Source organism: Pectinophora gossypiella, chromosome 26 (genome assembly GCF_024362695.1).
Source record: "Pectinophora gossypiella chromosome 26, ilPecGoss1.1, whole genome shotgun sequence".
Taxonomy (NCBI): Eukaryota; Metazoa; Arthropoda; class Insecta; order Lepidoptera; family Gelechiidae; genus Pectinophora; species Pectinophora gossypiella.
The window spans coordinates 1,662,015-1,806,193 of NC_065429.1; the positions used below are offsets into that span (position 1 = coordinate 1,662,015).

The 144,179-nt window shown below is 38.9% G+C and overlaps 7 protein-coding genes across 8 annotated transcripts; 3 read left to right on the forward strand and 4 right to left on the reverse strand.

The window, feature by feature from the left end:
* Positions 1-2,392: 2,392 nt before the first annotated feature.
* On the reverse strand, positions 2,393-24,416 carry LOC126378289 (homeobox protein invected-like). Its single transcript, XM_050026481.1, has 4 exons — positions 24,018-24,416; positions 4,236-5,316; positions 2,959-3,036; positions 2,393-2,403 (listed from the first exon to the last, which is right to left on the reverse strand). Exons 2-4 carry the CDS (start codon positions 5,296-5,298, stop codon positions 2,393-2,395), a joined length of 1,152 nt encoding a protein of 383 aa, XP_049882438.1. The 5' UTR covers positions 5,299-5,316; positions 24,018-24,416.
* Positions 24,417-34,106: 9,690 nt separating this feature from the next.
* On the forward strand, positions 34,107-42,254 carry LOC126378468 (aldo-keto reductase AKR2E4-like). 2 transcript variants are annotated; one of them, XM_050026850.1, is made up of 8 exons: positions 34,107-34,172; positions 36,484-36,567; positions 37,230-37,412; positions 38,065-38,181; positions 39,180-39,347; positions 39,741-39,944; positions 40,285-40,467; positions 42,053-42,254. In XM_050026850.1, the coding sequence occupies exons 1-8, from the start codon at positions 34,164-34,166 to the stop codon at positions 42,122-42,124; spliced, it is 1,020 nt and encodes a 339-aa protein (XP_049882807.1). In that variant the 5' UTR covers positions 34,107-34,163; the 3' UTR covers positions 42,125-42,254. The 2 variants fall into 2 exon arrangements, with proteins under 2 accessions (XP_049882807.1, XP_049882806.1); XM_050026849.1 differs by lacking the exon at positions 34,107-34,172 and adding an exon at positions 35,096-35,149.
* Positions 42,255-50,063: 7,809 nt separating this feature from the next.
* LOC126378568 (aldo-keto reductase AKR2E4-like) lies at positions 50,064-64,339 on the forward strand. The gene is made up of 9 exons (XM_050027009.1): positions 50,064-50,217; positions 50,944-51,045; positions 52,534-52,604; positions 54,323-54,422; positions 55,381-55,491; positions 56,230-56,400; positions 61,683-61,880; positions 63,658-63,766; positions 64,162-64,339. Exons 1-9 carry the CDS (start codon positions 50,170-50,172, stop codon positions 64,278-64,280), a joined length of 1,029 nt encoding a protein of 342 aa, XP_049882966.1. The 5' UTR covers positions 50,064-50,169; the 3' UTR covers positions 64,281-64,339.
* A 734-nt stretch (positions 64,340-65,073) lies between these two features.
* LOC126378520 (protein obstructor-E-like) lies at positions 65,074-78,846 on the reverse strand. Its single transcript, XM_050026936.1, has 6 exons — positions 78,724-78,846; positions 69,241-69,350; positions 68,287-68,400; positions 67,067-67,187; positions 66,359-66,476; positions 65,074-65,657 (listed from the first exon to the last, which is right to left on the reverse strand). The coding sequence occupies exons 1-6, from the start codon at positions 78,728-78,730 to the stop codon at positions 65,486-65,488; spliced, it is 642 nt and encodes a 213-aa protein (XP_049882893.1). The 5' UTR covers positions 78,731-78,846; the 3' UTR covers positions 65,074-65,485.
* On the forward strand, positions 71,535-73,998 carry LOC126378456 (uncharacterized). Its single transcript, XM_050026830.1, has 2 exons — positions 71,535-72,706; positions 73,893-73,998. The coding sequence occupies exons 1-2, from the start codon at positions 71,629-71,631 to the stop codon at positions 73,958-73,960; spliced, it is 1,146 nt and encodes a 381-aa protein (XP_049882787.1). The 5' UTR covers positions 71,535-71,628; the 3' UTR covers positions 73,961-73,998.
* A 20,544-nt stretch (positions 78,847-99,390) lies between the features above and the next one.
* On the reverse strand, positions 99,391-112,528 carry LOC126378374 (uncharacterized). The gene is made up of 11 exons (XM_050026682.1): positions 111,997-112,528; positions 110,716-111,849; positions 110,124-110,306; positions 109,470-109,541; positions 108,649-108,747; positions 107,243-107,335; positions 106,091-106,189; positions 104,586-104,734; positions 103,172-103,277; positions 101,772-101,879; positions 99,391-100,691 (listed from the first exon to the last, which is right to left on the reverse strand). The coding sequence occupies exons 2-11, from the start codon at positions 111,826-111,828 to the stop codon at positions 100,626-100,628; spliced, it is 2,088 nt and encodes a 695-aa protein (XP_049882639.1). The 5' UTR covers positions 111,829-111,849; positions 111,997-112,528; the 3' UTR covers positions 99,391-100,625.
* A 7,340-nt stretch (positions 112,529-119,868) lies between these two features.
* Positions 119,869-135,100, reverse strand: LOC126378290 (uncharacterized). Its single transcript, XM_050026482.1, has 13 exons — positions 135,022-135,100; positions 134,658-134,763; positions 134,166-134,251; positions 133,638-133,783; positions 130,945-131,077; positions 128,886-129,012; positions 127,176-127,243; positions 126,623-126,749; positions 126,415-126,530; positions 124,770-124,961; positions 124,289-124,419; positions 123,174-123,303; positions 119,869-119,927 (listed from the first exon to the last, which is right to left on the reverse strand). The coding sequence occupies exons 1-13, from the start codon at positions 135,098-135,100 to the stop codon at positions 119,869-119,871; spliced, it is 1,500 nt and encodes a 499-aa protein (XP_049882439.1).
* Positions 135,101-144,179: the final 9,079 nt, after the last annotated feature.

Genomic DNA, 144,179 nt, shown 5'->3' on the forward strand with positions numbered 1-144,179 from the left:
CACGAATCGGAGCCTAAGTCTACATAATTTAAACTTATGCGTTGCTCGGTACGTTTCGTAACACAATAATTAATGATGTAAAACAAAAGACGACTACTATCGGTACATGAAAGAAATACGCTAGCTTTGATGTGCCGGCGTGCGTGTATGTATGTCTTATGACGTATGTATGTATGTATGAGTGTGTGTGGGTTGCTATTTGAGTGTACGCAAATCGCTTATGCTTTTGATGTCTTTGAAATGATCTGAAATGTTGTGTAAGAAACCTACATCAATAGGTATAATTTAAAGTAGGTAAATAAAAATAGAAGTAGGCGAGGTATACAGGGTGTTAGTGATATCGTAACAAATACTGAGAGGGATGATTCAGACCGTGATTCTGAGTTGATATCAAGTGAAATTTCCGTTCAGAAAATTCATGATTTTAAAGAATAAAGAATTAAATAAATTTATTGCCAGTAACAATTTACATTTGCTATATAAACTAGGTAATTATGAATATTGCAAATACGGGCAAAAGGAAATGGCTCAGCTGGTGCTGTGACGGAGCCATGCCATGGCGCCATCCAGCGCTGGTTTTCAGTCATTTCCTCTTCCTGGGATATTGTGCGGAGGTAATTGTCAACGAGGGCTAGAGGACATTAGATAGAATTATACAGTAGCTTTAGGTAGAAAAAAGAAACAATAAAAAGTCAATCAAATAAAATTATAAGTAAAATAAAAAAAAAACAAAAAAAAATAAAATAAAAATAATAATAATATAATATTTGTAGTAAATTATAAGTAATTTGTAAGTGGTAGTAGTAGTCTCTTGAGTGAGTTGAGTATTTTATTTTAATCATTTTCCATTCCATACTTTTGCGACGGTAAATTCCACTTGATATCAACTCAGAATCATATTCTGAATGATCCCTGAAACTTTTCGTTACGATGCCTTGTATATCACGGCTATCTTCTTCTATCGTGTGGGTTGTGAGGCGGATGACCAACCTCATCAACCCTGGTGTCAGGGTTATTATTGAGCCGCCAAAGGCCCCTGACGTGACTCATGTAACGTCTACGTACTTACATCAGTAAGTAGTAACCGGGGCCAACGGCTTAACGCGCCTTCCGAAGCACGGATCATCTTACTTACGGCTATTTTATATGTGAGATATATACAAGGACCCGTGATAGACCAGTTGGAAGAACGCTCAAACACTTTGAGGTTGCAGGTTCGAAACCCAGCCCATGCCAATAATTTCGAACCTAAGCCGAGGTTCGCGCCCAACTGGGCACCCTCAGGCCTGTTGTCTTAAACGTTGTACCGGGTGAGAGCCCTCAGCGCTCCCCATTTGTCCGGCCAAGTAGTAAAAATGCGGCAAATATTCATTAAGTTAGCAAGCAAAGGTTCATTAAACATACGTTATAGATTCATACATAACTACAGTATATTCCTTATTTGGAAGTAACAAGTATACTAGTCTTCAGTGAACCAACTTTCATAGCATTCACCACATGGCCGGACAAATGGGTCAACCAATCCATAAATAACCGTTAGGCTAGTTTCCAACTATTCAAATCGGTTACTTTTTACTAAACGTCAAAACACGACATTACTATCGGATTTGTATGAAAAGGCACACTGTGACGTCATAGAAAAACGTGATAAAATGTCGGACTTAAAATCCATAAATAAGTTAAATAGAAAAAAGAAAATGTTTTTCGTTAGTTTTAGATCTGTTTTTATTGAGTAAGTAATCAGAATTTCATAATTTATTACAATTACTACCTAGTACGGTCACGAGCATTAATATGTATATATACACTTTGGTACCATGTCACATTAACTTTTTTGACAAATTGAACTGTAAGTCTCACTAAATGTCAAATATGTTAGTGCGATAGAGTCCTGAAGTGGGTACATTATATTGCTCATGACTGTACACGACCCAATTCAATATTGCATTTGCCTCGAATCGCACCTTTTGCCCAGACAAGTGACACGAAAATCTTCCAAATATCGATACTTCCTCATCACTGCCCCCTCTAAACACAATATGTTTCCCTCTCGAGAGGGCTGAGAGGCCGGGAGGGCACAGAGTGTAAATATTTATGAGACGTTTTGCTTTCACGGTTAATGATTACTAATTCGATTACTAGGGTGACTGTTTGTTTTGAGATGTTTCCCTCAATCAGCGCTTATCGCTATCGACCCACTAGGGTCGATTAATTCTTTCAAATATTTTTCCTCTCAGACCAATCGGGCGCCCTCAGGCCTGTTGTCTTAAACATTGTACCGGGTGAGTACCTTAAGCGCTCCCCATTTGTCCAAAAGTGAAATGGTTCCGTGCTTCGGAGGGCACGTTAATCGAACCCTGATCTCCAGCTCGTGAGCCCAACGCTGTAACCACTAGACAGAGGCTGTTAACAAGGATGTAACAAAGCTTATAGTAATAATTTGATAATCGCCCCCAAAGGGCTTACTTATCACCCCAACTGTGTTTACCGCCCCCAAGCAGCCAGGGGGCGGTATGGATTTATTATTATTAACTCCGGTTATGTTTTGCGGTTGATAAGATTACGCTTTCACCCCAAGTGGGGTGGATAGAGCTTGTTTATTGAATGGCAAATTTTACACCATTACGTAAGGATTATGATAGGGTGGGGTTAGTGATTGTAGAAGTTTTTTTTGTTTGGTTTTGTTCTTAACCTTAGACGCAAAACGACAGGGTGTTATAAGTTTGACGTGTCTGTGTAAATGTGTATGTGTCTGTCTGTGGCATCGTAGCTCCCAAACGGATGATCCGATTTTAAAGCGGCTTTTTTTGTTTGAAAGGTATATCAGTCGAGAGTGTTCTTAGCTGTGTTTGGTGGAAATCGGTACAGTGAGAAAGCGTTCTACCAATTGGACCACCACGGCTTCAGTGGGACGATCCAACTAGTAAAAGAAGAATAATTATAAATATAAGCACTCACCAGAACTGGGTCGGTCACTGTACCTGGTACAGTACACCCACGCCGGCCACACCATGGGACCCTCGCCTGATGTCGCTCCTGAAGACAAAACAAATCATACATTACTTAAGCTGACTTAAGCTGACGGGGTGGGAATTGGTCAAGAACTACCTCCTCGCGGTCCACCCTGGGCAACGGCTTAGCCGGCTAAACGTTCTCGACTGAAATGGCTCACCGGACTGTTCCTTGCGAATCTCCCGGTGCTTTATCCTGCGATTTCATCATGGATCCCCAAAACAGTCCTTTTCAGGACTCAACCACAAACAGCCCTTTTCAGGGCTCCCCCAGTAATATCTGTCCTACTCGAGTACCTAAAACGAGAACTGTTGGACCTGTCACACGAATCCTCCAAATAAACGTGGAAGGATTATCTGCAGCTAAATGTGAATATCTGGCCAGGCTAGCTTATAGCCGAGCTGCATTGTGTGACGGATGCAGCAGAGACTTGGTTAAGGGAGCTTAAGCTGGATATTTGATCCAAGCAGGATATTTGTCTGCCATACGCAATAATAATAATAACTTAAGCTGACGACTAAGACACGGCGAATTTATTAAAAACATAGCAAGATAGAAGGAAAGGAAGGGGAAGACCAAGAAGAGTTTCTTCTTCTCCTTCTAATACTTTTATCTCCTGTTCGGATGTAGGTCTGGAATAACAAATTTCCACTCATCGCAATCTTTTGCAGCCACTCTCTCTCTCTATTTAAGAGCTGCGCTCTTGTCGGTGGAGTAACCGCCATTCCTCTCTTCTTCCCGCCAAAACCTTCACCTCCCGATACGACACGACCTGCACCGTCTCTTTTATTTGTTTCATTAATGTTATCCTAGGTCTACCCCTTCCTCTCTTCCCTTCAATTTTTCCTTTTATAATGTTTAAACAAACAAAACATTATAGAAGGAAAAATTGCAGCCACTGCAGCTTCAAAATTCAAGGTCCGGTTTTTACAGAAACGACTGCCTATCTGACCTTCCAACCCGTGAAGGGATAACCAGCCCAATACAGGTTAGGTCTCAGACAAAACCAAAGGTGGTTAGCTAAGAAGAGCCCACGTGGAACAGATTAAAGAGAAGGCGAACGTTTTGTCTTATAAGGAAGTCAAAGAATTGGCTTTTGATAGACAAGAATGGAGAAAGCTACACCGACAAGAGCGTGGCTCTTAAATTGATGATTGGGGTAGTTAAAGGTACATCCATTGCAAGATGAACACTGATTATGATGATGAAAATAAAATGCTCACCTGGCGTGGACCCGGAGTTACTGCTACTATCATCCCCTTTCGACAAGTCTATCGCCCCTCCTTTCTCCGACAACTTTTCTGGCTCTCTGACTTCAATCTCCGGCTTTGAAGCCACATCCTTCACCGGGGATTTGACTTCAAACTGCCTCGACTTCAACGTCTTCCTCTTATTCAAAGGATCCGTTATCCGCCGCCCAAAATCAGCTTTTAATATATTATCTATGCTAAATTTCAGACAATTCTGATTCATAAAGTCTCTAGCTTCATCAGGGGACTTTGGAGTCAAGTAATTTAGTCTTCTGTTTTCGTCTGTCCTTGTGTTTCTTAGCTCCTGAGTCTGGGATTTCATTCGCATTCCGAAATTCAAGCCGAAAGGTTGGGGATTCAAATTCAAATTGTTCTGAGGGATTGGAAGTCGGGTGGGTAAGTTCATATTTGACTTCAAATCTTGATTGACTAATGGGTTTTGGAAAAGCAGTGGTTGGTTTAGGAACATGAGTGGATTTGGGGTTATGGGACTTGGGCGGAGTAATAACGGTTGATTAATGGTTAGGTTTTGACTAAGCTGTGAGATTGCGTTGAGGTGCGTTTGTATGTGTTTGAAGGAGGTCAACCCTTGACTTGATTCGGGCGGTTGGTCATTGTTATTTTCATATATAGACTCGTTGATTGGCGCTTCGTTGCCGACTGAGAGAACAGTGTCATCGCTGCAGCATGAGTTATCGTCATCAACGGAAATTTCCGCTCGATAATCATTAGTGTCTTCATGCTCTTCGAGATTAGGACTCGAACTGGAGTTTCTAGTACTTTCTAGATTCTCCTCGAAGTTTGGAGTGTTCTGTAGAAGCTTCTCAGTCGAGAAGACATTCTCCGGACTGTTGCTGTCCCTTTCCTTCTTCAAGACATTGTGTATGGAGAAAGAGGTGTGTTGCCGTTCCTCTGTCTTCTCGTCCTGGTATTCTGGGCTGGTGGTGTCCCTTGTGTTGGGGGAATAAGGTTCATCATCGCTCTGCTCCTGTATCTTGATGTTGTCTTGCAAGTGAACGGAGGATACCGCCGCCATGTTGACAGGTTACGCCATCTGGTGGGCAAAGAAATAATCAATGAATACTTTTGTTGTTACATGAGCCATGTCAGGGGCCGCGAGGTCCAGTATTTGAGCGTTGAGTGACATGTCACAAAAACCATCCTAGTTTGGTTAGGACATTACAGGCTGATCACCTGACTGTCCGAAAGTAAGATGGCCGGTGCTTCGGAAGGCATGTTAAGCTGTCGGTCCCGGTTACTACTTACTGATGTAAGTATGTAGTCGTTGCATGAGTCCTGTCAATAACCCTGACACCAGGATTGATGATGTTGGTCAGCCACCTGACAATCCTATAGAAGAAGGAGTAGATAGGATATTTAGTAGCCGTGGTAATCCAGTAATTAGGTTGGGCGTAGGGCTGGTAGAGGAAGACCTAGAAGGACGTACATTGACCAAATTGGAGATGTTCTTAGAAAAGGTTCAGCAAGATCTACTCTGAACCTTCGCGCGTGAATGAATGTGGCGGAAGCAAGAGAAGTGTGTCAGGATCGAAGCAAATGGAATTCCATAGTCTCTGCTTGCCCCGGCACCGGGTCCTTCAGCGCTCCCCATTTGTCCGGCCAAGTAGTTAATGCCATCTGCGGCAAATCTACAATACGTCACGTCAAAATAAAAAAAAGCTTGCCCCGGCGGCAAATGGGTGTGAGTTTATGTATGTATGTAAACTAATTGGGGAAAAGACTTATTGCTAAGTATCTTCTAGGCAACCTTCTCAAATTCTGATTTCTGACTCTGCCCACCCCAGCAGGGAGATCTTGCGCACATGTATTTATCCTAATGTCTAACATGAAAAGAAAAAAAGACAAAACAAAAAAGCTTAAAACACCTAAGAAATTGCGCGGTCGTGATACCAAAATAAAAGAAGTAACAATTTAGATACATTTTGCACTTTGAATACTTAACTAACTTAGTACACCTCCCACAGTCTTTATTCTCAAAGAAATAAACCCTAAAACCGACTATTTCACTCTAAAACATAACTTTGCTACACCTCCACGAAAACAAACATAAACTTGCGGTCGCAAGAGTAAATGTTCTCTATATTTATTACTAAAGTTACATTTTTGTGATGGCAAATAAAACTTTGTTGCGGGGAACAAAAACCAAGTTGCATTTGCGGTTGGGCAAGTTAAAGTTTAGTACTAATAATGCGAAGGTTGTCTGATATTGGCAGTAAAAGTAAAGTTGTTAAGCAAAATATTCTGTTGTTGGTTGCAATCGAGTCGACGTGTGTGGTCCGCGAGCTGTTCGCATAGTAAGATGCTCTACTTCGCTTTTTATTTTTCGCATGGAAGAATTTAGAATATGCGAAACGGACTTTTTCTTGGTTTCCAATCGTCTAAGGATCAATAGAAGGACATAGTTTCGGTTTAAAGAGATCGATTTAAATATTTTCAAATTCTGCATTGGCTTCCTAAATAACATGTCATGACTTAAGTAATTGCGAGTTTTAAAATAAAAACTTAGGTTGTCTTATTAACCGACCGAGAAATGGTGTCCTCTCTAATTTGATGGGATATTCTTCTATTTCTCTTTTGTTTGAAATTATGTATTTCCTGTTATTCAATTCAATATTCTTTATTTGCATACTATGATGGTGTACAAGTTTGTAAGTTACATAATATATGAGTTTCACATCATAGACCCTTTCGGGAACAACAAAATAGAAGTTTAAAAGAGAGAAGGAAGCTTTTCAAATGGTAGTTTCTGTTTATGTACTTAATAAAATATTTGTTTTGTTATGTTATTAAAACAAATTCCTGATGTAACTTTTATTTTATTTAATGTTTTATCACGCAGGGTGTTAGTGGCACCGTTACAAATTCTGAGGGGGATGATTCAGACTCAGAATCATCACCTCAATAATAACCCTGACACCAGGGTTGATGAGTTTTTTTCTCTCTATAGTATTATATTGAGTACGTATTATTATATAAAGTGCATTTATATGCTAAGTAGTTTTACAGCCAGTTACATAATACGTAATTTAATTTTTGACGTTCAAAAAGCGCTATTTTTAAGATTTTTTTTTTCTTTTTTTGATAGTGGTTGCATTGGTGCAAGTCCGGTACCGGTGCTCGAAGCGGCGCTCCCCGTTTGAGAAGCAAGCCGGTGAACCACAGGGCCACAGTGAATAAGAAATTATATTTAAATAGAGCACCATCACGTGCATATTGGGTTTATGTGACCAGTTTTGTAGGCGGTTGTCCTGCGGTAGATATAATTAGCACGCCGTGTGCTTGATCTACAATACTTGATTACTTTACTTACTGTCTCAGCCAATAACTTTACTTTAAAACTATTAATTATATTCTTCTTCTATCGTGTGGGTTGTGAGGTGAATTACCAACCTCATCAACCCTGGTATCAGGGTTACTATTGAGCCGCCAAAGGCCCCTGACATGGCTCATATAACGACTATTTACTTACATCAGTAAGTAACAACCGGGACCAACGTCTTAACGTGCCTTCTGAAGCACGGATCATCGTACTTTCGGACAATCAGGTGATCAGTCTGTAATGTGCTAACCAAACTAGGGACCACAAAGTAATTTTTGTGATATGTCACCGGGAATCAAACCCGGGACCTCCGGATCGTGAACCCAGCGCTCAACCACTGGACCACGGAGGTCGTTATTAATTATATCAAAGACCGATTTCTTAATAGCAGATAGAATTTATTCATTTAAAATTTTGCCATTTCATTTTTCTTGCACATGTCAAATCTTCAGGTTAGGTAAGCGGATTCTGTGAAAAACGGGATAACGCTAGGGAAGTGATGATGAGTGATTTATTGCAGATTTGCCGTAAATGGCACGAACTACTTGGCCGGATAAATGGGGGCGCTGAGGGCTCTCACTCGGTATTTTTTTAAAAGTGAATTTTGTCCTTTTTAATCCCTCAACGTACGACGCCAGAGTGCGAATAGTATAAAAAAGGAAAGAAAGGAGGAAGGCAGGAGGTGATGAAAGGTGATGACGATGAATGATGAAACCTAAGTGCCCAATCTCGGAGCAGACTCCGAACCCCAAAAGCTTTTTGGCACGAAGCGAAAACAGATAAGTACGCAATGGTGCTAATTCCTGCAGACCTACTTAATTTTATTTTAAGTTACACCTGTCCTTTTCTTATCCCTTGAAACAGAAAGGGACGGGTAATCGACAGACATAAAATTTATGGAACACACGTCAATTTTAAGCAGAAATCTAAAACAACCGTCTAAAAATTTCACATCGGCCAATAACCCGACAGGGTTAAGTAGACAGCACGTCAAACGGATTACATACCAGCGAGATGCCTATGTTATTCGCCCGGGTTATTCATTCGTTTTAAAATTAACTTGTTGACAATCATCCGTCCCTTTCCTTTTCGACGGATAAGAAAATGACGGATATAACTTAAAATAAAATTAGGCGGTGTTTGCAGGAATCGGGACCATTGTTTATTGAATATTCCGATATAATAACACTACCGCGAATGTTTTCCGACTAACTTAATGCGATCACTAACCACAAAACACCACTTCGTATTAATTATTTAGATTATTCAATGAAGAAAGCATCCATGTCATTCCTGTTCCCGCCAAAAAGCCCATAAGAATTGTTTGCAGTTGGTATTTTCTCTACATTGTTTATGGGCAGCTGCACTTTTCAATAAAGTGTTAATTGATATAAAAAAAGTTGGGAAACGAAATGCCTACTACAATAATTAAAATATAAATTGTCTTACGTCCTTATAACGGTTTTATACAGGGTGTATACACCGACTGAGACCCGCTTTGTGCGGCCAAGTAGTTAGGTAAATCTACAATACGTCACGTCACGTCAAAAAAAAACCTGAGACCCGCGGGACTTTATAGAGCGGGGGGGGAGATGATTCCATGCAAATAAATTGATTTGATTTGATTTGTGCTTCGGAGGGCACGTTAAGCTATTAGCCGTAAAAACACCTCCATTAACCCGCAGTGGAGCAGCGTGGTGGAGTATGCTCCATACCCCCTCCGATTGAAGGTGTTAGTGAAACCGTACTGAATACTAAGGGGGATGATTGCTCATGATTCTGAGTTAATATCAAGTGGACATAATGATGTGGAAATTTTTATAATACGGTCGGCGACGATTGAATATGCTCATTTTGTGCATACATTGGTCATATCGGCTATGCTTCCGCAACTGGGCACCCTCAGACCTGTTGTCTTAAACGTTGTACCGCGTGAGAGCCTTCAGCGCTCCCCATTTGTCCGGCCAAGTAGTTAATGCCATCTGCGGCAAATTTACAAAAAGTCACGTCAAAAAAAAAGCTATGCTTCCGCGACATCTTTCTTTATTAACAAGTCTGTGTTTTAAACACACCCTGTAGACTGTCGATATGTCGATAAGGTTGCATTACGGCGACCAAATGTGTCGGTGTGGAGTTAATGTGAATTTAGTTTCCATAATGATGTCGGAAAAAGACTTAAATGGTGTCCGACGAAAGATAGCACGTGTTGAGAATTGTGACGCTGTGTTCCGCAGAAAATTAGGAACTTTCCAGGCTACATTCTTCAAAAACAATATAGATGGCGCTGTACAGATGTTACTTCGGATAACCTTCAAATTTCATGGATAACAGACATCATCACCAGCCCATTAACGTCCCCACTGCTGGGGCACGGGCCTTCCCTATGGATGGATAGGGAGATCGGGCCTTAAACCACCACGCGGGCCCAGTGCGGATTGGTGGTTATTAACGACTGCTAATGCAGCCGGGACCAACGGCTTAACGTGCCTTCCGAAGCACGGAGGAGCTCGAGATGATTTTTTTTTATGGTCACCCATCCTAAGACCGGCCTTTGCGAAAGTTGCTTAACTTCAACAATCGCAGACCGAGAGCGTTTACCGCTACGCCACCGAGCTCCGCAGAAAATTAAGAACTTTCCAGACTACGTTTCTCAAAAACAATATAGATGGCGCTGTACAGATGTTACTTTGGATAACCTTCAAATTTCATGGATAACAGACATAATATGCATCTTTCATCTTTGTTTTTGAGTATGAATGATGACCCTTTTTATTACACCAGGCACAATTACCCCTGTTCTATTTGCTAGGCCGAGTATCCCCCCGCGCTTCCCCGCCCTGTCTCGCCCGTCCACTCGGTAGGTGTGATCAAGCTATTACTCCTTAGTAGCTTACGGCTGCTTCTTTAAGACTAAAGTAAGACTCAGAGGGGGTGAGGTCTGCGCCCGATACAAATTGGTGCGGGGGGGGGGGGGGGAGTTACCGTTCTATACGTAGTATTATTCTTTATTCTAGATGATTCTAGTTAAGCAATCCGTCCCTTTCCGTTTAGGCGGATAAGACAATGGTGCTAATTCCTGTAAACACCATCTAATTTTGTTTTAAGTTATACCTTACATTTTCTTATCCGCCGAAAAGGAAAGGGACACATAATCGACAGCCATAAAATTTATGAAACACATGTCAATTTCAAGCACAAATCTAAAATAACCCTATAAATTTTTTGCATTGGCTAATAACCCGTCAGAATTAAGATGACAGCACGCGTCAAACGGTTTGCATACCAGCGAGATACCTTCTTGATTCGCCCGGGTTATTCATTCATTTACTCATTCTTCCTAAAATTAAGAGCTGTCAATCATCTGTCCCTTTCCTTTTCGGCGGATAAGAAAATGACAGGTATAACTTAAAGTAAAATTAGGAGGTGTCTGCAGGAATCGGGGCCAATGACAAGGGTTTTTAGGTTATCTAAATGGCTTATTATTTATTTTTTTGTTGTATTTATCCGTACTTGTATTTGTCAGGCAAAGAGAACATAACCCATACAGCAAAGTCATTATGTATAAAATTTCTCGTATAATTTGTTGGGTTATTAAAGGTTTAGAAACCCAAACGGACCCCCAATCAATAAAAGCGCGCGAAAGAAAACGTCATGTTGACAGTTTATTTTTTAAAAGGTGTTTTCCGGTGCACCGGTTGGCATACGTGTTAATGTGCTAGAACGCACTTCTGTTACTTTATAAGGAACTAGTGCGCGGTAATAGTTCCCAGAAGTAGCAGTGGAAGTAATTAATATATAGAGTAGAAACTTGAGGTCTATATTTGTCTTATTGCTCGGGTTTTTATGTTTGGTAGTGGATGGTTTGAATGTGTTAGCCGTTAGAGTGTAAATTAAGAGGATGTACAGGAATCATTGGTGTACCGGTTAAAATGCAGCTTGATTACTGCGACATATCTTTCGTCCCTTTCACACAAGACGATGTACGGTCACGAGCATTAATATGGTCCCATCCCACTTTGGTACCATGTCACATTAACTTTTTTGACAAATTGAACTGTAAGTCTCACTAAATGTCAAATACGTTAGTGCGACAGAGTCCTAAAGCGGGTACACAATATTGCTCATGATTGTACTATACTGTCCTGCTGTCATTCTAATCACAGCCTCCGTGTTCAGTGGTTGAGCGTTAGGCTTACGATCCGGAGGTCCTGGGTTCGCATCACAGTGGGGACAAATCACTTTATGATAGTTTGGTTAGGACATTACAGGCTGAACATCTGACTGTCGTGAAATCGTTACATGAGCCATGTCAGGGGTATTTGCTGGCTCAATAATAACCCTGACACCAGGGTTGATGAGGTTGGTAATCCACCTCACAACCCACACGATAGAAGATTTAATCATGCTACGATTTAAGGGGTACTTATAAGGTTATACCTGAGGGGTTAAAAGCGCTCCCCAATTGTCCGGCCTAGTAGTTAATGCCTGCGGCAAATCTACAATAAGTCAATTCAAAAGAAGACAAAGGAAAGGAGGAGCGTAGCCGTTGTGGCCTCTCTCTTACACTTATAGCAAACCCAGTCCGTTTGAAGTGAATAATTTAGTTTTTCTTAACATTTCTGTCTTCGTAATAAACATATCATTGCTACAGCAACACCACCAACACCAACACCATGCATAAGAATAATGAATTCGCAGTATTACTAAATACTGCGAATTCATTAAATATGCTGTATGATGCATGGTGTTGATTACCATCGCGGGCCAGTTGCTTTGGGGCTGGTAAGTGAGCGACGAGTCGAGAGGTAATGGGAGCGGTTAGTTTACCAACCTCCTATCGTGTGGGTTGTGAGGTGGTTTGTGGATGACCACCCTCTTCAACCCTAGTGTCAGGGTCATTAATGAGTCGATATTAATATCGGCAACAGATTGACGCTTGAAATATTCACAGAATATCCTCCTAAGACCGAATGTTCTTTATAAATCCAAACCCCATTGTTTAACTATTGTGTCTGGAAATCTCGGTCTTAAGAGGATACATAATATAACATAAACTGCCTATATACGTCCCACTGCTGGGCACAGGCCTCCCCTCAATCAACCGGAGGGGGTATGGAGCATACTCCACCACGCTGCTCCAGTGCGGGTTGGTGGAGGTGTTTTTACGGCCAATAGCCGGGACCAACGGCTTAACGTGCCCTCCGAAGCACGGAATCATCTTACTTTTTCCGACAATCAGGTGACTCAAGCCTGAAAAGTCCTTACCAAACAAAGGACAGTCTCACACAGTTATTTCGACAATGTCCCCATCGGGAATCGAACCCGTACCTCCAGATCGTGAGCGTAACGCTCTAACCACTAGACCACGGAGGCTGTTGCTTAAGAGGATATTTCGATTAAGTATATTAAATACACTTTAAAAGTTAAATTATAATTAAATTAATATTTAATAGAAAGCACCCATTATATACGTAATGGTACGGAATACTTCGTGCGCGAGTCCAACTTGTACATAGCCGGTTTTTTTTTTACATAAAACGATTCGCTAGCCCCCGCTATGTTTTTATTATGTGTTTTGTTTGATTGTAAGTTGTGTGTTACTCCGTGTTTTAAATTATATATTTGTTATTTGTTTTGTATTTGTTACTGTGGTGTCCCTTTATAATAAACGTTTCTTTCTTTCTTTCTATCGCGTCCGCTCAACGGCCCGCTCACTTCCTAGCCGCACACACTACAAGAACTATCTATACAATGATTTTCCACGTACTTATCGGTACTGGTAATGATGTGATGACTTATTGCAGTCATTGTGCAGAGTAATCTATCAATCATTGCTACTTAAACATATTTACATACATAATTGTTTTGTATGGGTGGTATTGTGCAAAGTATGTTGGTAGTAGGTACTAAATACATACAGGGTGTTAGTGACATCGTAACGAAACTTTGAGGGATGACTCAGACCATGATTATATTAAACGTTTATAATAAAATTCCAGAGAAAATTAAATCTGAGGCAACCGATAAACTTTTTAAATGCCAGCTAAAATTTTTGTTACAAAATAAATGCTACTATTCGAGGAGCTCGGTGGCGCAGCGGTTAACGCGCTCGGTCTGCGATTGTTGAAGTAAAGCAACTTTCGCAAAGGTCGGTCATAGGATGGGTGACCACATAAAAAAAGTTTTCATCTCGAGCTCCTCCGTGCTTCGGAAGGCACGTTAAGCCGTTGGTCCCGGCTGCATTAGCAGTCGTTAATAACCATCAATCCGCACTGGGCCCGCGTGATGGTTTAAGGCCCGATCTCCCTATCCATCCATAGGGAAGGCCCGTGCCCCAGCAGTGGGGACGTTAAAGGGCTGATGATGATGATGAAATGCTACTATTCAGTTAAAGAATTTTTGACAGACACACTGAGTTAAATATCTGATATTTTATTTGTAATGTAGTTATATATAACATGTTATTTTATAATTATCTCGAAGTGATATGTCCCCACCGGGATTCGAACCCGGAGCCGGATCTTGAGCCCAACGCTCAACCGCTGGACCACGGAGGCCGTTAACGCCATATAAAAGACATTTTTATTGTTTTGGTTTTCCCCGAAGGGTAAGGCAAAGGGAACTATACCCATACAGCCATGTCTTACGTATTTTTTTCTTGATGATGAATGAAATGATGAAAGGTGATGATGATGAAACCTAAGCCCCACCCTCGGAGTAGACTCCTACTCCGAACCCCAAACGAATTAACTCAAAAGTCCGCATAAACTTTCGAGTTATGAAGCGGCTTCTTGCCATGAAGCGAAAATAGGCAGATACACTTTGTTTATTGAATACTCCTAAATATAATAACACTCGCGAATATCTTCCGACTAACTTAATGCGATCATTAACCACAAAACACCACTTCGTATTAATTATTTAGATTATTCAATGAAGAAAGCAACTGTCCCGTTCCCGTTTCCCGCCAAAAAGCCCTTGATTTTTTGCCATATAAAAGACAATCGAACATTACAATTGTAGTAATGTTCGATAGGCTGATCTGTCTGTTGCTGATAATTGTTCTTTTTTTTAAGTTTTTGTATTATTTTTTAAAGATCTGGCTGGAAATCGGCATCAGCCGACACGACATCAGCCGAGCTAGTTAAGTACCCTTTTAGTTTTAAGTCTTACATTTCAAATATATGTTCAAATTTTAATATTAAGTAGTTAATGTAACGTCTTAAACCTAAATAAAGATTTTATCCATCTATCTAATATCATTATACATCAATAGTAATAAGGCGAAGTGAAATTATTTACAAAATCAACATTAATCGGCTAGTTCCTAACTAGTCAAATCAGTTACTTTTTACTAAACGTCAAAGCACGAAATTACTATGGAATTTGTACGAAAAAGCACAGAAAACAATTATAGAAAAACGTGATAAAATGTCGAACTTATTACGTTTTTCTTGATTAAAATACATAAATAAGTTAAATACAAAAAATAAATGTTTTTCGTTAGTTCTAGATCTGTCTTTATTTAGTAATCAGAACTTTATAATTTGTCTTGAATCTAGTACACAACCCAAGAATTTTATAATTTATCTTGAACCTAGTACTTATTATTAAAAATACTCGTGCTCTAAAATAATATTAAATAATATTTACAATAAATACATCTATTTCCACGCTTACATCAAAATGTAAAAATGATTTTGGACGGTTATAAACTATACGAATATAAGACGCCCAATCGATTATTAATGGGTTAATAGAAAATATACGCTATTAAAAATATTGCTTGCCAATTTCTAGTTCTAAATTCAAATTCAAATAATTTATTTGAAAAAATAGAATACTATAGTTGTTAGCAATATGACTTATGCTTTGTTAGTATTATTAAATTATATATTATTAAATTATAAATAATATACTTACTAAACATAGGTAACTCTATTTTCTAAAATGAAATATTTGAATTTTAAATTTATATTAAAAATCGGCAAATCAAAATTCATCCGCATCAATTTTCAGTTTTCTTGGGATGTATAATCTATTTCAGAACAGACGGGGTCAAAATTTGTTTATCGAATTCTTTTGATGACGTCATCCGAATTTTTACAAGCCCGTGTAGGACTATTGCAGAGAATTATAATATTATTATTTTCAGGTCGATTCTTAAAGCGATAAATAATAATTATCGAAGTAAGTTAGACGGAATGAACTCGATTAAAGTACATAAACCCGCATCTATATCTTAAATCTAATAACAAAGACACACAGACAAAATCACATTAATCCATAGACTATACAATACAAGATCACGAGGTACTTTATCATACACGGATCGACGCAATAAATTTAATTCGTGCGGTACGGAATTGGTACTATAAAGAACCTTCGCGCGCCACCTAGTGGTATTTATTAGAAGTTACGAGAGATCATTCGATATTTTGAAAGTTTGAATTGGGAAGTTATTTATTATAATCTGTGTTCAAATTGTTTATTGAAGTTACGAATCTTTGCACAATATACATAACTGTTAAATATTATAGGTTTTTTTTGATATAGGTAATTTGCCTAACTTATTTGACAGAATTTAACTTAAAAATACATTGAACGCAAAATGACGTTTAAGTTTTAAGGATTTTTTATTTTACGCATTTTTCCAATTTAGATGATTTTTCAACGCAAGATTACATTGATTTTAATTTTCTATGTCTAGCTGTAGTAGCATAAATCATAACAGGACATTTCGTCGCTTACGTAATTTTGCCTCTCCATTGACGATTTAATTATGAATATCTATTGTTACTTATTATTTAAAATAACAAAAGATTACATTGAGCTCTATAGAATTAACTTGTAATAAATTACAACAAAATCAACTGAATAAATACTTATGTATAATTAAATATAAACGTAACAAACCATATAGTTTTAAACAACAGAGTTTGTTTAAACAATTTAACACAAAAAGGGACATTAATTACTTTGTTTCCATAGATTCTAACATGATTAATTATTAAAAAAAAACATCTGTTTAAATGAATTGTTTATCAATGACAGTCGACTGTATTTTATAATTATAGTTTTATAATCGAATTTAAAAGGTCAATACAATTTCACAATACAATAAATATATAAGTAAACCATATCAGACGTCAAAAAGCCCTCCAGAAAGCAAACCCTGCCCGACCGTACCCGTTAAAACTTCAATAAATGAGTTATTAATTTATCGAATTTTATTTTAAGTTATATCAGAAATCAGAATCATTTATTCAACGTAATTATCATGGATAAACTTGTTGAAGGTCAATGTAACATTTTAATTTACGTCATTTCGCAAGGTGTTATGGCTGAGGAGAAGAAATCACAAGAAACTGCAACAGCAACACATCTTTTAAAAACCAAGTTATAGAGGAATATTATACATAAAACAACTTATTTAACTTTATCTAAATAAATCTCTTAATAAGATTATAAGATAATTTATAATATCGTATCCACGAGAAACTAGTAATAACTTAATCACAATTATTCATCAATTACGTACATTGCTTGCCTTACCTATTAAGTAGATAAAGTAAATACTTCTTTTACAAATCAAATACAGGGTATTAGAGACATCGTAACTGATACTGAGATGATTCAGACCAAGATTCTGAGTTAATATCAAGTGGAATTTTCCGTCGCAAAATTCATGAAAACTTTATTCATTTTCAGGTCCATACCTTTGCAACGGAAAACTCAACTTGATATCAACTCAGAATCGCAATTTGAATCATCCCTCAAAGTTTAAGTTTAAGCTTAAGTTCGTTACGATGTCACTACCACTGTATATATATATATATATATAGTATCAGATTCAGAACCAGTATCTTAAATATCTTAAACACTTAAACGCCTAGTTGAACGTAACGAAGTTAAGTATGTTTCTGATTATAAGTTTTGATTTTATTTTTATTTTATAAGTAAGTACATATAATAAAAACTATTTGACATCATACTTAAATATCAAATTGACCTTTAACAAGTTTAAACATGATAATTATAAATATAATTTATTTATATTTATAGCAAACAAAAATATATAACCGACCTAAATGTTTATTATTTTTATCAATTTATATATTATTTGAGGCCTGTACCCAGCAGTGGGAGGAATAATAGACTGTTTATATTGTTTCCATATTATTATGTTGTTATTTTTATTATTTTTGTATGTTATTATTTTAATAAATATGTTAGTTATTTTTTTAATCAGCAATAATTATAGCTTAAATACAAAAAGCCTTTTTGAATGTTAATTTAATCTAATTTTGCTATTGATTATTTAATTAATATTTTATTTAATAAAATTACTCTTAAATATAAAGTCCTATTAAATATTAACTTACTTACATAATATAAACTCTTATGTTTTAAGTCTGTTAACGAACCAGGAAGGATCAAGAATCTAACCTGAACCGGCGTGCGTGTATGAAGCGATTGATAAATGTGAAGGAAGCAAGAGAAATGTGTCAGGATGGAAGCAAATGTAATCCCATAGTCTCTGCTTACCCCGGTGGGAAATAGGCGTGAGTTTATGTATGTATGTATGTTACTACACCAATGTATAATGCCTTTGGGGACTTTTTGATACTTCTAACGCCATCTATCGCATAAGCGTTCAACTATTTATTAACTTTTCGATTTTTGAAACGATTATGGATAGTTCTTCGAACACCGGAAGTCAAAATCATTACCTTAAACGCAAAAAAAAATGCTAGAATCATTTGTATTTTTGCAAATATCCAGTTGGAACTTATGTATGTCGCGAAATTACGTAAGTTCCAACTGGATATTTGCGAAAATACCAATGATTCTAGGATATTTTTACGATATTGACTTTCGGTGTTCGAAGATTTACACTCAAAATGAAATCAATTTAATAGGTTTATTAATCAATATAATAACGGCCTCTGTGGTCCAGTGGTTGAGCTTTAGGCTCACGATCCGGAGGCCCCGGGTTCGAATCCCGGTGGGGTAATATCACCAAAATTACTTTGTGATCCCTAGTTTGGTAAGGCCATTACAAGCTGATCACCTGATAGTCCGAAAGTAAGGTGATCCGTGCTTCGGAAGGCACGTTAAGCCGTTGGTCCCGGTTACTACTTACTGATGTAAGTAAGTAATCGTTACATGAGTCATGTCAGGGGCCTTTGGCGGCTCAATAGTAACCCTCGACCCACACGAGAGAAGAAGAAGAAGAAACGTTATATAAACTCACGCCTATTTCCCACCGGGGGAAGCAGAGACTATGGAATATATGCAGGGTCCGCTAACCTAACCTGAAGTTGGCGTTCTCGGGAAGGTTCCCAACATTCCTATTTGTTACCAGTTATTATATTGACCGTCTTCTTATCGTGTGGGTTGTGAGGTGGAATACCAGCCTCATCAACCCTGGTGTCAGGGCTACTATTGAGCCGCCAAATGCCCCTGACATGACTCATGTAACGATTACTTACTTACATCAGTAAGTAGTAACCGGGACCAACGGCTTAACGTGCCTTCCGAAGCACGGATCACCTTACTTTCGGACAATCAGGTGATCAGCCTGTAATGTCCTAACCAAACTAGGGATCACAAAGTAATTTTGATGATATTACCCCACCGGGATTCGAACCCGGGACCTCCGGATCGTGAGCCTAAAGCTCAACCACTGGACCGCGGAGGTCGTTATCGTATAATTATAACGTGTTATGTATGGAAGCTTGGTCGCGTCGATGTCTTTTGTATGGCGTTTGTTTTAAATTATTTCCATCCACCATATTACTTTTAAACAAAGAAAATTGACTGCATTAAGTTAATTAAGTATTTAATTAGGCATAAGTGAGTTTTGCCATTTTCGCGCATATTATCTACAGTCATGTGCCGTTCTAGGGAATGTTTCCAAAGTAGATAGATAGATAGAATCTTTATTTAGCTTTAAGTAGGAATGTTCCCGTTGTTAAAACTCTAATAGTACGGGCACTGGCTGCTTTGGTCTCATCTGCCTAAAGTTTAAGCTTCCGTACATACCTACATTACATAAACTCACGCCGATTTCCCACCGAGGTAAGCAGAGACTATGGAACAAACGTTATCCCGGTTTTCACAGGGTTACCTACCCTAAAGATTTGACAGGTCCGGTTTTTACAGAAGCGACTGCCTGTCTGACCTTTCAACCCGCGAAGAGAAAACCAGCCCAATACAGGTTAGGTCACATACCTCCGAACATGCAGTTCTCAACGTGGGTTTCCTCACGATGTTTTCCTACACTGAGCACGTGATAATCATTTATAACCCTAACATGAATTCGAAAACAAATTCGACAAGTACACTTCCTACTGCTGGGCACAGGCCTCCCCTCAATCAACCGGAGGGGGTATGGAGCATACTCCACCACGCTGCTCCACTGCGGGTTGGTGGAGATGTTTGGGCTAGTAGCCCGGAACCATCGGCTTATCGTCATCGGTTGGTCGGAAATGAAATATATTTATTGTGGATCATAGGTACAGTATAGGCGTTCATATCAATTATAAATTGTTTCATCCAGCTATATCCCGCCATATAGGTATACATTGGCCCCGATTCCTGCAGACACCGCCTAATTTTATTTTAAGTTATATCCGTCAGTTTCATATCCGTCGAAAAGGAAAGGGACGGATGATTCACAGCTCTTAATTTTAGGAAGAATGAGTAAATGAATGAATAACCCGAGCGAATCAAAAAGGTACGTCACTGGTATGCAATCCGTTTGACATGCTGTCTACTAACTGTGTCGGGTTATTGGCCAATGTAAAATTTTTAGACGGTTGTTTTAGATTTGTGCTTAAAATTGACGTGTGTTCCATAAATTTTATGCTTGTCGATTACCCGTCCCTTTCCTTTTCGGCGGATAAGAAAATGACAGATATAACTTAAAATAAAATTAGATGGTATTTACAGGAATTAGCACCAATGTTAGGTCTTATAAATCTAAAGTCATGCTCGTAAACACATCATCATCATCAGCCCATTAACGTCCCCACTGCTGGGGCACGGGCCTTCCCTATGGATGGATAGGGAGATCGGGCCTTAAACCACCACGCGGGCCCAGTGCGGTTTGGTGGTTATTAACGACTGCTAATGCAGCCGGGACCAACGGCTTAACGTGCCTTCCGAACCACGGAGGAGCTTGAGCTGAAAACTTTTTTTGTGGTCACCCATCGTATGACCGGCCTTTGCGAATGTTGCTTAACTTCAACAATCGCAGACCGAGCGCGTTTACCGCTGCGCCACCGAGCTCGTAAACACATTATACACATAAACATTATTAGCATTACAATATTCATAATGTCAAATACAATAATAATACAATCAAATTGTCACCACATATACATCGTCGGTTTGATCAGTTAAATAAAAATAATCGGTAAATAGTCCAATGGTGTAGATTGAACTTAGAAAATAGAACAGCACAATTTGTTAGTATTAGATTACAAGACACAGGTTGTAAGTCTGCGGGACAAGGGATGGACGTAAGACCAGGCACAAAAAAAATGTATACCTACATTGATTTAAAAGACGTGTTATTTACATTACGAATGCCACACAGAAATTCGCGATTTCATAAGTGCCTACTAGCAAATTACGTACTTCTCCCGACCCGCAAGGCCCATTACTGTATGTACTGGCCTTAATAATTATAGTAGCATTTAGTATATTGAAATTATCGTCTAAGAATGATTTCTTTATTAACTTTAACCCCCTCCAAAGGTTATCTGTAAGATATCGCTTCGGTGATAAGTCATTTAACATATAACATAAGCTCGCGGCTATATCCCAATTGGGGTAGTCAGAGGTACCCCAGAGGACAAACCATGATAAAATGAGGCATAGGAAAAAAAATATTTTCTTTCCTTCTTTCTTTCTTTTATTAAGTTGAGGTGATTAGACATTTGATGCGTTTTAATGAGAGATTTTCCAGGCTACGTTCACCAAAAACAATATAGATGGCGTTGAGCAGTTTTATGGTGATAATTACCTATTTTCTCATTACTCGGGTAGTAATAATTCCAAAATACAATGTAATGGCAGAAGCATATATAAAAATAATTGTTGCTTGATATTTGAATCACATTATGTATAGAATTACGTTGCTAGCTATAGCTTCTCTTTATTTTGTTCAGAATAATAATGGGTGGAAGATGTAATTGTGCCTGGGTGTAATAATATATATATATATATATATATATATATTTGCTTATTATTTTTGTGGAGCAGCATGGTGGAGTATGCCCCATACCCCCTCCGGTTGATTGAGAGGAGGCCTGTGCCCAGCTGTGGGACGTATATATAGGCTATTTATGTATGTTTATGTTATTATTTTTTATACTTTTTTATTCTTTTTTAGTTTCGTATATACCTAATTAATCGTAAGAACAAATGTGCTTAGACTTAGGAGACTTAGGAGCTCAGTTTTTGTTTAATTGTTTTTGATAATAAATCGGCTACAGCTGAAAATTGCCATAATCTAGCTACAGCTAAGCTATGGCATTTGCTGAGCTGCAGCCGTTTCGGCATCACTACATAGTATAAAACAAAGTCGCCTTTTCTGTCCCTATACCCCTATGTACGCTTACATCATTAAAACTACGCAACTGATTTTGATGCGGATTTTTTTAATAGATAGAGTGATTCAAGAGAAAGGTTTATATATATATATATAATAACATCAATTAAATAGTGGAGAAATACGGTTATTTTTGATGTTTTTAATGTGATGTCGTACATAATTTCATTTTTTCCTCAGCTTTGCACCCGAGCGAAGCCGCGGGTCGCTATTTCTTCATTTATTTTGAACTTAGTACAGGACCCAATTGTGCTGTTACCTTTCTTGTATAAGTTTTTTTATGATGTATCTTATATGTAATTGAGGAAAGCACGTATTAAAAAGAAATATACCCGAGAAAAACATATTATAATTACCTAAATATTACCTACCTACCTTACCTATTATAACCTACGGGGTATAAAGAAAAACCCTTGCCCAGAGATACGGGTGAAGACCTCAACGGTTGCAGAGGCGGAGATGGGAGCCAACGGTACGGCAATGCAGGACGGAAAGGGTGAGTCACAGGGACTGTAACCTGGAACCTGACAGAGGGCAGCAGTAACTGTCAGCACTATTCAGAGGCGGAGGACAGGAGTCCTAGTACGGCTTTGAAATAGACTACTCTGGGCGCCATCCCACTCGCGTCATACAGAGAGATACACGGAAAGCAAGAGGGAAACCACTGCCCTATTTTTCCCTAAAGAACACATGGGATGGTTTTTCCATCAGACTGAAGTTCGGAAAAGTCGCTTCCGTAAGTACGGTTTCTGTAATATGTCGTTCAACAATTGGTGTGTCAAGTTGGTGTGTCGGTCAACGACCTCGTAAGTGTGGCGTGACGGAAAATGAAGTACACAGTTTAATTACTTCAGTTCAATAATCAGGGTAATAAGTAATTTCTTTTACTCTTAGCATAGATACTTATTGGCCCCGATTCCTGCAGACACCTCCTAATTTTATTTTAGGTTATATCCGTCATTTTCGTATCCGTCGAAAAGGAAAGGGACGGATGATTCACAGCTCTTAATTTTAGGAAGAATGAGTAAATGAATGAATAACCCGGGCGAATCAAAAGGTACGTCGCTGGTATGCATTCCGTTTGACGTGCTGTCTACTTAACTGTGTCGGGTTATTGACGGGTGTAAAATTTTTAGACGGTTGGTTTAGATTTGTGCTTAAAATTGACGTGTGTTCCATAAATTTTATGCTTGTCGATTACCCGTCCCTTTCCTTTTCGGCGGATAAGAAAATGACAGATATAACTTAAAATAAAATTAGATGGTATTTACAGGAATTAGCACCATTGGCCCCGATTCCTGCAGACACCTCCTAATTTTATTTTAAGTTATACCCGTCATTTTCTTATCCGCCAAAAAGGAAAGGGACGGATGATTGACAACTGTTAATTTTAAAATGAATAAATAACAAGGGCGAATAAAATAGGCATCTCGCTGGTATGCAACCCGTTTGACGTGTGCTGTCGATTTAATTCTGTCGGGTTATTGACCAATATATAAATTTGGGCGGGTTTTTAAAATTCCTGCCTAAAATTGACGTGTGTTCCATAAATTTTATGCCTGTCGATTATCCGTCCCTTTCCTTTTGGGCGGATAAGAAAATGACGGGTATAACTTAAAATAAAATTAGATGGAGTGTACAGAAATCAACACCATTACTTAACTTTATTTTAGAGATGTCCCACTGCTAGGTTGAAAGAGCCCAAATCAGTATTATAAGAAACTTATAATAAAAAGACAAAAAACCTTGACGTTATAAAAAATCCTAAAACAAAATTAAATAAATAACATACCTCATCACGCGATCCAGATGAAAATCCCAAAAGGCACAGCCATTATTAAAAAAAAAACAACTTTTTCAACAAACAACAATAGTCCTTACATTATAACACGCACTGCACACACTGAATCGAAATTAAAAATAAGAACTGTCAAATGTGATCTGTCAAAAAGCGCGCGAATGGATTCGCGTCAAAATCGAATTTGGACTAATTATTATTATTTTTAATTAAATTAATTAGTTTCCTTGGAGAAGGTATTTTATGAGGCAACGTTCCGGAATCGACTGTCAAAAACGTCAGCTGTCAAATTCGCGAGGCAAAGAGGTCGGATCAATTTATATTTTTGAGCACAATTTCATGAATTGGTTGAAAAAACTTTTTTGTTATCGAGATAAGTCCGCGAACCGCGAACGCCCGTACCGACTGGCGAATGGGGCCGGCCCCCCCCACTTTGGGGCCTTGCGGGGCGGGGCCTCAATTTGCCCCCACGAGGGCGGGGCCTAGCTTGGCCTTTTTTCTGCGCCTATTTATACGAATTTTTATTTCTCTTTTATTATTTTTCGTCGAGCGTTTTATTATATTGTAATGTTTGTTTGTTTGATTTAAATAAAGTGTTGTTGGCTGTGTTCGTATTGACGGGTGATGATTCCGTCGACTTAATTGACCGAACGGTTTTGAACGCGACGTTTGGTTGACTTTTTTTTTTAAAGTCCGCTGGAAGTTTGGTTGAAGTCATTGTCGAATGGAATTTAAAAAATGTACCTCGTTAAATATAGCTTGTTTAGAATGACAAGGTCAGAAATATGCTACTACAGTCTGGAAAGAAAAAGACATACCTAATGGCGCCTTATTATCTAGCTAGTACGGAAAATACAATGTACCTGGGTCGTTCTTCTTTTTTATCGACAATGATCTGTCCTTCGTTCTGCTTCTGATAAGATATGTTTTAGAATTTTATTTCATGTTTTGATTGTCCAAAAATATAGTTATCTTATTATACTCAAAATACAAGCAAAATACTAATCGGTTCCTCAATTAGTTATTAACGTAGCTTGATCGTTTTTCACAAAATTCTGTGACAGAGTGGTAAATTGAAATGCTGTCTCCGATGAAAAGGGCCACTCTGTCACAATATTTTTTGGAATGCGCCTGCAAAGAAAAGTATGTTACCAAGATAAAGAGAACCACGAAATAGTCCTCTACAGACACATATTTATATGATGTTTTAAAATAATTATTGCCGTTATAATTTTAAAGATGTTAAATCCGATAAATCGAGAAAATGTCTTTTTATTGTCGATAAAAAATAAGAACGACCCACCTACCACTTTTAAAGCGAATAAATGAATTATGATTTAAACAACTTACATAGGTATTGAAACCAAAATATGACCGAAAGGAAATAAAACCGGGTGACCGCCATCAGCGCTCCCCATTTGTCCGGCCAAGTAGCTAATGCAATTTGCGGCAAACCTACAATAAGTCACGTCAAAAAAAAAGATAACAAACATGACTTGCTTAATAAAAAAAATGAACTATTGGCTATCAAATTCGCTACATTCTTTAATTTGCTACCCCCTGAGGGAGAGGGCGTGAACTGCGAAAAAATAAAAGCAAATAGGTCAGAAATATGATACTACAGTCTAGAGAACATACATACATACATAAACTCACGCCCGTAATCCCTAAAGGGGTGGGCAGAGCCACAAGTAATCAAAGACAACTTGCAGCCACTGTTGATACGATGTCGTAAGCTGGATATGATGAACCTTATGGTGATAAGGGATCAGCCTATCGCCCATAACATTAGTCCATCATGTTAGAGGACACAATCCCTCTGTCGGTTTTTACGACATGCCCGGGAAGACAAGCAGCTGAACGTGCAAAAATAATAAAAATAGAAATTAAAATCAAAATCAATAATTTATGTAAGTACTTTCCTCTGGTGGAGTATTTTTCTGTTTTTTTTTTTTTTGTTGTAGTGTTGCCTGGCTGTAACTTTTCATACCTTTTGTTGTTCCGTTAATTATTATTTTTTAAACAAATTCTACATACTTACATGTTAATTACATAAGTTGTGCACGTCTGTAATTGGTGCAAGTACTAGTACTAGCCTTAAGAAAGTTTTATTAATTGTTGTGTGTTTGTACTGTTGATGTGGCTAATAAAAAAAAATAAAAAATAAAATAAAAAAAAGTATTGGATTACCAGCCAAATAGGTAGGCTAAATAAACGTACAGTGAATGCCAATCCGCAAAAACAATACATATTGCGTTGTACAGATTTAACATGATACCTATTTTGTCATTTAGTTATGTTTATTCATTCATCAGGCCTCATACATCTTATTCAGATGATTTCTAGGGATTAGGAATAGATCTCGATATGAATATGACATGGAAATCACATATACAAAGATTAAAAAACAAGCTGTCGTCTTTCACCTACGCGCTCTACCAACTGAAACGCGCATCGGACTTCAACACGGCGCTTGCAGCATATTACGCGTATGCGCATTCAAGATTGTCGTATGGCATCATAATATGGGGTAACTCCTGTGATGTACAAGACATATTTATAATACAAAAGAAATATGTACGAATCCTAGTTAACATTGAACAAACAGTATCTTGCAGATCTTATTTTATAAAACACAAAATATTGACCCTTACTTCTATCTACATACTCGAGTCATGCAAATTTATTAGAAATAACCCAGACTTATACACACCAATGGATAGTAGTAAAAAAAGAAATGATCGCAACAAATATAAATTGATAAAACCGGCAACAAGTATGAAACTAGTATCTAATAGTCCCCATCACATGCTAATAAAAATATACAACCATCTACCGAATAAAATAAAAAGTACTGAAAAAGTTAATTTATTCTCTAATAGTCTAAAAACATTCCTTATTAGTAAATGTTATTATAATATTACAGAATTTTTTAATGATGATATAAATAAATATATATAGTAGGTTATTAATTTAAGTGTAAAGTTCCTAAAGAGTAGATTTAAGATATGTTAGTTATAGATTCCTTTTATATTGTTATTATTTTTAAGTAATCGGCAACTAGTTGCCCCTATTGTTTGCTGTGCCCTAGCAGGGCGTCACATGTACGCATATTTATTACAACACCTTGTATAACTTGTGACTTGCAATAAACTTATATTCTATTCTATTCTAGGATGCATCGCATCGCATGTTTATAATTATAATTTAACTTCTCAATTCAGCTTCACAGCACAGCAAAATGTACTTAATTTTCCAAATTAAGTAGGTACCTACCTATATCGTTGCAGTATACTTTTGCCCGGCCAAGTAGTTAATGCCATTTGCGGCAAAACTACAAGTCGCGTCAAAAAAAGAACGAAACAAAATATTGTTCTCCATTCAAAATTATTTAACTAGTACGGAAAATACACTGTACCTACCACTTTTAAAGCGAATAAATGAATTATGATTTAAACTACTTACATAGGTATTGAAACCAAAAGATGACTGAACGAAAAAAAAAACGAGTGACAACCATCAGCGCTCCCCATTTGTCCGGCCAAGTAGCTAATGCCATTTGCGGCAAACCTACAATACCTAAGTCACGTCAAAAAAAAGATAACAAACATGACTTGCTTAATAAAACAAAATACACGATTGGCTATCAAATTCGCTACATTCTTTAATTTGCTACCCCCTGAGGGAGAGGGCGTGAACTGCGAAAAAATAAAAGAAGCCCTCCAAAAGAGGGCGATTTTTAATTAGTCACCTTTTTTAAACGTATTTTAAGATGGATGCCTCGTTTGCATGAGTTAGTAGCTATTATCTTAAACAAAAAAAGTCAAAAATATTTATTTTTCAAAATTGGTTTACACGGTTAGCGCTTTATTTAAATACTTATAGATACCACCTACAATTTTTCTTTTTAATAAATGGCTCAAGTAATTATAGTTTTTTTTAAACGTAATATTGGACTTTTTCAGCTACTCGTTCCCGGACATGTCGTAAAATCCGACAGAGGTCCTTTCTAACATGATGGACTAATGTTATGGGCCCTTGTCACCATAAGGTTCATCATATCCATCTTACACTTCGTATCAACAGTGGCTGGAAGTTGTTTTTCATTACTTATGACTCCCACTCATTAAAAATTACGTGTGTGAATTCTTGTAGGTAAGTATGTAGGTAGGTACAGTCATGAGCAATATAATGTACCCACTTTAGGACTCTGTCGCACTAACATATTTGACATTTAGTGAGACTTACAGTTCAATTTGTCAAAAAAGTTAATTTGACATGGTACCAAAGTTTATACATACATATTAATGCTCGTGACCGTATTCGCTCTTATTATAAAGTAAAATTTGATTTGTCATACTTTTTAATTGGCCAACAAGAATTTAAGCTATGTAATGATATAAATTATGTTAGCTGTAACAAACAAAGCAAGTAAGTATGCAGAAACAATCAAAAAAATAAAAAATGGTCGAGTCTACTGTGTTAATGCTTGTGACCGTAAGTACGTAACATAAACAGCCTATGTACAGTCACGAGTACTAATATGTATACACTTTGAAACCATGTCACATTAACTTTTTTGGCAAATTAAACCGTAAGTCTCATTAAATGTCAAATATGATAGTGCGACAGGGTTCTAAAGTGGGTACATGATATTGCTCATAACTGTACGTCTCACAGCTAGATACAAACCTTTATTCAGCCTGCAGTTATGGAGCATACTCCACCACACTGCTCCAGTGCGAGTCGCTAGATGTGCCAGTAACAGCGACTAACGGCAAGTTACTATCACCGTCTAAACAGGCCGGCCGGCCATTACCAGAAAAAGGGGGGAAAAATAAGTCTTTTTCTCGTAAAACAAACTCGTCGGCACTTAGTGAGACTTAGCCGTAACTTAGTGAGTTTTAATTAAATGTTTTTTTTACAAGTCACTCCTGCAAGAGGCTGGAGGAATAAAGATAAATTGTTCTGAAGGTGGTGTTCTGTTACGGCGAAGAACAAATGCTGAGTTCATTATGCTATAGTTTTACCACCACGGAACTATAGAATAAGGAATAATACTGCGTATATAGAACGGCAACTCTCCGCTCCCCACCAGTGGCTGAGCTAGGTTTACCTCACCCCCTCTCGAACATAGTTTAGACTTGAATCGGATGGTGTCAGACGTCACACACACAGATGCGCGTGTACGATAACGTCAATGTGTAGTGTCTGTGTAAAACGAGGTGTTTTGTATGAAGTGTCCGGGGTGTAGCGGAATAGAAGAAAGTGGATGGAAAGGCCCTAACGCGCATTTTGTATGAGAACCGCTGTCGCCGGTTCAACCCCACTCTCTTTTACTACTACTCCTGCAAACAGATAACTACGATAGCTCTACTGCTTCTCAATTTCCATAACCACTTTAATAATAATAATAATAATAAAAGTTTATTTCGGACTTATAAAAAAAACATCCATATTTGTTAGTAATATTACAAACTTAAATCTAGTATTAGTAACAAATAAGTAATCGAGGCCGGTTGGACCCCCGATGGCGGCAGACTATATTTGTTTGACTGCGTGCAGTCGTATCCATCGGGCCAGCAACCGTGAGTCCCACCGGTCCACCAGCGCGCGCAGGATGACGTGACTTTACCGGCAATGTATATTTTATGTGATAGGCTACAATTTTGTCGGTCATCACTAATTTAAGAGCCACGCTCTTGTCGGTGTAGCATCCTCCATGCTACAGAGAAAAATAGAACAGTGGTTTCCCTCTTGCCTTCCGCCCCACGGTACTCTGTCTGACGCAAGTGGGATGGCGCCCAGAGTAGTCTACTTCAAAGCCGTAATAGGACTCCTGTCCTCCGCCTCTGAATAGTACTGACAGTTACTGCTGCCCTCTGTCAGGTTGCAGGTTACAGTCCCTGTGACTTGCCCCTTCCGTCCTGCATTACTGTACCGATGGCTTCCACCTCCGCCTCAGCAACCGTTGAGGTCTTCACCAGTATCCCCGGGCAAGTGTTCTGCGGATTTAAAGATAATTTTATCATTAGTTTTTTAAAATATTGCATACAAAAGTAATTTTTAAATTATTCTTTCTTGTACTTTGATCTTATCTGTGCGTATTACAGGTTATTCTGTTACTAGTCCATCAAGAAATTCTAGAAGAAATGTTTATAAAAAATAGTTACAAAGTAATTGGTACTGATGGATGTCTAATTAGTAATTATAATCAATTCTCTCCAATCTTAATACATTGCACCTGAAATTCTGAATCGGTATAGACAACCGCAATGTCGGATGTAGATTATGTCAGGGGCTGGTTGCAAAAATAATAAAAAAAGAAATCAAAATCAAATCAAAAATCAATCATTTATTTGGTTTCTTCTGTAGTATTGGCCTTCCAGCCAAATAGATAGGTACTTAGTGAATGCCAATCCCCAAAAACAATATAGATGGCGTTGTACAGATTTAAAGTGATAATTACCTATTTTCTCATTACTGGGGTACATAATTGTTCAAAAATATAAGCTAATGGCAGAGGCATATATAAAAATAATTGTTGCTTGATATTTAGATCAGATTATGTAAAGAATTATGTTGCTACCTATATTGCTTCTCTTTATTTTGATCAGAATAATAATGGGTGGATGATGTGTTGTGCCTGGGTCATGACAAATCATTTATACCCAGAAAGAAAGATATTTTATGTCTGTTTTTTTTTAAATTTCCGTGTACAATACAATACAAATATACTTTATTGCACACAACATACAATTAACAAGTTTTACACAAAACATACACGAAAGATACAGTACTTACAATCTGGCGGCCTTATTCAACAATCAACAATTTATTATCAATAAAATAAAAATGGATTTTATATTTATGCTCAGTAATACCTTTTGCTCTGATTAATTTGTCACTAGTGCGTGTAAAAGTAAAGATAAATTATAAAATGCTAATCTAGAAATAGAATCTAGTCTAAGATCATCAAAAATCAATCTCATTTTACTTTTCGACTTATTTTCGAATTTCATCGACTCGCAAAGAAGAAGAATGAGTACGACGTTTGACCGCTTTTATTGATGACGTCACAGGACAGTATTTCCATACAAACTCCAAAGAAAACTTTCGTTTTGACGTTTCGTCAAAAAGTATCTCATTTGACTAGGTTGGCAAGTAGCTTATTAACAGGGTTGATGAGGTTGGTAATCCACCTCATAACCCACACGATGGAAGAAGACAGTGAACTTTATTACTTAATAATAATTGTTACTAATTGTAATCAACAGTACAGGTACTTTCTTACCTAATGCTTTAATTTGTCGTTTCACTAGAACAAGTAGATAGGTCATCTGCTTCTATGCTGTTCTGGGAGCAAATAAAAAACATAGAACACGTTCAGCTGCTTGTCTTCCCGGGCATGTCGTAAAAACCGACGGGATTGTGTCCTCTAACATGATGGACTAATGTTATGGGCGATAGGCTGATCCCTTATCACCATAAGGTTCATCATATCCAGCTTACGACATCGTATCAACAGTGGCTGCAAGTTGTCTTTGATTACTTGCGGCTCTGCCCACCCCATTAGGGATTACGGGCGTGAGTTTATGTATGTATGTATGTAAGTAGATAGGTCATCATCATCATCAGCCCATTAACGTACCCACTGCTGGGGCACGGGCCTTCCCTATGGATGGATAAGATCGGGCCTTAAACCATCACGCGGGCCCAGTGCGGATTGATGGTTGTTAACGACTGCCAATGCAGCCGGGACCAACGGCTTAACGTGCCTTCCGAAGCACGGAGGAGCTCGAGATGAAAACTTTCTTTTTGTGGTCACCCATCCTATGACCGGCCTTTGCGAAAGTTGCTTAACTTCAACAATCGCAGACCGAGCGCGTTTACCGCTGCGCCACCGAGCTCCTCAGTAGATAGGTACGTACGTAAATATAAAACTATAAACCATAGTTAAGAATGATAAATCTCTTTGCAAATGGCTCCGCGATCTACAAGCTCAAATAACCCCATCTAATGCAATAATTACAGCTCATTATTTACTTCTTACAAAACCCCGCAAAAAACCAACATGAAAAAGCCGCGAGCAAGAAACACCGACTAATAAAGATCGTATATCAATAAAAATCTGGGTGAGTTAATTTTTTCATCAGTGTTGCAAATTGTGCATGCTAGCGCCATCTGTTGTCAAGTAGACTACACTATTATGCATTCCGCCCTCTATTGTGGAATAGCGGTACTATTCTGATATAAAGCTGAGTATGAAGGGACAATAGTTCGATAAATAACTACTAGATGGCGCTTGTTTATTAGCGACATCTATCGGGAAAAACTTATACTAAATAAGTAAGTTACGGTCTCGTAAAATAATTTTGATTAATCATGCAAGTAGCAATTATATGTCTAATAACTTGTAAATTAAATCGTTTTACTAAGTTTAAATATTCTGCAATCATATCCGTTGTCCTCGCAAAAAGATTTTATGCAAAATGTATCTTCTTTATAATTAATAAGTAAATAAGTAACTAGATAGTGTTGGCAATTTCAAAAAAGGAACGTCACGTCACTTTTTAAGAGAAAAACGTTTTGGCGGGTGTTCCGTCTGCGACTACGAGGAAAGAAAAACAAGTGAAGACGATTATTGTCGAGAGAAGCAAAAACTGAAAGACTATTTGTTGTATTCTTTAGTATAATATTTCTTATTACAATTTGTAGTAATAATATTTGGTTTCCGTAATAAGAGTGATATTTGTGGTACTTCATTTTACTGATTAAAACTGGGTATATTACTAATATTTACGTTTTATTGTAGAGTTTGCTAACAATAGAAATAGCGCAATATATCAGGAGTAAGTGTAATAAATATCAATTTAATAACTGTGTAGGTATAATGATGGTATGAAAGTGAAATAATCATATTTACAGAAGCCGGTAGTGTACAGACCGCGCCGCGCATAATCAAAATAGACCGAATATATTTATCAACATCGTCATAGAGAAGACAAGACACGCAGACTGGCCTGGGTTGGTTTTTTAATTACCTACTTATCGTAGTTACAAAGTGGATAGCCGTGACACAGTTATCTGTGGCTATAATTTGCAGATGATTAGCCTAGTAAATTACTATGTATAATTCAGTGGACACAGAGTAAGCCGTAATAATTAAAAGACAAAATGAATCTGTACAGTCATGAGCAATATAATGTACCCACTTTAGGACTCTGTCGCACTAACGTATTTGACATTTAGTGAGACTTACAGTTCAATTTGTCAAAAAAGTTAATGTGACATGGTACCAAAGTGTATACATATTAATAATGCTCGTGACCGTACACCTAATCAGACGTTTCGAAAAAAGTATGTCGTTAATGTGACGGATTGACAATCTCACATCACATAAACAAAATCTACGACCAGAGTTCTCGAATGTCATCGTAAAATCATCCTTTCTCTTTTAGTCTTAGCGGCATCCTTTTCTGACGCATAGCAGCGTCCTTGTCATTATTTTAGAGAATAGTCAAGAGGTTCCAACTTAGATTATTGACCATAGAGTATGAAATAAGGAGCGGGAAAAGCAAGAAGAGCAGATTCTAAAATGATCGAAGTATGATGAAGTGGAAAAGTGAAAGTAAAGAAATATAATGTAGTGTTCGTGTAGTGTTCAAGTGACGGACGCGTGAAGTGCCAAATAAAGTAGAGTGACGGTGACATAGTTATACTGTGTAGCTCTATACGAGTGCTGTACAGTCATGAGCAATATCATGTACCCACTTTAGAACCCTGTCGCACTATCATATTTGACATTTAATGAGACTTACGGTTTCATTTGTCAAAAAAGTTAATGTTTCAAAGTGTATACATATTAGTGCTCGTGACCGTACTGTGTGTGTAGAGAATAAATTCTTTCTTCTATATTCTAGTTTCTTTTCAATCCCGAAACCCCCTGCCATAACATTAATAACATTAATAGCGACTGCGTGCGGTGCAATGCAGACCCTCTGATGGCCTCACAGACCCCGAGTAGGCACAATACCAATCCCAGACCAGTCTGTATTTCGAACAATCTATGAGTCAGTGTAATTCCACGTCGAGTCGCGAGCAGTTAGGTTAGTTGCCGGCTGCGAGGCGAACAATACTATGGCCAAGGTTAGTGCTGTTTTATAAAATAAACTAAATTGCTTAGTATGTATTAAGTTGCTATTTTAATAATATAAATTATTTCCCCCTCTGGACGTTGCTTTAGCCTATTTTGGCTATAAGCCGCTAAGGAGTAGGAGGATTGTCCGAGGTGTGCCACAATAATATTCCAATAACTTGTGGCTCTGGCCACCCCTATAGCCGATTGGGCGAGTTGTTTTGTCTGTCTTTCTTACCATAACATAAGAAATACTTTACTGCACAAACAGGAAAAAACAAAATACAAAACAAAAGAGAAATAGAATGAGTACAATAGGCGGCCTTATTGCTAAGTAGCTTTCTTCTGTTATTTATTCTCATTCACTCCCGCAGAGTTCAAATCTGCGACTTCTTATGACAAAAACCAACCATACCTATCCGTACTCTTTTTTAATTATCTTATTAATTTTTAAAAATATACTTAAATCTTCCAAAGAGAATGTAATCATGAAATCTTCTTTACTGTCATTTCTGTCAGTAGGTCCCGATTTAAATTATTACTCCAAAAAATAATAATTAATTATTAGGTATTTATTATTGATTGAGACAGAGGTGCAGGTCCTAATTATTTAAGTGTACCTAGAGTTAATAAAGAGTTAAAAGTTATAGCTTAATAATGGCTCCAAAACGACAGAATAGTGTGAAACCAGCGCCTCCAGTCGAAACAGGGGCCCCAGAGGGCACTCTCATGCCTGTAGATAAGTTAAAGGTTCGTTTTTTTATTTATTACGTGACTTCTCTCTGAAGGTTGATGGTAGGGCTGGCAGAGGAAGACCCTAGAAGGTCCTACATTGACCAAATTGGAGATGTCCTTCGAAAAGGTTTAGTACGATCTACTCTGAACCGGCATGCGTGTATGAAGATATTGATGAATGTGGAGGAAGCAAGAGAAGTGAGGATCGAAGCAAATGGAATTCCATAGTCTCTGCTTACGGTGGGAAATAGGCGTGAGTTTATGTAATGAACACTTTATTGTACCAGCCTGACGAGAAAGCCTACGCCATAATAGACTACGAGCTGACCTGAAAGGGTTTGGGCCAAGAAGAACGGCCTGGCCAGGTCGATCGTAGGTTCTCTTTCTGTTCTTTCGTGTTGGAGACAGGATCAGGGTTATTATTTATTCTTCTATCGTGTATGTTGTGAGGTGAATTGCCAACCTCATCATCCCTGCTGTTAGGGTTATTATTGAGCTGCCAAAGGCCCCTGACATGGCTCATGTAATGACTACTTAACATCGGTAAGTAGTAACCGGGACCAACGGCTTAACGTGCCTTCCAAAGCACGGAAATCCAATGGTTGAGCGTTAAGCTCACGATCTGGAGGCCCCGGGTTCGAATCCCGGTGAGGACATATCACAAAAATCACTTTGTGATCCCCAGTTTGGTTAGGACATTACAGGCTGATCACCTGATTGTCCGAAAGGAAGATGACCCGGTTACTACTCACTGATGTAAGTATCTAGTGGTTACATGAGCCATGTCAGGGGCCTTTGGCGGTTGGTACTCCACCTCACAACCAACACGATAAGAAGAAGATTACCAACGTGAGTGTAATGTAAGCTGTTTGCCTCACAATTTTACTTTGCACCCCCGCGGATATTACATAATATGGACGTAATGTATGATATTTAAACAGTCTCGTATCACAAACGTAAACACCACTGATTTCGGAGCCACTCAACATTATTTTGACAACGATAATGTTATGATAACAGATACTGCTGTGTCACACACAAAAATAGAAAAAGAAATATGGGTATATCTCACATCATCAGCCTAGCGTTATCCCGTAGTCACAGGGTCCGCTTACTTAACTTGAAGATTAGGCAAGTTTCCAACTACTTAGTCAAATAAGTTACTTTTTACTAAACGTCAAAACACGAAATTGCTATGGAATTTGGATGAAAAAGCACGAAAAACATGATAAAACGTCGTACTTATTAATACGTTTTATGAATAAATTAAATAGAAAAATGAAAAAGCTTTTCGTTAGTTTTAGATCTGTCTTTATTTAGTAATCAGAATTTCATAATTTAACTTCAGCTTAGTATACACGATCCAAATATTATCACGTGCTCAGTGGTGAAGAAAAACATCGTGTGGAAACGTACATTTCCGAGAAATGTGTTTCGGTATTATGTGACCTAACCTGTGTTGGACTGGTTTTCCCTTCGCAGGAGGGAACTAGATGGAAGGTCAGACGGCCAGTCGCTTCTGTAAGACACTGGACCTGTCAAATGGGTCGTGTACTGGGTTCAAGAAAAATTATAAATTTATTTCAGGTACAGATCCCGACTACAACCCTCAACAATGGGAAGACAATCCCAGTGCTGGGATACGGCACGTGGCTGGGACTCGATGACAAGGTATAATAAATAGTCTCTTCTTCTATCGTGTGGGTTGTGAGGTGGAGTACCAACCTCATCAACCCTGGTGTCAGGGTTACTATTGAGCCGCCCTGACGTGACTCATGTAACGACTACTTACTTACATCAGTAAGTAGTAACCGGGACCAACGGCTTAACATGCCTTCTGAAGCACGGATCATCTTACTTTTGGACAATCAGGCGATCAGCCTATAATGTCCTAACCAAACTAGGGATCACAAAGTGATTTTTTGTGATATGTCCCCACCGGGAATCGAACCCGAGACCTCCACCACGGAGCAGGACTCGACCACGGAGGTTGTAGTAATGGGGAGTGTCTGGGTGCGGCGAAGCAATTCATCTAAGAAAGCAATATTGCTGTTTGACATTTGTTTGCATTGCGCACTTACTTTCATATGCGCAAATATCACCCCCCCCCCCCCCCCTCCCTGTTCTCTTCATCCTTTTTTTTCTGACGTGACTTATTGTAGATATGCCGCAGATGGCATTAACTACAAATGGGGAGCGCTGAAGGCTATATACAACGTTTAAGACAACAGGCCTGAGGGTGCCCAGTTGGGCGCGAACCTCGGTTCAGGGCGTCGTCTGAGAGGAAAAATATTTGAAAGAATTAATCGTCCCTAGTGGCTCTTTATCCACAGTTCAACTTTCCCTACGAGGATATCCCTAAGCTGGTGGAGACGTTGTCGTACGCCATCGACACTGGATACCGCCACATCGACACCGCACACCTTTACAGGGTGGAGCCGGAGATAGGAGAGACCATCGCGAAGAAAATACAGGAAGGAGTTTGCAAGAGGGAAGACTTGTTTATCACGACGAAGGTTAGTAACCTTTTTTACATACTTACATAACATAAACAGCCTATATACGTCCCACTGCTGGGCACAGGCCACCCAATCAACCGGAGGGGGTATGGAGCATACTCCACCACGCTGCTCCACTGCGGGTTGGTGGAGGTGTTTTTACGGCTAATAGCCGGGACCCACGGCTTAACGTGCCCTTCGAAGCACGGAATCCTCTTACTTTTTCGAACAATCAGTTGATTCAAGCCTGAAGAGTCCTTACCAAACAAAGGATAGTCTCACAAAGTGATTTCGACAATGTCCCCATCAGGAATCGAACCCGGAGCTCCAGATCGTGAACCTAACGCTCTAACCACTAGACCACGGAGACACTCATACAATATAAAATTATCACCGATATCAAAAACATAAACAAGCGGCAAAGAAAGAGGGTAGACAGATATGTCTGCCCGTAGAAAATTATGGATCTACCTACTCCACTCCAATCTCATCAGTCATCCCGTGATCATGGCACTTGCAACAGTGTCGAAATATCGGGAGTCTCATATCCCCATTTAAACGCGGTAAGAACCCGTTATTATGTGTTTTAATTATGATAATAACCGCGTAAACTTAAAACAATGTATAAAATTATTGATTGTAATATTTGTAATGCAACTCGTGTCCCCAGGTGTGGCATCAATTCCACAAACCAACCGACGTGGAGGTGTCGGTCCGCGCCTCGCTGCGGCGCCTGCGCATGGATTACGTCGACCAGCTCCTCATGCACTGGCCTATGTCTATCACGGTAAGCACACCCTTACCTTTCATTATATTACTTTTGTTGACGTGACTTATTGTCGATTTGCCGCAAATGGCATTAACTACTTGGCCGGACAAATGGGGAGCGCTTGGGAGCAGTTCGTGCCCCTTTACTGGACTTGCACCAATGAGTTATTAACTTACCTTAAGTGCAGTTTTCACTAACACAGTTGGCTCGACCATTATAGACGGCGATACGGCTCACCTATCACGTTGGTCTAACAGAAAGCTCGGTGAGGCGTGGGTACTTAGTTCATCTTGCGATGGACGTACCGATTTAGTACACCAGTGATGATATAGTCGTGATATTATAGTTTTGCGATCGTTGTTCGATATTCCCGGAAATGCAAAAATAAAACATTAATCATTTCCATATCAAGCAGATGATTCCGTACTTTAGAGGCACGTTAAGCCGTTGGTCCTGGCTATTGACCGTAAAACACCTCCAACAAACCGCAGTGAAGCAACGTGGTGGAGTATGCTCCATACCCTGTGGCGGACCCAACTAGTTGGCCAGCTAGTTCCGCCCACATGCAACAGATGGCGCCACATTCAATAATGCAGTCCTGAAACGCGATATTGAAGTTTACACAGCCAGACGCATATATACAACTTCCAACATGACACTGTTGGATCGTCGATTCCTAGTCACAGTACCAACTTGTGGCTAGCGGGGTACTACTCTGTTCGGTACCACGAAAAACATCCTTTGACGGCAGCACATCTTTGCAGCCAAACCGCCTCCGGTTGATTGAGGCTTGTACTACTGTACAGTCATGAGCAATAAATGTACCCACTTTAGGACTCTGTCGCACTAATATATTTGACATTTAGTGAGACTTACAGTTCAATTTGTCAAAAACGTTAATGTGACATGGTACCAAAGTGTATACATATTCATGCTCGTGACCGTACCCAGCAGCAGGACGTTTATGTTCTTAGGCTGTTTATATTGTTGTTTATTCTATACCCTCGGTCTTCTAGGAAGAAGGAGTAGACGAGAAGATAGACTACCTGGAGACCTGGAAAGGGTTCGAGGCGGTGCTGGAGTTGGGGCTGGCGCGGTCCATTGGAGTGTCCAATTTCAACGTGGAGCAAATGAAGCGGCTGCTGGAGAATAGCAAGGTGCCACCCGCCGCCAACCAGGTGGAGGTAAGAGACCCACTGTGTGACTCACTGTCACATGCCATTTGACACGCGGCCATTATTTGACACATCGCCACTATTTGACACACGATTACTATTTGACACACGGCCACTATTTGACACACTATTACTATTTGACACTTGGCCACTTTTGACACATAGCCACTACTTGACACACAGCCACTATTTGACAGACGGCAACTATTCGATATACGGCCACAACGTGACACATAAATTTGACACATATACACTATTAGACACATACTTAGACATGGACTTTACTTGAAACAAGGCCACTTTTTGACACATAGCTAGTATTTGACACATAGCCACTATATGACACACGGCGAACACATAGCTACTACTTAGAGCGTCTGATAACCCTTAAAAACATTCCAGATAAACCTGAACCTCGGCCAAAAGGACCTGGTGGACTACTGCAAGTCCCAGAACATCGCAGTGGTGGCGTACTCCCCATTCGGGACCATGGTGCCCAGCCGCAACGCTCCTGACAGCCCCGAACCCAAGATGGACAATCCTGTCTTGTTGGACATCGCCAAGAAGCATGGGAAGACTGTCACACAGGTCACCTTGAGATATCTGGTGAGTTGCGGCGGACCCAACCAAAGGTCATGGGTAGCCACTGCAATTTTACCTAATTCTAAACGAAGATAGGCTGACTACTACCTGGTGACCCTAGTCATGGGAGTCATAACCACCCCCCGGGCCCTGGGGAACAGATTGGCGCTACGGAGATAGGCTGTCTGTTACCTACCTGATGACCCCCTCTGACACAAAAGCTGGTCCCGGTCTTGTTGGCGACGTTAGATGGAGGGAGGGCGATGGCGTAAATGGCGTGATAGATAGCCCAGATAGATATGCAGTATGACCAAAGCTTTAGTCGCCCAAATCCTACAATAAAAACTCCTCAATTTGATTCCAGCACCAGCGAGGCATCATCAGTATTCCCAAGACGGTGACCAAGTCCCGCGTGGTGGAGAACGCTTCAATCTTCGACTTCCAACTGGACGCGGCTGACTGCGAGCTGATCAGCAAGTTTGACAACGGCTACCGCACCGTCAGGCCTGTCTTCTGGCAAGACTACCAGGGGTATCCGTTTGATAAGGTGGGTTCGTTGGTCATTTCAAATTCAAATTCAAAAATATCTTTATTCAGTTGGTAACATAGTTACACTTTGAATCGTCAATTTTTACATAACGAACGTCTCATCCGCCTAAAACTACTGCAGCTTCTCACAACCTGTATAGCCGGGGAAAGGAAGCTGTAAGAAAAACCTCGGCACAGGGCCCTAGACGTTCTTTAAAAAAATAAAAATACTTAAACATAAAATATTGGTATACAATTGAGTAATTTAGCTGCCTAATATCTTCTCAAACAGTTAATCCCATGCATTCATATCTGCTAAATAATCCCTAACTTTATAATAACCTTTTTTGCAAAGTTTATGTTTAACTACTGTCTTAAAACAGTTGAAAGGCCAATTCTGAATGTCAATGGGTATCTTATTGTAAAAACGTATACATTGCCCCTTAAAAGATTTAGAAATCTTATGTAATCGACTGACTTGTAAAGCACCCGCAGACCAGAACTGATCCATGCAAATCCCCTAGACACTCCACCTACTGCTCCCTCGATCTATAATAAGAACATCTAGTAAGAAAGAAAGTTTTTTTTTTATTTTAGGACACCACAGACACGGATTCAGCCGTGGTAGCCCAGTTGAAACAACGCTTGCCTCTCACTTTGAGGTCGCAGGTTCGAATCCAGCACAGGCCTAAACCAATGATTGTCGAATTTGTTTTCGAATTCATATTTGGATCATAAATGATTATCACGTGCTCAGCGGTGAAGGAAAACCCACATTAAATTACATACCTCCGAAATACATTTTCGGAGGTCCCGGGTTCGACTCCCGGTGGGGACATATCACAAAAATTACTTTGTGGTCCCTAGTTTGGTTAGAACATTACTGGCTGATCACCAGATTGTCCGAAAGTAAGATGATCCGTGCTTCGGAAGGCACGTTAAGCCGTTGGTCCCGGTTACTACTTACTGGTGTAAATAAGTAGTAGTTACATGAGCCATGTCAGGGTCCTTTGGCAGCTCAATAATAACCGTGACACCAGGGGTGATGAGGTTGGTACTCCACCTCACAACCCACACGATAAAAGAAGAATATTAATACAATATTATTATTATTTTTTTGTTTATTAAATTTGTATGTTTGTTAATGGCGTCCAATATGGAAATAAATGTTTTCTTTCTTTCTTTATTTATTTTGCTAACCACCTGAGCAACAAGTTCCTCTCGCTGTATTAGGTATCTACATAAACTGCCTATATACGTCCCACTGCTGGGCACAGGCCTCCCCTCAATCAACCGGAGGGGGTATGGAGCATACTCCACGCTGCTCCAATGCGGGTTGGTGGAGGTGTTTTTACGGCTAATAGCCGGGACCAACGGCTTAACGTGCCCTCCGAAGCACGGAATCATCTTACTTTTTCGGACAATCAGGTGATTCAAGCCTGAAAAGTCCTTACCAAACAAAGGACAGTCTCACAAAGTGATTCCGACAATGTCCCCATCGGGAATCGAACCCGGACCTCCAGATCGTGAGCCTAATGCTCTAACCACTAGACCACGGAGGTTGTTATTAGGTATCTAATGTTTCTTTATTTTTCTTGTCGAAGGTTGACAACAAGATGGCGATCCCGCCGGCTCTGCTCAAGTGGAAAAATGGCGCCAAACAGGACATTGATTAAGTCACAATGTTAATTATAATGCTATTGTTGTTATATTTATTTAACAAGCGAAAGAACATTCTTTTAACATGAAATGTCTTTGAAAATGAAATGTCTTTATTAATTAAAACAAAGTTACAATATTATTTTACATGACGATGACTCCTTTTAGACTACAAAGTCTGTGTTAGGATGCATCGCTCTTCATTTCCAGTTAGATCTAATAATCTGAGTGGCATAGTTTTATTTTTACATTTTATTTACAAAGTGTATTTTTATCTTATCTAATTCCTCTAGTCTCAGTAGTACGGTTGTTTTGTCCGGTCACGTACTACTGAGCCCTTTTTAGTCTCATTAGTACGGTTATGACGTCAAACCGAACTGTTGAGCCTATAGCTGTAGTTCGGTTAGTGGTGGGCAAAACCTGGTGTGACCACGAGTCCGAAGGGCTTTAAATAACAGCCGGCATTCGGGCAAAGCTCACTCTGCAGTGAACGTTGGCATATCTATGTACATTGGTATACGAACTTGTCTTTTTTTTTTGCTCTGGCAACCCTACGGTTAAGTTGTAAACAGATTAGCTCTCGTAGTTTTTAATTATTTAAATTAATTTATCGTATATAAATTCATAAAAAACCAATTTCGTCATAATATTCTTATCATATTTTAACAATATTGTATAAATTTGTGTGGTTATAAGTGCTATAAGGCGTTTAAATTGTGATAAGTGTCTTTGTGTCAGTTAAACCGTTACAAACTCAAAAGTGCGAATCTTTTCGGAATCTATAGTGCATTCTAAATACTTATTAAAGAATAACGATTATCAAAATTGTAAGTAACTACACTCTTTCTTTGGTGGCTTCTCACTGAAACGTTTACTTTTCTTTTTGTTGCTTTAAAACACTATGAGTACTATGTCTTCTATGACTACACGCAGTGTGGCAGCTCGTAAGCTAGAAGATCAATTAAAGCTGGCTTTACTAGAACTTAAGAATTCTAAAGCGTTATGTGAGCAGCTACTATCAGAGAGAGAGGATAGCGAGAAGGAGGTATTAGTCATACTAGAACAAAATAAACAATTAAAGAGTGAGATGGCGGCTTTACATCAGCGTTTAAATGATGTGGAAGACCAAAATGACCAGCTACAAAGAACGGTGCATGTGTTTGACCGGAGCTGCGATGAGTTTGAGACCGCCCTCAAGCGCACCGTTGTTCTGGAACGCGAGCTGCGCGACGCGCATAAACAAATATCGGACTTTGAACTCGCGGATAGTACTTTTAAAACGTCTCAGACACAATCGCTGTTTGACGAGCTGATCATAGACTCACCTGACTTGGTCCCTGCCGCCACCCCATCTCACGAGGTGTTGTGTTCAAAGAGTAACCTCACTTGTGACTCACCACAAGCATCAACTTCACACCATCACTTGTTTAATACGGGGCAACATCTATTGAACGAAATTAATACTTGTACCGTAACGTTAGAAAACCAAACAAAAAAATATGAGTGTGAAATTGATCAGCTCCAGGCACAGATAAAAAAACTGACAAAATCCTTAGAATATATGACACTGGACTACGAAGTAGCTCAGAAAACTATTCGAAAGCACGAGCTGGCCGCTGATAAGATAGTGAGTTTGAGTTTTCACAACGCGGAACGCTTCGATTCACTAATTAATCGTCAGTATAGATGCAAGCATTCATCCTCGCAGACTGAGCGGCTTGCTCGTGTTTCCGAATCCTCCCCTCTGTCCGCGCCTGCGCCGGCCCATCAGCTGGTACCGGCGCCGCAGGACTTGCTCCTCACACCTATTGATAATGACAATAATACGTCCTTCTCGTCGGCGACCGGGCAGGCGGCGCCCGCGCCGGTAAACAAAGCGCAAAATATTATTATGTTTAGTGACGAAATTGGCAAATCAATGGGTTTACAACTTAGCCATTTCTTGAGGCGGGCAGTAATTAATAATTGTATGCCGGGTGCCTCCTATTTAGACATTTTAAAAAGAATAATTTCATATCAATTCTCACAAAATAGTACAATCATAATCTTGGCCGGTAGGAGAGGTAACGCGAACAAAGAACTACTTACTCATTATATTTCCTTACTTAACAGCCTACCGAATGTAGCACAAGTGATTTTGTTTGCATTGCCTTTCAGCCAAAGTCAGCTAAAAACCGAAAATAAGTTTAGACATGATCTAAACCTGACGTTGCATACTTTAGTATGCGATTATTATAATAAGTTTCAGTTTATTGATACGAATTCCTATGTTAGGAATTTTTATTTGACCAAAGATAGATATTACTATCTATCTAACTTTTACAAAAGACAAATAGCGAAGTCGCTATCCTTTTTTTTTACAATAGAATCAGCCAATTCGTTGGCTTTTAACGCGTCTGCTCCTATTGAGCAGCCTATTTTTATTTCTGACATTTGTAATTTAAATTAAATTTAATGACAACAGAGAAAAACTTTGGCTGTAGTAAGTTAAATGAGGACATATTAAATATAAAATGCAATAAGAAAAATACAAATGTAATCAACCTGGTACACCAAAACATACAAGGAATATTGGGCAAGGAACTTGAAATTGAACTTTTTTTAAACAGTAATTGTGTTGATATTATGTGCGTAACTGAACATTGGCTAAAAAAACATGAGTTCGTTTGCTTCAATAATCACCAGGTTGCCAGCTCGTACAGCAGGGAGACGGCTATCCGTGGCGGTTCATTAATATTAGTACGTAATTGTTTAAAATATAAGGAACGAACGGATATTGTAAGTCTCTCAGTTGAGCGAACTGTTGAGCTAGCCTGTATTGAACTCAGCCGGCTTATTGTATTGAGCGTATACAGACCCCCCGCTTCATCTTATGATCTATTTGAGAAAGTTATTGATGAAGCTTTATGCAAATTATGTAATAAAAGCAAACATGTTATCGTCTGCGGTGATTTCAATATTGATATTCTGGAAAATTGCTCATTAAGTACTACATTCAAATCTTTATTTCTGTGTTATAATCTTGTAAATCTTTTTTCAGAACCAACCCGAATCACGTCACAGTCCGCGAAATGTATCGATAATATTTTTAGTAACTTAGAACCTTGTGATAAATTAATAATTAATAAATTAAAGTCAGATCACTGTGGTCAACAAATATCTTTCAACTTATTTATTGACCGCTCTCTGAAAAAGGATGTTACATGCAATCCCATATCAAGTAGTCGTTTAGAACAATTCAAAGATAATATGTCAAACAAATTACCAGAACTTCCTTACTGTGATGACCCAAATTTGTTATATAACTCCCTATTTAATCTAACAAAATCGGAAGTTAGTAAAGTATTTAAGGCAAAAACAATTAAGAAAGCAGACACACCAATTTTTAGTGACTGGGCGACGGTAGGAATTTATAAGAGTAGAAACAGGTTGTATGAACTTTATGAAGAAAGAACATACAATCATAGCGTAGCTTTTCACGACTATGTAAAACGGTATTCAAAAGTTTTCAAACGTGTTTGCGTTACCGCGAAGGCAATGTTTGTTAGCAGTAAAATTAAAGGTAGCTCAGATATTATTAAAATGACTTGGAAAGTTATAAATAGCGAAAATGGGAAAGTCAAAGCACGCGATCTCGAGTATCAATTACAAATTGACGGTAAACTACTCACAAATGATAAGCAAGTTGCTGAAGCTTTTGAAAAATTCTTTACTGACATTCCATTTTCGACTACCAAGGACTTGAAGTCATCTCCTGCACTCGCTCAATCACTTGTAAAGGAGCACATAGATACGTCCAAAGTAGATAAACTAACATTTACACACGTGAGTCCTAGGGACGTCTTAAGAGCTTTTAAATCTTTAGAAATGAAAAAGACTGCAGATCTTCATGGTCTCTCTGTTAAAGTCATTAACTCTGTGATTGATTGCATAGCTCCCTATCTATCATGTATATTTAATAAATGTGTAGACAATGGTGTGTTTCCAGATTTAATGAAGCACAGTAAAGTCATTCCATTGTTTAAAGCTGGTAGTACTTCTGACCCTACTAATTTTAGACCAATATCTATACTACCCACGCTTAGTAAAATATTTGAAAAAATTTTATTACTGCAATTACTTCAACATTTCAATTTAAACAATTTAATGTCTAATAAACAATTTGGTTTCACAAAGGGTCGCTCAACAACCGATGCTGGTGTTGAGTTAATAAATCATGTTTTTCAGGCTTGGGAGGAGTCCAAAGATGCTATTGGTGTCTTTTGTGACCTTTCCAAAGCCTTCGATTGCGTTTGTCATGATATATTGATCGCGAAACTTCGTCACTATGGAATAACAGATAATGCCATCGCTCTTTTGGAGTCGTACCTTAGTGGCCGCGTTCAGAGGGTTGATGTGCATGGCTCCAGATCGTGTGGATCTAACGTCACTATAGGCGTCCCGCAGGGCTCAATTCTAGGTCCATTTCTATTCCTAGTTTACATAAACGACCTACCTAGTCTTGTAAAACATGAAGTGGTGCTGTTTGCAGATGATACCTCCTTACTTTTTAAAGTAAAGAGACGACAAGATTCCTTTGACGATGTAAACAACGCCATTTCAGAGGTAGTGGATTGGTTTACTGTAAACAACCTGCTACTTAATGAAAATAAAACAAAATATGTTTATTTTACGTTATCGAATGTTAGTAGGCCGCTCGATTCTATTATTGTAAAAAATAAGGAATTGGACCTCACGGATACTGCTGTATTTTTGGGAATTACTTTGGACGCTAAGTTGCAATGGAGTCCTCATATTGATAAGTTGTCCAAAAGGCTCAGCTCAGCAGCATTCGCGGTCAAAAAAATTCGTTTAATAACCGATGTAGAAACCGCGCGATTAGTTTATTTTGCCTACTTCCACAGTCTAATGTCGTACGGCATCTTGCTGTGGGGTCATGCTGCAGATGTGAACAGCATTTTTGTTCTGCAAAAGCGGGCCATTCGGGCGATTTACAAATTGGGACCCAAGATGTCACTTAGAAATAAATTTAAAGAAATTAATATTTTAACTATGGCATCACAATATATCTTTGAAAACTTAATATATGTAAAAAAACATATAGGATTATTTGCAAAAAATAGCGATCGGCACATTGTTAATACCCGGAATAAAAATAAACTTGCTTTACAAGTCAGTCGATTACATAAGATTACTAAATCTTTTAAGGGGCAATGTATACGTTTTTACAATAAGATTCCCATTGACATTCAGAATTTGCCTTTCAACTGCTTTAAGAAAGTAGTTAAACAAAAACTTTACAAAAAAGGTTATTATAAAGTTAGTGATTATTTAGAAGATATGAATGCATGGGATTAACTGTCTGAGAACTGATATTAGGCAGCTAAATTACTCAATTGTATATCAATATTTTATGTTTATTTTTATTTTTTTTAAAAGAACGTCTAGGGCCCTGTGCCGAGGTTTTTCTTGCAGCTTCTTTTCCCCGGCTATACAGGTTGTGAGAAGCTGCAGTAGTTTTAGGCGGATGAGACGTTCGTTATGTAAAAATTGACGATTCAAAGTGTAACTATGTTACCTACTGAATAAAGATATTTTTGAATTTGAATTTGAATTTGTTAAACCTAATCTTATTTACATAAAATTGCATCGTATATAGCATCTTAATATGAGTAGAAGAGATGAAATGAATGAAGAAGGGAAGTTAGGCAGAAGAACAGGTTCTAATTTTTTCACAAAGAAAATGATTTTGGTTCCGATTTTTACTATTAAATATGAGTATCGAAGTAGTACTGAGGTACTGAAGTTAAGTACAAGAAGTAAGTTATGTTATGTTTTTTTACAAAGAAAATTATTTTCGTTCAATATTATTTACTATTTAATAAAAAATATTTCGCTTTCTAATACTTTTTGTGATTTTTATATAACCTCCTTAACCGGACTACTGATACCAAAAAAGTCACATAAGTTCGGTTTGACGTCATAACCGTACTAATGAGACTTTTTTGGTATCAGTAGTTCGGGGCCGGACAAAACAACCGTACTACTGAGACTAGAGGATCTAATTACTACTGTGTGTGTGTGTGTGTGTGTGTGTGTGTGTGTGTGTGTGTGTGTGTGTGTGTGTGTGTGTGTGTGTGTGTGTGTGTGTGTCTGAGAGAGAGCGTGTGTGTGTGTGTGTGTGAGCGTGTGAGTGTGTGTGCCTGCGTGTGTTTAATCCATCACCTACTATTATTGAAGTAACATAAGAGGACAGAAACGGGGGCCATGTAATCACAGGATTATAAACGCCCACATATCCACACCTTAAAACACCTGCTTATGGTAGAACGACCGATCGCAAGTAGAACGAAATTGGAAAAAAAAATATTTATTTAATAAATTACAATATAATTTGTTGATTTGTTTTATTTATTTTTTTATCAGAGCGTTTAAAAAGACGGGCAATGGGCCGGGTTGTTCATTAATTCGTTCGTTCATTTTAAAATCAACAGTTGTCATTTATCCGTTCCTTTCCTTTTTGGCGGATAAAAAATTACAGAGTACATAATTTAAAATAAGAAGGTGTCTGCAGGGCATTCTGTAGATAATTGTGTTCAAGTCTATTAATAAGTTTCCAAGGTGAACAAGATTGTCGATATATAAAAACTTTACTAACAACTAGGTACTTATATCGACGTGGTGTTAAGGCCACAATGAACGACTTTACAGGCTACATTCACCCAAATGAATATAGATGGCGTTGTTCAGCTTTAAAGTGATAATTACCTATTTTCTCATAACTCGGGTACAAAATTATTCCAAAACACAATGTAATGGCTGAAGCATTAAGTATAATAAAAATATAATTTGTTGATATTTGGATCACATTAAGCCGCTGGATGCGGGCAGCTCAGGACCGATCGTCGTGGAGATCCTTGGGGGAGGCCTATGCCCAGCAGTGGGCGTCATACGGCTGATGATGAATGAATGAAAATGTATAGAATTATGTTGCTACCTATATTGCTTCTCTTTATTTTGATCAGAATAATAATGGGTGGAAGATGTAATTGTGCCTTGGTGTAATAGCAAGGGTCGTCGTTTATAAATACCCAAAAACAAAAATAAAAAATGCATTAAAATATGTCTGTTATCCATGAAAATAGAAGGTTAAACGAAGGAAAATCTGTGCTTATTTCTTTCAATTCATTTCATTCTGGGCGGAAACTGAGACCACAATAACCTAATTTGAAACTAGCTTGTTTATTGCGAGGTTTTGTTAGCAAAAATCCTATATCCGAATATTATTTTTCAAAATGGCGCTTACAAGTCTCTATAAGGCGACGAAATATGTACGGTCATGAGTACTAATATGTATCCCAACAAAAACATTTTCATGTAAAATGTTGCCAGCACGAGATCATATCGATCAATGTCAAAAAGTCATCAGATCTCATGTAGCGCCAAGTTTCTAACTCTACACGTCCTAATTATACAAACTATAACCGGCATAGAACCCATACTAATATAAATGCGAAAGTGTATGTGTGTCTATCTGTTTGTTTGTTTGTCCGTCTTTCACAGCAAAACGGGGCAACGAATTGACGTGATTCTTTAAGTGGATATAGCTGAAGTGATGGAGAGTGAAATAGGCATTTTTTTTCTCTTTCTAACCCCCCACTTCCCTAAAACGCGGGGTGGAAGTTTTTACGGAACATTCCGCAATGTTTAAGGTAGAAAGCTAAAAATTGGTTTGCGGACTATTTGTGACTAACAAAAAATCGTGCATATTTTTTTTTTGTGGAAATCTGCCCTCATCCCCTTCAAAGAGAGGGTGAAATTTAATATGGGACTTATCACAGTTTTCAAGGTAGGAAGGTAAAATTTGTACATTAAGGAAGGGAAACTGTGTTGCCCCAAATTTGACGCGAGCGAAGCCGCGGGCGAAAACTAGTAAGAAATAACACTACGTAACCGGTTAGTCGACTTATCTACAGTTAAATCGACAACACAACAAAATGTTCTAAGTGAGTAGGTGAGTACAATAAAGTTGTTTCATTCCGTGTTTACAAGTTGAATTAATATGTTGTTCATAAAAAGTTTGTTTTTGACTGCTTCATTTGTTTGTGTGGTAAGTCATATTCATTTTTGATTCAAATTACTGGGGGGTTAAAAAGGTGACATTAAAATAAAATAAATGTCAAATCGCAACATTGCTTTTTAGATGAATTGCTTCAATGTGGCCTTTTTAACCCCTGTTTGCAGTATTTTATCTAAAACAGATGACCAAGTGAACATCGTATCACCCTTTTCTATATTTTATCACAGTTTAAACCTTCATTTTAAGACTAAAGTTAGCCAAATCGGTTCAGCCATTGAGTCTTAGCAAGACTAACAAACACTGATTCAGTTTTATACATACAGGATGTTAGTGACATCGTAACGAAAACTTTGAGGGATGATTCAGACCATGATTCTGAGTTGATATCTAATTGGAATTTTCCATCGTAAAAGTATGGAACTGAAAATAAAAGAAAACACAAAATTTTTCGTGAATTTTCTGCCAGAAAATTCTACTTGATATCAACTCAGAATAATGGTCTGAATCATCCCCCAAGGTTTTCGTTACGGTGTCACTAACACCCTTACATACCCGTATGGCTACCTGTACGTACTTGTACAGTCATAAGCAATATAATGTACCCACTTTAGGACTCTGTCGCACTAACATATTTGTCATTTAATGAGACTTACAGTTCAATTTGTCAAAAAAGTTAATGTGACATGGTACCAAAGTGTAAACATAATATTAATGCTCGTGACCGTACGGGGTGTAAGTGGAATGTGCTTTTTTCAGCTGTGTGAGAATAAAGATGGTGGCAAAGCTCCAAGGTTACCCTTAAATGATGGAAACTCCATACCAGCCTTAGGTCTGGGCACCTTCTTGGGATTTGACGAGGTAGGTTTATATAATGGCCCCGATTCCTGCAGACACCTCCTAATTTTACTTTAAGTTATACCTGTCATTTTCTTATCCGCCGAAAAGGTAACGGACGGGTAATCGACAAGCATAAAATTTATGGAACACACGTCAATTTTAAGCACAAATCTTGACAGATATAACTTAAAATAAAATTAGATGGTTTTAAGTTTACGGAAGAGAGAGTTTCGGGGGTCTCATATCCCTGCTTTAAACGCGGTAAGAACCCGTTATTATGTGTTTTAATTAAAATTAGATGTTGTATAAAGGAATTAGCACCAATATCTTATAATATTATTATAATAAGGCACCTCCTGTCGCCACTTTTATATTACCGTGTCCTTGCAGGGCGTCACACATGTACCATCTTACTATGTTTGGGACATACAATAAATGAATATGTTTTAAAAAAGTCGCAACTTTAATAGTTGAAGTTACGCCCGCCATCTTTGATCTTTGTATTATTCTCGTCACCTTATGGCCGCCTGGAAGAAGTCGCTTTAGGCGATAAGGCATCCAGATGCCATCCTTCTTAGTTAAGTAAGTCTTGTTTTGTCTTTCCTTTTCATTTTGGTGCAAAGTATAAGTGAATGGAGTGACTAAATTGAATTTGAATTCACTGGCACAGTTGTGTCGACCATTATAGACGGCGATACGGCTCACCTATTGTTGGTCTAACAGAAAGATCGATGAGGCGTGGGTACTTAGTTCATCTTGCAATGAATGTACCTCTGACTACCCCATTAGGATATACACGTGAGCTTATGAATCAACAAAACCTTCACTAACTCGCGCAGAAGCAGCGTGGTGGAGTATACTCCATGTGGTATTATCTAAGTTTTTTACAGAAGCGACTGCCTGTCTGACCTTCCAACCCGCGAAGGGTACTTGGTTCAACTTGCGATGGATGTACCTCGGACATAGAATAAGGAATAATACTACGTATAGATCGCCAACTCTCCACTCCCCACCAGGAGCTAGGTTTACCTCACCCCCCTCGGATATAGTTCAGATTGGAATCGTATGGCGTCAGACATCACACACACAGACGCGCGTGTACGATAATGTCAATGTGTGGTGTCTGTGTAAAACGAGGTTGTTTGTATGAAGTGTCCGGGGTGTGGCTCGTATCATCATCAGCCCATTAACGTCCCCATTGCTGGGGCACGGGCCTTCCCTACGGATGGATAGGGAGATCGGGCCTTAAACCATCACGCGGGCCCAGTGCGGATTGGTGGTTATTAACGACTGCTAATGCAGCCGGGACCAACGGCTTAACGTGCCTTCCGAAGCACGGAGGAACTCGAGATGAAAACTTTTTTTTTGTGGTCACCCATCCTATGACCGGCCTTTGCGAAAGTTGCTTTACTTCAACAATCGCAGACCGAGCGCGTTTACCGCTGCGCCACCGATCTCCTTAACTCTCTCGGCTCATATACTGAGCTTATATAATGTTATTTCTTCCAGCATGGTCAGAAAGAAGTTAAAGATGGTGAGGTGGAGCTTCCAGTGACATTAGCACTCAATGCTGGATACAGGTAAAGTAGCTACTTAAGTGTGGAGTATCACCACAAACTATGGCTCACCTTTTGTGCTGTCCTAAGTGCCCTAACACCTGCACTATTGAAGACCTGTACGAAGCCACTGACAATGCCGTAAGCGTGGCCAATTATTGGTCAGCAAAAATTTAGCTTCGATCGCCATCGACTCGCAAAGAAGAAGAAGTACTATTGTCATTAATATAAAAAAAAATACAATATATAATAGAACTTTTGTTTAATAATAAAGTGAAAAGACAAACGGCCTCCGTGATCTAGTGGTTAGAGCCTTAGGCTCACGATCTGGAGGTCCGCGTTCGATTCCCGATGGGGACATTGTCGAAATCACTTTGTGAAATTGTCCTATATTTAAGGACTTTTCAGGCTTGAATCACCTGATTGTCCGAAAAAGTAAGATGATTCCGTGCTTCGGAGGGCACGTTAAGCCGTTGGTCCCGGCAATTAGCCGTACACACCTCCACCAACCCGCATTGGAGCAGCGTGGCGGAGTATGCGGCATACCCCCTCCGGTTGATTGCGGGGAGGCCTGTGCCCAGCAGTGGGACGTATTAGGCTGTTTATGTTATGTTATGTATGGGGTAACCATTACGCGGAAACTCTGGCTGGATAATCACTTTGATGTTTCTGTTATATTTTTACATAACAGTAAGGCTGCCTGTCCATTTAAGCGGAGCGGTAAAAGGGATAAATATTAACCAATAGGATTAACCAATCTCTGTCCACTGCAGCTGAGCCTAACGCTCTAACCACTAGACCACGGAGGCTGTTAAGATAGATATTGCATAATTTTTGAAAAACTTTAATAATAAAATCGGACTTCCACCAATAAAATAATATAAGTACGGCTATATACAGGGTGTTAGTGACATTTATTGTTAGTGACATTTAATATCAAGTGGAATTTTCCATCGTAAAAGTATACGATTGAAAAAAAAAAGACATGAATTTTGCGACGGGAAATTCCAGTTGATATCAACTCGGAATCATGGTCGGTGCTGCAGTGGACAGAGATTGCTCTGTCCACTGCAGCTGAGCGGAGTTTTTATGCAATCCTATTGGTTAATATTTATCCGTTTCACCGCTCCGCAAGCTCGCTCCGCTTCAATAGACAGGCAGCCTAAAACCCCTGTTGCAATATATATAGCCACTCCTCGTCAGCTAACTATTAAGACCCATATATTATATATATTATTATATATATTATTATTATATATTGATGTTATTGTTTTGTTTATGTGTGTGATGTGTGTGTTTATTCTATTCTATGCTTTAAGAAACCACGTGTTATAATCAATCAATAATACTTTATTGCACAACAACATTATACAAAGGACAAAAACATACGAATAAAACATAAGCACAATAGGCGGCCTTATAAATTATCTATAATCCTTTATTTTTGACGTGACTTGTAGATTTTCCGCATATGGCATTAACTACTTGGCCGGACCAATGAAGGCTCTCACCCGGTACAACGTTTAAGACAACAGGCCTGATGGTGCCCAGTTGGGCGCGAACCTCTGCTTAGGGCGTCGTCGTGTGAGAGGAAAAATATTTGAAAGAATTACCGACCCTAGTGGGTCGATAGCGATAAGCGCTGAATGAGGGAAACCTACCTTTGATCCAAACACAAGCCGGGATTTGAACATATCGATTCGAAGCTATCATGGATTATTTTTTTCTATTTCTTCTTTCAGGTTGTTCGATACAGCTCAAGCTTACAAAAATGAACATCAGGTCGGCAAGGCGGTGCGAGAGTCCTCAGTCCCAAGGGAAGATGTTTATATCGTCACAAAGGTTCCTTGATGATTTCTTATATTATATTTATTCAGAAACTTCTTAACATCATTACAACATAACATAACATCAGGCCTGTATTCTGGGGTAGGCAGCGGATAGTATAACACCCACGCCTCGCCAGCTATCTCATGTACAGGGTGTAAGTGACATCGTAACCTTAGAATAAGTAGTAATACTTCATATAGAACGGCAACTCTCCGCTCCCCACCAGCAGCTGAGCTAGGTTTACCTCACCCAACATCGAACACAGTTTAGACTTGAATCGCATGGTGTCATACGTCAAAAGTGTCTGTGTGAAAAGAGGTTGTATGTATGAAGTGTCCGGGGTGTGTCATAAAGACATAACGAAAACTTTAAAGGATGATTTAGACCATGATTCTGAGTTGATATCAACTGGAATTTCCCGTCGCAAAATTCATGTCTTTTTTTTCAATCGTATACTTTTACGATGGAAAATTCCACTTGATATTAAATGTCACTAACAATAAATGTCACTAACACCCTGTATATAGCCGTACTTATATTATTTTATTGGTGGAAGTCCGATTTTATTATTAAAGTTTTTCAAAAATTATGCAAATATCTTAGTACTTACATTAAAATGTTTAAGACTGCCGCGATAATATAGGTTTTCTTATTTCCTAGTAACACCCGTTTCCTAAGTTGTTCACTCGACTCTTCCCCCACTCACATTTTGGTATTTTAAGTTGACATTTACGCCCTCGAGTTGAGGACTTTACTCACTGGAGTCGATCATGTCATACTGCCAACATAATAATACGAAAATCATGACGTCATACCTACATACATGAGTTAAGGTTGAGGCGCCGTCCGAGAAGACCGATTTTGAGCTGACTTCGAGGAAGACCTTGAGGTCGCCTCAACTCAGGACGGAGTCGAGAAACCTTGGAGTAGACATCTTAGAATACGGGTGTTAATTTTTTTTTTATTGCAGCTGGCTTCCAACAAACAAGATAAACCGGTGGGGTCGCTATTTGAGTCCCTAAAGGAAATGAACTTGAGTTATGTGGACCTGTATTTAATCCACAACCCTGTTGCTTTTACCGTAAGTGATTTATCACATACCAAATTTTATTTATTTATTTTTATTTATTCAGGTGAACAACAGCTCATACGATTATACAATAAGTACTTTACAATAATAATATTATGTTATAAGCTAGTGAAGGTAATTATAGTTAACCACGTATTAATTAAAGTAGTAGCAGTGGTACGCGCGTGCTTGTGTGTGTGCGTGCGTGCGTGTGTGCGTGCGTGTGTGCGTGCGTGCGTGTGTGTGTAAAATAGCATTAATCTTACTTTTAAACCACATCAACGGCCTCCGTGGTCCAGTGGATGAGCGTTGGGCTTACGATCCGTAGGTCCTGGGTTCGATTCCCGGTGGGGACATATCACAAAAATTACTTTGTGGTCTGTAGATTGGTTAGAACATTACAGGCTGATCAGATCACCTAATGGCCCGGAAGTAAGATGATCCGTGATTCGGAAGGCACGTTAAGTCGTTGGTCGCGGTAACTACTTACTGGTGTAGGTAAGTAAGTAGTCGATACATGAGCCGTATCAGGGGCCTTTGGCCGCTCAATAATAACCCTGACACCAGGGTTGCTGAGGTTGGTACTCTACCTCACAACCCACACGATAAGAAGAGGATTACATAAACTCACACACTCCCACCTGGGTAATCAGAGACTATGGAATTACATTTGCTTCAATCCTGACTCACTTCTCTTCCTCGACATTCCTCAACGGCTTAACGGTTTATGTAATGAACACTTTGTACCAGCCGGACGAGAAAGCCTACGCCATAATAGACTACAAGCGTACCTGGAAGGGCATGGAGGTGGCCAAGAATAACGGCCTGGCCAGGTCGATCGGCGTGTCCAACTTCAACATCAGCCAGTTGGAGCGCCTGATGGAACACTCTGAGATCAAGCCAGCAGTTCTGCAGGTGGAGGTGAGTACACGTTTTTTTTTTGACGTGATTTATTCTTCCTGCGGATTTCATTAAATCAAATCAAATATACTTTATTGCACAGAACTACATTTAAACAATCAGACATAACACATGAATACAGTACAATGTGGGCGGCCTTATTGCTATAAAGCAATTTCTTCCAGGCAACCACCAAAAGGAAATAAACGTTTACAAACTTGGATGCGGGATGGATCCCCTCCCTCTTGGATTCATTCCCGTCCGAGATTTTTTTTTCGATTTATTATCTTTGTGAGATTCCCTAAACCGAAGACCGAGAAGGACTTATGATGTCCAAATTGGAGATGTCCTTAGAAAAGGTTCAATACGATCTACTCTGAACCGGCGTGCGTGTATGAAGCGATTGATGAATGTGGAGGAAGCAAGAGAAGTGTGTCAGGATCGAAGCAAATGGAATTCTATAGTCTCTGCTTACCCCGGTGGGAAATAGGCGTGAGTTTATGTATGTATGTGTATGTGTGAGATTCCCTATAGACTATTCTAGGCGCAAGACAGGCAGACAGAGTACTGCGGGGTAGAAGGCAAGAGGGAAACCACTGCGCTATGTTTCCCTAAAAAGTAGCATGGAGAATGTTACACTGACAAGAGCGTTGCTCTTAAATTAGTGATGATGGTGACTTAAAAATAATAACTTAGTCACTATCAAATTCTACAAAATGTATACCTACAATACTGACAGATTTACTATTACCATAGATTGAACACCGTAGATTGCTCAGGGATTTTGTCCGGCCAAGTAGTTAATGCCATCTGCGGCAAATCTACAATAAGTCGATAAGTACGGATGAGTGCCATAAAAATAAAAATAATTGGTGCTAATTCCTGTAAATACCATCTAATTTTATTTTAAGTTATATCTGTCATTTTCTTATCCACCGAAAAGGAAAGGGACGGGTAATCTTTTTTTTTTTTTTTTTTTTTTTTTTTTTTTTTTTTTTTTTTTTTTTTTTTTTTTTTTTTTTTTTTGACGTGACTTATTGTAGATTTGCCGCAGATGGCATTAACTACTTGGCCGGACAAATGGGGAGCGCTGAAGGCTCTCACCCGGTACAACGTTTAAGACAACAGGCCTGAGGGTGCCCAGTTGGGCGCGAACCTCGGCTCAGGGCGTCGTCTGAGAGGAAAAATATTTGAAAGAATTAATCGACCCTAGTGGGTCGATAGCGATAAGCGCTGAATGAGGGAAATCGTCGACCACGCCGGCGGGGTCGGTATCGGGGTCCTGAAGTGTTTGGTGTCGCGAGCTGATTGGCTGCCTCTATGGCTAGAGTAATCGGGTCGTCGGGATCGTATATTACGTCCTTCGGACGCCGATACTTTTCAGTACCGTCCCTAAGCGGGATGTATTCGGAAGCCGCAACTACCAGGGGATTTGGGTGGTGCGGAGCAGAATCGAAAAAACGTTTGGAAGCTAATTTGAGCCATTGGGCAATGGTTGGCAGACCTAGGTCAATGTGCAGATTTTCATTGCGAAGGAACCACGGAGCTCCCGTGGCTTTCCGCATGAAACGATTTTGTATTACCTGTAGACGGTGGATTTGAGAGGGACTCGCATGAGCGAAAACTACCCCTGCATAGGTCATGATCGGACGGATGCAAGTCGTGTAGATTTTCACCTTATTCCTAAGGGACAATTTACTTCGCTTGTTAAGAAGACAGTGAAGACGGCCCATTACAAACGCGGCGCGATCGCGTACACGTTTGATATGGGCCTTGAAAGTAAGACGTCTATCTAAGACTACGCCGAGATATTTGACTTGCTCCTCCCAAGGGATCGGCTTGCCAAACATCTTAATGATTTTAAGTTGACGGCGTGACCGTGGCGTGTTATAATAGCCCTTTGAAAAGTACACCGCTGCACTTTTCTCCGGGTTTACCTCGATTCTCCATTTGCGAAACCACTTGCCCAAGGCATTGGCCGCGCGTTGGAGGATTCCGGTCATCATAACTCGACCACGGCACGAAGAATAGATGGCTGTATCATCCGCAAATAAAGCTAATTCGGTATTAGGGGAGTTGGGAATGTCACTAGTATACAATGAAAATAGTAAAGGGGAGAGGACGGAGCCTTGTGGGACTCCGGCATGTATCGGGTGCGGTGACGAGAGCGTCCCTTCTACGCGGTAGCGAAAGGTTCGATTTGAGAGGAAGTCTCGTATGATGTGCACGAGACGGTCTGGCACTCCCAGTGAATAAAGCTTGTAGATCAAGCCGTTGTGCCAGACTTTGTCGAACGCTTTCGCCACATCGAAGAAGAGCGCTCCCGTAGCGACAGGTTTTTTTAAGTTTAATCTACTGGAGATATGTTCAACAATACGGTGCACTTGTTGAACGCAGGAGTGTTTGGTTCTAAAACCAAACTGCTCTGGTGGAATAAGACTATTGGATTCGGCGTAGTCCCGTAATCTAGCAAAAATGAGCCGCTCATAAATCTTCCCCATGGTATTGAGGAGACTTATAGGGCGGTAACTCGAAGGTTCGTTTTTAGGTTTCCCAGGCTTTGGTATACCAATTACAATTGCTTCTTTCCACTGCTGTGGAAAGACGCAGTTGCTCATGGCGACGTTGAATATTGCCGTTAGTAAGCAGATGAGGGGAGCACCGAAGTTTTTAAGGACACGATTCGTGATACCGTCTGAGCCAGGGGCTTTTCGGGTATGAAATCTTTTGATGATACCTAGTACCTCTTCCTCAGTAACCTGTGGAAGAGGAGGATCGGTGGGAGGTACAGAAGCCCTACGCTGAACTTCAGAGTTCACCGTCGAGAGGTGCCTACGATCGATAGGGAGAGTACTGGGCGAACATTGGGCTTCGAGACTGTCGGCAAGGCATTCGGCTTTTTCGTCATCGTCAAAAGCGGGGGGTTGGTTAGGCCTATTGAGAGGAGGAGTAGGAACAACCGTATCCTTTTGAAGAGACCTAGACAGCTGCCAGATGGCCTGGTGGTGGGGCTCAATGCCGCTCAAAAGATTATCCCACCGATTCTGTCGCATGTCATTAATACGTTTTCTTACAGTATGCTGCAAGAGACGCAAATGACGGCGACATTCCTCGGTGCGATTGGAATCATATGCGCGGGTGGCTGCGTTTTTCTCCGTTAGCAGATCACGGATATCGGTAGGCAGTTTCCAGCGATGGTCTTCCATCTCCGGAACCTGTTTTGAACTTTCATTCAAAACCGACCTCACGTGATCCGTGAGGGAGTTAATAGCTGTCGAGGCCTCCTCTAAGGAGGCTATTTCTACTGGGATACTATCTAAGTATACTGAACTAGAAGACTGGAGGCCTTCGGCCACCTTCTCCCAGTCCAGTACTGTCTTAGGGGTTGCTGGATTATCAGGGGCGTCTAAACGGGAGCCTAGTTTTAATATAACAGGTCGGTGGTCGGATTGTAACTCGTGTAGTACTTCTATAGAACATAAACGTAAGTTTATGTTCTTTAGAAGCGCCAAGTCGAGTATTTCTGGTCTGTGGTTCAAGTCAGGGGGATATCTAGTGGGCTGCAATGGTGTTATTATATCATAATAGAGGGGCTCGGCTAGAGTTTCTAATACCCTGCCTCTTGTGTTTGTTGTTAAGCAACTCCAAGAAAGATGTTTAGCGTTAAGATCGCCAGCAATTATGACTGAATTACTGAGATTAAAGAGGGCTTCGAGGTCACTTCTAAGTAACCTCTTAGAGTTATTAGGAGATAGATAAGCCGACACTAGTGTGATTGGCTGATGTCCTGTCATGCCCACTCGACAGATCGAAGCCTCAATGTCAGTGAGGGCAGGCGGGTCTATAGGTATACAGTGAAGTGACTTTCTATAATAAATGAGAGTGCCCCCTTTGGGCGCAAAGATCCTGTCGTTTCGCACTAAATTATAATTCGCCATCTTGGGGTCGCGATTAGAGGGTTTGAGGAAAGATTCCTGCACTAATAAAATATCTACCTGATGATGTTTTACAAACTCGTGAATCTCTGCACGTTGACCTAAGATGCCATCAGCATTGAAAAAACCTATTGTAAGGGAACGCGGTTTGACTCTACTTTTATTCGTACAATCCATTATTAGGCTTTAAATTGGGACAGGGAGTCTAATAAACTGTCAAGTTGACTAAGGGCCGACTTAAAGAGAATACTAAATTCCCTAAACTGGTTGACAGGAAACGCAGAGGCCTGAGGGGCCATCGCAGGAACCGGATGAGGCGCAAGAGTGGCTGCAGGAATACCTAAGTTGCTACTAGGTTGGGCGCGGAGCGGATTTGTGGGTCGGACGATTGCCGGGGGACGAATCCATGCGGATGGACGCTGTGGCGCGAGTTTGGTTTGCGTGAGTGGCAGAGCCGGGAAATCGCGAGTAGAGTGCGAGGAAGGGGCCATATGGGCCGGACGGGTAATCAACAAGCATAAAATTTATGGAACACACGTCAATTTTAAGCACAAGTCTAAACCAATCGTCTAAAAATTTTACATCAGTCAATAACCCGACACAGTTAAGTAGACAGCACGTCAAACGGATTGCATACCAGCGACGTAAGGTACGTCTTTGATTCGCCCGGGTTATTCCATTCATTTACTCAATCTTCCTAAAATTAAGAGCTGTCAATCATCCGTTCCTTTCCTTTTCGACGGATATGAAAATGACGGATATAACTTAAAATAAAATTAGGCGGTGTCTGCATTATTTGGTTCATAAAGCCTATTATGACTTAACAGAGTTTCTCAATAATATAAAATTAGGATGACGACAATATAGCGATATAATTTGTGTATGATTTTATTGTGATGTAATATTGAAATATTGTAAAGTAATCTATATAATGTGTACCTACTCATCGAAATATTTGTTGACGTGTAATGTTTATTATGAATAAAGAATTTAATTGAATTGAAATTGTCTGCAGGAATCGGGGCCATTGTGCACTTACTTTTATACGCGCGCGCATAACTCACATAAGGATTAAAAAAAGATAGAAAGAAAGAAAGAAAGAAACGTTCATTATAAAGGGACACCACAGTAACAAATACAAAACAAATATATAATTTAAAACACGGAGTAACACACAACTTACAATCAAACAAAACACATAATAAAAACAACATACACGAGAAATACAAATAATTGAGTGTATGGACTGGTCAACGATGGTGGTGGTGTCCTTTATAAAAGGGCCTCACTCAGCATAAGCCGCGGCGCTAGCCACGACGCTGGTATTCTGTGGACCCTCAAATGTCAAAAACCTGTTTTTTCTTCCAGGTGAACCTTAATCTAGCCCAGGACAAACTGTTGGAGTTCTGCAAGGAGCACGACATCGTTGTGATGGCATACACGCCCTTCGGAGGGTTGTTCGACAAAACCACTGAGTCTCCTCCTCCCAGGGCCGACGACCCTGAGTTAGTCAAGATTGCCGAGAAGTATAAGAAGAGTACTCCTCAAGTCGTGCTGAAATATCTGGTAAGTTCAAATTCAAAATTCAAGTTCAAAATTCAAGTTCAAAATTCAAATTCAAAATTCCAATTAAAAATTCAAATTCAAAAATATCTTTATTCAGTAAGTAACATGGTTACACTTTGAATCGTCAATTTTTACATAACGAACGTCTCATCCGCCTAAAACTACTGCAGCTTCACACAACCTGTATATAAGGATTCAAACGCAACCTAACAACTAATTCCTAATGAGCAACTTTCCAGGCTAAGTTCACCAAAAACAATATAGATGGCGTTCCATAGATTTTACGTGATAATAAAATTACCTATTTTCTAATTTCTCGGGTTACATAATTATTCAAAAGGATAATGTAATGGCAGAAGCATAATAGTGCGGGGGATGAATCAAAACAAGATTCTGGGTTGAATTTCCCGTCACAAAATTTATGATTTTTTTATAGTTTTAAAATTATTTTCAATTTGTATTTTTGAATGAGCTGAATCGTCCCTCTCAGTATATCCGTTACGATGTAACTTACACCCCGTACAAGTACATACAAGTAGATAGGGTGTTAGTGAATAGAATACTGAGAGGAATGACTCAGACCATAATTCTGGGTTGATATCAAGTGGATTTTCCTGTCGGAAAATTCATGAAAATGTTAGTGATTTTTTAAATATTTTCCGTTCCATACCTTTGCGACGGAAAATTCCACTTGATATCAACTCAGAATCATGGCCAGAATCATCCCTCAAAGTTTTCGTTACGATGTCACTAACATCCTGTATAAAAATAATTGTTAAGTACTTGATATTTGGATCACGTTATGTATATGTTGCTTCATTATGTGTATGTTGCTTCTCTTTATTTTGACCAGAAGCATAATGGATTGAAAATTATTATCTGCTAATACTTAAATTGTTCATTGAGTCGGAAACGCCGCCATGATATGATAAATGGCAACCAAAATATGCCAATGTCTTCAATCAATGTTAACAATTTATGCATATAAAGATAATTCGTTTAATACTATAAGAACATCCGGTCATCATCCCATCGTTTTAAAAGTAATTATCCGAATTCTTCACACATAATAATAACATTAATGATATGTTATCGCAAATGAAATGCGGTAGCTAAATATAACGCATTACTTAATTATTTATAATAACCCTGACACCAGAGTTGAGATTGGTTTTCCACCTCAAAACGCACACGATAAGAAGATTTATAAATTACTTACACCAAACAAATTATTAAAATTCAAATCCAAAAATATCTTTATTCAGTAGGTAACATAGTTACACTTTGAATAGTCAATTTTTACATAACGAACGTCTTATCCGCCTAAAACTACTGCAGCTTCTCACAACCTGTATAGCCGGGGGAAAGAAGCTGCAAGAAAAACCTCGGCACAGGGCCCTAGACGTTCTTTAAAAAAAAAATAATAAAAATAGTATGGGGTAGAACCACTTAAAAGTCAAATCTTAACATTATTTTTTTTCTTATTTTTTATTTTGCATAACAAGTTGTTAATTGTTACTAAAGTTTCTTACTAACTAGTCTGATAGTATTATTCCTTATTCTATGCCCGTAGTCCGGAATAAATAAAGCACATAATGAAATGATGAATGGTGATGACGATGAATGATGAAACCTAAGCCCCCAACCTCGGAGCAGACTCCTACTCCGAACCCCAAACGAATTAACTCAATAGTCCGAATAAACTTTCGAGTTATCAAGCGGCTTGTAAGATGATTGGGGTGTTTCATTTGTCAATGTTTAGTTTTTTTTTTTTCAGGTACAAAGGGGCGTTGTGCCTATTCCAAAATCGATCCGCAAGGAAAAGATCGAAGAAAACATTAACATATTCGATTTCGAACTGACTCCTGAGGAAATGACGACTTTGAGTAAGTTACAGATCAACACCACATATTAAGCAGCATTACAACATCACGCCTGCAGCCCCGAAGGAGTACGCAGAGGTGTATAGTATGTTGGGCTCACGATCCGGAGGTCCCGGGTTCAAATCCCGTTGCGCAAAGTGCGCAATGCAAACAAATGTAAAATAGCAATATTGCTTTTTAAATGAATTGCTTCGATGTCGCCTTTTTAACCCTTCAGGTTGTTGAGGTTGCAATTCTTTTAAAAAAGCAATACTGCAATTTTAAATTTTCGCATTTAAAAATAATGTCGACAAATGTCAAATAGCAATATTGCTTTTCGAGATGAATTGCTTGAATATGGCCTTTTTTGACCCCCAAATGCAAAGAAACTTATATTTCTACATGTGTTTTCCTTTCAGGCAAGTTCAATAAGGACTACCGCACTGTCAACCCATCATTCTGGCAGGACCACCCTTATTATCCCTTCGAGAAGACAGACACCCCCGCTCCGGATCCTTTCAAACGAAACAAGGAATAACATTTTATTTTTTTTTAATGTCGTTGACTTGACGAGTTGAAAGGAATAATAAGATATTAAGTATTTCATTTTTATTGACATTACTATAGTCGAAACTGACAATCCAATATCATTTCGTCATAAATTATTTTATTTGTCCAACAATGACAAATGCATCGTTGTCACTCTACATTTGACAGTTGTATACACAAAGACCAAGTATCATAAGTACCTAAAAGTTTTGTAAATGACTTTTCTTTCTTTGTAAATTCCTAAAAGTATAATTAAAAAATCGAGAATATAAATTAAAAATACATTATTATAATATGCAATTTATTTCAAAACCGCTGATTAGGGGCAAGAACAACGAATACATTGGTTTTAATGTATAATTTATTTACAAAAATACGAATAATACAATATGACAACACTTTAGGATTACACTTTGGGATAAAATAGCTGAATCGTCGTAATTAATATTCTACAAAAAAGCTAATTTCATCAATAGAAAACTGAATATAAAAAAGTTATTTCCTGCGAATAATTTGTACGCGATTCAGAATGTTGATTTAAATTATATAGTTATAGCTAACTGTATACTTAAATTGATATAATACTCCTTAATTAGAATTTGTAAGATATTTTTGTCAACAAATAGAAATTATATTTAACCTCTTATCTGCCGAGATACCAGACACAAAATGTTATATTGTGTCTGGTCGAGATCTGCGTTCCGGCATTCGAAAGGTTAATAAATAATTATACAAACAAAAACACTACTACAATAACTACTGGATATTTTAAGTAGTTTTTTTTTATATAGATGCCTCTTCTGTCACACAAACTTCATTTTACTTTGACAGTTCTAAAACTAGCTTTATCTCTTTTCTGCACTCATTGTAAGTAAAGTTCGGCACTATTTTTAAAGTTGTCAAACTTATATAAAATAAAGTTTAGTTGTTAATAGTTGAGTGAGTATGCTTTCAACGCAAGAATGGGCACCTTTTTAGTGTCTCTATTTTATTCATATCATGACATAAATATCCAACAAACCATTTAAGTATCTAGTTAGAGATTGCTCCTAATCTTGGTTATTTAATGGTCCTAATTCCTGTCACCTAATTTTATTTTAAGCTGTCATTTTCTTATCCACCGGAAAGGAAAGGGACGGATGACTTAAAATTAAATTGTGTGCACAGGAATCAGCACCAATAGCGTATTTATATTCATTTATAAACGATGAATTCTCCGGTTAATTCGTCTTCGTGGTTGACGTTGCATTTCACGTTGCCTTCGAAGTCACATTGCTGGGACTTCTCGTTGAAGAAGAGACCGTCTGAGCAGTAGACCGACTGAGGGAGGCCATCAATACAACGCCAGTAGCGCTGGCAGTCACCCCTGGGGGAGAAAAGGGTTTGTAAGTGTTACAGAACGTCAGTAATACACTATTGGCATAGAAAACAAAGAACATTAACATAATATCACGACTATATCACGATGGGAGTCATTGTACATCCACCACAAGAGGAAAAATCCACTTCTCACCGAGCTATCTGTTAGACCACCTTTTGACGTGACTTATTGTAGATTTGCCGCAGATGGCATTAACTACTTGGCCAGACAAATGGGGAGCGCTAAAGGCTCTCACCCGGTACAACGTTTAAGACAACAGGCCTGAGGGTGCCCAGTTGGGCGCGAACCTCGGCTCAGGGCGTCGTCATGTTAGACCATCGTGATAGGTGGCGAGCCTTATCGACGTCTATAATGGTCAAGCCTACTATGTTGTGACTATTGGCATGAATAAAGGATAATACTACGTAACTCTTCGCCCTGTACCAATTCGTATCGGTCGCCGGCTGCCTGTCTAACCTTCCAACCCAAAGGGAAAACCAGCGCAATACAGGTTAAGTCACATACCTCCGAAACGCATTCTCGGGTATGTGGGTTTTCTCACGATGTTTTCCTTCACCGCTGAGCACGTGATAATCATTTATAATCCAAACGTGAATTCGAAAACGAATCCGAAAATCATTGGTTGCCGTACTGGGATTAAACTTGCCTATCTTCCTTATAAAAAAATCTAGATGGTTTACACTTACTTGTATGGGAGCTGTCGGACAGCAGCGGAAGGGTTGGAGCAGTCCAGGATGGCAGAGAACTTGGTGGGAGTGGCCACCTTCACGTTGTCGACCTGCCCTGATGACGGAACGAGGGCAGCTGAAGGAAAACAAAATCAAATATATACTTTAATGCACACGCATAATCCTTGTCAAAACTATAATAGACTGTTGCTGGGGAATCTCGATAAACATTCTTCCATAAACTTATGCCCTTAATCTCTATAATGTGGTTGGCAGAGCCACAATCAATCAAAGACAACTTGCAGCCACTGTTGATACGAAGTCCTTAGATGATGATGAACATCACAGTGACAAGGGATCAGCTTACACCCATAACAACTGTCCATCATGTTAGAAAGGACACGATCATCGACGGATTTTACGACATGCCCTGGAAGACAAGCAGCGTGTGTTTTATATGTTTTATTCGAGGCTCAGTAACAACTCCTGCAACTATGTTTTTATTCCCTTGGACTGCAGAATAAAGTTATACTTATTCCACAAGTATTTTTTTATTTAAAAAGATCTCATTATTCCTGGATTAAGAATATATTCATTTTTGTGACAATTATCACCACCGGGACTCGAAGCCCTGACCTCCGGGGCCGTGGCCCACGCTCAACCACTGAACCACAGAGGTAGTTATGAGTTTGTTTGTATGTATTAGTAGCAGTTGTGATTACTGACCATTGCCATGAGCGTTGTCGGAGCTGAACCATTCGAAGTCCCCGGACTCCTCGCCGGAGCCTTCGATCTCTTCAATGATCTCTCGCAGCCAGCATTTGGTAGCCCACGCCCAGTCGCATGTCTACAAATTGTATGAAGTTCAGTTACATTGCGTTAAACAACATAACATAACATTCGAAAGAGTGGGTTTATATTATTTAAGTCGTAATTAATTTGGGGATTTTCAAGCAAAGAGGGAAGAGGCACTATTTAAGTTTTTTTTAATGGTATCATTGGTAGATATCTAGTTTCTAGTATCCTAGTTACCACAGGTTTGAGTGAGGATTGGTAACGCGAGCGCTTCTATTGCAATGTATGTGCGGTGACGCAAAGGATACCGGTTAGTCATTTAAGTTTCCCTTTATCCTGGTAATTACAATCCCCTCGTGAGCGACCGCGCTAAATAATCCGAAAATTGTGGGGTGACCACAATTTTCATTATCACGCCGGATATTCCATTTTGTTATGTCTTTATTTAGTAATACTTAAAAAATATTTTAATGAAATTTTAATTAATTTATTACACTGGTGCTAATTCCCGTTAACACCATCTAATTTTATTTTAAGTTATATCTGTTATTTTCTTATCCGTCGAAAAGGAAAGGGACGGGTAATCGACAAGCATAAAATTTATGGAACACACGTCAAATTTAAGCACAAATCTAAAACAACCGTCTAAAAATTTTATATTGGCCAATTATGACCCGACAGAATTATGTTGACAGCACACGTCATACGGTTTGCATACCGGCGAGATACCTTTTTGATTCGTCAAAGTTATTAATTCATTTACTCAATCTTCCTAAAATTAAGAGCTGTCAATCATCCGTTCCTTTCCTTTTCGGCGGATAAGAAAATGACGGATATAACTTAAAATAAAATTAGAAGGTGTCTGCAGGAATCGGGGCCAATATTATTATTATATTCTATAAACCTGGAACCTGACATAGGGCAGCAGTAACTGTCAGTACTATTCAGAGGCGGAGGACAGGAGTCCTAGTATGGCTTTGTAATAGACTACTCTGGGCGCCATCCCACTCGCGTCAGACAGAGTACTGCGGGGCGGAAGGCAAGAGGGAAACCACTGCCCTATTTTTCCCTAAAAAGTAGCATGGAAATTGATGATGATGATTCTATAAACGTTTATATAGGTAGGTATATGTTATGGTTATGAGCCTCACCTGCAGAATAAAGTTGAAGATGGTCCCTCCAGGACAAGTGAACTCCACTTCTTTGCCGTGACTGCACATGTAGTACTTGTCGCACTCCTCGAAGTGAGGCAGCAGCAGGAACACCTGGAAATACACGTTGGACAATCAATCAATCAATCAATCAATAATACTTTATTGCACAACGACATATACAAAGGACATAAACATACGAATAAAAACATAAGTACAATAGGCGGCCTTATTGCTAAATAGCAATTTCTGCCAGGCAACTTTAGCGTGAAGGAAGTTAGATAGATAGATAGAATCTTTATTTAGGTTATTAAAATTGTATAATTTTATGGTTCAAATAAATTAAAAAAGTTAAGAATAAACACAACGTATTGCTATCAGAAAAAAATTAAAGATGAAAAATAAATATCTCGAGACAACTTTTTGACGTTTGCGTTTTTTGACCTGTTACTTAGCAATTAAGTACTTAGACGAATTGCTTCGATGTAGCCTATTTAGACCACAAGGGGAGTTTTAAAAGCCATTGAAGCAATTCGCCTAAAAAGCAATATATTGCTATTTTATAACATTAATTTTATAACACTGCTGGGCACAGGCCTCCCCTCAATCAACCGGAGGAGGTATGGAGCATACTCCACCACGCTGCTCCACTGCGGGTTGGTGGAGGTGTTTTTACGGCCAATAGCCGGGACCAACGGCTTAACGTGCCCTCCGAAGCACGGAATCATCTTCATTATTCGGACAATCAGGTGATTCAAGCCTGAAAAGTCCTTACCAAACAAAGGATAGTCTCACAAAGTGATTTCGACAATGTCCCCATCGGGAATCGAACCCGGACCTCCAGATCGTGAGGCTAACGCTCTAACCACTAGACCACGGAGACTGTTATTGTGAGGTGTATTTTAAATTATTTTGGCGTTGACACAAAAGTATAAAATAGTTGAATATAGTTACCAGGCCATGGGGATCGCATGAGAGGGTGTTGGGGTCAACATTGCTGAAATCCCTCGGCACACCAGCAACGAGAGCCGCGCTCGCCAGCATCAGAACAGCAAAGCTTTGAGCTGGAATAGAAGTACGTTGTAATTATAATTATGTGTAGTATTATTATGTAGTTTATGTAGTCGAAAGTGTATTTATTGTTATACGTACAAATATTCCCATGCTGCACTATCCCGCTATATTACATAATATTCAATATCTCCTATACTTAAAGGTTGCCTGGAAGAGATTGCTACTTAGCAACAAGGCCGCCTATTGTACTCATTCTATTTCTCTTTTGTTTTAGTTTTTTGTTTTTTCCTGTTTGTGCAATAAAGTATTTGTTATGTTATGTTGTTATGTTAGTTTTGATTCTCAGCCGGCTCGGCATGACTATCTTATGCCGCGCGGCGCGGAATTTATTATCCGAGGGCTTGGACCAATAGGATCAAAGAATGCTAACCACGTGGATATATTAAATCGATGCGGGCACGACGTCGTAGGTACGGTCACGAGCATGAATGCGTATACACTTTGGTACCATGTCACATTAACTTTTTTGACAAATTGAACTGTAAGTCTCACTAAATGTCAAATATGTTAGTGCGACAGAGTCCTAAAGTGGGTACATTATATTGCTCATGACTGTACATAATTAATAAAATCTAATGATGTGTTCTGCCTTACCCAAAAATAAAGATAAAAGATGCATATACAGGGTGTTAGTGACATCATAACGAATACTTTGAGGGATGATTCTGAGTTGATATGAAGTGGAATTTTCCGTTGCAAAAGTATGGATTTGAAAATAAAATTTACGAAAATTAAAAAAAATCATGAATTTTGCGACAGAAAATTCCAATCGTGGTCTGAATCATCCCCCTTAGTATTCGTTAGGATGTCACTAACAAACACCCTGTATATGTCTGTAATCCATGAAATTAGAAGTTTAAACAAAGGCAACTCTGTACAGCGCCACCTATTTTTTTTTTTTGAGGAATGTAGCCTGGAACGTTCTAAATACCTCAGTGAATTGCAGAAAGGTGTTTTTAAGGTCGACTTTAGTTAACGGGTCCATAAAGCTAAAGAACTCATCAAAAAAGACGTTGCATAAATCGCATGCAGCCTTTAAAAAAAAACTTTAAAACGACCTTTAAAAACTGAACTACTTCTAGCGAATAAAAAACATAGAATGCGTTCAAATTCAAATATATCTTAATTCAGTAGGTAACACAGTTGCACTTTGAATCGTCATTTTTTACATAAGGAACGTCTCCTCAGTCTTAAACTACTGCCGCGCTTCCCGAGCATGTCGTCGTAAAAGCGGCTTCGAGATCCTTTCTAACATGGCGGACGGGCAATGGTCTGATCATTATATCGAACCTAGATACTTCATACAAAAATCTCGTTCTTATGCCGCGCGTTCCCTTAGGTAGTTCTTAACGGCTTATGACCGCTTAAACTAAAGTGAGGCCGCCTATTGTACTAATTCTATTTCTCTTTTGTTTTGTATTTTGTTTTTTCCTGTTTGTGCAATAAAGTATTTGTGTGTGTGTGTGTGTGTGTGAGACCCTGTATACAGCGACATAGGTTCGGTTCAGCGCCGGGGTCAGGTCAAAATAAGAAAAGATCTTCCTAATTTACTACTGTGTCTGGCTGTTTCTATTCTACCCGCAGAGCGGCAGAGCGTGGTGTAATAATGCTCCGTACTCCGTGTCTGTGCTTGGTAATTATTAGGATAAGCAACATTACGTAGTACTAATGTATTCTATGTCAACATTCACTTTTTTATCTCGAATCAATAATTCCGGGTATAAAAATCGTAATTTGTTAGCTATCTTAAATAATGATAGCTAATCTTCTTATCTTATATAAAACACTTTAGGAGTTGTAGACATGCATAATCCATTATTAATTGCACGGTACCTAATAAAAAATATCTACATTGATAAGCAAAAAAATAATTTAATCAAATAGTTAAAATAGGTATTACATGGCTTTACAAAAGAATGGCTTTGTCTTTGTTATAAAAACAACTTGTGCGTTTTACTATTGCTTAATACATATCAAGGGATTTCATCACAACAATGAATACAACTGATAATAAAACTGATTCATTCTGACTACGTAGCATGATTTTGCAATTGACTATTTTTATCTTATCATTATAATTTAACTATTATTGGAAACAATAAAAACTGTACCAATGACCGTGTATCAGCGATGAGGAAATTGTAGAATCAAAACGCAAATGGCGTTTGTGCGAGCGAGCGAAACATCTTTAAAAAAAAAACAAAATGCTAGTTCGTTGGTCTTAAGCGTTAGCATATTTTTTGAAAACCCCTTAAATTCTTTAAAATCATGTCTTCTGACTCCGAAGATGACTGGTACGGGAACGTTACAGAACGACTACAGAAGATGAAAGACCAGTTTAACCAAAAACAAACAGAATCTGTGAATTTGTACGACGATTCCGGCGAGCTAGACGAAATCGTAAAAAAGTGCGTTTTGCCTCCAAAAGGCAAAAGAAAAAGCGGTAATAAAAGCGCTAAAGACACGCCTGACTGTTCAGTAAGTGATATTAGTAATATTTCCATTGATAATGTGTTAAATAATGCTTCGAAACGCGTAACTCGATCGTCTACGAGAAATAGCGGTGTTAATGTTTCCGATAATGTTAGTTTGCCGCCGCCTCGCTCGAGAACGCAAAGAGACACCTCAGCTACCAGCGAGAGTAGTAGTACGTCTAGAGGCCGTGGAGGTCGCGGCAGAGGCCGAGGGAAAAGCCCTAGAGGCCGCGGTAGAAGCAGAGGCCGACGCAATAGAGCTATGATAACAGACTTTGTGCAAGCCTTTACTTCAAGCTCCTTAGATCCTTCAATACCAATATACAGCATTGGTAATACCGCAGATTATCCCGATCAATTGCACAACCAACCATTGTTTAACAATCAACAAAAGAATGACGATGTGGTACTTGTTGGTGAAGATGACTCGTTTGACAACGAAGAACTATCCGTTAAGGTCTATTGGCAGAGTTCGGAGATATTTAAATTCTCAATAAGAAAGTATCAGAAATTGACACAGATATTTGATTATTTCGCTAAGAAAGAGAATATTGACAAGGACAAACTATTGTTTACGTACCAAGAAAAGATTTTGAAATCAGACGATACACCAGACTCCATAGATTACAGTATCGTTAAGTTTATTGAAGGTGGAATCGTTACCCAAGGTGTGTCAGATTTGGTAACGATGGACCGTCGTAAAATCAAAGATGGCATCAAATTGAAATTCCAATGTCAAAATGTAAAGAAACCACATGAGGTAACGATTCGACCCAATGAAAACTTATCATCGGCAATGATGCAGTATTCAGAGCACATAGAGATACCGATTGACAGACTGAAATTTGAATTTGACGGGAATAGTATATCAGGTATGTTTTCTTTACACATTACAGAAGACTATAGATAGCATAACCTGTATTTCTGACCTTTTTCATAAATATAGTTTCTTTAAATAGTGTGTCTCATTGCTTTTCTTAAATAACATAGGTATATATTTTTGTTTAATATTTATGTAAAAACGTCATAAATAAAGGCTTATATATATTATTATATTATATAGATACCATAACAGCTAAAAAGACAGAGAAAGATAGAGTAGTAGTTTTTTGAGTGAGAAAGAGAGAGAATTAGAGTGTAAAGATTTTTATTCTTGTAATATCACAAATTCACTACCATGTAAGACTGTGCTGTTTGTTGTCTTATTATAAAAATAAAACACACAAACATAAAGTTAACAATATAAACAAAACAAAGAAAAAAGAAAACAAAAAAAGAAAGTTATTTCTAACATAAAGTTCGGTATTTAAAAAATGTCCTAATTATTGATATGCCGTTCCAGTAAAAAGCCAAAAAACTTGTATAAAAAGAACTTTATTACCTATAACCTTTAGGCAGATAAGACCAGATTACAAAAAGAACTACTTGATAAAGAAGAACACTTACTTAAAAAAATAAAAACTTACTATTAAAGAATTAGGCCCTTACTATTAAAGTGTTTTTACAACGGGAACATTCTTGGGTACAGCACATCACTGGTTCTAATCATAAGGGTTATGAAACGTCAAAACACAAAATGACTAGAATTTGTACCTATGACAAGCAACCTGTGACATCATAAACATACATGATAAAATGTCACACTTATTACATTTTTCTTTATTAACTTTCCTTTGCCTAAGGGATAGGTAAGCACCTACAAAGCTGGCATGACCACTCAGGGTGTTCAAAGCCTCGTAACTAGAAAAAAAAAACATTAATAAGTAAAAAGAAAACGTCCTTTGTCACCTTTAAATCTGTCTTTATTTAGTAATCAGGATTCTATAATTTATCTTTGACCTAGGATACTACATCATTTATTATTATCCCACATATAGGTATTTAAAAATGACTCATTTTATTTTTACAACAAAAAAATGGTATTTCATATTTCGTAACTTTTAGAAATAAGATATTTAATAAAATTTATTATAGTTTTTTTAGATATATTTTTTATTAATATTTGAAATTATGATGATAATTTTCATTTCCCTATTAAAATTAACTTTTTTATTACAGGGAAACTAACACCAGAGGAGCTCGAGTTGGAAGGGGATGAATGCATTGATGTAAGAATTATAAGTTAATGTAGGTTCTAAATAAATCTATTGTTTTTATTTATTAATTTGTTGTATTTATTTCTCCTGTGTTGTGATTTTCGTTTCTCGTTGAATAATAACCCTGACGCCAGGGTTAGAAATGCATTTTCGGAGATGTGTGACCTAACCTGTATTGGGCTGGTTTTCGCTTTGAATTGGAAGGTCAGACAGGCAGTCGCTTCTGTAAATCTGACCTGTCAAATCTTCAGGTTAGTTAAGCGGACCCTGTGAAAATCGGGATAATGCCAGGGAGATGATGAAGAGGTTGGTAGTGGGATGGAAAGGCCCTAACGCGCAATTCCTATGAGAACCGCTGTCGCCGGTTCAACCCCACTCTCTTTTACTACTACTCCTGCAAACAGATAACTACGATATCTCTGCTGCTTCTCAAATTCCACAGCCACTTTACCGGCAATGTATATTCTATGTGAAAGGCTGCAATTTTATCATTACTTTTCGTCAAATACTGATTAAAAAAGGATTATTTTGATAAATAGCCGATCACACTTAAGCTTTCTAACGTTTTTGCGATAAGGACATATCTCGTTAAATATAGTCGATATTTGATTTCTTTTTCTGCAAATTATAATGCACAAGACGACCTTTTAATGTACTGTCGCGGAGCTCCGTGCGTCGTAAAGTTTGCGGACGAGTGGAGTGCAAAGTTGAAGTATGAACTATTTGCTGATACTTGTATGGCGCGCGTTTCACGCTCACTTGGCCCTTCCAATCTCTTTCTTCTATTCTATGGTAATCCACCTCACAACCCACATGATAGAAGAGAAGTTCTCAGTCCTTTAAACCATCATTGCCCATCTCCCTATCTTGTGAGGACAACGGCCTCCGTGGTCCAGTGGTTGAGGGTTGTGCTCACGATCCGGAGGTCCCGGGTTCAAATCCCGGTCGAGACATATCACAAAAATCACTTTGTGATCCCTAGTTTACTTAGGTCATTACAGGCTGATCACCTGATTGTCCGAAAGTAAGATGATCCGTGCGGAAGGCACGTTAAGCTGTTGGTCCCGGTTACTAGTTACCGATGTAAATGAGTAGTCGTTACATGAGCTATGTCAGTGGGCTTCGGTTGCTCAATAGTTACCCTGACAGCAGGGTTGATGGGGTTGGTAATCCACCTCACAACCCACACGATAGTAGAACAATAACCGACCTCATCAACCCTGGAGTCGGGATTACTATTAATCCATCAAAGGGCGAAGTAACGACTTAATATTCAATGTTCTTTATTTGCATACTATGATGGTGTACAAGTTGGTAAGTTACATATTAGTTTCACATAGGGAATACAATTCCGACTCGTAAATATTAACTGGGACCTTCTGCACAACATGTTTTCAAAGCATTGAGTCATCTTAGTTTTCGGACAATCAGGCGATTACAGCCTGTAATGTCCTCATCAAACCAGAGACAGTTTCACAGTGATTTTGTGTCCCCACCAGGAATCGAACCCAGTACTTCCGGATCGTAAGTCTAACCCTCGACCACTGGAGCACGTAGGCCCGTAACCTCGACCCCTTACGTGGACGGTATATGCGGATTAGCATAGGCCTAACATTTAATATGGGATTATGACGTCACAGAGTAGAAAGTAGATTAGATTTATATATGATCGATCGATTGAATTAATCTTATTAATAATGCGTATGATAGCAACTATTGTTGGATCTAACAAGTAGCTTATCAGCAATCACGCATGCACTTATGAGAATTACGATTGAATGACGTCAATATACCTAATGTAAAAATGAGTAGGGTAGTTACCAACTAATCAAATCAGTTACTTTTTAATAAAAGTCAACACACGAAATTACTATGGAATTTGTATGAAAAGCAACATATGACGTCATAGAAAAGCGTGACAAAATGTCTCAGTTACTTATTATTACATTAGGCGGAGGCCGCAGTTGTTCACAGTTCCTCGCGGACGAACCAAATTGCTGGATAACACCCCTCTCACGCGAGTCATGCATGTGTTAAATGAGTTTTCATGCTCTATGAGTGAATTTACAGAGGTTACGCTATATGTGTTAAGTTATAAAATGAATATTTATAAACAATAGTTAGGTACCTAATAAATTAGTAAGTGTTGTCAAGTTATGTTCCTACTCTATCGAATTGGTTATATAAACTGTAATGGTAGTTGTTTTTAATAAATAAATAAATAATTTTCCTTATTAAAATAATAATAATAATAAAAAAGTTAAAGTTATTAATAGAAAAAAGAAAACGTATTTTGTCACCTTTAATCTGTCTTTATTTATAGTAATCCGAATTTCATAATTTATCTTTGACCTAAGAAACTACCCAATTGTCTCGCAAAAGCTTTATTTAAAAAGCTCAACAGATTTTGTTTTCTTTTTTTGTGTGTTTGAGTAGGTATGTCAACAGATTTATGGAGTGGTGATTGGGTCGTGTACCTACTAAGTTTAAGATAAATTATGAATTTCTGAAGAATAAAGACAAATCTAAAACTAACGAAAAACATTTTCTTTTTCTCTTTAACTTATTTTTTTTTATTAACTGCCTATATACGTCCCACTGCTGGGCACAGGCCTCCCCTCAATCAACCGGAGTGGGTATGGAGCATACTCCACCACGCTGCTCCACTGCGGGTTGGTGGAGGTGTTTTTACGGCTAATAGCCGGGACCAACGGCTTAACGTGCCCTCCGAAGCACAGAATCATCTTACTTTTTCGGACAATCAGGTGATTCAAGCCTGAAAAGTCCTTACCAAACAAAGGACAGTCTCACAAAGTGATTTCGACAATGTCCCCATCGGGAATCGAACCCGGACCTCCAGATCGTGAGCCTAACGCTCTAACCACTAGACCACGGAGGCTGTTTTTTTGTCACGTTTTCCCATGACGTCACTGTGTGCTATTTCATACAAATTCCATATTCGTGTTTTGACGTTTATTAAAAAGTAACTGATTTGACTAGTTGGAATTGGAATTTGCCTATTGGTTTCGAGAACCGAGAGAAAAGTGACGTTATCAAAAGACCTTTGCCCAGCAGTAGCATCAAATAGGCTTAAGATAATATTGTTTTAAATCATTTAATTATGACTATTTATTTTATCATGGGTTTTTTTAAATTATTTATTTTACTGTCTAACAGCAAGCTCGTCGAGGTGTAGGTACTTAGTTCATCTTGCGATTTATGTAATTATTGCGTCAATAATCAATAACACATAAATTGATCGATAAAAAACCAATTAATTCTGAGATCGAAAGATACCTCCCTATGTAATCCGTTTTGGCAATTTAAAAAAAAGTAAGTTTGGCGGCGAGGGTGTGCTGCAGCCAAAGGATGCTGTCATGGTACCGAACAGAGCCCCAAGTAACTACAGTACCCCGCTAGCCACAAGTTTGGTAGTGTGACTAGGGATCGACGATCCAACGGTGTTATGTTTGAAGTTGCATACCTATGTAATGTAAATGCGTCTTGCTGTGTAAACTTGAGGAGCTCGGTGGCGCAGCGGTTAACGCGCTCGGTCTGCGATTGTTGAAGTAAAGCAACTTTCGCAAAGGCCGGTCATAGGATGGGTGACCACAAAAAAAGCTTTCATCTCGAGCTCCTCCGTGCTTCGGAAGGCACGTTAAGCCGTTGGTCCCGGCTGCATTAGCAGTCGTTAATAACCATCACTCCGCACTGGGCCCGCGTGATGGTTTAAGGCCCGATCTCCCTATCCATCCATAGGAAAGGCCCGTGCCCCAGCAATGGGGACGTTAATGGGCTGATGATGATGATGATGGTGTAAACTTGGGATGTAAGGGGCTCCAAATGACACCTTTCGGAGCCCAAGCCAACCTTGCCTACACGCGGTACATCCTGCTGTTCAACGAAAGAGGCTCTAGCGACCCACAAACACGCACTGGACCAGCGCGGTGGGCTTATGGTCCAAACCCCCCCTTTTGGGGGAGGCCTATGCCCAGCAGTGAGCGTCGTACGGCTGATGATGATGATGTGTAAACTTCGATATCGCGTTTCACGACTGCTTGAAGACTGAATTATTGAATGTGGCGCTATCATCCAAATTAGGAACAAAAATTTTATGAAACAAAAATATATGAACAATTTTTTTATGAATAGTGAGGATTATGAAGAAAAAATATAGGAAGAACAATTTTATGCGAGCCAATATGGACCCCGTTAAGCCGTTTGTCCCGGTTACTACTTACTGATGTAGTCGTTACATAAGCCATGTCAGGGGCCTTTGGCGGCTCAATAATAACCCTGATACCAGGGTTGATGGGGTTGGTATTCCTCACAACCCACGCGACAGAATAAGAAGACTGTTTATTGTAGTTAAGTACATGAGCCTTATCACAAAAACACTTTGTGAGTCCTCTGTTAGGACATCGCAGGCTGATCACCCAATTGTCCGAAAGTAAGTTGATGCGTGCTACGGAATCCCGAAGGCACTTTAAGCCGTTGGTCCCGGTCCAAACCGTATCCGGCGACGGCGACTCCTAAATATCTATCCTGAGTCGTTGTTGTGGTAGCTCTGATGTGGCTAGCGAAACTGAACTTGGACTTGAAGGTCCGGTCACACGGCGCACAACAAAGCTGGCCTGACGAATTGAGTGTGTAGTACGTAGGTACGTAGTCGTTACATGAGCCATGGCAGGGGCCTTTGGCGGCTCAATAGTAACCCTGACACCAGGGTTGATGGGGTTGGTCCTTGATCTCAAGCCTCGAGAGAAGATAATGTTTATTTGTAAAATACTTACCAATCATGTTTTAGTATATTTGATAACAGCGATAACACAAAACAAAAATGTTAGAAACTAGGTACAGAGAACACTGGGGCACACTATCTAAAGCTATTGGACAGGAACAAAAAATATGCTATACTGTCTACCCTGCTAACGGCCAAACACCTTATATAGACTTTAATTGCACAAAACAAACTTACATTTTCACTTCAAAAACATCCATTTTCATAAAAGTTCCTGAAGCAATCAGCTGCAAAAACCGCATTCATAAGTTTGTTATCCAAATCTTTATCTTATATTAAGGATGATTGTTTTTTTACAAAGGGATTAATGTTTATCTGTAGATAATTATATATTGCACGTAAAATAACCGATAAGCCGTACGTAAAATGACTGTATTCAGTATTGTCTGGTCTTCTTCTATGTGGGTTGTGAGGTGGATTACCAACCTCATCAACCCTGGTGTCAGGGTTATTGGTTTCGCGGGCCGTTTCCCGCAACTCGACGTCTGAGCGCCTCTTTTGCGTGATACCTGACACGGCTGGGTTGTGAGGTGAATCGACGTCATCAACCCTGGTGTCAGGGTTATTGAGCCGCCAAAGGCCCCAGACATGACTCATGTAACGGCTACGTACTTACATCAGTAAGTCGTACCCGGGACCAACGGCTTAACGTGCCTTCCGTAGTACGGATACTTAATCAGAATTTCATAATTTATCTTGAACCTAGTACAGTCATGAGCAATATAATGTACCCACTTAAGGACTCTGTCGCACTAACACATTTGACATTTAGTGAGATTTAACAGTTCAATTTGTCAAAAAAGTTAATGTGATATGGTACCAAAGTGTAGGTAGTGCATATTAATGCTCGTGACCGTACACGACTCAATAAAGATCTAGGTACCAGCGACTCTTAAACTATAAATCAAGTATATAATGCTTAGATAGAACATAGATAGGTACCCTATTATGAATCTATGTACTTAGATGTTTTCTTCGTGCGCTAGTAACCCAAAACATATTTTTTTTCCAAATCGCATTGTGGACTCTAGGAATAAGCTTCCAGAAACAATAATTAGTGCACCGTCAGCACACCGGACACTTCATACAAAAAACCTCGTTTTACACAGACAATACACATTGACATTATCGTACACGCACACCTGTGTGTGTGACGTCTGACGCCATACGATTGAAGACTAATGTAAGACCGAGGGGGTGAGGTAAACCTAGCTCAGCCGCTGGTGGGGAGCGGAGAGTTGCCGTTCTATACGTAATATTACTCCTTATTCTATGCCATAAGTGAACAACTTTAAACACAGACTAAACATTACTACATGAATATTAGCAATAAAATAATGAGGAGCTCGGTGGCGTAGCGGTAAACGCACTCGGTCTGCGATTGTTGAAGTTAAGCAACTTTCGCAAAGGCCGGTCATAGGATGGGTGGCCACAAAAAAAAGTTTTCATCTCGAGCTCCTCCGTGCTTCGGAAGGCACGTTAAGCCGTTGGTCTCGGCTGCAGCAGTCGTGAATAACCATCAATCCGCACTGGGCCCGCGTGATGGTTTAAGGCCCGATCTCCTTATCCATCCATAGGGAAGGCCCGTGCCCCAGCAGTGGGGACGTTAATGGGCTGATGATGACGATGATTAGCAATAAAAAAGATCAATTATAATTATAGGTACATAAACATAATAATAATATTTATCTAACAGTGTTCAGCCGATTAATTCGAGTGGACTTAGAAAAGTACCTACCTACGCAACACGTGCTAAATTAGACATATTACGACTTATCATAAATCCGTGTGATTTAGCGTTTCGTAATCTAATTTCTAATCACGAATTATCTACGCACATTTGTACGAAGCCCTAAGTAACTGTGACGTTTGTTTCCGGTCTTAAAATTAATATAATAGTGCGAAACAGAAAAAAAAAAAAGTTTATTTAGGTAAAATCTACGACACACATATACATTTACAACATTAAAATATACACACATTAACATTAATATTTAGTTGGAAAACATAAAAGTATATGGGTGCCGGAGTTCACCAAAAAAGGCCAGGGTTCAGTGAAAATTTACCCAGAGGGCAACACTGATTACCCTGATTATTGAAATAGTGTTGTTTTACTTCTGGATTTCAGTCTCCTTTGACCCGGATTTGTTCGCAATGCCTGCGTAACCTTCCAACCCGCGAAGGGAAAACCATCCCAATACAGGTTAGGTTACACACATACCTCCGAAAATAAATTTGTCGACAATGTGGGTTTCCTCGCGATGTTTTCCTTCACCGCTGAGCACGTGATAATCATTTACGATCCAAACATGAATTCGAAAACAAATTCAACTATCAGGCCTGTGCTAGAACTTTTTTTTGACGTGACTTATTGTAGATTTGCCGCAGATGGCATTAACTACTTGGCCGGACGAATGGGGAGTGCTGAAGGCTCTCACCCGGTACAACGTTTAACGCAACGGGCCTGAGGGTGCCCAGTTGGGCGCGAACCTCGGCTCAGGGCGTCGTCTGAGAGGAAAAATACTTGAAAGAATTAATCGACCCTGGTGGGTCGATAGCGATAAGCGCTGATTGAGGGAAATCGTCCTAAAGATTCGAACCAACTATGTTACCTACTCATCATCAATTTAAGAGCCACGCTCTTGTCGGTGTAGCATTTTCCATTCCAGTCTATCAAAGGCCAATTCCTTGACTTCCCTATAAGACACGACGTTAACCTTTTCTTTAATCTGTTCCATGTAAGCTCTTCTTGGTCTTCCCCTTCCTCTCTTTCCTTCTAGCTTTCCTTCTATGATGTTTTTAATGAATTCGTCGTGTCTTATTAGGTGTCCAATCATCTTGCCTCTTCTGTCCTCAATAATTCTCAGTATTTGTCTCTTTTCCCTTACTCTTACTAGCACTTCCTCATTTGTAACCCTTTCTGTCCAACTTATTCTTTCCATCCTCCTCCAACACCACATTTCAAAGGCCTCGAGTCTCTCTCTGTCCTTCTGTGTCAGTGTCCAAGTTTCACATCCATAGAGGGCTATACTCCATACGAAGGTTTTGACACATCTTTTTCTGATAGATTTGGCAATCTTAGCCTTGAATATGCACCCTTTGTTATGGAAAGCTTGTTTTGCCATTGCTATTCTGGTTTTAACGTCTAAAGTACATCTTGAGTCATTCGTTATTATGCTGCCTAGATACTTAAAGTTCTTTACATTTTCAATCGGGATATTATTTAACTTAATTATTTGGCTGTCTATTTTTGGAGTTTTGGAAATTGTTAGAATTTTGGTTTTACATATATTAATTTTAAGGTCGTATTTTTCAAAAACTGTGTTCATTGTGTTAAGTAGGGTTTCTAGGTCTTCTTTATTACTGGCCAGTGCCGCAATATCGTCTGCAAATCTGATACTAATTATATTCTGTCCATTTATTGTTATTCCGTTACTGATTTTAGCTATTTCCTTCATGGCACCCTCTATGAAAATGTTAAATATTAGTGGAGATAAGGAACAGCCCTGTCTTACACCTTGCCGTACTCTAGCTTTTCTCTTCACTTCTCCTATTTCTACGACAGTTTCCTGGTGTTTATATAGTTCGTATATTATCCTTCGGTCTCTATAATCCATTCCTACTTCCTTCAACCCCCTCATCATTTTCCTCCAGTTTACCTTGTCAAAAGCCTTTTCAAGGTCTATAAAAGCCACGCTGGTATCCATGCTTAAATCCAATCTCCTGTCAATTATCAGTCTTAAAGCTAATATTGCTTCTCTTGTACCTTTCTTTTCCCTGAACCCATACTGGTCATCTCCCAGACATCCCTCAGCTTTAGGTCTCAGTCGGTTTTGAATGATTTTAAGTAAAATTTTTGAAGCCTGTGATATTATGCTCAGTGTCCGGTGTTCTTCGCATTTCAAAGTATTAGGTTTTTTTGGTAATGCCAAAGTTTTACTAACTTGAAAGTCTGTTGGTATTTTGCCAGTTGTATACATTAGATTGATTAATTCGTAAATTTCGTTCAAAACTAAGGGGTTTGCAGATTTTAGCAATTCTATAAACAACTTGTCGTCTCCGGCAGCTTTTTTATTTTTTAAACTGTTTAAAGCTTTATCAAATTCCTCTCTCAAGATGTCCGGGCCACGATCATCCTCTTCCACCTCTTGTTCATCTTCTATATCGTCCTCGGTTAGTCCATCTCCCTGATATAATCCTTCTATGTATCTCTTCCATCTGTTAGCTACCTATATCCTCATTATCAATCAAAATCTTTCCATCTTCATCTAGTATTGCTGTACTTCTTGTCTTTTTCTTCCTGTTTAAACTTTTTATTATGTTATATGCTAGATCCATTTTACCTGCTTTCATATAATGCTCAACGAGATCACAATCCTTTTCTAAGTCTTTTTCTTTACGGTTCCTACATTGTGTTGTTATTTTGTTAGTAAGTTTTCTATATTCAACAATACTGGCGTCATCCGACTTATTTCTTAACGTTCTCCTTTTTATCATAATATCAATAATATCTTGGCTTAGCCATTTCTTCCTTGGGACTAACTTTTCGCTTTCTAAGCATTCTTCTGCGGTACTTTTAATTATATCTCTAACCTTATTATACTTCTCTTCTATACTATTTACCTCTAAATCACAATTTTTCTTATATTCTAAATATTTATCTTTCAATTTATTACTATATTGCACTTGATATTTGGTATACTTTAATTTATTGAGATCAATATTCTTATATTTGTGTGTCCTTTTGGTCCTTTTTAATCCTAAATTAAACTTGCTCAGGAGAAGATTGTGATCCGTATTTAGATCAGCTCCTGGGTAGGCTTTGCATGAAGTGACTAGGTTCCTATTTTCCATTCTAACTATTATGTAGTCTAATTGGTATCGTCCAATGTCTCCTGGCATTTTCCAGGTATAGAGCCTTCTTTTTGGCAGCTGAAATTGCGTATTGCAAATAGTCATGTTATTTTCTTTGCAGAACTGTACCAATCTATCTCCTCTGTCATTTCTTTTTCCTAGGCCAAACCTACCCACAATATTTTCATCCTTCCCTTCCCCCACTACAGCATTAAAATCGCCTATTATAATTAAATTATCATTTTTCTTTACAGCATCTATTATTGAGTCGAGCTGTTCATACATAATTTCAACTTCTTCGTCATATTTACGATCTCCTGTTGGCATGTACACTTGAATTATAACAAGATCCTTAGGTTCTGCTTTGATTTTAATCGCTGTAATTCTATCACTGTGATGAATAGTATTTTCCACTTTATTTCCCCATTTTTTGTTCAAGATTATTGCTGTTCCATTACTTCCCTGTTTTATATCACCTGTGTAAATTATTCTAAAGTTATCACTCCAGTAGTCACCGCTGCCTTCCCACCTCATTTCACTAAGTCCCAAAATATCAATTCTCATTCTTTCCATTTCCAACTTCACTTCCTCCATCTTTCCATCTTCTAACATTGTTCGCACATTCCATGTGCCAATAGAGCAAGGGTTTCGCATGCTAACGACCGAGGTAGCCTTGCTATTACTACCCCTGCCGGACTCAGACCGCCACGGGATGTGACATCGTGGAAGCCCGTTGTCAAGAACGTTTCTTTTCTTTAAAATACTCTCCATGCTACTTTTTTAGGGAAAAATAGGGCAGTGGTTTCCCTCTTGCCTTCCGCCCCGCAGTACTCTGTCTGACGCGGGTGGGATGGCGCCCAGAGTAGTCTATTACAAAGCCAGACTAGGACTCCTGTCCTCTGCCTCTGAATAGTACTGACAGTTACTGCTGCCCTCTGTCAGGTTCCAGGTTACAGTCCCTGTGACATGCCCCTTCCGTCCTGCATTGCCGTACCGATGGCTCCCATCTCCGCCTCTGCAGCCGTTGAGGTCTTCACCCGTATCCCTGGGCAAGGGTTCTACGTTATACCCCGTAGATCTGGGTCCCTATTCGAACTCAGCCACCATCTCACTCCGGCCTACTGAAGTAAGAGGCGCCCACCCCCGCGGCAAGGACGCGCCGAACAGGAATTGCCCCAGTGGAGGGCAGAGAAGATGACTCTGTCCCCCCTGGGGCCGGGTTAATGGTCTTGTATGGAACCAAGACCAAAGGCCTATGTTACCTACTGAATAAGGATATTTGAATTTGAAACATATGGATAGGATTCTTTTTCGTCACTAGTTTTGTCTCGAAATGCGCAATAGCCCTCAATAGATAGGTAAGTACATTACATTATACATTACGTTGCAATTTTATCATTACTTTTCGGAAGACACTGCTTACAAAAGTATTTTTTTGATAAATAGCCTATCATACTAAGGGTTTTAGCTTTCCTGTTATGAGGGATCTCCTTGCACGATAGTCGATATTTGATTATTCAGGTTATAATGCTCAATACGACCTTTTAATATACTATTGCGGAGTTGCGCGCGTCGTTAAGTTTGCGGACGGGTGGAGTGCGAAGTAGCAACTATTTGCAACAAAGTGCACTAAACTATTTTTTATTTTCATGTTAGTATTTCGCGCGTTTCGCGCTCACTAACCCTTCCTACGTCTTGCTTTTCCGTGGTTGCTTGTATATACACTTTGGTACCATGTCACATTAACTTTTTTGACAACTTGAACTGTAAGTCTCACTAAATGTCAAATATGTTAGTGCGACAGAGTCCTAAAGTGGGTACATTATATTGCGCATGACTGTACACCTAGTATTATGTACTAGTACATAAAATAAAACGCAAATTATCATTTAAATCATTTTAATAGGTTAAACATTCGATTACGTCTTAAATCTATATCAGATTTGATCGCTACAAAGATACTTAACCTAATCTACGCTATCTACTTATGTAGTCAAATTTTAAAATTTGCATAACTAACTTTACTAGTAAGAGATGAAAATATAGTTATCGGTTTAAATAGGGATGACCTTTACAGTATAAAATGTTACAATGGCGGATTTTCCGGGATAAGTTCCCCAAAAAATAATATAGATGGTGTTGTTGAGATTTTACGACATACATACATAATTATTGAAAAATATAATCTAATGGCAGACGCATATATGTAAAAATAATTTATACTCGATATTTGGATCAGATTATGTATAGACTTATGTTGGTACCATTTTGCTTCTCTTTATTTTGATCAGAATAATAATGGGTGGAAGATGTGTTGCGCTTGGGTTTAATAACAAGGGTCATCATTTATTTATTTAGCGATTGATGAATGTGGAGGAAGCAAGAGAAGTGTGTCAGGATCGAAGCTAATGGAATTCTATAGTCTCTGCTTACCCCGGTGGGAAATAGGCGTGAGTTTATGTATGTATGTATGTCATCATTTATACCCAAAAACAAATATAAAAGATGTAAATGTCTGCTATCCATAAACTAGAAGGTTAAACATAGGCAAAAGCGTACAGCGCCATCTGTGTTTTATTGGAGAACGTATCCTGAAAAGTTCCTTATTCAAATATTTTGAATAATACAGTGGTTATCGAATATTTATATATTATATCGAGTAGTTCACAGAAAAAATATTATAACAGCATTTTAATTTTGACGTGACTTATTTGGCTTGTTTGGCTCAGATGGGATTAACTACTTGGCCAGGTGTGAGGACTCACTCGGCTGAGGGCCCTCACCCGGCCGAGGACTCTCAGTCGGCTGAGGGCTCCCTCTCGGCTAAGAGCTCCCACTCGGCTGAGGGCTCCCACTCGGCTGAGGGCTCCCACTCGGCTGAGGGCTCCCACTCGGCTGAGGGCTCCCACTCGGCTGAGAGCTCCCACTCATCTGAGGGCTCTCAACCGGAAGGAATTATAACAGCATAACATAAACGCTACAATACAGTGTAGTACACCAACATAAGTTCACGACTATATTTCCAACTGGGTTAGTCAGAGGTACATCCATCGCAAGATAAAATAGTACTACTCCTACTCAATGGTAGAGTATACTCCATACATAACTTATTAAAAAAAACGCTGTACAATACTCAGAACAGTCAAAAGCATATTAAAATCATGTTAACGATTTAGAATCGTAATCTTAATATAGATAATGAACACTTTCAATGTTAATATTGCCTTTGACTGTACTGATTTTCACACATTTCTAATTAAAAGATTAATAATTTATTAAATACATTATCATAAGCAATCGATAATAAGTATAAAAGTCATCCTTACTTAACAGAAAATAGCGAATAGTTTCCATACAAGAATACAAAATCATTTTAAAATATACTTTTTAAAGATATAATTGCATATTTTTTTCACAATACTTTGTTTAACATTATGGACAAAATATAAGCATAGAGTAAACACTGACTAATGTATAATAATTTAATTGTAAATACATTTTCACATTTATAAAAATCATGAAAACTGTGAAATCTTTTACTAAAAGTTCAAAATTGCCTTGATACGTAAATTAAAAACATTGATCGTGGGTAATTTATTCTTTAAAAATCACAACGCATTGTGGGATGACGTCAGCTGGGCTAACCTTGAAATGTTAGCTGCCACTTTTGAGCATACCTGTTTTTGTTATATGAAGAAATGTAATGAAAATATGGTGAAAGATTTCTATCTTTCACAGAAAGAAAAACATATATATTCAACAAAACAGTACTGTGTGATGAACCACACACGTGAAAAAAATATTCTTCCTTAATGATTATCAATTGATAATATTTCTGCTCAATTCGAGGAACTAATTCGGCGAGTCGTTTACAATTATTTACAATCATTTATTTATAAGATTAGTAATCTGCACGATATCAATGTTTCCGTAATTTAATCTTACGTCATTAGATAGCTAGAACTTGAGGAGCTCGGTGGCGCAGCGGTAAACGCACTCGGTCTGCGATTGTTGAAGTTAAGCAGCTTTCGCAAAGGCCAGTCATGGGATGGGTGACCACAAAAAAAAGTTTTCATCTCGAGCTCCTCCGTGCTTCGGAAGGCACGTTAAGCCGTTGGTCCCGGCTGCATTAGCAGTCTTTAATAACCATCAATCCGCACTGGGCCCGCGTGGTGGTTTAAGGCCCGATCTCCCTATCCATCCATAGGGAAGGCCCGTGCCCCAGCAGTGGGGACGTTAATGGCCTGGTGATGATGATTAGATAACGTTTAGATTTTCGCGTTTCCCACCCATTCAAATGGGTGGGAAACGCGTGTCTAAGAGAAATATAAGAATGTTTAATTCCAATTCGCAGGAAAATTTTCTAAAATGGTAACTTTCCAACTTGCCAATTTCCCAAAATGAGTAGAAGGAAACAGGTCTAAAAAGCCATTTTGAGCATTTCATCTAAAAAATCAATTATATATACTATTTGAATTTTCGCGCACATGTTTAAAACCAATATTGTTTTTTTACACAAAGTGCTCAATTTGGCCTCTTTAGACCCCCAGAAATCATAACACATCACGCCTATATCCCCGAAGGAGTAGTCAGAAGTTTATACAATACACCCACTTCTCGCCAGTTATGTTTTCAGTCCCATGTAACAGAGGCGAGCCTTTACCACGCAGAAATCAATATCAAAATATTGTGGAAAAAAATATGCTTATGATATGAACATTGAAATAAATTCATATTCTTATATAAAAACCATTCGCTGTCACACTTGTATATACAGTCTTTATGATCAGAAAGTTTATTTCAAATAATATCAATATTATGTTTAGATTAATGATTAACATCTGTGATGTAATGGTTAGACATCTTGACTACCAAACTGGAGGTCGTGGGAGTGTAATAAAGAATACAACGTATAGAATAGTAACTCTCCTTCCTCCCCTCCCCGCACTAATTCGCATCAGGCGCCGACCTCACCTCCTCTGGGTGGTACTAAATTTTGAATGGCCGTGGTTAGAGGAGCGCGGATTGTCTGTCTTCCTCACACACGCGGAAAGAATGAGATTTTTGTATGAAATGTCTAGGGTGGTTCTTGATCTCCGCATTGGAGCAGCGTGGTGGTGAATGCGCCATATCCGCTTCGGTTGTTGATAAGAGGCCTGTGCCCAGCAGTGGGACGTATATAGGCTCGTTTATTTTACGTTACAACAAAATAGAACAAACAAAATAATCTACAAAGACTGTATAATAAGTTGTACACTTAATTCTATAGATAGGTGTGCTTCAGAGCACCGGAAGTCATTATACTTTTGCATTGACACATTATAATGACTTCCGCTACACCGAAATTCATCCGGACACAAAAAATAGGCGGCAATCCAATTATTACGAGACCGATTTGAAACAGTAAGCCGTTTGTGGTTTAACATTATTATGCCAGTGAAATAAAACTGTTATTAATTATTCATAATTCAATAGATGATTGATAAATTTATGGTGGACGTAATGAAAATATATTGCTTTCAATAAGGCTGAAAAATTAGGCGAAATGAGTGTAAGACTTCATTAATTTCATTTAAATTTGACAGTTCTAATACTAGTGTCACAGAATAAAGAATAACACTATTTATAGAACGGACACATTTCGCCCCGCACCATTTTGTATCGAAGGTTTATTTTATACGTCTTAAAATATATTATATTCTCGTAAAAGCTTTTATAATAGAAAAAAAAACTACATTTTTCTTCAATTAGTTTAAATTTCACTTGACACTTGGTTGGTAACTAGACTTTTTCCAAGGGACGTCACAGTGAAAATTAAAAATCATCTTAATAAAAAAACTATTGGACAATATTATCGTTAAATAATAAACTACCATATCCGACATATTTCATATTTTCTTGTTACAACAGTCAAATAGCCAATTACAACATTACAATACTGAGGGTTGGGCGCGAATCTCGGCGCGGATCATCTGAGACGATTACATTTGAAAGAATTAAATCGACCCCAGTAGAACTATAGCGGTAAGCGGCAAATGTGCGAAATCGTCGACCACGCCGGCGGGGTCGGTGTCTGAGTAATTGTGACACCGCAAATAACAAATTATGTAGTAGTACAGAACTGTCAAACTAAATTGAAACGCAACTTTTTATCTGTCAGAATGAACTGCCTACACGTACGCGAGTCATTACTCGACCAATAGTCGTGTAACTTTTATCTACGGAGATAGTATACGCGTTTATTGGTCGAACTGTTATTATCGCGTCTACATAGATAGCGCCCGGTCATGGCTAAAAATATGTATATACTTTAGAACCGTGTCGCGTTAGCATAATTGACATTTATGTTTTAATAATTGCGTAATTTCCTAGGTCAAAAATAAATTACGAAATGTTAATTAGTAAAAACGTTTTCATTTGAACAAGTTCGATATTCTATCACGTTTCTCTATGACGTGACGGTGTATGTTTCAAACAAATAGGGCAGCATTTAATCGAATATAAAAGAGTTGGTAGAGCACGACTACAAGATCGGTTATGTACTAGGACTTGGCTCACAAAAACAGCACTGTACAGAAAAGGCGTTCTCTCCATGGCTCCTAGAATTTATAATCAGGTTCCAAAATCAATTAGAGACATAACATGTGATTTGACATTTAAAAAGGAACTATTTACGTTTCTGGTAAACAACACCTTCTATTCAGTTGACGAATTTTTTGTCCTGAAATGAACTGACTTAATCTTTTATACTTTAACTTTTATATTATTGTGACAATTATTAATAATAAATTTATATCTTTAATAATGTAAAAAATATAATAGGGCATGCATAATTAGTAGAGAATGTTTAATTAATTTATATTTCTACGCCGACTGGCAGATCACAGCGCTCTAACATATATATATATAGAGTAGTATATAGAGTAGGTTGTTATACCTACTCTACCTGTGTTTCACAAATAAATCAATTTGTATTTGTAAAGATCAATTATAAAATGCTAATCTAGAAATAGAAGCAAATTTAATTTTACTTGTATTTTCGAATTTTATTTATGAAATAAGTAACAATGAGTACGACGTTTGACCGTTTTTATTGATGACGTCACAGGACAGTATTTCCATACAAACTCGGGAGAAAACTTCCGTTTTGACGTTTCGTTTAAAAAGTATCACGCTTGACTAGGTTGTCAAGTAGCTTATTCCGTAGAAATTTATTGTTATGACGTATAATAAAAAGTGACTGATTTGACTAATGGAAACCATACAATTACGTAAAATAATTGGATTCGACTTGGTTCTGACGTACATATCCATATTTGTAGACATAACCGTACATTAACACCCGTATTTTAAGATGTTCTAACATGTTTATTGGACTCGGCCTTAGCTGAGAATTTTCGTATTTTTAGTTGACATTTACTCGACTTGAGGACTTTACTCACTGGAGTCGAGCATGTCATACTGCCAACATAATAATACGAAAATCATGACGTCATGCCTTACTGGAGGAAACTAGAGGCCGCCTCTACTGGAAACGGAGTCACGGAAAGTTGGAGTTAACGTCTTAGAATATGGATGTTAAGTGTTAATTCGCAAATGTTCTATTGCTGTTACCAATGGACATGAGTTTTATCACCAGTATGTATTAATATTTCGAATGTTCGATAAATTACTGGAAAAACATGTTTGGTTTTAATTTAAAAGTCTATCACATTTTTAATCACTGGATTTCGCAAATTAATTCCAAGCATATTATGACATTATTTTAAAAGTGCTTTAGAAGATAATGTATGTATTGTATATAGTACCGTATATACGCTATTTTTACAGTGTATTTAAGTTTTGGATTAATCTTAGGGGAATTGTTGAGTTTATGGTCGATTTATTTTTTCTTGCAGTTATCAATACTTATTACTTATCTCGCTCAAAATTGGGCAGTATCCTTCAAAGATAAATTATGAAATTCTGTTTACTAAATAAGAACAGATCTAAAACTGACGAAAAACATTTTCTTTTTTCTATTTAACTTATTTATGAATTTTATTCAAGAAACACGTAATAATATGTCTTGACATTTTATCGCTTTTTCTATGACGTCACAGGTTGCTTTTACACCATGGTCAGATCCAGAATCATTACGCTTGAATCAAATTACTTTTCTGTCTGTCACAAATTCTAAATATCCGTCTATCTATGACTGTCAATCGACATAATTTTAAAAATACTATTAAACTTAGAAAAATCAAATCGACCATTGCTTTATTAGACTAACTACCAACGGTAATAGGGAACATGCATGAATAATAAATTTGATATGAAGACTAAAGAAATAACTCAAGAGTGAGCATTATGAAAAATATACCTGTCCCTTTCTTCATAAGGACTTTTCTAAGGAACCAGATATGGCGCGCGTAGGCAATGACTTCGGACGTCTCTTTCTAACTAAAGACAAGACTTCTAACTTGAACACTAATTTAGATTTTTTTTGCATACTAGTTTTAATTAAAAAAATACATCGTGCACATTCCCTATTTCAATATCCTGTAGGGTTCAATTTCCTTGTTTCAATTGCATTTTGGTTTACAAGTTACTATTTTATACAAGTTTTAATTCCATAGACGTGTACAGTTTCGGCGCTTCGTAAAAAGTATCTGATTTGATTATGTCCTCTTGCCTATTTTTAACACAAAGCAAATAGTCTAACGACCGCACAGACTTTCCTCATTTTGTCTAAGAGCAGCAGCTAACGGTCGCCAGACCTTTGTCATTTTGTCTAAGAGCTAACGGTCGCCAGACCTTCGTCATTTTGTAAAAGCTGATGCTATCTGGTAGCAACGAATGCAACGATCAGCAATTATGAAGCTTGGTTCATCGCGGCTTTGGCAAGTAACAGGCAAGGCAGGAGTACAAAAACGTGAAAATGCCGACGTTCGAAAAAGATTACAAGCTATCGGGTGGCTTTGAATAGTTATTTACTGATATTATAAGCGAAAGTGTTTTGTACACACATCGACACCTCCAGCAACTCGCAGTGGAGCAACGCGGTGGAGGGGAGGCCTGTGCCCAGTGGTGGGACTTTTATACGCTGTTAACATTTTTAATATTTTGTATAATTGTTATAAATGCCCGCAATGGAGCAGCGTGGTAGAGTACGCTCCATACCCCCTCCGGTTGATTGAGGGGAGGCCTGTGCCCAGCAGTGGGACGTATATAGGCAGTTTATGATATGTTATAAATGCGAAAATAACTCCGCCTTTCCGCGTTACACTTTCACGCCAAACCTACTAAACCGATTTTGATGAAATTTGGTACAGCAATAGATTAGACTTTTGGAAAAAACATAAAAATATTTTTATATTTCGCGCACGCGATATCCGAGATCCACGCGGACGGAGTTGGCTACTCGTATAAAATAGTAACTTGCAACTGGATACAATGCGGTATCTATCAGATGCATCAGCCATTTTATTAAATTCTTTTCACAATTGCACCATACACGTTCGTTATCAGTATTGCGATCCTTATTTATTTAATTCCAGTAATTGTTAGTATATTTTAGTAAGACATGAAATGAGTGATATGAATTGAACTTTAAAACATAATGGTGCCAATTGGCGCGCACACAAACTTAACACGTTCAACGCCACGCGGCCCACGGGTGGGCCAAAAGAGAATTCTCATTCAGGCCACACCAAAATCATGATTTCCGTCATTTTTTACAATACATTGTTTTAAGTTTACGCGGTTATTATCATAATTAAAGCACATAATAACGGGTTCTTACCGCGTTGAAATGGGGATCATCAGTCATCCCGTGATCATGGCACTTGCAACAGTGTCGAAATATCGGGAGTCTCATATCCCCATTTAAACGCGGTAAGAACCCGTTATTATGTGATTTAATAAATTTTTTACAATGTTGTTTCTAATCGTTGAAAAATATGTTTATTTGCACTAATAATTAAAAACTATGGTTTATTTGCGACAAAAACATCGAAATTGGCAACGTGGCTCACGGGTGACCCCCGTGGCCTGAATGGTTCAGTACAGGTTGGCTCACCGGTGTCTAACAACTAGCTTTTTTTGCGTGGCGTTGAACGTGTTAACATAAAAACTGGACAGCTTTTCAACTGTGCCGTCTTTCTTTCAAATGCAAGAAAGGGACGGAGCTAGCTATAAACCTGTCAAATTAAGTAGGTGGTTGCTCTAATCGGCGCCATTATTACATTAGTAATCTTATAACGAACTAAAATGGACGTAAAATGAACTTACTGAGAGTCATAAAATTAATATCTTTAGTACAAAGTTTTGGGTTTGACGTTGTTAATACAACTTCATGGTAAATTCACGCCCGTGTCCCCGAAGGGGTAGGCAGAGGTTTAGAGGTTAGTACGGTCACGAGCATTAATATGTATGCACTTTGGGGTACCAAACACCTTTGGGGGACACGGTAGTGTCACATTAACTTTTTTGACAAATTGAACTGTAAGTCTCACTAAATGTCAAATATGTTAGTGCGACAGAGTCCTAAAGTGGGTGCCCAGTTGGACGCGAACCTCGGCTCAGGGCGTCGTCTGAGAGGAAAAAATATTTGAAAGAATTAATCGACCCTAGTGGGTCGATAGCGATAAGCGCTGAATGAGGGAAATCGTCGACCACGTCGGCGGGGTCGGTATCGGGGCCCAATCCTGGAAACCATGTGATATCAATTCTCTAGAAATATAATATAAAGTTGATCTCAATATTACCAACATCAAACCAAAAACTACGTATTAAATATAGCCATACAAAATAAAATCTTACATTTATATGAAAATTAAAAAAAAAAAACAAAAACATAGCACCTCCTACCATCCGAGTACAATTTACATAAGAAATATTCAATAAAATATAAAAAATATCAAAACAAAATTTATGTTTATTATTACTTTCCTTTATTTTGCAGTCACACATACAAACGTCATACAGTTACACACTTTGTATGAAAGGAGCCTTCCTCAATGATTTCTAATGTTTTATAATACTACGTATAGAACGGCAACTCTCCGCTCCCCACCAGCGGCTGAGCTAGGTTTACCTCACCCCCTCGGTCTCACTTTAGTCTTCAATCGTATGGCGTCAGACGTCACACACACAGATGCGCGTGTACGATAACGTCAATGTGTAGTGTCTGTGTAAAACGAGGTGTTTTGTATGAAGTGTCCGGGGTGTAGTGTAGGGCTTAAAGTAGTAAGACCGAATGTTCTTTTAAAATCCAAAACCCATTGTTTAACTATTGTGTCTGGGAATCTCGGCGTTAAGAGGATAAGGGTGAACTGTAGCATAAGGCACAATAGATCTTACAGGTAGCAGTAATACAGTGCATGTTATCAGAAGACCTGCGGACTTAGCACCGTAAGCGCGCGACTCTATCTCGCCTCGACATACGTCACCCGTCACTCTCTCACAGTACTGCACAGAAAGAGACAGACGATCTCTGTCGAGGCGAGAAAGAGTCACGTGCTTACGGTGCTAGGCCTGCAGGTATGCTCAAAACTGACAGCTAGCATTTCAAGGTTAGCCCAGCTGACGTCATCCGACCTTACGTTGCCATTTCGTAAAACATAATTCACCCACGTCCAATGTTTTTAATTTACTTTGCATGGAAATTATCTACTTTTAGCAAAATATTTACGTACAGTTTTAATGCTTTTTATATATGTGACAAGTGATAGTAATTAAATACATTAGTCAGTAATTCATTTGATTTTCAATAATAAAATTGACGTCCTTGGAATGTTGGAGATACCAATTGAATGGTAACACTTACGCCATCAATGGTCCAACAGTAAGATGATCCGTGCTTCGGAAGGCACGTTAAGCCGTTGGTCCCGATTACTATGATGTAAGTATGTAGTCACTAGTCGTTACATGAGCCATGTCAGGGGCCTTTGGCGACTCAATAGTAACCCTGACACCGGGGTTGATGAGGTTGGTAATCCACCTCACAACCCACACGATAAGAAGACCCTAAGGTTGCCTGGTAGAAACTGCTGTTTAACGGTAAGGCTGATTGTGTTTATTTTATTCGTCTGTACATATTTTGTGTTTGTTTTTGTGCAATAAAGAATTACTGATTGATTGAGATTTCTTAGACGCTACATTTAACTAGTTACAGGGTACGAAATCAGGGTATCCTAGTTTAGGCTCCAGCCTCTACAATTATTAATGTTCATGTTATAATATTATTGTAAATTAGTATAAGAACAAAGTTATTTATCTGTAGAGGAAATAAATATTTTTACATACTTTACAGCCTCCGTGGTCTAGTGGTTAGAGCGTTAGGCTCACAATCTGGAGGTCCGGGTTCGATTCCCGATGGGGACATTGTCGAAATCACTTTGTGAGACTGTCCTTTGTTTGGTAAGGACTTTTCAGGCTTGAATCACCTGATTGTTCGAAAAAAGTAAGATGATTCCGTGCTTCGGAGGTCACGTTAAGCCGTTAAAAACACCTCCACCAACACGCAGTGGAGCAGCGTGGTGGAGTATGCTCCATACCCCCTTCGGTTGATTGAGGGGAGGCCTGTGCCCAGCAGTCGGACGTATATAGGCTATTTATGTTTATGTTATGTACTTTACTTCCTAGTTTATTTTACTTTATTTTTGACACGTGCGTAATTTTTATCTAACTGTCTACACGTTGTCTGAATTGTAGTTTTCCACTGTTTGTTTTTTGTTTGTGTGTGATAATCGTATCAATTGAGTGACGTATTTTGTTATTTGAGATCATATTTTTATTATTTACTAGCGACTTCGCTCGGGTGCAACGTTGAGGAAAAAATGCAATTATTTACGCCATCACATTAAAACCTCAAAAATAACAGTATTTCGCCACTATTTAATGGATGTTATTATACATATAAACCTTCCTCTTGAATCACTGTATCTATTCAAAAAACCGCATCAAAATCCGTTGCGTAGTTCGTACGGTCACGAGCATTAATATGTATACACTTTGGTACCATGTCACATTAACTTTTTTGACAAATTGAACTGTAAGTCTCACTAAATATCAAATATGTTAGTGCGACACGAGTCCTAAAGTGGGTACATTATATTGCTCATGACTGTACTATTGTATACATAATGTAGATTTTTTTTCTATTATTTTTTTTTATTAAAAATCACAGGAGTTCTAGTACGGCTTTGAAATAGACTACTCTGGGCGCCATCCCACTCGCGTCAGACAGAGTACTGCGGGGCGGAAGGCAAGAGGGAAACCACTGCCCTATTTTTCCCTAAAAAAGTAGCATGGTGAAAATGCTGCACCGACAAGAGCGTGGCTCTTAAATTGATGATGATGATGTCCACCGGGATTCGTATTATGCTGAACATTCTCGGGAACAGCATATAATAGGACTCAAACTCGGAGCTCTTGTAAATCCGTGGCGAGTTTTCCTAAGCACAAGTGGTACGAACCAGACATCCCATTTAATTATAAATTATAGATACAATCTCCGTTATCTTACACTTTGAAGTTAGATTTTATCAACAAAAGATAACATAATTAAAACATGTCTGCGATAGATATTAACATAATTTGGTTTGTCAAATAGCGATTAATGCTCTAATTTTAATTTATTTTAATGCATTTGATTTAATGCATATTTTTTCTTTTATTTTAATGTATGTCCGAGTCCAACTCACTTTTATGACATACTGCAATGCCCTAGTAACAGGGTTCATGTACTGTTCCACCTATGTAAAACATAATATTTAAGATTTGTATAAGTATTGTACGGTCACGAGCATTAATATGTATACACTTTGGTACCATGTCACATTCACTTTTTTGGCAAATTGAACTGTAAGTCTCACTAAATGTCAAATATGATAGTGCGACAGAGTCCTAAAGTGGGTACATTATATTTGCTCATGACTGTACATGATGGCAATAAATAAATAAATAAATTACTGAAAAAAATTATTCATCATTTGCAACCTTTCGCACTTGATTTTGTGTATTTATTTGCCAGCATCACGCTTGTATCCCCGAAGGGGTAGGCAGAGGTATAGCATTGTAGCAGAGTACAAACTCTGCACATACTGGCCTTTTGTTCGGACCATCATCATTTTAAATTACGAAATTCTCATTCCATTCGCATTTCCTTTCATTTTACTCACTGACTCACTGCATCCCCAACCTTCATAAAAACAACAAGTATATTATACTGTTTAGGGCCGTGCCCTCTAATTCCTAACTCTTGATTCTTTTGTGAAGTGTGTATATTGTGAACTATGTATATTCCTATCCTGTTTGTGAAGTGTTTTTAATAAACTGTATATATTCCTGCATGCTGCTTGCTTCTAATTTATCACCGTCATCACCAATCATTCCCCTACTCTGCCGGCACGTCGGGATACCATACCCTCACCACCCAGCGTGCCGCAGTATATACACTAACTCCTCGCCAGCTATGTTTAAGCCCCATGTAATAGGGGGCGAGGCTATTGCCACTCTCTCTCTTTATTTAAGAGCTGCGCACTTGTCGGTGGAGTAATCGCCATTACTCCATAGATGGGGCGTGTAGAACGGTGGTTGCCCCAATCGCCTTCCGTTCCGCAGCCATTGTCATTGTGTGCTATTGCCAATAACCGGGCACAAATCCTGGAAACCACGTGATATCAATTATCTATGATCCAAACATGAGTTCATATAAAGTCGAATTCTGTGGTTGAGAGCCCGAGCCGTGATTCGAACCCGCGACACTACGTTGTAAGTCACACGTTCTCGCGAACAGAGCTATGACGGATATTAACACGAGTATATTCTGGGGGTGCAAAACACTTCATGAAAGCAATTCATCTAAACAGCAATATAGAAAGAAAGAAAGAAAGAAACATTTACTACTTCCGGACACCACAGACACAGACAGACAGGTACATTACATTTAACACAGGACAGAAACCACACGGAAATCAATAAGTACATAGACAAAAAAAAATTACCAAAAAAAAAAAGGAAAACAAACCAAAATCATAAAAACAATAATGATAAAACTAAGTATTCTAAATGCAACGCACTGACGGCCCGATCATCTGCGGTGGAGTCCGAAATAAAAGGACCTCGCTCAGCATAAGTCGCGGCGTGGGCCACGACGCTGGTATTCTGCGGGCCCTGCCGAGTGAGGCCACGGACATCGCGGTATATATGTACATAGATACATTATATAGTAGTTTGATACTTGCGAACATTCTGTTAGACCAACGTGATAGGTGAGCCGTATCGCCGTCTATTAACCTTTGATCTGTGTGTGATAAGAATCCTGACCCATAGGACTGGTACGGTCACGAACATTAATATGTATACACTTTGGTACCATGTCACATTAACTTTTTTGACAAATTGAACTGTAAGTCTCATTAAATGTCAAATATGATAGTGCGACAGGGTTCTAAAGTGGGTACATGATATTGCTCATGACTGTACCTATTTTTACGTAATTATCAACTCTGATTCTATCGCAAAAGGTTTAATGGTCGAGCCAACTGTGTTAGTGAAAACTGCACTTGAGGTAAATTAATGTTATATAAACATAAATTGCTTCTATGCTTCTATGCTGTTCTGGGAGCAAATAAAAAACATAGAAAACGTTCAGCTGCTTGTCTTCCCGGGCATGTCGTAAAAACCGACAAAGGGATTGTGTCCTCTAACATGATGGACTAATGTTATGGGCGATAGGCTGATCCCTTATCACCATAAGGTTCATCATATCCAGCTTACGACATCGTATCAACAGTGGCTGCAAGTCATCTTTGATTACTTGTGGCTCTGCCCACCCCATTAGGGATTACGGGCGTGAGTTTATGTATGTATGTATGTATAAACATAAAATAAGTAGCTATAGACACTAATCATCCGAGGGGGGAGCCTGGGGTTCTGTACTACAAGCTAACGCTTCTCACAGACCCCAGTCTCTCTCACCAACCACTGTATCATAATCTTGTTTTATTGTTAATTACCAATTATCGTGTTGATGTGAGAGTAATAAACATTATTTATTATTTATTTTATTATTATTTATGTATGTATAACGTGTGTATGTATGACTGTATTGCTTATAATGAGTACACATACACAACAACGCCGACGAACAATCACAGATTAAAAAAACAAAAATACCAATTTTTGAAAATGCAATTTCTAATACATAATACTTCTCGTTTTAATTCTAAATTACGATTCTTAATTTAGACTCGTGTTGAAATCATTGCATAAAGATTTAAAAAGTAAAAAATATTTTTTGGAAATATCATTTTTTTTAAGAAATAGCGACCTGCGCTTGAGATTTTTATTTTTGTTTTTTTTTTCGTATTTCCAAAAAGCCTCATAAAAAATAAAAGGGACCTTCTTTCTATTTTCATAAATCTAAAAAATAATAATCTAAACCGCAAATACGCCCGCCATGTTGTTTTACTTTTTTTTAATTACAATGATTTCAACACCCGCCGTTCTAGCCTGCCAATTACAATAAATTATAACAACCTAATTATTATAAAGTAATTTAGAATATTTTCATAATGTTGCCAATTTTGAAAATCATATTCCTGTTATTTTAGGAATGGACTTATTTAGACATTATTACCGTGTTTTTCTTTAAAACCGACAGAGGGATTGTGTACTTTCTAACATGATGGCTCACTTTATATGGTTGTAATTACAGATTACAAATTTGTCGGCGAGGATGTGCTGCTTTTGAGGAGGTTATCGTGGTACCGAACAGAGTATAGTACCCCGCTAGCCACAAGTTGGTAGTGTGACTAGGGATCGACGATCCGACGGTGTTATGTTGGAAGTTGTATATATGCGTCTTGCTGTGTAAACTTCGATATCGCGTTTCAGGACTGCTTGAAGACTGCATTATTGAATGTGGCGCCATCTGTTGCATGGGGGCGGAACTAGCTGGCCAACTAGTTGGGTCATAACAAATATGTATAAAATACAGTAATAATGTCTGAACAAATCGTGCTGTATCGTAGTGTTGCGATATATTTACGTTTAGTCCGGAGGCAAGTAGCTGAACAACTTGTATTTGTCTCGTATGTACGGCCGCACGTCGTCTTTCTGTGAAATTAATGAATTATAATTAATATTATTTTTGTGGTCACCCATCCTATGACCGGCCTTTGCGAAAGTTGCCTTAACTTCAACAATCGCAGACCGAGCGCGTTTACCGCCGCGCCACCGAGCTCCTCAAAAAAAGCTTTCCTCTCGAGCTCCTCCTTGCTTCGGAAGGCACGTTAAGCCGTTTACGAGTAGAGAAAAAAAATATTCATGAAATCCTCGGCGAATTTAAGAGCGATATTAGATTTTTCAATCATTCGGCAATCATGACTTAGGATTCAAAGAAAAATCCAACTCATTAGAATAAGAATAAAATAATTTGTTGTGTTTTATTAGTAAACTGTGATCGTCAAGTGTAATATGATGTTTTTTGTAAATTTAATACATACATAAAACTCACGCCTATTTCCCACCGAGTAATCGACAGGCATAAAATTTATGGAACACACGTCAATTTTGGGCTGAAATTTAAAAAACCCTCCAATAATTTTATATTGGCCAATAATCCGGCAGAATTAAGTTGACAGCGAGATGCCTATTTTATTCGTCCGAGTTATTAATTCAAAGTATCGACCACAAACCGTTTGCCCACTCTTCTTCTATCAGGTTGTGAGGTGGATTACCAACCCCATCAACCCTGGTGTCAGGGTTACTATTGGTTTGTTTGCCCACCGAATAAAGATAATGGCGCTAATTCCTGCAAACACCATCTAATTCTATTTTAAGTTATATCTGTCATTTTCTTATCCGCCGAAAAGGAAAGGGACGGGTAATCGACAAGCATAAAATTTACGGAACACACGTTAATTTTAATCAGAAATCTAAAACAACCGTCAAAACATTTTACAACGGCCAATAACCCGACAGAATTAAGTTGACAGCACACGTCATACCAGCGAGATACCTATTTGATTTGCCCGGGTTATTCATTCATTTACTCATTCTTCCTAAAATTAAGAGCTGTCAATCATCCGTCCCTTTCCTTTTCGGCGGATAAGAAAATGACAGGTATATCTTAAAGTAAAATTAGGAGGTGTCTACAGGAATCGGGGTCATTGTTGAGTATGAGTTGTCAGTTACCGTGGCGAGGTGCTCCAGGAAGGGCAGCAGTTTGAGCAGCTCGTTGTCGGAGCGGTCCACGAACCAGCTGTCTATGGGGATACCGTTCTCCAGCTGATAGCCGAATGCCTGCACACAACAATATACAGGTGTTAGTGACAGTAGTAGTAATACCCGGAATGGCGCCGCATCGTTCACAATAGCGTGAATTTATTATAGAATAGAATAGAAAAAGTTTATTATAAAAGGACGCCACACACAAAAAAAGACAACAACACCATATCAAATTTCCACTAAGACAATTACAAAAAAGCAAGACGGATGTTTGTCGAAATGACCATAAGGTTGGTGGTGGACGTCTTGAGATAAAAGGGCCTCACTCAGCACAAGTCGCGGCGTGAACCACGACGCTGGTATTATGTGGACCCTGTTGGGTGACGCACGAACATCGTGTTCCATAAACATGTGTTAATGGTGTATATATTGAAGAGAAGCGTTTACAAGATCTCGACGCAAAGCGCCAAATACGGAAGACTCGACCAAAACCCTCCTATAACTACACACTCAATTCGTTAGGCCATCTTTATTGCGTGCCGTGTGACCGGACCTTCAAGTCGAAGTTCTGTTTCGCCAGCCACATCAGAGCCCACCACAACGACCCGGGATAGATATTTAGGAGTCGCCGTCGCCGGATACGGTTCGGACGACATGATGATGATGAGTAGTAGTAGTAACGGCCTCCGTGGTCCAGTGGCTGAGCGGTGTGCTCACGATCCGGAGGTCCCGGGTTCGAATCCCGGTGGGGAAAAACACAAAAATCTCTTTGTGATCCCTAGTTCGGTCAGGACATTCCAGGCTGATCACTCAATTGTCTAGAAGTAAAATGATCCGCGCTTCGGAAGGCACGTTAAGCCGTTGGTTCCGGTTACTACTTACTAATGTAAGTACGTAGTCGTTACATGAGTCACGTCAAGTGCCTTTGGCGGCTAAATAATAATCCTGACACCTGGGTTGATGAGGTTGGAAATCCACCTCACAACCCACACGATAAGAAATGACAGTAATACTCTGTCTGGCGAATGTGTGGCGCCCAGAGTATCCATTTCAAAGCCGTACTGCGCCTCTGAATAGTATCTTGCTTATAAATTATTTATTACTTATCTTTTTTTTTACTTATCGTGTGGGTTGCGAGGTGGAATACCAGCTTCATCAACCCTGATATCAGAGCTCCAATTGAGCCGCCAAAAGTGACATAGTAACCGGGACCGACTGCGTAACGTGCCCTCCGAAGCAAACTATATTGATCGAACAATCGTTTGATGCCTACAATGTCCTAACGAAACTAGTGATCACAAAGTGATATTCGTTACATGTCCCCAACGGGAATCGAATCCGGGACTCTAACTGCCGGTTGTACTTACTTGTGGTGAATTGTCGACGATCACGGTCTTGCGCAGGTCCCGGCCGAGGATCGAGAGGTCCTTCACGTAGTTGCCGTTCACCAGTAGGCAGTGCTCGCGGAATAGTCTGCAATAATTAAGGTTTAATAAATGACATAAAACAAAAAAAAACAAATATTCGCTAAGGAGTTTCAAAGTCTTTGACCAGTGCGTGTTGCCAGTAGTGATATTCCGAATATCCGTATCCGTATCCGCGGATAACCGAGATAAAAGAAAAATCTGTATCCGTATCCGTGTCCGTTACTTTTCACGCGGATCTTTTACGGATATTTTTCAGGTGATTAAGTAGAATTATTAAATAAAAAACTATAAAATTGCATTCAGATTGTTTTTATTTCTTAAAATCAAATATTTGGCACCTTTATATTGCAAACATTTAGACAGATAGATCTTTATAATGAAAGCAAGATAAAATATCACTTTTATAACAATGAAATGACTAAAACTGTAATCTTTTTTTTTTAAGAAAATAAAGATCCGTATCCGTATCCGCGGATCTTTACAATAAATATCCGTATTCAGATCCGTATCCGCGGATATACATTTTTAACGATCCGGCACATCACTAGTTGCCAGTAATGACCTACGGCAGTGAGACGTGGCCGCTTACTATGGGTCTCGTGAGGAGGCTCGGTATCGCTCAGAGGGCAATGGAGAGAGCTATGCTCGGTATTTCCCTGCTCGATCGAATCAGAAATGAGGAGATCCGCTGGAGAACTAAATTCACCGACATAGCTCGGAGAATTGCAAAGCTGAAGTGGCAGTGGGCAGGACACATAGCGAGGAGAACCGATGGCCGATGGGGCGGAAAGGTTCTAGAATGGCGACCACGTGTCGGACGACGCTCAGTGGGTGGGCCCGCTACAAGGTGGACCGACGATCTGGTGAAGTTCAAATTCAAATTCAAAATTCAAAAATATCTTTATTCAGTAGGTAACATAGTTACACTTTGAATCGTCAATTTTACATAACGAACGTCTCATCCGCCTAAAACTACTGCAGCTTCTCACAACCTGTATAGCCGGGGAAAAGAAGCTGCAAGAAAAACCTCGGCACAGGGCCCTAGACGTTCTTTAAAAAAAAAATAAAAAAAAAAACATAAAATATTGGTATACAATTGAGTAATTTAGCTGCCTAATATCAGTTCTCAGACAGTTAATCCCATGCATTCATATCTTCTAAATAATCACTAACTTTATAATAACCTTTTTTTGTAAAGTTTTTGTTTAACTACTGTCTTAAAACAGTTGAAGGTCGCGGGAAGCCGCTGGATGTGGGCAGCGCAGGGCCGATCGTCGTGGAGACCCTTGGGGGAGGCTTTTGCCCAGCAGTGGGCGTCGTACGGCTGCTAATGATGATGAAAACAGTACAGTACCTGTACTTGATCCAGCGGCGCGCGGGGTCGAGCAGGTTGAGCAGGCGGTCGGCGTAGACGCGCTTGGAGGCCGTAAACAGGATCACCTCGTACACCCGCGACACCCGCGACAGGAACTCCGCGAAGTGCGGCCGCGTGCGCACGAACACCTGCACGTCACCACCGCAAATACAGATATACATAACAGAACAAATACTTTATTATAATTAAAACACATAATAACGGGTTCTTACCGCGTTTAAATCAGGGATATGAGACTCCCGATATTTCGACACTGTTGCAAGTGCCGTGATCAGTCATCAGTATAAATACTTTATTGCACAAACAGGGGGGTTAAAATGGTCAAAGCAATTCATCTAAGAAAGCAATATTGCTATTTCACATTTGTTTGCATTGCGCACTTACTATTATATGCGCAAATGTCAAATTGCAATATTGCTTTTTTAGATGAATTGCTTCAATGTAGCCTTGTAACCCCCAGGAAAAAATAAAAGAGAAATAGAATGAGTACAATAGAAAACCACTAATACATACATAATACTACAAATACTTAATTGCGGAGCTCGGTGGCGCAGCGGTAAAAGCGCTCGGTCTGCGATTGCTAAAGTTAAGCAACATTCGTAAAGGCCGGTCATAGGATGGGTGACCACAAAAAAAAGTTTTCATCTCGAGCTCCTCCGTGCTTCGGAAGGCACGTTAAGCCGTTGGTCCCGGCTGCATTAGCAGTCGTTAATAACCATCAATCCGCACTTTGCCCGCGTGATGGTTTAAGGCCCGATCTCCCTCTCCATCCATAGGGAAGGCCCGTGCCCCAGCAGTGGGAACGTTAATGGGCTGATGATGATGACTACAAATACTTTATTGCACCAAAATAAAAAGAAATAATTACAAACACAATTAATTTACATGGCAGATGGCGGCCTTATCGCTTAAATCGATCTTCCAAAAAACCAAAAGGTGAGGAAAAATGTGTTGTAATTATAATAATAACCGCGCAAACCTCAAAGAATGTATTCATTAATCGTTTCATTAGATCGTACTGAACCTTTTCTAAGGACATCTCCAATAGGCTAGTATCGAACTAGTCAAATCAGTTACTTTTTACTAAACGTCAAAGTATGAAATTACTATGGAATTTGTAGGAAAAAACACACTGTGACGTCATGGAATAATTTGACAAAATGACGCACTCATTATTACGTTTTTCTTGATTAAAATTCAAAAATAAGTTAAATAGAAAAGAGAAAATGTTTTTGTTAGTTTTAGATCTGTCTTTATTTAGTAATCAGAATTTCATAATTTATCTTGAACCTAGGACACGACCCAATTTGATCAATGTACGGTCGCGAGCATTAATATGTATACACTTTGGTACCATGTCACATTAACTTTTTTGACAAATTGAACTGTAAGTCTCACTAAATGTCAAATATGTTAGTGCGACAGAGTCCTAAAGTGGGTACATTATATTGCTTATCATTATAAAAAAAGGAAAAAATACTCACAGTATATCTGCAGTCTTGGAAGAGCACTGGGAAGTGGAAGCTGGCATCGGGCAACTCTTGCAGCGAACAGTGCACCAACGTCTCGTCCAAGTCTAGTACCTGTAAAGAATAAACATTTTATCAACAGGCTACTAGACAACCCAAAAACAAACAAAAACAAAGTAATAAAAAGATATAATATGTACATATACAGGGTGTTAGTGACATCGTAACGAATACTGAGGGGGATGATTCAGACCATGATTCTGAGTTGATATCAAGTGGAATTTCCCGTCGCAAAATTCATGATTTTTTTTTTACTTTTTTAAAATTATTTTCAATTCTATACTTTTGCGATGAAAAATTCCACTTGATATTAACTCAGAATAATCAGCTGAATCATCCCCCTCAGTATTCGTGACGATGTCACTTACACCCCGTATAATAACATTTTTTTCAAAAGCCTTTGCGTTAATTTCTAGTAGATAGAATCCCGAAAAATTTTCGGGATCTCGCGGGATTGATATTCTCTCGGGATCTCGAATTTGCGATCTCGAGTCGGGTTTGCATTGCCTAGTTAGAGCTTGTGGCGGACCCAACTAGTTGGCAGGTTATCAAGTATAAGTAATGCATTATAATCTATGTATGATTGTATGTTTTTTTTATTGTATATAAGTAAGTACGTAATTGAGTTTGGTGTGTCCGTGGCTCACGTTCGATAGGTCTCCCATAATACCAGCGCCGCGGCCCGTGCTAAGCACGTGTCACGGCATTATGCTGAGGGAGATCCTTTTTTTATTTTGGGCGCCTCCATTGTGTATTTAATGTCTGTAATTATTTGTCTTTTTGTCTTTGTTTTTTTTTTTTCAAATTTTTGTAATGTAAGTTTGTAAATGTGGCGTCCAATATGGAAAGAAATATTTTTTCTTTTTCTTTCTTGGCCTCCTAGTTCCGCCCGCATGCAACAGATGGCGCCACATTCAATAATGCAGTCTTCAAGCGGTCGTGAAACGCGATATCGAAGTTTACACAGCAAGACGCATATATACAACTTCCAACATAACACCGTCGGATCGTCGATCCCTAGTCACACTACCAACTTGTGGCTAGCGGGGTACTATGCTCAGTTCGGTACCACGAAAACATCCTTTAAGCTAAACAAAGTATACTCACGAGACTGAAGTCGGGGCTTGTCCTTGTCTTGAGGGGCAGCGCGGGGTACCGCGCCCGCAACGCGCCCGTCGCCACCGACTCCAGCGGGGGCAGCTGCGGGGACCACATGCCACGTCAATAACTTACGCTCACGACTATATCTCAATTGGGGTAGTCAGAGGTACATCCATCTCCATAAACAGCCTATATACGTCCCACTGCTGGGCACAGGCCTCCCCTCAATCAACCGGAGGGGGTATGGAGCATACTCCACCACGCTGCTCCACTGCGGGTTGGTGGTGTTTTTACGGCTAATAGCCGGGACCAACGGCTTAACGTGCCCTATGAAGCACGGAATCATCTTACTTTTTCGAACAAACAGGTGATTCAAGCCTAAAAAGTCCTTACCAAACAAGGGACAGTCTCACAAAGTGATTTCGACAATGCTCCCATCGGGATCGAACCTGGACCTCCAGATCGTGAACCTAACGCTCTAACCACTAGACCACGGAGGCTGTTACTGACATCCATCTCAAGATGAACTAAAGGTGGTATTAATAAACTCATCTCGGCTTTGAGACTGCCCTCAAGATCATGTCAATGTGACAGTTCTTATAGAAAAACACAGATTTTCCCATGATCTTGAGGGCAGTCTCAGCTGAGATTTGTTTATAAATACCACCCTACGTACCCACACCTAGCCGAGCTTTCTGTTAGACCAACCGTGTTAGTAGAAACTGCACTTAACCCTTTCACGGACAGATATCATGGATCATTGATGGTTCATAATATGTAATATCGAGGGTCAAAACTTTTGACTCAAAAGTCAAATGGGTTTAAGCGACAATTTGGGCGAAATTGACTTATATATATGACACCAGGGTTCTGGAGTGGCGGCCGCGTGTCGGATGACGCTCAGTGGGTAGGCCCGCTACAAGGTGGACCGACGATCTGGTGAAGGTCGCGGGAAGCCGCTGGATGCGGGCAGCGCAGGACCGATCGTCGTGGAGATCCTTGGGGGAGGCCTATGCCCAGCAGTGGGCGTCGTAAGGCTGATGATGATGATATGACACCTTGGGATCGGTACGTCATTAGACGTTCTGTCCTTGAAAGTGTTAAGATGAATTAATAACTCATTGGTGCAAGTCCGGTACCGGAGATCGAACCGGCGCCTCCCGTTTGAGAAGCAAACCGGTAAACCACAGGACCGCAGTGGCTTGCACATAAATAACAAATTAATAAAAAGTGTAAATAAAGATGTTTTCCGCGGACACCTCAGTTACACCCGTCATTTTCTTACCCGACGAAAAGGAAAGGGACGAATAATGGAGAGCTATTAATTTTAAAATGAATGAGTGAACGAATGAATAACCCGGACGAGTCAAATAGGCTGGTTTCATATGACTTCGACTCGTGCGCACACGTACCTGTTTGATGAACAAGTAGGGGTCGAAGGCGTCGACCCACGAGGAGATCTGCTCCACCTCCACGCGGCTGCAGGACGATATCACGTCACCAGCCTCCTCCTGACATCACATATACAGGGTGTTAGTGACAATTTCAATGAAAATAGGGAATAATAGGTTAGTTTCCAACTAGTCAAATCAGTTACTTTTTACTAAACGTCAAAGCACGAAATTACTATAGAATTTGTATAAAAAAACACACTGTGTTGTCATAGAAAAACGTGATAAAATGTCGGACTTACCTATTATTACGTTTTTATTGATTAAAATTCATAAATAAGTTAAATAGAAAAAAGAAAATGTTTTTCGTTCGTTTTAGATCTAGCTTTATTTAGTAATCAGTATTTTATAATTTATCTTGAACCTATTACACGACCCAATTTAAAAGATACAAAAACACACTCAGTATCAGGAACTTGAGAAAGGGATATAATTTAATTTTGTTAGAATTTCTTGCCCACGATTAATTACATTCACATTTTTTTTTTTGTTACCACATGCTCAGCGGTGAAGGAAAACATCGTGAGGAAACCCGCATTCCCGAGAAATGCATTTTCGGAGGTATGTGACCTAACCTGTATTGGGGTGGTTTCCCCTTCGCGGGTTGGAAGGTCGGACAGGCTGTCGCTTCTGTAAAAAACCGGACCTGTCAAATCTTCAGGTTAGGTAAGCGGACCCTGTGAGAAACGGGATAATGCTAGGGTGATAATGGTATTATTTTGTTAGTGGTCAACATGGCTGGCCATTACAGTACAGCAACTGTCGTTAGAACTCGCACTAACCTCGATATCCGAAGGGTTCTGTTCATCGTGACACACTAAGGAAGCTTCCTCAGCCGACATGTCAGATGGATTCTGTCGAAAAAGAATAATTTCATTGGAAACCGAACTTTATTTGTAAATACAGATTTACTACTACCGTAGATTGAACATCAGTGCTCAAAAAGTGGGACGCAAAGTCACTATATAGCGACGTTGACAGTACTTTACATCAGTACGCGATTAAACGCCGAACTGGCAACACGTTAAGTGCGTGGTAAAAACTTGCATAAATAGAAGCTCAAAGCGAAAAAAGAGGGATGGAACATCATATTTCTAATAGATAAAAGAATATTCGTTAGAATACTGAGGCGGATGATTCAGACAGATGATTCTGATTTAATATCAAGTGGAATTTTTCATCTTACACCCCATATAAGTTTGCGTAGCCATACAAGTACATATAGGTGTAACACCGTAACAAATACTGAGGCATTCTGGGTTGATATTGAGTGGAATTTCCTGTCGGAAAATTCATGGAAATTTTACTGTTTGCCAAATTATTTTCAGTTCAATTGATATCAACTCAGAATGGTCAGGGTGTTAGTGAATCATTCCTCAAAGTTTTCGTTACGATGTCACTAACAGCCTGTATAGATTTGTATGGGATATACTCACCCAAACGTGCCCTTCAGCAGCTAAGCTCTGGCTAATCTCAGCCAGGAACCCGGAGCTGGGTCCGCGAGCTGATAGCGCCTCCAGGCTCTCTATAGCGGTGCCGTGCGTGTCGCAAGTCGAGGATATCTCGCACTCCGAGTCGCGCACATATCCGTCCTGCTCCAGCATTGTTACGAAGTCCGGCTAGAAAGAGATAGATTGTTGAATTATGTTTCGTACCTTGGGGGGGAGGTCTATAAGGGTCATGTCAGCTTGACAGAGTGGATGAGAGATAGGTGGAAGACGCTAGAGGCCTTTCTGCCTAATGGAATAAACCAATGTATACAGGGTAATTAGTAACATCGTAACAAATACTGAGGGGGATGATTCAGACCATGATTCTGAGTTGATATCAAGCAAAGATTTCCTGTCAGAAAATTCATAAAAATTTTAGTTCTACACTTTTGCGACAGAAAATTCTACTTGATATCAACTCAGAATCATGATCTAATTCACCCCTCAAGTTTTCGTTACAATGTCACTAAATAAAAGTACAGGTATTTTTTCAATATTTAACAGTGTGTTACAGACAGACAAATAAATAAGCATTTACCTGAACATATTTTTCAGCTGTGGTCAGGAAATCGGTGCAACTGTCCAAGTCATCGGTTGTTGAAGTCGGCTGGTACATCTCTAAATCGTTACTAGACTTCCTTCTTTTAATCACTCTTTTCTCAACAGAATTCTTCCTTGAAGTTTTCTGTTCTTTATCCGTTGTCATCACTCTAGCTGCCTTGTCTGCTAAGAAGTTAATGTCTTCGTCCTCTGTTGTCATGTTATCGTTAATCAACCGTGCACATTCAGCTATAGCTATGAAGTCATTAAGGCAATCGTTAGGAAGACACAGTTTTGACGACTCAACGTGAGCATCTGAGTCAGACTCCTCACTTTTGGCAGCTGGGAAGTCCAGCAGAGTCGTTGTATGAGCTTCGTACATTGTTACATCATTATCATCAGCAGTCCAGGCTGGAGTTTCAGGAACAATGGCAGCTTTAGTCTTGGTTTTCTTCTTTGGACTCTCATCGGTAGAACTGACAGTGGTCTTCGTGATCTTTGGAGAAGCAGTGATGCCCATCTGACGTACCTTACGTATTGGAGAACTGTTCAGAGAAGCAGACTTGTCAGTTTTATCCATACGGCGAGTCTTCCTTGGGGAACCCATAGCTGTGGAGACTACTTCAGTTTTACGGAGCTCCCTGTTCAAGGAGCTGTGACGTAACTGCACACTTTTTGTGGTACGGACCTCCTTCAACTTAGATTTGGAAGTTGTAGTGACTTTATCGTTCTGAGCAGTCTTAGGCTTCAGGTTAGTTGAAGATGTGACCGTATCCTTAGTTGAACTCCTAACAACAGTTTGGAAGATTGGTTTTTTATTGCGAGAATCATCTTTGTGCTTAGTTTTAGTTTTGTGCGGTGTCTCAACGGGTTTCTCCATGCTTTTAATAGTTCTGACCGGCCTTGTTTTAAGGTTCTTCTGTGACCTCGTCACGTAAGTTTGGGCCGACTGTATACCATTTTTAGCAGTATCCCTCTTTAAAATCTTCTTCCAAGTAGCATTGGAAGACTTTGATAGTGATTTGTTGATGGGTTTTTTCAAGGTTGAGACTTTCTGCGAGTTCCTCTTGCCCGAGAGCGGTCGCTCCCTCTTTCTACTCCTTAACCGCATCGCAAGATTATAGGGCTTAACCTGTAAATAATTTTCAAGGTCTATCAGGAAGTTATTGCATATTTCCACATAGTTTTCATATGAAATGCTCTAGAAATATTTCAAACAAACAGCAAGTGGAAATTGAACAGAAAATAAGTCGACAAGACACGGAAATGTAGTACTTACATAGGCCCAATACGAAAATTAGAAAGTTATTTTTCAATCCATGTGAATTAAGTTGAATAGCAGCGAAAATTTACTCAGAGCGCAAGGAAAGTCTAATAAATATAACGCGCGTCTCAAACGCCTTTGTTTTAACACATTCTGGTTTATTTTTGTCTCCAAATAATCAGCGCGGCAAAAAAGTGTTCGCGCCTTTTTCACACAACACTTTTTATCACATATCCGAACTTATACAACATCAAATTGTGTCCAAAACAGAGTTATACTAATATTTTTGCGTTACAAAACACATTTTAGCTTATAAACACTTAATTAACTAAGAAATAAACGTCGCGAAAATAAAAAAGCGGCACTAACACAGTATTGATTTATGCGCTGTTAAACGAACGCGTTTCTCACTGATGCATTACATATTATTCGTCCATAACACCAGCGAATAGTTCAATCACGGAAATATAAACAAATCAACCTTTTTTATGAGTAATTACATGATCATTTTTATTGTAGAACACAAAGCCAAACAAATGTCAAAATGGCGGCGTTTCTTTTAAGTTTCTCTATTTTTTTATCAGATGGCGCTTCTAGTCTACTGCGCATGCGTTTAGAATGCGCTTGGCGTGGTCGATAAATAGAAAATAATTAACATGAAATAAAATTAAAAATAGAAGATATATTTTCAGAAATGTAGTGTATGCTTATGAAAAAAATAAATTTTGTTTTATTCAAAAACATATTATTCGGCCTTATTTTATAACTTAGATAAAGAAATAAATAAAAAACATATTACAAACAAAACGCAAAGTTTGACTTTTGGATTGGGATTGGAAACCTATATTCGTTTCATCGTCATTTTACTAAGCTTACCGTTTGATTTTTAAATAAATGTAGGATGATAGAGCAAGATTTCTTAAATTATTTAAATCCTAATAATTAAGTCTATTAATATGGTTTTAGAGATTAAAAATCAATGCCCACATAAATAAAACTTGTAAAACCATGTGTCATATTAAACAATTGATTTGAAACGAACAACCATTTAAATTTTCAATTAAAAGTCAAAACAAACGGTCGGCCGGTCGTGTTTAAAAGTAAAATCACTGATTTTCACTAATTGAAGTAATTTAAAACATTGAATATGTCCAATGTTTCGGTAACTTCCTCAAAACGGGAGGCGCACACAGAGGTAAAGCCAAATAAAATAATACTAGGCTGTTCTGCTTTAGATTTTCCTAAGGATCTTAGTCATAACTTTCTCTAGGGTTGTGAAGTGTTTTTAAATTAAATACCTACATATATAAATACATAAATTCACGTCCGTATTTAATCCCGAATGTGAGGTCCCAGCCACAAGCAATCTGAATACAATTTGCAGCTTTTGGCTTTTGCATACAACTTTTGGATGGTAGCTGGTATCCTTAGCTCAGTTTTAAAACTTTTAGGGATAACAGCCGACTCATAGCAATTATGTCACAGCCGTGACACGTATAATAAATGTAAACACGTATTTATAAATGTAAACAAATATTGTCATATATTTAAGGCTTTAATGGTACAAAAATAAAAGATATTATTATTATTATTATTAGCTTTTATTCCGAAATCCTAAGTTGGAGTATGATGATTAGTATAATGAAAAGGGCCATCATATTAACAAGGACACAATCCCTCGAGTCAGTTTTCATTTCACGACATGTCTGGGAAAATACGCAGCTGAACATTCAGCTTTTGTATGCACTCCCAGTGCATCATGAAAGGAATTACCGTTTAGATTTATATGGGGTTCCCTGTGCCTGTCCAGTACGGGCAAAAATAAAGGAATTATACCTTCCTCTTTTTTTTTAAATAGGTATAAAAATCCCCTTTGCCAAAGTAAGTAAATTATCAGTATTCAAGCCTACAGTACAGTATAAAAACTCCATTTACAGAAACTTACGTCAGACCTGAAAATCGAGCTGGACTCAGTGAAAACCCTGAACATTAGCCTCAGGGCATACCTGGAGCACCTGAGAGCCTTCAAGAAGAACCTAGCAGCCATGAACGAGAACTGCAAGCAACTTAGCAAGGTTAACTCGCAGTGGGTAGATGTTTTAAATAATATTAAATAAAGGCAAATGGACAAAGAAACAAATAAAGTTTAGTAGCTTTTGTTTCTTAGAAAAGATCTTGAAACTGCAGATAAGGCTGTATGTTTGTGTACCATTGCCTTGTGTATTCTCATTTGAGAAAATGAAACATGTTTTTAATTGCAAATGGAACTTTTTGTAAAATGACCCGTGTTACAAATGGGGCCTTATTAGGAGTCCTAATTCCTTATTTAATTATATAAAAAAATTCAGACTAAAATTATCTTATACTTGAAACTTTTTAAAAACTTTCCCAAGGGTCAATTTGTGGAAGGAACATTCTCTGTTAACACCATAATGGTGCTAATTCCTGTAAATACCATCTAATTTTATTTTAAGTTATATCTGTCATTTTCTTATCCGCCGAAAAGGAAAGGGACGGGTAATCGACAAGCATAAAATTTATGGAACACACGTCAATTTTAAGCACAAATCTAAACCAACCGTCTAAAAATTTTACGTCAGTCAATAACCCGACACATTAATTTACTCATTCTTCCTAAAATTAAGAGCTGTGAATCATCCGTCCCTTTCCTTTTCGACGGATATGAAAATGACGGATATAACTTAAAAGAAAATTAGGCGGTGTCTGCAGGAATCGGGGCCAATTTATTGTTATTAGTAGCATAAGTAAACTTGGATGCCTATTTTGGTAGGTAATCACAAACTTAATTTTAATTTATTTTGCCAGTTCCAAATAGCTCTATCTCTTTCTAACCCTTATTGTAAGTAAAGGACAGCACTATTTTTAAAATTTGCTAGTTTTAAATGTTTCCCAATATTTTTTTGCCCAGGGACCTTTTTATCCTTACAATTGCACATATTACTTCATCATTTATTAAGTCTCCTTGTGACCCTCTAAATGTGCAAAATACTGAAGTTACCATGTTTTAAACAAAGGGCATTGAACATTTCACTATGGAGGCTGGCATAGCCTGGTGGCGCCACCTAGCGGATTTTTTAAAACTGCGGCGCACGATGAAACCTGTGCATATCGATAGGGGGCACTTTTCTGCACAAAAAAGCTTTAATGAACCTATGCTCTAAAGCGTCACGTTTTCAAGATATTTAGCTTGAAAGTTCCGAAAAGTGTTGTATGAACAAATCGATTTTACTTTTATATGCAATTGGAATATAGTGACTAAGTGATTATGCATGGAATATTAGTGTTTAATATACAACATTTTACTTTATTGAAAAATAAATAAATAGAAAATAGATAAAATAAATATCTATAACTTACTTTTATGTATAACTTAAAAGAAATCCAGAAACGAGTCGTGAGATGTACAGCTCATGACTTATTCTCGTGGTAATCACGCTCAAAGTTATTTGCTATGATTGTCTAACAATTTCACAGTTTTTGAGTTTTTATGTTTATTCAATGAAAGGCAGCTTAAATGTCTAATCACAGTGAAAGCAGGTGGGGTGTGAAAATTCGCTTTTAGGACTACTTTACTTTACAGCAGTGTATGGAATATACCTAGTTCGTATAGACACACCAATGGGGTGTGTGCCTTCAATGCAACGGGACCTTAAGCTGTTTAGTTCATAACAATCATATTACATGAACACATTGTTCAATTATTCAACGATTTTCTTAGTTGTGTTTTTATAAGTATGAAATAAAACATCGTAAAAGTAGTCATATAGTTATTTATATTTTGCTTAAAAATGAAATCAATACTAATTGTTATTGAATACATACAGTGTATATACTTATAACAAATAGGCTTTTTTTATACAAATTCGTACCTATTAGGATAATGAATATCAGTCTTCTTGAATAATCAATCTTCTTCTTCATCAGAAATAATAACTTGATCTAAAAAGGCAGCAGGGGGTTGAATTTCTTGGTGCCGAGCCCATCCCATATACCAAACTATGCACATGACATGAGCACAGCACCCGAGTGTCCGTTTTCCAACTATACAGCTGCAATAGTGACCGACAAGTTTATTTCTGTTTTTCAAACTATTATTTAGCAAGATATATACAAAATAAATTCTGTTGCTCTGGTGCCTCGAGAGTATTTTAGCTCTTGTCAGCCAAGGATCAGAAAGTACTATGTTGTATTGATTTAAATTATAGTCAACTTCAAAATCTTCATACACTTCAATGAAAAACGTTCCGTTTTCTTTTAGGTGTTCGCCATAGTAGCTTCTTGCCTGCGTCACTTGATACGGCCCCAGAGACATTATCAACAGATCCTCATATGATAAGATGGGAAACTGTTGAAAGCCTTCACTTGAGTTTATAGCTTGGAAAGCGGCTCTGCGTTGATTTAAATTGTTTTGTATTACAAACTCGCATAGATAGTTTGGGGCGTCGTGCTTAAGGTATATATCGTTGATTATTTCATTTACAAGTGGGTGATCTGTCACCCGTTTTCCGAAGGCATTTATTAGGGCGCAAGCAATCCTCACTTCCTCTTTTAAATGTGGCATATTCGGTATTGCGTAGTTAGCTGGAAACGATAAGAATACTGTTCCATCAATAATGAAGTAAGTACGTCACATTTAGACTGCGTTTCCACCAGTAACATGCTAGATGCTACGTTGCATACCCTACAATCGGGTTCATTGTGCCGATCAGAATCAGACCCAATTATCTGATTGGTGGATATTAAACCTAGCAACGTAGCACATGTCAGATGAAAAAACAGCCTTACCGTTGTGCTTGCATTAATATGAACTGATTACTCTCTACTGTTACAAAAAAATGCAAATATCATTTATTATACATAATTAAGTGGTAATAGTTGGCTATAAAATGTATTGAAAGCGTAAGTCTGGTACACAAGTGATACGCTTGGCGTAAGAGCTATCTCTGGCTAATTATAATAGAGATAAGTTGACGACTTTCTGTTAAAAATGTTTTGCGTTGATTACACTTCGTCTAAGACGCTACATAATGAGAGCTTCGATAAAGTAGGATATATTATTTCCATACACGATTTTTTTTCATATGTCATTTCGATTATGAAAAGCACGATTGAGAAACGAGCCGAATTATACATTGTCATTTTATGTATTATACTGACCAGGGACTATAATATAGATACCAGATACACTGCATACTGAGATTTTTAATTTTTGCAATGTTCAAATAAGATTACTTAGCTCTCGATCGTCAAATAAGTGGCGAGCATAATTCAGGATGTTGGGGTGCCTAGCAATATAATCTTCAGTTGTCAAGTAAGACTGTATAGGACGCCGAGATCTTCGGCGCGGGCCACGAACAGTGCTTACACCACAGCAAAAAACATTGCCTGGCACCAACATGACTGGACATCTTGCCAAGACAACAACAACAAATTCAACAATAACACTAACAAAGTCAACAAAAATACTAACAAACTCAAGAGGAATATTAACAAACTCAACAGTGGTAACAAATACAACAGAATGAACAGGATAGAGTCTCAGAACAGAGAAAAGCGCGTGCGCACGTTGAAGATGAAAGTGGCAAACTGACTGAAAGTTCACCCGGCTGCCAATCGTCCTATTGTATTTATTGTATGATGTTGTCTCACTCACACTTATTGTATGGTTATTCGCTATCCTTCTTGATTCCGCCGAAATAATAGAAATTCGTGCAACTTTAAACAAAGGACCTCCATTTTCGCAGTTCCTGGAATTAAACGAGAAAGCAAAATGGCAGTTAATAAGTACACGTTTCTCTTACACAGATTTCTTAAACTTCGAGAATTCTGCTTTTTAACGAGTACTAATGATGCCGCACTAAACGCATTGCGTATATAAAAATGTAAACTTTATTTTATATTTCATTAGATCCTGTCGTTGTGTCAAGTAAAATCAAGTTAAGGAGTAAATGACGCCTATATCATACATAACACAAACTGATAAACTCAGTTTGCAATTAGTAACCTTAGATAAGGTGTGCACAGTTAAGTACCTATGTACTTCCTATATAATGTAGCAAAGACAAAAACCATTAATGTTGTTGCAAAAATTTATTAATTTCATTTTTTCAATAAGATAAATATGTTGTATATTAAATAATGTTTCATGTATAATCAATCACTTTGTCACTATATTACGATTGTATATAGATAAAGAGTAAAATCGATTTATCCATACGACACTTTTCGTAACTTTCAAGCTAGATATCTTGAAAACGTGACACTTTAGAGCATAGGTCCATTAAAGCTTTTTTGTTCAGACAAGTGTCTCCTATCGATTTGCACAGGTTTCATCGTGCGCCGCAGTTTTAAAAAATCCGCTAGGTGGCGCCACTGAGATATGCCAGAAAGGTTCATAGCCCTTTATATTTACTAAATAACTTGTGACAGAAATGGTGTAACTCAGTATTAAAGCCAAAGAAAAAAATATTTTTTTTTGTCTCAAAGTAGCAGCTACTTAAATATTTTTTAATTTCGCCATATTACTGAGATACAACTTTTTTGTTTGAATAAGATATTAGTAACCGAATACCGAATATTAGTGTTGCCGTAGAATCGATTATTTACACCTAAATAATCTAAATATCGATATGCCTATTGATAGTATCTTAAGATTATTACAATATAATCGAATATATTGCAATAATCGATTAACTGATAGTGTTGCAATTATTTGACAATCGATATTATCGATGTAATCTATTATATCGAACAATTATTAGATTATAATCTATTTATTATTGTAGAATTTTCAATATCGATAGTATCGATATGCATTTCGATATTTAGATTATTTAGGGGCTTAGAAAATAATCGATATACAGTTGGTTATCCTGCAACACTACCGAATATTATTCGGTTTGATTATTACCGAACATGATAAATATTCGGCCAAACTATTCGGATTTAGATTATAAGATTTTCGTGCCGAATAAGTATACCGAATACCAACCGCATATTATGCAATCCAGCTGTCGCGGCATGGCCACCGCTCGGTGCAAATTTTTTTTTTGCTTCTGTCTTCCGCGGCTAGCGATGTGCCAATGACAAATCTCCGTGCAAATTATGTATATCGAGTGTAGCGGACCCAACTAGTTGGTCACCTAGTTCCGCCCACATGCAACAGATGGCGCCACACTCAATAATGCAGTCTTCAAGCAGCCGTGAATATGGCTAGCGGGGTACCGATCAGAGCATAGTACAGCAGTAGTACTACTACACTACTGTGTAGTAGTAGTAGTTGGGTTTCAACCAATAGCCATACGACATTTAATCTACGTAGATAGCTTTCGCTGCGTTTATTGGTCGAAGCTCTATAAATCGCGTTCAGCGCGGCGCAGTTGTCATGCAGACGCTGTTGTTATTATGAAAAAGGAGTGTGGTGAAATGAAAACAATAGTAAATAATACCCAAAGTTTTAATCTAGTGCCTATTGTCGGCTCTGCAGTAGCTCCGGCGTGGGTTTACTGTTTTGACGATTTTGCTCGTTGATGGGTTCACTTGAAAGGTTCGTTTTCTTGAGAGGGATTGTTAATTGACTTGTTGTATTGTTATAACGTACATTACATTTTTGTAGGCAAGCGAATTGTTATAGACAGAGACCATAGAGGATATAGACCGCCTGAACCGGAAGAACGTCATCAGTGTTGCCTTCAGTGAATATTGTTTATAGATGCGTTCACGTTGACGGGAATACCTATTAAATAATAATGTTTAAACAATAAAAACTAAGTTATTCTTAATGTCTTCTTTGCTTTCTCCCACTTCAATTTGTGTTTGCAACATGAACACTGTGTCGTCATTTTGTGTTGTCGCGTTGGACTTTTATCACGGGGATGTTGGGGACATTGGGGTGGCTTGGGAAGACAGCTTGCGGGGGCTTGGGCCTGAAAATATAAAGAAGCAATTTATTATATGACGTCATAATAAAGTAGGGAAACAGCGTGCAACATCGAAGCTATTCATCTAAGAAAGAATGTCCAATAATTAGGCACATTCAAGGTGGCCCAATAGATAGTAACACTCTAAGTGACCAAAAACATCGGCACAACCTGCGTGTTCACAAAATTGGCAACAACCTAAGGTTCACTGTGGGTACTTACATGAATATTATTACCATCCTAGAACTTAGTAAGGTACGTAGTTAAGTTGAAGACATACATAAATGCTAACTGGATATTTTTATAGAAGTCAAAAGATTCCTGAATATTTTTGGGTTTAACTACCCTAATTATTCCTTATTCTATGACCCTACTGTACTATGCATGGTATAAGAAGACTAGGTATGCTCAACCTATGACAAGCCGCCATTGCTAGCCCATTGATGACGTAAGTGTTACCATTAAATAGGTGTCTCCAACATTCCAAGGACGTAAATTTTATTTATTATTTGTCACATTTATAAAAAATCATTACAACTGTACGTAAATCTTTTACTAAAAGTACAAAATTTCCTTGCAAAGTATTTTAAAATCATTGAACGTGGGTAATTTATTTTTTACGAAATGGCAACGCTGGGTGGGATGATGTCAGGTAGGCTAACCTTGAAATGCTAGCTGTCAGTTTTGAGCATACCTGCGGGGTTAGCACCGTAAACACACGACTCTATCTCACCTCGACAGAGATCGTCTGTCTCTTTCTGTGCTGTACTGTGAGAGAGTGACGGGTGACGTATGTCGAGGCGAGAAAGAGTCGCGCGCTTACGGTGCTAAGCCCGCTAGTCTTCTTCAGTTGATGTGGCAACAAATAGAGGTGATGGATGATGCTATGATGGATGATACCCACGAAGATAGAGAAAGAAAACACCAAGAATGGAAGACAATTTATTTATTTTTTGTGCAGATTACAACGATGGAACAGAGTGGTAGGTATTTTAGGGAAGTGTAGGACTTTATAAATAAGTAGGTAGGTATAAAAAAGTAAAATTCAAAGGGAAATAGACGTGAGTTTATGAGTGATGATGATGAGATGTACTGTTAATTATGAATATCTACTTAATTCCATTTAATTTGAAATTAAAAAAAAATAAGAACAAATATAGAGATAGTTTTTAATCTGCCAGAATTGGTCCATGGAACGGCAGCTCGTGCTGCTCTAGCTTAAAACACGTACTTAAGCGCCTTTGCAGAAAAAATACATTATAATTAAAACACAATAACGGGGTTCTTACCGCGTTTAAAGCAGGGATATGAGACTCCCAATATTTCGACACTGTTGCAAGTGCCATGATCACGGGATGACTGATGAGATTGGAGTGGTGGAGTAGGTAGATCCATAATTTATGATATGTCTGTCTGCTCGTAGAATATTATGGATCTACCTACTCCGCTCCAACCTCATCAGTCATCCCGTGATCATGGCACTTGCAACAGTGTCGAATCTTTTTTGGTTTTTGTATTTTCTTTATGATATAAGTACCTATTTTGACCTTCTGACATCACGACTTATACCTATATTATTATGTCGCCAACTTCCGCAAGTTCTATATCTGCAAAGACTTTTTTTGTTTTTTGTATTTTCTTATTTTTGTTCCGCTGTTCTTTTGGTCCGCTGAGGTCCGTGTTGCCCTATGTTTTGAAAATATCCAGGTGGATTTTTTTTGTAAGTTCTTTTTCGTTTCAGATTTTTTTACGTAAGTTCTTATTGGATATATTCAAGGATTTTAGGATATTTTTGCGTTAATGGTAATGAGATTATAATTTATTTTTAATAATCATTTTTTTATATTTTTTTACATATTTTTTTCTTTCTATTTATAATGCAGTCTGTAAAAGTTTCACAAGTATTGCTGTATGTGTACTTAAATAAATAAATGTTAGATAGACCATGGTCGGAGAACTACCCGAGTGCAGTGAGTATGTTGGTGATGGTATTAGTCTGAATCGTACCCAGCACCCGCATTGCCTGCAGTCACGTTGCTCGAAGTGGTCTGATGCACGGTTTTTTCTGGAAAATATGATCAGGAAAATAAGTACCTAGTAATCTTCTATCGTATTTTCTATCGTGTGGGTTGTGAGATGGATTACCAACCGCATCAACCCTGGTGTCAGGGTTATTATTGAGCCGCCATAGGCCCCTGACATGACTCATGTGACTACTACGTACTTACATCAGTAAGTAGTAACCGGGACCAACGGCTTAACGTGCCTTCCGAAGCACGGATCATCTTACTTTTTGGACAATCAGGTGATCAGCCTGTAATGTCCTAACCAAACTAGGGATCACAAAGTGATTTTTGTGATTTGTCCCCACCGGGATTCAGTAAGTAAGTGCATTGTTACTAACAAATTATGGATGTATACGTATTATCCGAAATAAATTGTTTTGAATTGAATTGATTCGAACCCGGGACCTCCGGATCGTGAGCACAACGCTCAACCACTGGACCACGGAGGCCGTTAGTACCTAGTAATGGTAGTAAGTGTATCCTCAACTCGGCGTCAGCTGAGCTTTTACAATAAAAAAGAATGGGACGAGCTGGACGCCTTCCTGCACGCTTGGCAGAACGATGCCCAAGACAGGGAGGGCTGGAAAGAGAAGGGAGCCTTTGCCCAGTGGGACATTAATTAGGCTACAGAAAAAAAAATGTTTATTATAAAAGGACGCCACACACAAAGACAAGACAATAACATCACTTAAAATTTTACTTTACTATATTTTTTGGTATTTTATGTTAACATTTACGTTTGCTTGAGGATTTTACTCACTGGAGTCGAGCATGTCATACTGCCAACATAATAATACGAAAATAATGACGTCATGCCTCCGCTCAACCTCACTGGAGTAAACTCGTCTTCCTTGAGGTCTCCTCAACTGACGTAGTCGAGGAAAGTTCCAGTGAACATCTTAGAATACAAGTATCAGTTTCCTATCAGTCAAAGTGGTCTTAGAAACTGGATTGATGAAAAACTGTCAAACACGGACTGGCTTCTATCGTGTGCATTGTGAGGTGGCTTAACGTGCCTTTTGAAGCTCTGATCATCTTACTTACGGTCATTCGGGTGATTAACTTGTATGTACTACTCCTAACCAAACTGGGAATCACAAAATTTTTGGGATATGTATCGCGATCTCAACGCTCAACCACCGGACCACGGAGGACGTAAACTGACTGTAACAAACCCAAGCCTCACCGATTATACAGATGGAATACTGCAGCACGTCGCAGGGCAGCCCGTACACCAGCCCCTTGAGGTGGTCCTGGCGGTCGAGGTTCAGGCATGGACTGTCCATCGTGAACTCCTCGTCTAGCCAGGGAGGTACCTGAGAAATAGTGGTTAGTACATACACAATCTGATGCCTGTGACGAGTCGGGTGAGTGGTCAGAGTCATGGTATAAGAAGACCAGGTATGCTCAATCCTATGACAAGCCGCCATTGCTAGCCAATTGATGACGTAAGTGTTACTATTCAATTGTTATCTCCAACATTCCAAGGACGTAAATTCTGTTATTGTAAATTAAGCGAATTACTGACTAATGTATTTAATAATTACTATTATTTGTCACACATATAAAAATCATTAAAACTGTTCGTAAATCTTTTACTAAAAGTACAAAATTTCCTTGCAAAGTAAATTAAAAACATTGGACGTGGGTAATTTATTTTTTACGAAATGGCAACGCAGCGTCGGGTGACGTCAGCTGGGCTAACCTTGAAATGCTAGCTGTCAGTTTTGAGCATACCGGGATTTCTAATATTATGGTGAGAGTCGCAAGTAATCAGTTGAAGCCAGTTTTGGTACGAAGTCCAAAGATGACTATGTGGGTTGGTCTCAGATTGTCTACGTAGCAATATGACTAACGACATTAAAGATTATTTCGCAAAACGATTAGATATTATTCCACCTAGATATATCATAATAAATACTTAGTGAAATGTGTGAATATTATGTCAAAATGGCGGGCCGGGAACAAATATATTGTTTATTTATACTTTTTGAAGTATAAATAAAAAAGAAAGGTATGAAACATTGATAGGTATGTGTAGGTACACTGAAAATACAATACTTTTTCAATACGAATTCACCATCTTGATAATCATAATTATTTTATGAGATGTCCTTAGAAAAATTTTTGTACGATCTACTCTGAACCGGTGTGGGTGTATGAAAGGACTGATGAACGTGGAGGAAGCAAGAGAAGAGTGTCAGGATGGAAGCAAATGGAATTCCATAGCCGGTACTTGCCCCGGTGGGAAATAGGCGTGAGTTTATGTGTGTATGTTTAATTATTTTAGAAAATACGTACAAATGTGGCAGAATTAGCGTCACCAATAGCTTTCGCGTCCTGTATCTTTTTGTTATTCGTCGGATTGTACCAGGCGAGGACAGAGGAATCGGTGTTATTTAAACGCCCCGACACCCATATGTGGTCCACAGCTATAAAAACCATACGAAAACTGAATCAATACGAGAATAAAATATCCCAAAATAAAAATTGTTTACCAAATTCGCGCCATAATTTTCTTGTAGTGACATCTAGTGATATAAAAATGAATGAGCACTATGCCATCTATTAGCATTTTGGAGAACTAGATAGAGTGACATCTGCTGGCATTTTTATACAACTTTTAGTTACTTTAACAGATTAAAGATGGCGCTATTAATTTTTAGTGTTGCTACTAGCCGTAAGATGGCGTTGTGTTTTGTAGTACTCCTATTGGATACAAGATGGCGCATTTTTATTATAATTATTTTATTCATAAGAGAAAAACAATAAAAATACGTACGTTCGTCCTTATTTTCTCCCATAATAAGCAAGAGCTGGATGAACATGTCGCTAGTGTCCATAGAAGCGAGTGTTCCCTTCATATTTATGCAGTTGTCGTATGCATTCTGCCAGGGCAAAGCTTGTCGAACCAACACGTAGTAATAGTTTTCGTCGCTAGGTAGCGCTGTAGACGACCGCAGCAATGGTGTGCCTGTATCGTTCGATCCTGATTTTATTAAATTATAAGCCTTAATTATTATTTAGACTCCGTGTTTATGGGCTCTGTAGTCCTGTGTTTGAATGTTGGCTCACGGTCTGGAGGTCCCGGGTTCGAATCCCCGAGGGGACATATCTTACATCTTTAAGTACTTACCTACTGGGACCAACGGCTTAACATGCCTTCGGAAACACGGCTCATCTTACTTTCCAACAATCGGATGATTAGCCTGTAATATCCTAACCAAACTAGGCCACAGTGATTTTTGTGCTAGGTCCCTAATTCGAACCCGGGACCTCCAGATCGTGAGCTCAACGCTCAAGCACTGGACAGCGGAGGCCATAAAGAAGGTTGGTACGCAAACTTAAACTCAAAAATATAGGTATGTAATAGTTTACACTTTGAATCGTAAACTTTTACATAAACATATTTTTCGAACGTCTCATCCGCCTAATACTACTGCAGCTTCTTAAAACCTGCGGCTATACAGCCGAGAAAAGTAGCTGCAAAACCTTATAGGTACATAAACATAAATAGCCTATATACGTCCCACTGCTGAGCACAGGCCTCCCCTCAATCAACCGGAGGGGGTATGGAGCATACCAAAACATCCTAATATTATTATTAAAGAGACTCCAAAGATACTCAAATTCAGACGGCCTTTCGTTTGTCATTAAGAAGACGTGACTGAGTGGCAATAAGATGGAATTACCTTGCAGTCTTAATAAATAAAAAAAAAAACAAAACAATCCACTTTTAAAGCAAATTATTTTAAGAATTTCATTCATTTCATTTTAATTGAAAAGGTCAAATTTTACTGGGTTTTTTACTGCTTTTATCTTCATCCTGTTTTGTTTTTCCTTACGAGAGCCGCGCTGTTGGAAAAACGTTACTGGTCCGAATCCTAGTATAGGCCTAAACCAATGATTTTCGAATTCATATTCGAATCATAAATTATTATCACGTGCTCAGCGGTGAAGGAAAACATCGCGAGGCAACATACGTACATTCCCGAGAAATACGTTTCGGAGGTGACCTCTGTATTGGGCTGGTTTTCCCTTCGCGGGTTGGAAGGTCAGACAGGCAGTCGCTTTAAAAACCGGACCTGTGAAATCTTCAGGTTAGGTAAGCGGACCCTGTAGAAACAGGATAACGCTAGGAAGATTTGTTTTTTCTTACAAATCCAACCTGAGGGGCGCATCACTGGTGCGCCGCGTACGGGACAGCCCCAACCTTGCTCTCTGTTCGATTGGGGATGAGAGTCATAATTGCGTCGCTGCAGTGAATTGCACGCGCCCAAATGTATTATAAGTTTTTGCTATTGTATGTTATTTTAATTTTATACTAACACTAGAAATAAGTTATTTACTAACACATATGTAGTGTCAATGGTTACTTGCAATAAAGATTTATTTTTTATTATACATGAAAATAGTTATATACTTACTCTGATAGCAAATAAACTGCATTTTCCTCTCACATCGCGCCTCTAGGAACACAGGGGGGTGGGTAGCGTGCCTGTCCAGTTGGAGGCAGCCGTTGGGTTTCAAATTTACTCTGTCCCTGGATAGAACACAATAGGTTTATACTCTGTTAATTATCATATTGCTTTCTTAGATGAATTGCTTCGATGTGGCCATTTTAACCCCCAGTACCTCAAAGGCGGCCAGGTCCCAGGCGCAGCGTCGCTGTACGGCGATGTTTGGAAGATGCTTAGACCTGTATCCACCCACCACCAGCGACCCAGGGAGCCTCGGGCACCAACCCACGCGTTTTCGATACCTGGACAACAGAGGGGAGTGATCAGAAGACATTTAAGTAACACAAATTAATGACTTAACTCAATGGTTTAAGGCGTAGGCACAAAAGCAGTAGCTGCGCAGGCGCAGGTATGCGCGGCAGCAGCGTGTTTCACCATGCGTCATGGGTTTACACGAAAACATCATCGAATTAACGGCCTCTGTGGTCCAGTAGTGGAGCGTTGAGCTCACAATCCGGAGGTCCCAGGTTCGAATCCCGGTGGGGACATATCACAAAAATCAAAAATAAAAATAAATAAATAATAAAATTCTTTTATTTAATAACTATCGTTTTACGTATCTTTAGCAATTTGGCTAAGGCCCTTGACGCTATAGACGCCTAGCTTTGCAGAAAGCAGTGCAAATTGAATAAGAAGTGGAACCGAATAGCTACCGTTACAATACTCACTGGGGCGAGTTTTTAGCATGGACACGCCTAACTTCTTGAGACACCGCATCGACGCTATGTTGGCTAGACTGCGAATCAAAAATAATGATTAAAAAGTTAGATCATTTATTTGTATGAACACAGTCATCATCATCATCAGCCCATTAACGTTCCCACTGCTGGGGCACGAGCCTTCCCTATGGATGGATAGGGAAATCGGGCCTTAAACCATCACGCGGGCCCAGTGCGGATTGATGGTTATTAACGACTGCTATTGCAGCCGGGACCAACGGCTTAACGTGCCATCCGAAGCACGGAGGAGCTCGAGATGAAAACTTTTTTTTTGTGGTCACCCATCCTATGGCCGGCCTTTGCGAAAGTTGCTTAACTTCAACAATCGCAGACCGAGCGCGTTTACCGCTGCGCCACCGAGCTCCTATGAACACAGTAAAATGGTCTTAATATGTAATGTTCTAAGTGTATTCAGCCTACTTGTAGGCGTGCAAATATTAATTTACTTACAATAAAAATATAATAATCTCACAACAATTGGCATGCATTCAAAACTTATACATTCTAAAATCCACAACATTAAAATTTAATTCTACAAAAATATCGTGTCAAAATTAATATTTAAAACACATTTTTAGTTTATCAAGTGTCAATTTGGTCAATGTACGTCCTTCTAGGTCTTCCTCTGCCAGCCCTACCATCAACCTTCGCTTTATATACCGCTTTCGTAATCCTATTATCCTTCATCCGCTCTGTGTCCAAACCAACTTAACATTCCTTTCTCAATATTCAGTGGTTCATACCTCATCTTACAGCTTTCTTGGTCTAGTGGTTAGAGCGTTAGTGTTACGATCTGGAGGTCCGGGTTCGATTCCCGATGGGGACATTGTCGAAAACACTTTGTGAGGTCCTTTGTTTGGTAAGGACTTTACAGGCTTGAATCACCTGATTGTCTGGGAAAATAAGTTGATTCTGTGGGTCCCGGCCGTAAAAATACATCCACCAACCCGCAGTGGAGCAGCGTGGTGGAGTAGAATAGAATAACTTTATTCCCAAAACAGTGACGGTTCCAAAAGCATTTACATAAATTAAGATTAACAATTTGTGACTAGTAGCTAACACTGCCCAGGGAAATGGGACTGACTCAGCATATTGTTGCTAAGAGTATGGTACGAGTATCTACCTCTCACCAACACTGATATTCTGCCAGTACCCAAATTACGCTTATCAATTGGTAATAAATGAATTGAACGTGCCAACAAAAAACCGTTGCTTCTATGCTGTTCTGGGAGCAAATAAAAAACATAGAACACGTTCAGCTGCTTGTCTTCCCGGGCATGTCGTAAAAACCGACAGAGGGATTGTGTCCTCTAACATGATGGACTAATGTTATGGGCGATAGGCTGATCCCTTGTCACCATAAGGTTTATCATATCCAGCTTACGACATCGTATCAACAGTGGCTGCAAGTTGCCTTTGATTTCTTTTGGCTCTGCCCACCCCATTAGGGATTACGGGCGTGAGTTTATGTATGTATGTATGTAACAAAAAACCGTGCCGTGAATTGTAGTGAGTACGCTCCATACCCCCTCCGATTGATTGAGGGGAGGCCTGTGCCCAGCAGTGGGACGTATATCCTCTTAAGACCGAGATTTCCAGACACAATAGTTAAACAATGGGGTTTGGATTTATAAAGAACATTCGGTTCTATTTATGCACCTCATCTTGTTGATGACGCAGTAGGCAGCTGCCTGATGCCAGTCCATGCTGCCATCATACACGTGGTACAGCCCACTGCGGCATCTCACCTTCTTCAGCTCACTCACCACCGTCTCCTTCTGGGCATCTGTTGGGCCAACACATACAGTCATGAGCAATATCATGTACCCACTTTAGGACCCTGTCGCACTATCATATTTCACATTTAATACGGTTCAATTTGTCAAAAAAGTTAATGTGACATGGTTTCAAAGTGTATACATTGGTACTCGTCTACTCGTGACCGTATTTTTTATATTACTTACATATTATTATGAAAAAGCATCAAGAGCTGACTTTTGACCCCAAAATTCCACCTAAAAGACGCAAGGACCTTGTATGTAAGCAAACATGCTTTGCACGCACTTCCTTTATTCAGAAGTTTTATGCTTTCCTAGGTTCCTTTCTTTACAACAGAGTTAATAGAGAACTTCAAATATACTCCCTGAATAGTATAGAATGTAAAAAGAAAATTACTTCGTGGTTAATAAGCCTGGATTATGAAAGCACAGAAGCTGTGCTCAATGTCATTCGTTGACCAGATAATGGTATATATTATAAATTTCGTGCGCTGTTGTAGTCCATTGAGCATATACCTGCCTCATCTACACACACACACACACACACACTCACACACACGCACACCTTTCATCTTCCTTTTCAAATGTTTAATTGTTATATACCTATACAAGTATGTACTAAATAAGGACAATTTATTTGGCTAAGTTGTTATTATCCGTTGGGAACAGGCGCTGCATGCTGAGATACAGGTTTCACCTAGTTCGGCTGCAGAGGCTTATTATACCTTACCTGTTATAAATATGTTATTAGCCTATGAAACAATGTATTGCACTGTACACTAATTTAAGAGCCACGCTCTTGTCGGTGTAACATTCTCCGTGCTACTTTTTAAGGAACAATAGGGCAGTGGTTTCCCTCTTGCCTTCCTCCCGCAGTACTCTGGCTGATGCGAGTGGGATGGCCTATTTCAAACCCGTACTCCGCCTCTGAATAGTCTGATGGGCAGATAGCGTTATTTATTTAGGAATACATATTCCAAGAATACTTAATAGTATTGAGTTCGAAAACGAATGTTGTAGTAAGCCAATCTTTAAAACTAAATTAAAGCTGTTTTTATTGAAGTCATTTGATGAACATATTGAATAGTTGGTAGATTTGTAGCATTTAAGAATTAAGTTTAAAACTTGCTGTAATAGATATAAGTAAATAAGTAATGAGTGCATGATTTCGCCAACAAACTGTCTTTCAGTTTGGCGAATGTCTTTAAAATTGTAAATGGTCTTATATTGGCCCCGATTCCTGCAGACACCGCCTAATTTTATTTTAAGTTATATCCGTCATTTTCATATCCATCGAAAAGGAAAGGGACGGATGATTCACAGCTCTTAATTTTAGGAAGAATGAGTAAATGAATGAATAACCCGGGCGAATCAAAAGGTACGTCGCTGGTATGCAATCCGTTTGACGTGCTGTCTACTTAACAGTGCCGGGTTATTGACGGATGTACATTTTTTAGACGGTTGGTTTAGATTTGTGCTTAAAATTGACGTGTGTTCCATAAATTTTATGCTTGTCGATTACCCGTCCCTTTCCTTTTCGGCGGATAGGAAAATGACAGATATAACTTAAAATAAAATTAGATGGTATTTACAGGAATTAGCACCATTGTTATTAAATAATAAATAAAAAAAAACTGCTGGGCATAAGCCTTCCCTCAATCAGCAATCGAAGGGGATATGGAGCATACACAACCACACTGCTCCACTGCGGGTTGGTGGCGGCTAATGGCCGGGACCAACTACTTCACGTGCCTTCCGAAGCACGGCTCATCCTACTTTCGGACAGTCAGGTGATCAGCCTGTAACGTCCTAACCAAAATATTTTTTGTGATATGTCCGGGGACCGAACCCAGGACCTCCGGATCGCGAGCCCAACGCTCAACCACTGGACCACGGAGTTCACCTTGATGTTTATGTTATGTTGTCATCAGATCACCGACCTCGTTCGCAGGCGAAGGCCCGCTGCAGCTGGCAGGGCAGGTCGACGAACACAGGCTTGTCGTGTGCCACCCGCTCCAGGGCCACGCAGTCAGCGCCGCCCTCTGGCACCGGGATGTGTGTGCGGTTCAGCCACTGGGGGAAGATAATCTTTGATTTGGGAACTGAGAAAACTCAACAGTAGCGACACCTGATGGGAGAAATAGATAGTTTTTATCCTCATTCATTGAGGGGAGCCTTTTTTGTTTTTTATTTTTTTAACGTGTCTTATTGTAGATTTGCCGCAGATGGCATTAACTACTTGGCCAGACAAATGGGGAGCGCTGAACGCTCTCACCCGGTACAACGTTTAAGACAACAAGCCTGAGGGTGCCCAGTTGGGCGCGAACCTCGGCGGCGGCGTCGTCTGAGAGGCAAAATATTTGAACGAATTAATGGACTCTAGTGGGTCGATAGCGGTAAGCGCTGATTGAGGGAAATCGTCGACCGCGCCTGTGGGGTCGGTATCGGAGTCCTGAAGTGTTTAGTGTCGCGAGCTGATTGGCCGCCTCTATGGCTAGAGTAATCGGGTCATCTTACGTTTGGACAATCAGGTGATCAGCCTGTAATGTTCTAAGAAACTAGGGATGACAAAGTGATTTTTGTGATTTTGTACCCACCGGGATTCGAACCCGGGACCTCTGGATCGTGAGCACAATGGTCAACCACGGTAGGTATGTTAGGGTTAGGGTAAGGGTATTTGACTGGGTTAAAGATAAATTTGCTTTGTAATAGATATTGAGGAGCTCGGTGGCGCAGCGGTAAACGCGCTCGGTCTGCGATTGTTGAAGTTAAGCAACATTCGCAAAGGCCGGTCATAGGATGGGTGACCACAAAAAAAAAGTTTTCATCTCGAGCTCCTCCGTGCTTCGGAAGGCACGTTAAGCCGTTGGTCCCGGTTGCATTAGCAGTCGTTAATAACCACCAATCCGCACTGGGCCCGCGTGGTGGTTTAAGGCCCGATCTCCCTATCCATCCATAGGGAAGGCCCGTGCCCCGGTGGGGACGGTGGAGTGGGGACGTTAATGGGCTGGTGATGATGATGATGAAAGATAAATTATTAAATCAGTTTAGGTCACATACCTCCGAAAGTAACAGGTGTTCATAACAGATGCCTAAACAAATGGCTTATTGAAATTGGGTATTAGATTCGGTTAAAGATAAATTATAAAATGCTAATCTAGAAATAGAAGCCAGTCTAACGTGATCAAAAATCAATCTCATTTTACTTTTCGACTTATTTTAGAATTTTATTTATGAATTGAGTAACAATGAGTACGACGTTTGACCGCTTTTATTGATGACGTCACAGGACAGTATTCCCATACAAACTCTAAAGAAAACTTTCGTTTTGACGTTTCTAAAAAGTATCTCATTTGACTGGGTTGTCAAGTAGCCTATTACAGAGACGGACTATCTAATAAACTTTTACATTTAGGTCGCGACAGCTGGTACCTACCTTCACGGACTCCATTCTTCTTTTATCGTGTGGGTTGTGAGGTGAATTACCAACCTCATCAACCCTGGCGTCAGGGTTACTATTGAGCCGCCAAAGGCCCCTGACATGGCTCATATAACGACTACGTACTTACATCAGTAAGTAGTAACCGAGACCAACGGCTTAACGTGCCTTCCGAAGCACGGATCGTCTTACTTTCGGACAATCAGGTGATCAGCCTGTAATGTCCTAACCAAACTAGGGACCACAAAGTAATTTTTGTGATATGTCCCCACCGGGATTCGACCCCAGAACCTCCGGATCGTGAGCCCAACGCTCAACCACTGGACCACGGAGGCCGTTATGGACTCCATAACCTACGGTTACCACAAGCCCCACACATCAGGTCGTGGGGCAAACACATGGAATGCAAGAAAAAGGTTGGAGGGGCCAAGTGAGCGCAATGCGCGCGCCATTATTATAAGATTAATGATTACCTAAATGATAAAAATGTCTGGTATTGAATATGTTCCTCTGGTTATTAAATAACTTGTAATGTACCCTCATTGATTTAAAAGATGTGTTGCTGTTGCAGTTTCTTGTCATTTCTTCTCCTCAGCCATAGCACCTTGCGAAATGACGTAAATTCAAAAATGTTACATTGACCTTCAACATGTTTATCCATGATAATTACGTTGAATAAATGATTCTGATTTCTGATTACAAGTATGAGCAAGTATTTCTTACTTCAAGTTTGCACTCCACTCGTCCGCAAACTTTACGACGCACGGAGCTCCGCGATAGTATATCAAAAGGTCGTTTTGTGTATTATAACCTGCAGGGCAATAAGTCGAATATCGACTATCATGCAAGGAGATCCCTCCTTATCACAGAAAAGCTAAAACACTTACTATGATCAGCTATTTATCAAAAAAAAAATACTTTTGTAAGCAGTATCTTACGAAAAGTAATGATAAAATTGCAGCCTATCACATAAAATATACATTGCCGGTAAAGTGGCTGTGGAATTTGAGAAGCAGTAGAGATATCGTAGTTATCTCTGTTTGCAGGAGTAGTAGTAAAAGAGAGTGGGGTTGAACCGGCGACGGCGGTTCTCATACAAAATGCGCATTTGGGCCTTTCCAACTCGAAACTCTTTCTTCTATTCCGTGGGAAAATGCCACCTGAAGTATAAGGTCAGTCAGACGCTGCACTCACCAGAGGATAATGCTTGGCGAAGTCGCTGTCCTCCTCGGAGAGCACGTCGAGCGCGGTCCTCCGGAGTTCCTGGCCCGCGTCCCACCTGTAGCCGAGCGGGTCCTCAGAGCCCTCCCGCCGCGCACCCACCCAGAGGGATTCAATCACTGTGGGTTGGTTAAGTATCAATAAGTGTTAGTGATACCTTAACGAATACTGAGGGCAATGATTCAGCTCAAGATTCAGAGTTAATATCAAGTGGAATTTTCATGGCAAAAGTGTAGAATTGAAAATAATAAAAAAAAACACAAATCATCATCTCCGTAGCATTGTCCTGACCTAACCTAACCTGAAGATTTGACAGGTCCGGTTTTTTACAGAAGCGACTGCCTGCCTGATCTTCCAACCCGCGAAGGGAAAACCACAAATTGAAATAACACAAATAAATATTAGAGTTTTACGACGGAAAACATTTATCTTTCTTTCAAATAAATTAAATGTAACTACGTAAATAAAAATTAAATAAAAGTAATAAATTCTTGTACTTACTTAACTGTGATTCGGAAAGTGCTTCAGCCAAGAATTCAGCTTTTTCTTTGGTGTCCAGAATCGCTAGAGTTCCGTTGTGGTGACCTCTGTCGATTTAAACATACATAAACAAAAAAAAAGTGAGCTCACGACTATATCACAAGTAGGGTAGTCAGTACATCCATCGCAAAATGAACTAAGTACCCACACCGCCCACACCTCACCGAGCTCTCTGTTAGACCAACGTGATAGGTGAGCCGTATCGCGATCTTGAATGGTCAATTGTGTTATAGCGACACTTGGGGGGGTTAAAATGGCCACATCAAAGCTTCTAAGAAAGCAATATTGCTTTTGCATTTGACATTTGTTTGCATTGCGCGCTTACTTTTATATGCGCAAATGTCAAATTGCAATATTGCTTTCTTAGATGAATTGTATCGATGTGGCCTTTTTAACCCCCCTGATGGGAGGAATAGATAGTTTTTATCATCTTTCATTTAAGGGAGACCTTACCTGCACAATATCTTTGCATTCTCCCAAGTCACAGGTAGGTTCTGAAGTAAATACTCCTTATCGTCCATTATGTATGACTCCCATTTATCTGTGCAAGCGTGAGGTACTGGAAAATAAACATACAATTACCATACAAATAGCTACTGTTACATAGAACAAAATCGACCGGTCTAATGTCGACTGATACGTCATTATGCTGATGTACAACCCTGGCTTCTGTACTTTGACAGATCTAAGTCGTACGTAGTCGTATTGAAGCTATTCAGAAAGAAAATGTACTGAAGAGTAGGCAGTATGGTCTTACGATCTTCGAACTGGTGGCAGACTGATAAAAAAATAAAAGAAAAATAAAAAAATAACATACCCCTATACTGCTCGTGGTAACTGGCCCCAAAAGAAAAACACAAAAAGCAAAAGAGAAGAAATTCAAAAATCGAATCCATTTTTACGACCGTCCACTTCTGTGTTCACATTAGAATGTTCCTATTTTGAATTGTGGATTCACAAAATGGCTTCCTCGTTAACTAGATAATGGTTCTTACTATTTTGGAATTCAATAGAGACGTTTTGATAATCACAGATGGGTGTTTTCAAAATAATGAACTGCTTTCACACCGTCGCGTAATGAGGATATAAACTGCCTATTTCCATAGAATAGGTAAGGGATAATTTCTACGTATAGAACGGTAACTCTCCACTATTTCTTCTATTTGGTGTCGCTACAGTTGTGTGTTCTTAAATTTTGACAGTTCCGCATACTATTGGAGGAAACAAACGTATACTTATATTGGTTATATTTTTACAATATAAACTCTTTGTGCAGCGATTAACTGCAAAATTAGTGTTGTTTGAAAGAAGAAATCTTAGAAAAACTTCAAGGTGATTCAGACCATGATTCTAAGTTGATATTTATCAAGCGAAATTTTCCGTCGCAAAAGTATGGAACTGAAAGTAATTAAACAAAAACACAATACACATGAATTTTGCGATAGAAAATTCCACTTAATATTAACTTAGAATCATGAGCGAAATCATCCCCCTCAGTATTCGTTACGATGGCACTAACACCCTGTATACATTATGGCGGTGAGATAGAAAATCTGATTTTGTAAACAATCGCGTTATCTGTTCAATTTCTTCGATGAGCTGGAGTAACCCCTTTGGAATTATGTGAGAACTTTTCTCACACGTGCATTCGCTTACACAATGTACACACACACACATTCACAACAATAAAAAATCAAATCAAATATCCTTTATTGCACATAAACAAAGCATAAAACATTTAACAACGGGACGGTGCAACAACCACGGTTAATATAATTACAGTTAAGTAATGTTTATAATTATGATGAGGAGCTCGATGGCGCAGCGGTAAACGCGCTCGGCCTGTGATTGTTGAAGTTAAGCAACTTTCGCAAAGGCCGGTCATAGGATGGGTGACCACAAAAAACAAAAGTTTTCGTCTCGAGCTCATTCGTGCTTCGGAAGGCACGTTAAGCCGTTGGTCCCGGCTGCATTAGCAGTCGTTAATAACCATCAATCCGCACTGTGCCCGCGTGATGGTTTAAGGCCCGATCTCCCTATCCATCCATAGGCAAAGTCCGTGCCCTAGCAGTGCGGACGTTAATGGGCTGATGATGATGAATATTTATACATAATAATACGTACATACTCAAGGGTGTCAGTGACATCGTAAGCTGATTCAGACCATGTTTCTGAGTTAGTATCAATTGATATTTTCCGTCATGTTTTTTTAAATAACTTTCCATTCGATACATTTGCAACGGAAAATTCCACTTGATATCAATTCAGAATCATAGCGACTGCTTATCATACCTTCCAACCCGAAGGAAAACCAGCCCAATACAGATTAAGTAGTATTCAACAGATCGACCAGTTCCGTACAATTATTGATTATATTTCAAATTCAAAAATATCTTTATTCAGTAGGTAACATAGTTACACTCTGAATCGTCAATTTTCATATAACGAACGTCTCATCCGCCTAAAACTACTGCAGCTTCTCACAACCTGTATAGCCGGGGAAAAGAAGCTGCAAGAAAAACCTCAGCACAGGGCCCTAGACGTTCTTTAAAAAAAATACAAATAAACATAAAATTTCATTAAGATAACATTTTACAATCATCCCAAATGCGCGGTAAGAATTAGATCTGTCAAAGTACGTAAGCTAGTGTTGTTACGTTTATCAGCATAGTCGATATTAGGTCGATCGATTCTTTTCTATCTAACAGTAGTTAGGTCACATACCCTCGAAATGCATTTCTCGGGTCGGGTTGTGGGGTTGTGTCGTTTGCGAATTAGTGATTTTAAAATTTCGATTCGCGTCGGTGTAAAATGGAGCAAATTGTTATATAACTTATCTGTTAAGTATTATAGTTACAACTCCTTCTAGACTCATGTAATGCAGGTTATCAAAACAATCGGGTAATACAGGGTGTTAGTGACATCGTAACGGAAACTTTGAGGGATGATTCAGGCCATGATTCTGAGTTGATATCAAGTGGAATTTTCTGTCGCAAAAAAAACACTAAAAATTTTCATGAATGGAATTGAAAGTGATTTAAAAAAATACATGAATTTTGCGACGGAAAATTCCACTTGGTATTAACTCAGAGTCATGGTCTGAAGGGATTCTCTTAAAATGCATAAATGGTTTTGTCATAATTTTAATTATCATAATCCTTTTCGCATAACGTTTTTAAGCATAATAGTACTTTCCCATAATAACATCTACGAATACTGGTTTGTTAAGTAAGTATAACTTATTTTTGGACTAATATTTGTTGGTATAAATTTGATTCGTATATAAATAGGTATCCATAATTCTTTTTTAGAATAATAGTGTTTTGTCATAATTTTTACAAGGCATAACAGTAGGTTAGGGTGCGGCGGGGGTGGCCCTCGGGCCACCCCTACGCCGCCAGCATGTTTATCTTACACACGAAAAGTATGCTGAATGATGACCAACAGCATGAAATAGAGTCAAAAAATATAAAAAGTCACAATCATGAACCAAATGCAGCCAAGGAAAAAGTAAGTTTCGGAAATGTTCAAAGTTGTGCCAAAACTTTTCTTATTCGGAGTTTAGTTTTTATGCTTATAATAATTATGCTTATATATCATTATTGTCATTAATTATTATGCTTATAGTAATTATGAGTTTCAAAATTATGCTTAAAAAGTTATGACAAATTAATACTATGCGTAACTAATAATAGGACAAGTAACATTATGCCAAGGTAAATTATTACATAAAAATTTATGCGTAAAAATAGAGAACCTGGTCGGTCTGAATCATCCCCTTAGTGTTTGTTACGGTGTCACTAACACCCTGTACCTTTACAGGATCAAATAATGGAATTATCTTCCTGCATTATTGTTCCCGATACATATTTGGGGATTTTCAAGGCAAAGAGACTTTCCAAACTACTTACATAATTATTCAGAATAAAGATATTTTAGAATTTGAATATGTATGTTAAATGACTATATCGGGATAAAATAAAGTAAAAAAACTCACACAATATCCTGGGTTGCTTAGATCATTTATTACGTCAGTTTAAAGTGGACGGTGTCATGCCAAATGTGGTCAAGAATTTATGAGTTTTATATTAGAAAGAAAGAAATGGGTGAATATCAAAATGTGCCAAGTTTGGTGGCGAACTAATTTCGCCACCAAACTTGAAATTTTGATATTTACCAAAATAACGATTTATTAATATGTTGGTCGCTACAGTACAGACTAGGAAATGCAATCCATACTCGAGATCGCAAATTCGAGATCCCGCGGGATTGGAAAAATCAATCCTCAATTTTCATACATTTGTTAAAAGAAACACAAATAAAAAGTTGGAAGAATGTTCTCTTTCTTTTTTTTTTGTATTCTATTCCAAGGTACACTGTGTAACCTAAACGCTACAATATTTCCTACCATGCAGGGCTGGAAGAGATCTCTTTTAGAGATAAGCCCACCTCTGCCTACCCCAACAGAAAATAGGGGTGGTCTTATGTAAGTACAATCAAAAAGCAAAAGTTCAATCACTGAACCTAGTGAATTATTTGTAAACAGTGGTGAAATTATGAACCATTAGTTGTGATAATTATTATGTTTTTGGTCTATTACACAAACGACATGTAACCAGGAGGTCTTAAATGCAACCAGTTAATGTATTACTTTGCAAGAAAATGATTGGACTTTTGCACCTTATCGTACCTGTGTAGATATTTATATTATTAATAAAAATCTTGTTTCTATCATGCATACCACCATCCCAGGAACAAAATATTTTAATATCTCAGGCTATTTATATCAATACAACTTGTTCACCCTAATTGTTTTCTTGAGGTAAAATGAACTTTATTTTGCAAGGAGTAAATATTCTTCATCATAAATACCTTGATATCGGCTTATGGTAAAACCACAGAATAGAAAATAAAGGTTGGAAAGGCCCTAACGCGCATTTTGTATGAGAACCGCTGTCGCCGGTTCAACCCCACTCTCTTTTACTACTACTCCTGCAAACAGATAACTACGACAGCTCTACTGCTTCTCAAATTCCATAGCCACTTTACCGGCAATGTATATTTTATGTGGTAGGCTGCAATTTTATCATTACTTTTAGTAAGATTCTGCATACAAAAGATTTATTTTAATATGTTTTTAATAAGGTTTTTAGCTTTCATGTGATAAGGAGGGATCTCCTTGCATGATAGTCGATCTTTGATTATATGCCCTGCAGGTTATAATGCTCAAGATGACATTTTAATATAATACTAACTATCGCGGAGCTCCGTGAGTCGTATGTTTGCGGACGAGTGGAGTGCAAAGTTGAAGTATTCGAACTTTTTGATCATACTTGTATGGCGCTAGTTATTATATAACTTGTGTGGGACGCCACATGCGTTAGCACGTATGCGGCTTCTCATATAAGAGGAACCAAACGTGCTGCTGGCTCAGCAGCCGAGGCAGCGGCCGGTCTCAAGCACGGTAAGTACGTCAACCTGGAATCGACGTATGACTTTGTGCCGTTTGCCTTCGAAACGGCGGGGACTTGGGGTTCTGAAGCGAAGCGCTTTATCAGAGAGGTGGGTAAGCGGCTAAGGGAGCCAGGTGGCGACTCCCGGTCCGGGCATTACTTAGCGCAGCATATTTCTCTCGCCATCCAACGGGGCAACGCTGCGAGCGTGATGGGCACATTCGGTCGAGAGGTGATAAAAGGGAGCATCTTTAATTGAGCTTTTTAATTTAGTTTTAGTAGTATAGTTTTAATTATTATAAATGATTTTGTAAATAAATGTAAATTAAGAAGAAAAAAAAAACTTGTTATTCAGTGATTTTAAAGATGTATTGCTGATGCATTTTCTTGTCATTTCTTCTCCTCAGCCATAACACCTTGCGAAATGACGTACTTAAATTTAAAAATGTTATATTGACCTTCAACAAGTTTACCTATTCATGATAGTTACGTTGAATAAATGATTTTGATCTTTGATATATGAATGCATGAGATTAACTGTCTGGGAACCAATATTAAGCAGCCAAATTATTAAGTTGTACGACAATATTTTATTTATTTTTTCTCGAGGAGCTCGGTGGCGCAGCGGTAAACGCGCTCGGTCTGCGATTGTTGCAGTTAAGCAACTTTCGCAAAGGCCGGTCATAGGATGGGTGACCACAAAAAAAGTTTTCATCTCAAGCTCCTCCGTGCTTCGAAAGGCACGTTAAGCCGTTGGTCCCGGCTGCATTAGCAGTCGTTAATAACCATCAATCCGCACTGGGCCCGCGTGATGGTTTAAGGCCCGATCGCTATCCATCCATAGGGAAGGCCCATGCCCCAGCAGTGAGGACGTTAATGGGCTAATGACGATTTTGTTGTTTTTTCTGGGGCCCGCCGAGGTTTTTCTGCCAACGTCTTTTCCCCGGCTGTACAGGTAGTTAGAAGCTGCAATAGTTTTAAGCGGATGAAACGTTCTTTATGTAAAAAAGGTAGATTCAAAGTGTAACTATGTTATCTATTGATTGAAGATATTTTTGTAAGATTTGAATTTGAACATAGGTACCTAATCAAGCAGATGCAAGCCACGTTTCGATATTATATTTCTATTCTTCAAATAACAATAAAATATTGGTTTGACAGAGTTTTGATATAAAGTCTAAGTATCGTGGCCTCTATAGACTTATGAGTATTGTAGACTCCCGTAGGAATATAGGATACCTACGCCTTTTGTTTCAAAATAACACGATTTATTATTTCAAAGAATATTTTTATATTACTTATTTCTCCATCATATCCCTAGCATTATCCCGTTTTTTTTTATATCCCTATCCCCGCTCCGTGGGTCCGCTTACCTAACCTGAAGATTTGACAGGTCCGGTTTTTTTACAGAAGCGACTGCCTGTCTGACCTTCCAACCCGCGAAGGGAAAACCGGCCCAAAACAGGTTAGGTCACATACCTCCGAAATGCATTTCTCGGGAATGTGGATTTCCTCACGATGTTTTCCTTCACCGCTGAGCACGTGATAATCATTTATGATCCAAACATGAATTCGAAGACAAGTTGAAAATCATTGGTTAAGGCGTCTGCTGGGAATCGAACCTGGGACCTCAACAGAGTCAAGCGTTCTCCAACTGGGCTACCATGGCGCACTTTTTTTTTAAGTTTGTACAGACTTATTTTTTGTTACTTTAACATAAACAGCCTATACGCGTCCCACTGCTGGACACAGGCCTCCCCTCAATCAACCGGAGAGGGTATGGAGCATACTCCACCACGCTGCTCCAATGCGGGTTAGTTTTGTTTTTTACGGCTAATAGCCGGGACCAACGGCTTAACGTGCCCTCCGAAGCACGGAATCTTCGAATATTTTTTTATTTTACGACACAAAATTTTAAATTAAGTATTTAAATTAATTCCGTTACGATGCGACATGCGAGCGACAAAAACTTAAACAAAACCTACATAGTTCGTTACCATAACGAGAATGTAAACATAATCATCTGCATACACTGTGTAAGGAAGCTTAAACTGTTTAATTTCTTAGGAAAACTTATACATACATACATACATACATAAAATCACGCCTATTTCCCACCGGGGTAAGCAGAGACTATAGAATTCCATTTGTTTCGATCCTGACACACTTCTCTTGCTTCCTCCACATTCATCAATCGCTTCATACACGCACGCCTGTTCAGAGTAGATCGTATTAAACCTTTTCTAAGGACATCTCCAATTTGGTCAATGTAAGTCCTTCTATCTTATCGCAATCGACCCACTAAGGTCGATTAATTTTTTTAAATATTTTCCTCTCAGACGACGCCCTGAGCTAAGCCGAGCCAAATAGGCACCCTCAGGTCTGTTGTCTTAAATTTTGTACCGGGTTAGAGCCCTCAGCGCTCCCAATTTGTCCGGCCAAGTAGTTAATCCCAGTTGTGGCAAATCTACAATAAGTCACGTCGAAAAAAATATATATTTAGGTTATTGCTTAATGGTACATGTACTTGGTTCAGTACGATGTACTCTGAATCGTAAGTCCTTCTCGGTATTCCTCTGCCAGCCCTACCATAAACTTTCGCTTTATAGGAAAACTTATAACTACTTACCCATAATATAACATAAGCTCACGACTATATCCCAATTGGGGTCGTCAGAGGAACCCTCGATAGGAATTGTGGCATTGACAGCGACTTTCCGAACGGCGACCCGCGCTCCGGCGAATCTCTTTACGGCGAGTGGCCTTATTTTCCCTCTACGTCGAGCGAGTTTTGATGTTATAGTACAGTCTTCTTCTTCTAAGAAGTAATATATAGCACTACTTGACTGCTTGACACCACGTCTGTCATTTACATAAGAGGAAAATTATTAAGTATTTGTCTATTTAAACCAAATCATAAATAAAAATAATAGGTCTAACACTACTACTTGTATAAAAACAACGAACTGAAAAGTATAAGAAAACAGAAAAACAGTTTTTACCAGTACTACTATCTTACTTCTACTATACTAGTATACAGTTATGGTAAAAACTGTTTTTCTGTTTACTTTTCAGTCGCCGGAACGAATCTCTTTACGGCGAGTGGCCTTATTTTCCCTCGTCGCCGTTCGGAAAGTCGCTGTCAACGCTACAATTCGACGGGATATGGAGCGAAGAAGCACGGAATTATATTACTTATGTGGAGAAATAAATGAACATTATGTACATTTAGGCTTTATTACAATAAGGATAATGAATGGGAATTTGATTGTTTATGGTATGGTTTTTTTGGCGGGAAACGGGAACGGAACATTGCTTTCTTCATTGAATAATCTAAATAATTAATACGAAGTGGTGTTTTGTGGTTAATGATCGCATTAAGTTAGTCGGAAGACATTCGCGAGTGTTATTATATAGGAGTATTCAATAAACATAGTGTATCTGCCTATTTTCGCTTCGTGGCAGGAAGCCGCTTCATAAGTCGAAAGTTTATGCGGACTTTTGAGTTAATTCGTTTGGGGTTCGGAGTGGGAGTCTACTCCGAGGGTGGGGGCTTAGGTTTCATCATCATCATCTTTCATCATTTCATCAATCATCAAGAAAAAAAATACGTAAGATTTGGCTGTATGGGCATAGTGCCTTACCCTTCGGGGAAAACCAAAACAAAAAAATGTTTATGGTATGGAAGGAGGATAGTTAATGAATGGGACGTAAGGCAGTTTTAAACAGTAAGAAAGGAGAGTCTTTGGTGCGATGTCGGTCGGGTGAGAGGATTTTGTTTTTTTTTGGTTTTTGGGTTAGGTGCAAAAGGAGTAAAGACATTTAAAAAATATCCCGAGTTATTTCATTATCCCAATAAGTATTTGTTATTTTTTCATTTAAGTACTTCAACATCACCACTAATTTAAGAGCTACGCTCTTGTCTGTGTAGCATTCTCCATTCTTGTCTATCAAAGGCCAATTCTTTCACTTCCTTATAAGACACGACGTTCGTCTTCTCTTTAATCTTTTCCTCTTCCTCTATCTTCCCAATTATATCTATTTATTTATTCTATTTTTTATTTTATCTATTCTATTTTCATTTACTTACTTAGCAAGTTTTATCTTATATATACCTATTACATATTTTTTCTTTTAAACGTATTATTGTAGATTTGCCTGGGCCCGCGTGATGGTTTAGGGCCCGATCTCCCTATCCATCCATAGGGAAGGCCCGTGCCCCAGCAGTGGGGACGATAATGGGCTGATGATTGTAGATTTGAAAGAAAAACAGAAAGTACCTATTTATTATTAAAAAGTGAAGTATTTGTTTACCGCATATGACATTAACTACTTGGCCGGACAAATGGGGAGCGCAGAGGGCTCTCATCCGGTACAAAATTTAAATGTAAGTAAGTACACGTTACATGACAAACATTTCTCCTATACGCTCCCATACACACTAAGATGGCAGATTTAAAACTAATTTAAGTCCAAGTTTAAGGTGATCCCGCATCTAACAAGTTAAAGAGTTGGTTTAATT

Coding starts and splice junctions, on each gene's coding strand:
- LOC126378289 (XM_050026481.1), bottom strand. CDS start 5,298: ATGGCGGCGGTATCCTCCGTTCACTTGCAAGACAACATCAAGATACAG. Junction 3,037..4,235: donor TAACTCCGGGTCCACGCCAG/GTGAGCATTTTA, acceptor TTTTGTCTTCAG/GAGCGACATCAGGCGAGGGT.
- LOC126378468 (XM_050026849.1), top strand. CDS start 35,111: ATGGAATTCCATAGTCTCTGCTTACGGTGGGAAATAGGC. Junction 38,182..39,179: donor ACTGGCCTATGTCTATCACG/GTAAGCACACCC, acceptor TCGGTCTTCTAG/GAAGAAGGAGTAGACGAGAA. Junction 39,348..39,740: donor CCGCCGCCAACCAGGTGGAG/GTAAGAGACCCA, acceptor AAAACATTCCAG/ATAAACCTGAACCTCGGCCA.
- LOC126378456 (XM_050026830.1), top strand. CDS start 71,629: ATGTCTTCTGACTCCGAAGATGACTGGTACGGGAACGTTACAGAACGA. Junction 72,707..73,892: donor TGACGGGAATAGTATATCAG/GTATGTTTTCTT, acceptor TTTTTATTACAG/GGAAACTAACACCAGAGGAG.
- LOC126378290 (XM_050026482.1), bottom strand. CDS start 135,100: ATGGATTCGATTTTTGAATTTCTTCTCTTTTGCTTTTTGTGTTTTTCT. Junction 134,252..134,657: donor AATGCAAAGATATTGTGCAG/GTAAGGTCTCCC, acceptor TTAAATCGACAG/AGGTCACCACAACGGAACTC. Junction 127,244..128,885: donor TGCGTCATCAACAAGATGAG/GTGCATAAATAG, acceptor TTTGATTCGCAG/TCTAGCCAACATAGCGTCGA.
- LOC126378568 (XM_050027009.1), top strand. CDS start 50,170: ATGTTGTTCATAAAAAGTTTGTTTTTGACTGCTTCATTTGTTTGTGTG. Junction 54,423..55,380: donor ATGTTTATATCGTCACAAAG/GTTCCTTGATGA, acceptor TTTTTATTGCAG/CTGGCTTCCAACAAACAAGA. Junction 55,492..56,229: donor ACAACCCTGTTGCTTTTACC/GTAAGTGATTTA, acceptor ACTTTGTACCAG/CCGGACGAGAAAGCCTACGC.
- LOC126378374 (XM_050026682.1), bottom strand. CDS start 111,828: ATGCGGTTAAGGAGTAGAAAGAGGGAGCGACCGCTCTCGGGCAAGAGG. Junction 108,748..109,469: donor AGAACCCTTCGGATATCGAG/GTTAGTGCGAGT, acceptor ATGTGATGTCAG/GAGGAGGCTGGTGACGTGAT. Junction 101,880..103,171: donor TCGTCGACAATTCACCACAA/GTAAGTACAACC, acceptor TGTTGTGTGCAG/GCATTCGGCTATCAGCTGGA.
- LOC126378520 (XM_050026936.1), bottom strand. Junction 67,188..68,286: donor TCTTCAACTTTATTCTGCAG/GTGAGGCTCATA, acceptor TACAATTTGTAG/ACATGCGACTGGGCGTGGGC. Junction 65,658..66,358: donor GTCCGACAGCTCCCATACAA/GTAAGTGTAAAC, acceptor TTTCTCCCCCAG/GGGTGACTGCCAGCGCTACT.